Consider the following 144,179-nt stretch of genomic DNA (forward strand, 5'->3'; position numbering starts at 1 on the left):
GCAGTCAAAGCAACGGCTAAGAAAGAAGCAACCATCTCCGGGTAAATAGGGGACATTCCCTATTTACCAGGAAAACCTAAACGGCACAAAGGGATTGAAAGCAACCACCTATAAATAGAAAGTGGGGGAAGACAAGAAGGATTATCTGAAATACCATCACTTTTACTCATATACTTTGTATTCTTAAGCAATATATTCACACATCACGCCCGATACAACAATACTCGTCAAAGGCTATCCAAAATCATAGTAACAATCACTCCTGGCTTGGTGCCCGTGGTTTTTTCCCTTATTCCCAGGGTTTTTCCACGTATAAAATCCTTGTGTCATTATTTATTAGTTTGTTTTACATTTAATTACACCAATCAGGCAAGTTATTCGAGTTAGATCACCCTACATATAAATCCCCGCGGGACGCTCTAGATCACCGAAAATCCTGCTAAAACAATTGGCGCCCACCGTGGGGCATCTAACTCAAAAATAATCAAAAGCCCACCATCAAAATACTACAAAAACTAAGAAAAATGGCAGGAGATAGCATTGAGCAACAATTAGTCTGCTGCCAAACAACAGTTGTTGGAGATGGAACAATCAAACAAAAAATGATCCAGTCAAGTCAAGTGGCAAAATTGAAAGAATCGAATCCACCTAAAGATACAACTGGGAGAAAAAGCTTCAGGATCAAAATTGAAAGTCCAGCCTGGCACACCATTCTCCTCCATCATAAGGAACATTGACTTCTCCAATATTGGTACTCCAACTCCATCCAAAGCAGGAGAAGAAACGGACTCAGGAGAACTCCAAAGTCAAGAACTCCAAGATCAGACTAACACAACCATTATGATGGCTATGCTCCAGGAAATCCAAAAACTTCATGAGAGATTTGAAAAGATCCCAGGAGTTCCTACCCCAATTGAAGAAGCAAATCCAGAAAGCTATGCTTTGATTCTCCCTTCGTGGATGAAATAGCAAAAACAGACACGCAAAGAAGTTTGTGATTCCCTCAATGAGAATCTATGATGGAACCACTGATCCACAAAACCATGTTGCCTATTACAAGCAAAGAATGCTGGCAGCATCAATTCCCAATGAACTACGTCAAGTCTGCATGTGTAAGGGATTTGGAACAACTCAATGGACCCGCCTTGCGGTGGTACATAAACCTCGCCAAATGGAAGCATCAAGTCCTTTGCGACCTGGTCAATTCTTTCAATCATCGGTTTGCCAGCAGGGAACTAGAGAAGAGATCCAGTGACCTGTACAGGGTTAAACAGAAGCCTGGAGAATCAATCAGATCATACATGACAAGATTCAACAAAGAAAAAGTATCAATCCCCAGATGTGATGTTGGAACATCCATTGAAGCTTTCAGGCAAGGGCTACCCCTGGACAGTGACTTTTATGATGAAATGACCATGAAGCCCTGTCATACCTTTGAAGATGTCCAAGCACTAGCCATAGGCTATATCAGTGGAAGAAGACAAAGGCTACAAGACAGATAAATGCCGACAACAACTCGGGATATGACAAAACCAACAGGAAAAGCTTTAACAACAAAGGAAGCAATTCCAGGCCATCTCCCTACGCAAGACCTGACAGATCAGAAGTCAACTATACACATGAACAACGAGGTAACTCCTATACTTATCCTCCTGTCCAGGAATATAACTTCTCTGTTGACATTGCAGGATTGATCAAGAGACTTGACCATATGGGAGACATTGTCAAGTGGCCAAAGAAGTCAGACAACCCCAACTCAAGAAAGGATACCACCAGATGGTGTGAATTTCACATGGACATAGGTCACACAACAGAAGAATGCCTGGGATTACGGAGACAAGTGGCTTACCTGCTAAAGAAAGGATACCTGAAAGACTTGATGCAAACAAAGAACAAGGAAGATGACGGAACAAGAAGAAACACGAAAGGCAACAACGTGACCTACCCCTGCACCACCCATTTATGAAGTCAAATTCATCAATGGAGGATCGAAATTTGTGGCCTGACCAGTTCAAATTTGCTAAGAAAATTGCCAGGGAGTCAAAAATGAAATCTCCTTTTAAATCTATCAATTTACCTCAAATTACTTTTGACGACACCGATATGCGGGGTATTCCAGGACCTCCACCATGACAGCTTGGTAATCACCATGCAAATAGGGACTGCACGTGTCATGAGAATCCTGGTAGATGGAGGCGATTCAAAACCCGATCATGCTTGATGTCCTTAAAGCAATGAAGATTGATGAGAGCCAAATCATTAAAAAGTCTAATGTCCTAGTAGGATTCAGTGGAGAAACAAGAAACACACTAGGAGAAATACACCTACCCACATATGTGGAAGGAGTATCTTCATATGAAAGATTTGGAGTCCTGGACTCGCTGTCATCCTACAATGCTATATTGGGAAGACCATGGATCCACAACATAAGAGCCATACCCTCTACCTATCACCAATGCATCAAAATACCAACAGAATGGGGAGTAACAACCATTAAAGGTGAACAAAAATCTGCCCAGAATGTTATACTCGAGGCATTGAAGCCTTCCAAGACAGGTAAGTCCTCGCCTAGCAATTACAATACCCTGTCAGACAACTCATGTGGCGAAACCAAAATGGAGACTGATCAAGTAATTTTAGACCCCGAGTACCCGACAGGCATGTCTTGGTAGGATCGATGTCCCCGACAATATCGACCGGAATTAGTAAGTTTTCTTAAAAGTAGATCTTCATGTTTTGCCTGGTCACATTTTGATATGACCGGAATAGATGCCAATATTATTACACATAAACTAAATGTTGATGAGTCTTATAAGCCTGTCCAATGAAAAGAAGAAAATTTGCGGTGAAAGACATGCCATCATCAATGAAGAAGTAGACAAACTACTGGACATGGGGATGATAAGAGAAGTCATGTACCCCAGCTGGCTAGCCAATGTAGTGGTGGTTCAAAAGAAGAATGGCAAGTGGAGAGTCTGTGTAGATTACACAGACCTCAATAAAGCCTGTCCAAAAGACCCATTTCCACTCCCACACATAGATGCAATGGTGGATGCCACAGCAGGACATGAACTCCCGACATTCATGGATGCCTCAAGTGGATTCAACCAAATCAAGATGCACCCATCGATCAGAACATACTTTGCATTTATCACGAAAGAGGCATATCTTTGCTACACAAATGCCTTTTGGCCTGAAAAATGCAGGGGCAACATACCAACGCCTGGTCAACACAATGTTCAAAGATCAAATAGGGGACACCATGGAAGTCTATATTGATGACATGGTAGTTAAATCAAAGAAAGTCAAGATCATGTCGGGGACTTGAAATGTACCTTTAAAATCCTAGAAGATTTTAATATGAAACTCAATCCATCCAAATGCCATTTCGGGGTATCCTCAGGAAAATTCTTGGGGTACATGGTCACCAAAAGAGGAATAGAAGCTAGCCCAGAACAAATAAGAGCCATACTAGAACTAGAATCCCCCAAGTCGACCAAAGATATTCAAAAACCGACAGACGAGTTGCGACCACTGAATAGATTCATTTCCGGATCATCGGTAAGATGCAAGGCATTCTATGACCTACTCGGGAAGAATAAAGCATTCAAATGGTTGCTGAACATGAGTCACCTTCCAGAACTCAAAACATACCCGACTACACCTCCGTTACTTGCCAAACCGACAAAGGAGAACCCCCGACGATCTACCTATCGATCACACGAAACAAAGATTAGTGGAGTCCTGACCAAAGAAGTTGATGGCCAACAACATCCAGTCTACTATGTAAGCAAAAGTCTCCTAGATGCAGAAACCAGGTATGGCCTACTTGAAAAATATGTACTTGCTTTAGTAATGTCCTGTACTAAACTTCGACCCTATTTTGAAAGTCACCCAATCATTGTAAGAACCAACTTGCCTATCAAATCTGTCCCCGAGAAGGCCTGAGTGTCGGAAGAATGGCAAAATGGTCGGTACAAATCAAAGCACCTATGATATAACCTTTGAACCCGGACGGCAATTAAGTCTCGTGCACTAGCGAGACTTCGTGGGTCAATTCAGCCCTACCCTAGAACCAGACCTCATAAAAGAGGTCAACCTTCTTGACACACAAAAAACAGACCAGGAATGGATTCTCCATGTAGATGGGGCAACAAATATGAAAGGCACTGGCCTAGGATTAGTCCTAAAATCACCACAGGGAGACCTGATTGCACAGGCTGTTAGTTGTGAGTTCAAAGCCACGAATAATGAGGCTGAATATGAAGCCCGATTCTTTGGATTAAAGGTATGTATAGAACTCGGTGTAGCAAACCTCAAGGTAAAAACCGACTCTCTTTTAATTTCCAATCAAGTTAAAGGAGTATATCTTTAAAAAGATTCAAAAATGATACTCTATTTGGAATATGTCAAAAACCTTTGCAAAAAATTCAAAACCTTTGACATTGACCAAATACCAAGGGACTTAAATACCCAGCGGATGCCCTAGCCACTGGGATCAAATTTCACCTGCCGTGTTTTGACAAAATACCCATCGTCCACTGAACCAACCATAGAAAAGCCTCGAACAATTTGCCCTATTCAGAAGATACAAATTCTGGACTAAACCTTACTATGATTGGTTCCTACAGGGATACTCCCCGCAAATAAAAACGAAGCAAGGGCCCTGAAAATCAAAGCATCCACTTATACCATTATAAATAACACCTTGTTTAAAAAGTCTCAGTGGACCTTACTTACGTTGCACGGAACCAAATGAAGCCAGCCAGGTTATAAAAGACATACATAATGGCTACTGCGGAAATCATAAAGGTGGAAGAAGCCTGGCAAGCAAAATTCTCGGACAGGCTACTTAAGCCAACCCCGAGAGTGATCGCATAAAGCATACGGCTCGAAATGTGAAGCCTGTCAAATCCATTCCCCCTACATCCATCAACCATCAGAACTACTACATTCTATCTCGGCCCCCTGGCCATTCATGAAATGGGGCATGGACATAGTAGGAAAGCTACCTCAGGCGCCTGGACAAAAAGTCTTTATGCTAGCAATGACTGACTACTTTTCCAAATGGATAGAGGGAGACTCTTACAGGCAAGTCAAAGAAAAAGATGTCATATCATTCATCAAAAGAAATATCATATGTAGATATGGAATACCTTCAGAAATAGTCTGTGATAATGGGACACAATTTGTGGGAAAAAGAACAGCTAATTTACGTGCACAATGGAATATCAATTTAGTCACATCTACACCAGGCTACCCTAAAGCCAACGGCCAAGCGAATCAAGCAACAAAGTAGTAATCGGTTGCACGAAGAAAAAGCTAAAAAGAAGAAAAGGAAGATGGGCGAAGAGCTCCCCTAGTTCTATGGGGTGACAGACCACACCCAAAAAATAACCACAGGCCAAACACCATATTCCCCGGTCTATGGGTCAGAAGCGATAATACCAAATGAAATTCATGTGCCAACTACCGATGCGACCTAAACACAATAGAAGAAAACAGACCCTATTACAAGATAACCTACTCTTAACAGAGGAACCGAGAGATGCGGCCAAAGTCGGGATAGCCGCCTACCAAGACGGTGCCGAGCGAAGTTACAACAAAAATGTCAATATCGTAGTATTCAAAGAAGGAGACCTAGTATTAAGGAAAGTTTTCCCCAACACCAAAGAAAAGAATGCAGGCAAACTAGCCCCTACATGGGAAGGCCCGTACTTAATTGATTCAATAGTGGGACAAGGAGCTTACAGGTGCTACAAACTTTGGAAGGAGAAATGATCCCCGGATCTTGGAACATTCTCCACTTAAAACTATTTCATATCCGAGAAGCGGTAAAACTACTCACCCTATATACATGTGCTAAGTTTCATACCTGCTATGTGCTAAATTACTTGCCTATCATTCTTAATTTCACCTAAAACTTTATTTCAAATCCTGAAAACTTGTTTTACGCCTTCTTTTCACTTATTATATGTTATACTTTAGGCTTAAACAAATGTTCGGGATTGAGGGCCACTCCACCCAACCCGAACAAAGATTCCTAAAAATGCTCTAATTTGGCACCCGCCCGCTGCGACCCGAAAAATAAACTGAGCTCAGTACATAAAAAGACAAGTACAAAGGTGGAATAGACCATAGTACTTGTCAAAAAGCCCTCCTGACAGGCTGAGGGCCATAAGCCCTCCTGACCGGCAACCACCCTCATTCTTAAAAGCCCTCCCGACAGTGAAAAAAGCCACCATTCCCCATAAACACAGGAATGAGGGCCATAAGCCCTCCCGACAGGCATTATTCTAACAAAAATATCACATGAATATACAGCACAAATTCCAAATCGAAACAAAGAAAGAAAATCAAGAAGGGAAAGGACATATATATTCAAACCTACCCAGAATACATCCTTCCTGGCAAAAAGAACACACCGTTCATTCAGGCCAAGCCAACAAAAACCAAAACAAATCCTAAATCATTTGTTCAGGGAACACCCCCCCTGAATAGGCCAAAACAACACAAACAAAAAACAAAAAATATTTCAAACTAGCCCACCTTGGACACAAAGAGCAGAGCCAATCCCCTCATCAGCAGCCTCTTCTTCTTCATCTCCATCCCCTTCAACATCACTATTTTTCCCTTTAGATGGAGGAGAGTCCACCTCCTCATCGATGCAACTTACAAAGCTCGGGATACGTGGTATTGAGATCGGCCAATTCCCGATCGGGATTCCAAAAGGCCTCGACTTCAAAGAGGCTCTTTCATAGCATCCACACGACCCTTGCCAAAGAAATACAGGGCAAAGATCTTTATACCTGGCCCGAACCTCGTCCCTCTCCACACCAATTCTTCATTTACTTTTAATCGCTCTCCCGCATAGCCTCGCTTTTCACCTTCAATTCCTCCCGGGCAATATCAAACTTGGCCTCAAGAGCTTTCAAGGCATCCTGAGCGATTTCACCTTAGCAGACTCCACCAAAGAACCGAGCCTTCCCCGCCTCATTATCCTCCTTCAACGAATGATTCTCGGCCTTGGACACCTCCAAATCGCTTTAAACTTGTCAAGATCTTTTTCAAGATTTGTACCTCCCAATCCAAGGCATTTTTTAGACCATGGATGATTCCAGGTTGACAGGCACTCCTCAGCACATCATTAACATTCTAAAAACAAAAGAAAATGCCCATCTAAGCCACAAAAGAAAGAAAACACACACAAAAACCCACAACAAACAAAGACAAAAAATATATACCTCCTGAAGCATGGTAACCAGGTTGGCGGATAATCCCCGGAACGATACATAGCAGCCAAAGCACGAGCAGAAGCCTCCTCTGCCTGGTACTTAAAATAAGGATCATCAACCACAAAAGCCTGAGCCTGAATTTGATCCTTAGCAAACTGGACCTCATCCATACGAGCCCTGACTCCCCTGACCTCATGAACTCCTCCCAAAGACTCATCCACTCTCTTCCTCTTCTCGGACGATCACTTTCATCCACAACCTTTTCAGCGATACCAACCGAGCTCCCCGCACAGATTCCCGAATTTGAACAAGACTATCACTCCCCGTTGCCTCACTGCTCTTTGACTTCTCCCCCAGTAATTTGAGAAACCCCGCCTTCACCAAAGACAGACCAAAACTAGCAATCCCGGCGAAGCCCTGGTAGGCGCACGACGAGTTTCTAAAATCGGAATAAAAGCATGGATCCAATACAGGAAAACAGAATGACAAAACAAGCAAGAGAACTTACTCCCTGATGAAGATGCCCCTGGAACCTTAGTGCTCTTCACAGGCTTATAAGTGCTCAACTTAGCCTTCTTAAAACGAGGCATAGCACTTGCCCCAGACAGGCGGGCCAAGCCCTCTCCTCTTCAGCAACGCCATAAACGCCGCTATCCCAGGTCACCGATCCCAAAGATCGTGGATTATTCACCCAATCATTTACTAAAAGAAAACATGGGCAAAGTAAGTAAACTCTCCAAAAATACTATTACCAAACCAAAAATTATGCGGAAAGAAAGATTACCTCCTTCAACAAATTGGATAATTGAGATAGTCCAGTCGGGGGCAATTGAATCACCTTGATAAACATATAAGTTTGAGCCCACCTTTATCATCCCCCTGAATCAAAATTGGTGATCGGGTGAGCCATCTTTGACCTGACCCAAAATTGAACCTCCCAAAGAGAATGACTCTTCGGATGATAAACATTCTTAAAATCATCCAGAGTAATAACCAACTTATGCTTAGAACATAAATGCTCAATAGAATGGACAATCTTCCAAACCATTGGCATGAGTTGAAACGGAGGAACCCTAATAGCCCTAACCACCTCAGCCATAAAAGGAGAAAGGGGAAGTTGACCACCACCCCTGAAAGCCCACTCAAAAATACAGAACCAACCCGGGCTACTCCAATTAGCCCCGATAGGACCATTCTCGGAATCCAAACCTCACCCCATGAGGAATGAGACCCCGCCCTTGATATAATGCTCAAAAGCGAGGTTTCATTGATTAGCCTCATGGAAAGAGACTCGCTAAAGCCTTATTAGGAGAATACTCAACCCCTTATAAGACATGGACGGAAATCTCGGAGGAGGAACAACCTCCACCACGTCATCTTCGGAATGACTTCGGGGACCCCCTCAACCTCGGCTTTCCATTTCAACTTCAACAGAACTTTTTCAACCTCGGCAGAGCTTTTGAAGTCTTTGCCCTTCTCCCGCCACCACCATATATTATTATTATTTTTTTTTTTTTAAAAGATGAAATTTTGCAAAGGAAGAATTTTTTAGAAAGAGAAAGAAGAAAGTTAGAGATTGGAATGTGAAGACATACACGAAACAAACAAGATATTTATAGCCGCAAAACCATAACGGCTAGGAAAGCAAGTGGTTAAGATCAATCATGACTCTTCTAGGGTTTTGTGAACCTACCCTATTTATGGCAAGTAACCGTTACAAGAAGTTGAAGCAAACTCAAATTCTGAATCCGATAGAAAGTCCCCGCACAAATCACTTGCACTCGCCCAAATTTTTATCTCCTCATTCCCGGCCGACCCAAAAAGGAATAAGAAGATAAGGGGCAATTGTTGGGCCCTAAATTATCCTGCGCCTGACCGATATAGGCCAGGCAACAGCCAAAGACAACTTCCAGGCTCTAGAGATCTAAAACCAGGCATTACTCCAAGATTGACAGGGCATTAAGCGAGTTGATTAAAGACAAAGTAGAAATAACCAAAGAAACGAAAAGATAAAGCACCAGGCCATTGCAGGCAACAAACAAGCAGTCTCATATATTCCCTACAAAAGAGGAAGACCAATTCCAGAAGGCAAAAATATAGGGAGCAGTCAAAGCAACGGCTAAGAAAGAAGCAACCATCTCCGGGTAAATAGGGGACATTCCCTATTTACCAGGAAAACCTAAACGGCACAAAGGGATTGAAAGCAACCACCTATAAATAGAAAGTGGGGGAAGACAAGAAGGATTATCTGAAATACCATCACTTTTACTCATATACTTTGTATTCTTAAGCAATATATTCGCCTGTCACGCCTGATACAACAATACTCTGTCAGGCTATCCAAAATCATAGTAACAATCACTCCTGGCTTGGTGCCCGTGGTTTTTTCCCTTATTCCCAGGGTTTTTCCACGTATAAAATCCTTGTGTCATTATTTATTAGTTTGTTTTACATTTAATTACACCAATCAGGCAAGTTATTCGAGTTAGATCACCCTACATATAAATCCCTGGCAGGACGCTCTAGATCACTGAAAATCCTGCTAAAACAGATGGGTCACCCGGAAAAAGCTCAAGATGGATGCCAGCAAGGTCCTTCTTAAAGAGGATGAGAAACTGGCGATGAGGCTTTTTGAGGCGGACAAGAGTGGGGTGCCGAAAAGATGGATTCCCCCAACGCAGATCATTCTTCAGGATGAGCCGCTCTGCCATGTCGGCCTCATACCGGCCCTAGCACAGGGTGAGTGGGGTCGGTGTGAGGCCCATCACTGCTCTCAATGTTCCTGTTTTTCGAACTTCAATTTATTTCTTCTACTTAACTCTTGCTTTGTTTCCTTCGCAGACCACTTTGGACCGGACTTGTCTGAGGATATCCTCCGGAGAATGGGGCTGCACAAAGATAAAACCGTTGCTAACTTGCATCCCAAGGCTCTAACCCATGACCGCAGGACGTCGCCGAATGATCTCATGGATCAGCAGCTGAAGAGCTTGAATGTGGTGGAGGCCCAGGCGAAGGTTGTTAGTAACATGCCGCGCCACACGCGAAAAACAAGGTCTTCGGCGGCGATGGCGTCTACATCAGTTCCACCTCCCATTCCCCCTGTTCAGAAGGCAACGGTGGAGATCGTTGATATCACCAATGGGGAGGACTCTAATGAGGAGGGGTCTCCCCTTGTCCGTAAGAGAAAGGGGACAACCTCTACCGCTGTCGTTGCTTCTGCTGCTGGCGAGGAAACGCGTCCTCCGGCCAAGAAGGCCAAGCATGGTACTGATCTATTCTGTGGCTCAGATTTAGCCGGTTCATTAGGCGCTGCTGATGACGGGCTCTCTGACATGTCTATGCATGTTGATAATGATGCTTTCGTTAAATTTTGCAGATCAGCCGCTGTCGGCCGTCGCTCTTAATGAGCAGCAAGTGGAGGAGAAACCCGCGCAGGCTGGTGATCATAACGTCACCATTGACTCTTCATCCCAGAAGGCTTCCCCCCCGATCGCAGTCGGGTGATCGAAACGTCACCACCGACTCTTCATCCCGAAGGCTTCCCCTCCCGGCCGCAGATCGGTGATCGAAACGTCACCACTGACCCTTCATCCCAGAAGGCTTCCCCCTCCCAGCTCGTAGCGGAAGGCGCGAGGTTGGTCGAGGAGCTGGCGAGGTGGAACGAGCTGACCGGTGCTCGCATTATAGAGCAGGAGAAGGCCGTGGCTCAGTCCGCTCTTGAGCTTAATGCCACTAAGAAGGTGGCCGCGAAGGCGAGGCTGGATCTCCTCAATGAGCAGAGGCTTAGGGGAGATGCTGAGAAAGCGCTCTTGGCTAAGAGAAAACTTAAGGAGGACGCTGAAAAGGAGGTCCTTGCTGAGAGAGCCAAGGCCGAGGCTGCTGCGGCCGAAGTTGCAAAGCTCTTTGGAGAAGTGTGACCTTGTTCGAGGCACGCCGACCTTTATTTCCAAAGCAGAGGAATGAATTTAGGGGCAAATTTCGAGATCCGGGGAAGGTGATTCGGAGCAAGGAGGCCATTATTAGACAAAAGGAGGAGGACATTGAGATGCTCCAAACCGTCATGCTCCCTAACATGTGCACCGAATTCCGGGATCTGGCCGAAGAAGCTGCCAGGGAAGTGATTGAGGAACTCTTCCTCTTCTTTGGTTCCTTCCCGTGGGGCAAATTTGACGAGCTGTTTGACGATAAGCTCGAAGCTAAGGAGAAAGCCGTGGAGGAGAAGGCCAAGGAGGCGGTGAGGGTGAAGATAGAGAAAGAGGCGGCCGCGGAGAGTGCGACCCTTCTTTGAGAAGGCTAAGGCGACCAAGGAGGAAGCCGAGAGGGCAAGGGCAACGAGGCCGCCGAGGCTAAGGCCGAGGCCGCCAAGCCGAGGCCGCTAAGAACGTCGTTGGGTCGCCCATCGAAGAAGATGCTTTGCTACCGCTAGCGATGGCAAGCAAACGAACAGGCATAGGAGACGGGCGGTCGTCACCAGGCTCATCCGGCGTCTCGGATAGCTTCAGCTGTTCGGGAGCCAATTATTAAGCCTTCCCTCCCTGCCATTTTTGGCGCTTCAAATGATACCTGTAATCTTTTGTTTTTCTTTTCCTTGTATTTTGTACAACTTTGGTAGGTTGTGTTCTGGCTTGTCCTTATGGGGACGGCCGTCGTCTGTATTCTCCTCACTTGTAACTTATCATTTTTAATAAGAGTTCGTTTCTTTTGTCTTCGGCTTGGCCGAGGTCTTTACCTCACTTTGAGTTTCCTTGCGCTAATAGTTGAGCGTATCAACTGTACTTAGCGTCTTCACTTTGCCTCTGGCTTGGCCGAGGTCTTTTTTCGTCTTCGTCTGAGTTGCCTTTTTGTTTCCGCCTCGGCCTGGCCGAGGCAGTCTAGAGTGCGCATCCCAACTGTGTTTAAACGCTTTTAAGGCGTTTTGATCATTTCTGCGAGTATCGACTGCGCCGGCCGTAAATGCCGCGGCGTCTGCTTCCTGAGGGTGATTACCGCTCTTGTCGGTGTGACAGTGTGAGCCAGCGTCTGCTTATTGGTAATGACGGCCGCTCTTGTCGATGTGACAGTGTGAGCTGGCGTCTTATTTCTTGATGACGGCCGTGGCGTCTACCACTTGGAGTGACTGCGACGGCGTCAAACCTCTTGGGGTGGCTAGTGGCGTCTACTACTTGGGTGACTGCGACGTGCTGCCTCTTTATGGAGACTACCGCTCTTGTCGGTGTGACAAAGTGTGAGTGGTGTCTATTCCTTGATGACGGCCGTGGCGTCTACCACTTGGAGTGACTGCGACGGCGTCAAACCTCTTGGGGTGACTGCCGTGGCGTCTACTACTTGGGGTGACTGCGACGGTGCCTGCCTCTTTATGGAGACTACCGCTCTTGTCGGTGTGACAGTGTGAGCTGGCATCTATTCCTTGATGACGGCCGTGGCGTCTACCACTTGGAGTGACTGCGACGGCGTCAAACCTCTTGGGGTGACTGCCGTGGCGTCTACTACTTGGGGTGACTGCGACGGTGCCTGCCTCTTTATGGAGACTACCGCTCTTGTCGGTGTGACAGTGTGAGCTGGCATATATTCCTTGATGACGGCCGCCCACAGCTATCTTGGACACCTCCGTCGCTATACAAAGTTTTCCCTAGATTACCAGCGTCCTAATGGCTCATCAAAGGCACACCTTCCCAGTCAGCCGCTAGTTGCATCCATGAGGTCGCCCTCCTGTTGTAAGGATGGACTTTTTCCTTTTTCTGACTTCTTTGCCACTTTGAGGGATTGCATGTTGCATCCTCTGGCAGCTATCTGGACGTTGACCACCTCGTCCTTCTCGTCCTTGGAGACGAGCTTATGCGCTTCCCCCCGGTCCGAGACGGAAATCAGTGTTAGGGCCCGGATGGACATCATTGCGTCGGCCTCGCTCAGAGTGACTCGGCCTATGAGAACGTTGTAGGCGGACGAGCCGTCAATGACCACGAACTCGGCTAGGACATTCTTAGCCGCCTTCCCTTCGCCGAACATCATAGGCAGTCTGATTGACCCCAGTGGTGCCAGGCCGGCCCCCCGGAGAAGTCAGTATAGTGGATTGGTGCGGGGGCTTAAGTCCTTGACTCTCGGGCCGAGGCCGAGGAAGCACTCCCGAACATGATGTTCGTGTAGGCGCTGTGTCAATCGTGGCACCTCTTGACCAGGTGGTTGGATATGTCCAAATTGACTACAAGTGGGTCGCTGTGAGGAGCGATGACCCCTTCGTAGTCCTTCTTTCCAATAGTCATATCGGGGATGTTGGAAGCGGGGATCGCTGTGTTGGGCACAAAGTTGATGGCCTGATATAGCTCGTTCAGGTGCCGTTTGTGCCCATGGGCGGACCCTCCGTTCTCGTTGCCCCGATGACAACATGGATCACTCCTATCCGTTCAAGACGGATTTCTTATCTGAATCGCCGGCGTCGGTCTTTTGGCCTTTGGCAACGTACTTGCCGAGGCTTCCTTCCGGATCGCTTCTTCAATGGCATTCTTCGGTGCGGCGGTTGTCGATAAGGTGACCGGTGTGGCCGTGGTACTCACGATCGGCTCGTGTCACCGTCTCCCTTCGGCTTGGGGGCCTTTCCCACTTCCGCCCTCGTTTTGCTCGGGCGAAGACCTCGGCGGCCGATACGACGAGGGGGGTTTTATCATTATACCGCCTCTGGTGGTACGATCCCGAACTCCACCCGGCGCCCGTCGAGTCCTCTGTTTCTGGCAGATTTATCGAGACGTGACCTATTATTGTCACGGCGTCTTTTCCGATCGTGACCGATTATTGTCACGGCGCCCTTCATCCGGGTTGTCCTCCCGCGCTCTTCTTTTCGAGGGTTTGGCCTCGCTAGGGCCTACCAAGGTTTTGTGATAGTCCTCCACTTTAATGGCTTGATCGGCCAATTTCTGGCGGCGTCCAAGGTCGGCCGCCGCTTTTGATGAGCTCGTTTTTAGGTCTCCCCTTGGGAGGCCTTTCATCAGCGCGAAGGCTGCTAGTTCGCTGTTCAACTCGCGAATTTGTTGAACCTTGGCGTCGAACCTCTTCACATAACTTCGGAGGGACTCGCCTCCCTCCTGTCTGATAGTCAGGAGGTCCGATGTCTCCACGGCCCTCCTCTTGTTGCAGGAATACTGGGCTAGGAATGCGTCCTTTAGGTCGGCGTAACAGTATACCGACCCGTCGGGTAGCCCCTTGTACCAACTCTGTGCCATCCCATGCAGTGTCGTTGGGAAGATTCGGCACCAAACCTCATCGGGTTGCTCCCATACTGACATGTGAGACTCGTAAGCCTCGACGTGGTCGGTCGGGTCACCTTTCCCTTTGTATGCTATAGGTGGTAACTTCAGCTTAGTCGGCACCGGGGTATCTAGGACGTAGGCGCTGAGGGGCTGTCTGACCACATGTCGGACGATACGCGGCGATCGGCTCCTCGCGTTCCTAGTCCGGCTTCTCTCCTCATAGCGAGAAGGACTTCTCCTCCGACTCTGGTGAGTTGGGCTTCTTCTCCAACTCTGACGAGTTGGGCTTCTTTCGCTCCTCCGGGGTGTGCCTCGTTCGTGCCGCGGCGACGCAGTCTTCTCACGAGTGCGAGAAGGACTTAGGTCTACCACGACCACTTTGGGCTCCTCCGGTGTCTTGACAGTCGCTTCTCCTAATGCTCCGTTCAAGTTTCTTGGGGTCACGTTTCGGGCCCCGGCCTCTGGACGGTTTCCGCCGCTCTTGTCGGCGTGACAGTGTGAGCCGCGTACTCCCAATTAGGTCCAGGAGCATCTTTAGTTTTCTTTGCGTCAACCACATGCCCCATGATGGTGACACTGGTCGGCGGCAATGTGAGTGTCGTATTATTGGCATCCCGTACTCCGGTTGAATCACTTGACCGGCGGAGGGTTGCACAACTCCAGATTTGTGGACGGTATCATCTTGGTAGAATTCGGTTTCGTCAGTCACGAATGCCTCTTGTTGTTTCGACATCTTCTTGGCTTTTGGGGTGGGTTTTTTGTGTGTATTTTTTGTTTGGGAATGAATGTGACTAGCTTCTAGTGTCTATTCCCCACAAACGGCGCCAATTGTTCCGGGTGTAATTCCAGAGCAAGTATTGTTACCACCCGTGGCTTGTAGAATGATGTCTTGAGTTGGATCCCTCGTCTCTATCATTCCTCTCGGCCTCTCCTGCAACAATGAACGAACTGAGGGCTTGGCTTTGTGCCAAGCGTACTCACTCCGACGCTCAAGTCAGTAAACTTAGAGGGATAAGTTGTTATTACTTGGCTAAGGATGTATTATAGGGAGATAAGGAAGATATTACCAGATGAATAGTGATTCTTAGGTTAATTTATGGATCCTTTCCTCAATGAAGGTTGAGGAGTATTTATAGGCTTTCACCTTTTGTCACGTAGTGGCCAAGTGGCTAGCAGGTGGAAAGACCGTTCTACCCTCGGCCGATGGACCCATGGCAGGCCGGCCGAGGGTCTTGGATATGAGTACGCGGATATGTGTCCCTACTGGTGGTTGACAAAGCCGAGACCCCAGTGTGACAGTAGATGGGTTGCATCGGCTAGACTGTCTAAGTCGTTGACTTTGCTGTGGATATCCTTGACCTTGCTCAATATGTTGACTTGGTCAGCGGTGCAGAATATGCCCCATCGCCATTACCCCCCACTTGACTCTTAATCAAACACCACGTCGTCATTACCCCCCACTTGACTCACTAAACTTAAGCGTATATATTAGCCGATTTCACCATATTCATTCAGTATGACATTTGCGCTGTATATTTGAAAAAAAAAACAAACAAACAAATATTGCTCTTATTTTACGAGTTTAAGAACATACGTTGCCTACTGATCGTCATTTATCTTCCCTCACATAAACACGCGCACTGTGGCCTCACTTGTCCTTCGATATAACTCGTTTTTACTCCCACCAATGCTATCGTACCCACATGACGACTAATCGAGCATTACACGATGTTTCCTGCACACTGTTTATATAAATTTAGCAACCAAACTTTAAATTCTTATTTAGTTATAAGAATTAACGACAAACCCAAAGTAATACTCAGAAAGGTATTCAAACCTTATTCTTTTAATCTTAATAACACACCCGAACATAATGAACCTAATTTAAACTAAATCGAATTAAATTTAATGAACCTAAACTAAACCAAATTAAGTAAAAGAAACAGGTCCCTAGTTAAGACACTTAGACCTAGGGACCTATTCTTTTGGACTTAATTTCAGTTAGTTCAGTTTATCTATTGATAAATTAGCTTTTATTTTAGTTCAGTTTCATTAGGTTCAGTTCAGTTCAGATTCATTAATGTCTTGTTCTTTTAGACTGAAACCGTTTAAAATGAACTGAACTGAACTGAATGGAGTTGAACTGAACTGAATGAATCTGAACTGAACTGAAGTAAATAGTTAATTTGTGAAGAGAAAAGCTAAACTAAATTGAACTGAATGAAACTGAATTAGAGTAAATAGAGCTAAACTGAACTGAAATGAGCTGAAATTAAATCCAAAAGAATACAACTTAAGTTAAGCCGTAAAAAACAATCTCTACTAAACAGGTCCATAAAATCGCGTGCGGATCGGATTGGGTCAACCTTAAATCCTCAATTCAAATGCCCATTGGTTCGGATTGAGTCGGGTCAGTTTTACGAGAATGCTCAACATCAAGGCTTAAACCCTCTCCGAACTCCGAAGTAGACAACCTCAAACACCCGATCGCTAAAACCCTTTCAGTCTTTCACCCATTTCCACCAACACCACTGATCCAAAGACCTTCAGATCAAACCATGACATCATCAATGGCGGCACTAACTCGTCGCCATTTCCTCTCCCTCTCCAACCTCCACCGTTCTCCACCACCTTACCTCTTCCTCCGCCGCTTTTTTTCCGACGAAAACCCTAGAATACCACCCCAACCCGTCTCCTACGCCGTCAAACCCAAACCAACACCTCCAGAACCCTCCGTCAAACCCGAACCACCACCGCCAGAACCATCCGCCGCCGCGGAAACCGCCGAACAACCGCTGCGACAGCGGGAGTTCACGCGCGAGGAGCTTCGGTATATGAAAGACTCGCCGCAGATAACGCCGGTGTCGTACGGAGTGAAGGTGGCGCCGTTGCCGGAGGATAGGACGGCGTCATTGCCGGAGGATACGGTGGCACCGACGGTGACGGAAGGTGGTGGACAGTTGGAGAGAGAAAGTCGTATGATTCGGAGAGTGTTTAGGCCTACGGTTAGGGTTGAGGAGGTGATTGAGGTGCCTTTTCCTAAATTGATTAAGGTTGATAAGACGAGTAAGGAGAAAGTTGTTGTTGATCTTCAAGACGCTATTCGTTGTGTTAAGGTTGAATATTCTTAGTATTCGACATTAAATTGGTTGCGTTTCTTTTTAATTTATCGTGTTACTGATGTTTGATTGATTGAATTATTGACATTTTGCTGTGGTAGAGCTAGTATTAGGGTTTCGTATTCTTGTTGATTTATCGTTAACTCGCTAAATTGGCGCTACCAGTGTTTGATTGAGTTGATTGTTGATATTTGTTGTGGTAGAGGTTGTATTCAATTGATCATTTGATTGTTTAGTTAATCAATGTGGATCATACTGAAATAGTGAAATGGCGCGTGTTGATGGATTGTTGTATGGTTTTTCGTATTTTATTGGTCGTGTTCAGGGTTGGTGTTACGATATTTGATTGACCTAATTGTTGACATTTGTTGTGGTAGAGGTTCTATTAGGTTGTCCATTTGATTGTTTGGTTAATTGATGTGGAGCATACTGAAATGGCGATTTTCCTGATTGATTATTGTATTATTGTGTTTCGATTTCTCTCTTGTGGAGCTGAGGATTTGCTGTTCTTTGGTTTTGGATCATAATGGAGTAAATAGTTGTGTCCCTTTTTAAATTGTAGAATAGCAGTCCCTTTTTTGTGGTAGAGGTTCTAGTAGGTTGTATATTTGATTGTTTGGTTAATTGTCGTGGAGCATACTGAAATGGCGATTTTCCTGATTGATTACTGTATTATTGTAAATAGTAGGTTGTATATTTGATTGTTTGCTGTTCTTGGTTTTGGATCATAATGGAGTAAATAGTTGCGCCTCTTTTTAAATTGTAGAATAGCAGTCATTCGATGTATTTCTCAATGCAATAGTGACTTTGGATCATTTGGAAAGAGTTTTCATGTGTTAATACACGCGAGAGCTAACCCGTAGCTTGCCATTTGAGGGACCTTGAGGCACTTGTAGTGGTGTTGTATTGTTCTATTGTTGTAGGGTTAATATCGTTTTTGTTCTAACTGCGTTGACACTCCGTTTCAGGCTAATGCTAAAAGGAATTTTGATGAAACATTGGAAGCACATGTTAATATGGGAGTTGATCGACGCCGTAGTGACTTGGTATTCTGAAACTTCTATGCCTCTAAACTTGTAGATTTTTTGCAGATGTAATGACTGCATGATATGTTTTCAACAGTTTTATTAGTTTTCCATTGCATGATATATTGAACATGATGTTGGACTTGTATGTTCAAATTGATAGGCTTACAAACTTTTGTGAAGTAGTTTTCTCATTTAATTACGATAATAGTAGGAAAAATATGTTTGAATGTACCAAATTCAGTGTGTTGAACACGTAGACTATCCCGCGTAAGCACTCAAATATTGATTTCCCAGATTTGACTATATTACCATCTCGTCTTGGTTCTGATCCAACACTTTAATTCCGTAATCCGTGATAAGAGGGGCTCTTGATACTTGCATTGTTCAAGGCTCTTAATGTTATGTAATTGGAACGTTACACACTGGCAAACAACAATTCTAGAAGGTAAAAGGAACCTCTAAGAAGTTAAATAAAACAATGCTCCAACGCTATCTCCGACCCCCTTTGGGAATCCATTGTCTGTATCACATCACTTCTAAGAGAAGAAGAGGGGTAGGGAAATACTTTCTCTTGACTGCCCAGATTGTTGCGGACAGCAAGATTATTTTTAAACGGGATCTGAAATTTTAACCACTAAACACGAATCATTCCCAAAATTATTTTCGGTTTTCAAAATCGTTTTAATCTTTTCTCTCGATTTAAATTTTAAGTTTTTATAAAAGAAATCTGGAATTCGATTTTAAAACCTCTAAGTTTACCTTGACTTTCCATTACATTTTCGCTCTCCCTTTTGTTTTCCATTTTCCCTTTTCTATTCGCATTTTGAGGTGTGCGTTCACCCATGGGTTCTAAAGGATGATTCATGTCAGCCGACCCCAAATCATTTTGGGATTAAGGCTCTGATGTTGTTGTTGTTGTTGTAAACACGAATCATATGTTTTATCATTTGATATTTGGTCATGTTTCAAGTATGTTATTTGAACTGATGTTGTGCTTCACTTGAAATCAGGGTGTCAGTGGCGCTGTTGTTCTACCTCATGGTACTGGGAAGGTATTGTTCAAATTTCTTAGCAACAATTGTCTTTTTCGTTATCTGCTCATTTTTCAGTTTTTGGCTGCAATGCTTTCTTTATTTTCCCTTCAAATGTTTTGAATTACCTTTTTTTATTGTTGTTTTAGTCTGTCAAAGTTGCCGTCTTTGCGGAAGGGTCTGCAGCTGATGAAGCCAGAGCTGCAGGAGCTGATGTTGTTGGAGGAGATGAACTTATTGAAGAAATAAAAACTAGTATGTCTTTGTCTTTATCAAAATCAAGTGAACAAATTGCTTACAGTTATCTTTGTGCACCATTCCAGAAATTGCTTGACCAGTAGATAAGCTGGAAATGGATGGATTTGCCTATTTCAGCCCAGTACTTACTCTAAATTGTTTCATTTATTTTATAAAATATCTTTATGAAGAAGAGTTTGCATCATAATCATCCCTAAATGATAGGCTTTTCGTATACCTAACAAACATACCCTACCCTAGGCTTAACTAACAAACAAATGTAGTTAGGGAAGTAGGTTGATCACATAGAGACGGGAGATGCAATATGATAAACTATGATTAAAATTTTAGCAAGGTCGATCGATTGTTTGATAATTAAAAATGATAGCAAGACAAGTTGCTTAAGAATAATAATGAAAGATCTAGGGAATAGGTTCACACATGCAAATTAGCAAAGATATGTCAAATTAGGGGAACATAAAATCGATGGTTGCCTAGGTCTCTAGCAAAATATCTTTCGGTTGATTACTAACCTTAGAATGGGTCCTAGCTGGCTCTCGCACTTACTAGGTCGAACTACTACACATGCTTAGTCTAATTCTCTTCCCGACTTTCGATCTTAGGGAAAGGATTAACAAATTTAATCATCGATTGTGATCAAGAATCAAAGATTAACAATCTATAACAAGCATGTAATTGAGACAACAAATTGACAATAATAAAACCCAATTCAACAACTTGAAATTACTAATCATACATGGTTACCCTACACCCTAGATAAAGAAACTACTCACTCACGGTAATGATTAAACTAACAAGGATTAATTTTACTAACATAAGCATAATAACAAAATAATAAGATGAAATGGAAATTATTTAAATTAAACTAGAAAAATAGGAATTACCAACAAAAGGAAAGAATAACTTGAATATAAGAACAAGCAATCTTCAAATAAACCCGGAATCAAAGCCAAATGTTTGATAATTAACTAACTAGGAATTATAGAGAGACTAGGTTTTTATGTAAACTAAAGAGTGTATGGAAATGCGTGATTACAAATGACTGAAAACATAGGCTTAAATAGAATAAAGAGAGGAAGTCGAAGAGCTTGGAGTAGAGATTGACAACCCTGACGGCCCGTGGTCATCATCGAAGTCGCAGCTCCCGAGCTCCATTGCTTTATTTTCTTATTACTTTCGTGACATATGCCAACCCCATGAGGTAGGGGTTGATTATCAACCCCGATAGGGAATGTAACTAGCCTTGTTTGGAGCTTAATTCCTCATTCGTAGCAATTCCAAATCCCGTTTCTTCTTCCCCGGGATGCTCCAATCTTCCCAAAACGCTCTTAGGCTAGCCAAGACTCGCCCCAAGTAGCTCTGTCCTCCGCGTGAATGCCAAACCATAGGAAAATAGCGTAAAACTGCTCCATTTCCTTCAAGATGCAATAAAGCATACAAAACACCTCGAAGACGATATTAGCTCATTAAATCGCTCTGTAGAGTGCACAAATCATGTAAAATCGAGCTAAAATAGGGGAAAAAATTATACAAATAATAGACACATCACTAAACCTATTATATGGGGCCAACAAAGTTGCTTATATGTCGTTGATATAGTTATGTTGTTGATGCAACGCATTAGCTTCTTGGATGTTTGGAAAATATTTAGGGAATCTTTCCACATGCAAAGTTGAGATATACTTTCCTACAATTATCTCGAGGTTTAACTTGGGATTATCGTACTCAAAATGACTAGGTAAACTAGTTAATGTTATTCAGATTGAGAAATAACGAATTAGGTTGCGGTATTTGGTCACAATCTTCATCATGGGTCATCGCATCGCCTCATTGGAGACGATTTCTGTGTTTCGTACATAGGGGAATTAATCCCTATATTTGCCCCCCCCCCCCCCCCTCCTTCCCTGCCATTAGCGGTAGTTTTTGGGATTCTGAATAATGTTGTTGTATGTCTTATGGGTTATGGCTGTGCAATAGTCGTCTTAATTATATCAGAAAATTATTTTGACGTCTTGATGTTGCTAATTTCATCAGCAAAGTCAATAGTCTCCTACTTTCATCTTAATATACTATATATATTTTATTTTTTAACTCGGAATATGGTGAATGTTTGCTGTGCTTCTTTTTTGGATGATTTCTACCTGAGCAGTGTGCCACTAACATCTCGACATCAAATCCTGTTCAGGTGGCAAGATAAATTTTGACAGATGTATAGCCACTCATTCGATGATGCAGCGTGTAACCGTAAGCAAATATTTTTTATTATCTGAATAGAAATCGTGAAGGGGAGCCTTGGCGCACCGGTTAAGGTGTTGCTTTGTGACCGTGAGGTCACGGGTTCAAGTCCTTGGAGCAGCCTCTTGCCAAAATGGCGAGGGAAGGCTTGCCCCAATTACACCCTTGTGGTGGGACCCTTCCCCGGACCCTCGCCTAGCGGGGACGCCATCGTGCACCGGGCTGCCCTTTTTTTTTTATCTGAATAGAAATCGCAGAAGTTTGTCGACATTATACTTATTAGTAATTTTTTTTACAGAAAATTGGTAGAATTCTCCGTGGTCTGACACCAAATGCCAAGGTAGATTTCATCATCAGTTTATCTATTAAAATTTAATGTACTGCTCTTTGGTTCAAGTTTATGTGCTGATCCAATATTCCAATATACAGAAAGGTACTGTGACCAACAATGTTAGTGGGGCAGTACAAGAGGCGAAGCAAGGACTGCTAGATTTTAGAATGAAGGATGCAATTGTTCATGTTGGGTTAGGCAAGGTATAGTTGGATTCGTCTTCTCTCCCCTTTTTGCAGTTTTGTTTGTTACTCTCGGCTTAGGCAAGTGGAATCAAGCTCTTTGTCAGCGTTCTTTTCTCAACTTTGGGCGCTTGATTTCTAATTCTGGCTCTGCTAAAAGATCACTGAACGGCTGAACCTACTAATTTGTGATCGAGTCAGGCTAATGTAGCTTGAATCCGGATTGAGATCTTACTCAGCCTGATTCATCTTTTCCCGTGCATTATAATTTTTGAATAATTCTATTTCTATCATCATCTCTATTTGAACTAAGTTTCTTATGTTAATATTACACAAGTGATAATTCAGTAAACATGTATTAACAAATTTTGCGAGCAGTACTATTCTAAACTCATTGCATCCTCGAGTTCATTATATGTTTTGGCTGATTTCGATGCTTTTTTTGACTAAGCTGAGTATGCGGGTAGTGACCCTGTTTGACCTCATTTGCAATCCTACTCTTTAGTTAGGTTGATTTATCAGTCTCCTCCCTTATTGAAGGACAGTTATGTAGGCAATGAGCTCTTAGTTCAGTGGTACAGAATTCCTCAATAACTCAATTAGATATATGTGTCAGGCTTGAATCCCTACCTGCCTATGATTATATTCTCCTTGTGCCTCATATATAATATACTATAACAAAAAAATTTGTAGGTGAGTTTTACGGAGGAAGCTCTTCAAGAGAATGTTGGTGCATTTGTGAACGCATTATTGCTTGCAAAGCCTCCTGGGTTAAAGAAGAGTAAGTTCCATTTTGTCATACATTTTTGTTACTATGTATTTCTCTCCAACAATGAATCCATGCCTTGGCTGTTGGGTATTATCTTTCTATCCCTTCACCCACACCCCGGTCCATGGTTGTGTTGCCCTTGTTATTTCCTGTTATATAAACTCATTATTATTTCGGTCACGCTAACCTATACTTCACTGATGTTTTTGCGACGCCTCTTTTTGGATACAAAAAGAGGAGGCAAGAAAATTTTTAATTTTCATGTTACCCCTATTTCCTTCCAACTCAATTTTGGCAATAAGAGATTGAACATACAGGAAGAGATAGAACATGATAATCTGCTCTAATTTTCGATTTCAGGAAAAAAAGTGAAAACTAACACTTTTGATGAACCTTCTTGACATTACAGCCTAATTGGACGCACGCTCTAACGTGACAACTAATACTGTGATATTGCGACATGCAACCATAGTGTTCTTCTGTATTATACTTATAACTTCTCATTTATTTATTTCTCCAAAGCTTATGATCTTTATTTTGATTATACTTATAACTTCTCATTTATTTATTTCTCCAAAGCTTATGATCTTTATTTTGGGCCGCTGTGGCAGAGGTGGGAGTAAGGGATGACCTCTTAAATATGTTGCCTCGATATCGACCTTTTGTAAGGAGTTGTATCTATATTGTAGGCTTGAAAGTGCCGTTTAGTGATATACCTAACTACCTAAGTGTAGCTGTGGTAGGATAGAAGAAAAAGTAGCGAGGCAGTGCGGATGGGTGAGTGTGAGACTGGAAAATGGGCTTAGGGGTGAATGAATTGTAACCCTTGTTTTGTGCCACAGGTATGGTTAAAGATAAAGCGAACAAGTCTTCGGTCTGGGTCCAGGTTTCACTAAGTTTGGACCGGACTGGGCCGGATCTTGGGACATATAAAATTGTTGTCCTGGAGAGCGGACCACTTCACACCAGGCTTTATTTTGGTTGTTCTGACTGAATTTCCGACAGCCCTATTTTTTTCTCCTGTTTACATGTTAACCCTCCCTAAAATTCAAAAAAGGATATTTTTGCACAATTTTGTTATTAGGAAAATACTGTTTAGTTTGCAAAAACTGTGATTAGGATATATTTGCACAAGTTTGGACCAGACTGAGCCTTGTGTCTCTGTTCGCTTTGTGCCTTGCGCTTTGCACCTCATCATCAAGGACACTCATAACCTCTGTGTACCTCACGCCTTTTGAAACTAATAAATTTCAATTTCGAAAACTAAGAGATGTTCCAATTGGTTACACACCTTGAGTGATGTTTTGCTCCTTTTTTTTTTTGCAGCTTCCAAGTATGCTGGCTATGTCAATTCATTCCATCTCTGTAGTACGGTGAGTTTCAAACTGTACCTTGTCTCGTTTACCGAGTCTTCCTTTTGTGTCTTTGTTGCTGAAACTTGAAAGTACTTGTAAGATGTAACACTTTGATCCCTGTTTTAGAATTTTGAAACGTCCCTAAGAATGACTATGACTAATGACTAATTAAGTTGTACTTATATCATCCGATTCCATGAAGCTTCAGATCATACTCGATTACTCGTAGTGGTCAGTGTCCTTTGTAGCAACAGCGATACCCTTAGTTTAAAAAGATATGCACAAGGCATGTCTAAGCATAAAGCTTAGTTAGGCACTTGCCAAAATGACTTCACGTCTTAGGATGCTTCTTCTGAATAAGGCTATTAAGGTGCATTACCATGCATTACCATGCATTTCCATCTTTTATCCTATTATGTGCTTCCCTGTTTCCCACACTCCACCTTTTACTTCTCTACATGTCGAACCATTTTAAAATCCAAAAAGGGGCGTTCTTGTCTCAAAATATTGTCTTGGCAGATTTGTTTACAAAAACGTTGGTGCATAGTGTGCACGATGCTTGTGTCTCACGCCTTTTAAAACAAACTAAGATATACCTTTTGGAGATGGTGATATTAGTTCATCTTTGATTTGTATATACTGGGAGTAAAACCAAACCAAGAAAAGCCATTCATCTTGATATATAGGCATGGAAAGGGCACAAGTCACAACTCGGGATTTTTTGCTACTACGTTTGGTTACCCCAAACCATGGTTGGAGACTAGGGGTAAGTAACACGGCAAGTTGCAGAGGTATCCCGTATATAGGCAGGGGAAACCTTTGGCTCAAATATATAGGCTGTGGAAGTGCTTGAAATCCTTAGGCTAGCTAATGCAGTTAGGGATGTCAATGGATCGGATTCGGGTCGGGTGAAACCTCATCCGTCATCCATCCGTCACTTTAAAATCTCATCCAACCCGTCCGTCATCCATGAAACATATCATCCGTCATCCATCCATCCATCATCCATGGATGAAATGGGTGGATCGGGTGATAAACGGGTGTTATGTATTTATATGTTTCAACTTAAAAAAAAATTATAATTTTTTATTTTATACAAAAATAATGTTAGATAATTATTTTAGTTTAACTTCATAGTGGGTAGTTTCACAAAATATATATTTTGAGAGTAGAAAAATTTGAAAATTTGAATATTTTATACCTTAATAATGTATTATATGTTTAAAAAAATTAAATAAAAGTAATAAAATCGGGTGATGGATGGATGGCGGGTAAAATTTCTTCATCCAACCCATCCATCATCCGTCATCCGTTTCATCCGTCATCCATCCATCATCCATTTAAGTCGGGTTTTCATCCATCTTTTAAAATCGGGTGGATCGAATTTTGATCGGGTGCGGGTGAAATTGACATCCCTAAATGCAGTACTTGATGAGAAAAACTAGAGTGACTGCTGGCATTTTGGCATGTCGAGATACTCTTTTTTATTAGTTTTTCGTCGCATGATGGCATTGTGTTTTACTCTGACAGATGGGCCCAGGATATACTGTGTCAATACAGTCTTTATCTAGAGCTGCAGATTCGTACGCCAAAATGCATCCAAAGTGATTATGTTGCTCTAAGCTGTATGTTTCGGATGCTCCCCCTCTAGGCGTTATTATGCCAGTTTGAAAGAATCAGTCGCGGATCTTACTTATGTTTCGGATAGCAGGCATGTATTGTTTCATCTTGGGATGATAAGCAACCAATCAAGTTCTAAGATAGGTTAAGTTAAATTGGTTACCGCATGTCATTAAAAAACAGTGATTTGCTCAAGTTTAGCAAATTTTGCTCCCTCTATTGATTTTACGTCTTTCTTACGACCCTTTGTGACTTGTTAGAGTAGTTCATAATCACTTCTGGTAGTTGTGCATGTCAAAACTGGTGTAATGCAAAAGAAGTGCTCGGGTAGTTCCGCAAGTAGATAACTTCCGGTGAATGGCTGTTATTTTGCGGAAATCAAGTCCTGTTTTGCAACGATATAATTTGTGATTCTTGTATGGTGCATTATTCCGAACAATGTCACTTTGTATTACAAGCACTGCTGTACTGTATTATTTAACCATATTCTTCTGTTCTCCTTGTTATCCTCAAACGGTAGTGTGATGATAGATTTGCAGAATTGCAGTGATCGAAAAAACTCCACTTAATATGTCATGCCATTCTCTTTTCCCCTCTCTGAACGCAAAGGCGAGTCTCATAGTTCAAGTCGTGTCAGGTTTGTTCAACTACTTGTCCTTGTTGGTCATATCGAGTCAAGTCATTTTGGTATCGGGATGTAATTATTGGATCTTTCTGGGTAGAGTAGTTAGGACAGTCTCATTTAGGGCTGCTTTTATGTCAATATTTGTATATGTACTAATTCTCATGTGAGACGCTTTTTCAATTTTGGAACGCTTAATCCCAGTGGCGGACTTGAGAGTAGCAGGGACGCTTTTTCCAGCTGAATAACAGAAGTTTCGAAGTTTTTAGTTTGAATCTTCAAACTTTTTTCAAGTTTACCTTATGCTATTACTCATTTGTTCTGTTAAGTTAAAATCCCGACTCTACCACTGGTTAATCCAACCCGATCTCTTAGAGGTTGAAATCGACTTTTCCTTTTGATATACTCCATGCTTCCAACTGTCTTACTTCCAACGCACACCCAACATCAATAACTTCAACCAGGACAGTATTTGGTTACACTAGTCAACTATATCTTTATAGACTTTATTCTTCCTACATTAAATAGTTTCTCCACGATTTTGCGAAACAAACGGTTGACAAAAGTCCACTAGACATGAATAATAAGTCTTGTTTAAGACGGAGAGTATCCGTTTTAAATTTTTAACACGGGTCAAACTACCACATGCTGGTAATAAAGATAACTTTTGGCGTTTTTTAGACAATTTACAGTGTAATTTTGTATATATTTGATCCGTATTAAGATTAGGACAGATAACGTCTGTCGTAAATGAGAATTTGCGAGAAACAAATATGGGGCCTTCTTCTCCACTTAGGTAGTTGGTGGTCAAGGCCACTATATTAGTGGGTTCCAGCTCCTGCATGATCCCTCAAATAGTATATACGAGTGACTCTTTTGGGTTAACTTCAACTTGGACCATCCATTCCTAAGTTCTATAGTGATTCATACAACGTGTTGTCTCCATATTACATTTATCTTATTAATAATATCGATGTCAGGATTTGTAATTAGGTGTGAAATAGTTCCGAGGATGAATAAATAATACAATAAAGTAAAACTAATGAAAGAGTTGGAGAATTTTAAGGTTAAAAATGAATGAATTAACAATAACGAAGTTAGAAATGAATTAAAATTTATGAAAACAATTTCCAAAACAGTTAAAAGTCGATGATTTGAAATGATTTAGGAATATATTTAACGGTGTCCATATGATGGTAACTGGAACCAATACGATCATATTCATATGGCCATACCTCACTCTAAGTTCACTTATATCTATATCTTAAACTAAAAATTTCTCATCTAAAACTTAGGGTGAACAAATATATATAACTGTTAAGTATGCTATCCTTAACTAAATACAGAGTCAGTGAGATACTATTCTTTTACACTGAAATCATCTATACTAGGGTGTTATAATGAGTGTGCTCGTGAAACAAAACTCAAGCTGATCCCCAGTTCACCCGAGTTTGAAAAAATTGTGCTCATTACCATGCTTACTAGCTTAACTTGAGCTTACATATAATTATTGAGTTATCATTTTTTTTTTCTTTTGATATTGTCAATAATATGATTCTGAGGTTATGCATAAAAATACTAGGGACATCAATGAAAATATTTAATATAGTTATCTAAAGATATAATCATGATAAATAATTTTATAAAATACAAAGTAAGAGTTTATTTTATCAGAAAAGTTCGAATCGCTCACAAGCTTTTGAAACCGGGCTAATGTTAACTCAATTAGTTTCACTATAGACGGATATATCCGTCTAAAGTGAAAGACGGGTCAAATATGCTTAAAGTGGTGACATTTTTGGGTCCACCATGCAACTTGTTGATTGTGTTAGGCTTAAAGTGGGTGGATATTTGGCCTTCTATAATTATAGACGGATATCTCCCATCTATAAAGAAAACTTGTGATGTTAACTCAATTTGACTCGTTAAATTATCGAGCTAAGCTTGATCCGTCTTGTCTCATTATTACTAGACCCAATTCAGACAAAACGGAGTTAACTAAATTTAAGTCCAAAAGAACGGGACCGAAAATCGGTCATGACTCATGAGCCGCCCCTAACCAAATGTGTTTGGTGTGGTGGTTGCTCACCTCACCCCTTAACCATGAGGTCAGGGGTTCGATCCCTGCCAATGGGAATTGAGCAAACTCTTTGGCCGGCAAATTTTACCTTTTCGTGAGAAGACGCGGGGAGGATTATACATCATTGTCGACGGTGGGCACTTTGCCACTACACCAAAAAAAAAAAAAAAAAAAAAAAAAAAACTCATGAGCCGCCCCTAAAATTCTTTAAATACCGGTCATTCACACAATATTTCACCCTCTTATATTGAGCTCAGAAAACCCCCCCAAAAACAACACAAACTTTCTCCCCTCTTTCCTCCACGCGCCGCCGTATACGCCGTCGTATCGCAACCAAGAATGGGTGGCGGAAATGGTCAGAAAGCCAAGATGGCCCGCGAAAAAGCTCAAGAAAAGAATAAAGCTTCCAAAGGTTCGATTTTTAATTATTATTTCTTAATTTTCATTTAATTTCCTTTTTTTTTTGAAGATTTTCGATTAACTTTGTGATTGATGTGTGAGATTTTTCGATTTATGGACAGGTAGTCAGCTTGATACTAACAAGAAAGCTATGAGTATTCAGGTATCCTCAATTTTTATGAATTTTGTTTTGATTTGAGTAATTTCTAATTTTGGTAAATTAGGGTTTTTGATTTTTATTTAGTGTATTGTTTTGTTGATTTTGAGATAAGTTGTGTTATTAGTTGATGATTTTAGGGATTAATTTGTTTGTGTTGACAATTTCTGTGATTAATAAATTTTGGTGAATTAGGTTTTTGTCGATTATCTTTGGATTGAATTCGTTTGTATTAGGTTATTGACGATTTGACGACTTAATTAAGGAATTAATTTGGGGGTAATTGTAATTCATCCTAGTTTATGGAGTTTGAGTTGTGTTTACTTGCATTAATTCTGCTTAATTTGTTCAATTAGCCCGCTAGATCGCTAATCATTAGTTTATAGCTTGTATCTTTCGATACAACCAGTAGTTATTGTGTAAGGTCCGTTTTACTGTGTGAGACGGTGCTTTTATATACAAAAACATTCACTTGGTTGATGATAATAATAAGTAATAACTGAATGTTTAACCAATAAAAGAACCGTCTGGTGCAATACGGTCTCTGTGTACAGTTTTAGTGGCTGTTTTGGGTCGATGTAGGTATTTAAACATCTTTGAAGATTGAAATTTCGTCAAGTATATTGAAGTGCTTCACAGTTCCTGGCTTGTTGTTAGTTGTTATTAGTTAGTACCTGTTCGTTCACCTAGTGTGGTCACAGACAAGGAGACAATGCTGAATGATTTCTTAGGGTGTGTTTGGATTGAGGGATTTGGAGGGAAAGAAAGAGAGGGAGAGTAAGGGATTTAAAATCCCTTGTTTGGATAGCAAATGCGGGTGGAGGGAAATGGAGGGGGAGAGATTTGGAGGGATCTAATTTCCCTCCTCCAAGCCTAATCAAAATCTCTCCACAATAGGCAAGATTTGGAGGGAAGTGACTTGAAGGGATGGGAAATCCATTGTTTGGTTAGCAAAATGGAGGTGGAGGGATTTGAAGAGAAGGGAAAATGGATCCCTCCATTTCCCTCCTCCAAGCCAATTTATTTTCTCTCCAACAAAGGCAAGATTTAGAAAGAAAATCACCTCCTCCATTCTCCCTTCCCTCCCCCTCTCTCCCTTTCCTCCCTTTTCCCCTCCACCTCCCCCTCCCTAAGGCTACATTCTACACTAAGGCTGGTGGTGGTTTTATTTTGAGTGATGATAATACCATGATATGTTTGTATTATGCCACGGGAATTAAGGTTAGCTACCAGAGGGTCTTTAACTAAGTCATATAGATACATCAGTCCTACAGATACATCTCGTAGTCCCATGGTATTTGTCAGTGACTATATCTAGATTCTAGAACCTTTATTGCTACACTTAACTAGACAAAAGAGTCGTCATGGTTATGTTAAAGCTTATATATTTTAATTTGATAAGCTTTCTCAAGATAGCCAATGTGATTGTCGTGGATATCAAATTCATATTCCCTTGGTCTTTGGAGTAGCCGATACCAAATGTTGGGATTATATGCTTTTTTGACTTATTGTTGCTGTCATAGTGACTATTATCGTTTTTCGTTTGACTCATCATGAAGCCGCCGTTGGTTTCCAAGTTCAATGTCAGCTGGTACTGGTGCAGAGCGTTATAATTTGTGTTGCTGTAATGAAATCGGCTAGCGTTGCTTAGCTGATGCAAGTCTCTAAGAATAGTTTACGACTAAAAGTTTAAGTTGCATCATCTACTGTTTTCAAATTCATATGCCTTATCGTCTATGGCTTCGTTTGATAGTTTGTCGGATGAATTTCAGATACTCTGTGATTGACGGGTTATTCTGTCTTGAACTATAATAATTAAGTGTTTATGAATGTTTTTGTATTGCAGTGCAAGGTGTGCATGCAGACATTTATGTGTACCACAACGGAGGTGAAATGCAGGGAGCATGCAGAAAACAAGCATCCCAAGTCTGATGTTTTTACTTGCTTCCCTCATCTTAAGCCCGCATCTTAAGAACTGATCCCCGACTTTGCAATGTGACTCTTGTGAGACTTGAGAATCCGATATCTATCTACACCTTACTTTTTAATTTGGAAACTTGTGATATGTTCTGTTGTTCTATATTAAGTAACTACTCTATATGAATGTCGTCATTCCTAATGTGTGTTATTACCGAGTATTTGTATTTGGTAACTGGGTAAAACTTTAATCAGCAACGTTATATTTTATGAAGTTTTTCGTATAAACCCGTCTACCAAGTGATTGAACAGGGTGAATTTCCTTCGGATACTTGATACTGTTTTTTTTTTTTTTTTTTTTTTGGATATTCTCTCGTGTACCCCCGAACTTTTTCGTTTTCTATGGTGTACCCTTCGTTTTTCGCATAAAAACTTTGACCGACAATAATTCTCTATTACGAGTTTAGAAAACGGTAATTTTTTTCCCAAACCAATTATCTCGTCAAGGCCTTCAATTTGAAAAAAAAAATTCACCGCGTTTTGAACTCTTAGCCGGTAGTTATGGTTGGTCAAACATTTTTTAACGAATAAACTTTGACAGACCATAATTCCCGACTACGAGTTGAGACGTCGGTGAATTTTTTTTTCAAACGGAAGACCTCTTAAAGACGGTCAATTTGGAAAAAAAGTTTACCGTATTCTGAACTTGTAGCCAAGAGTTATTGACGGTCAAAGTTTTTTTGCATGAAAAAAGGGGTATATCATAGAAAATAAAAAAGTTGAGGGGTACACGAGAGAATATCCCTTTTTTTTTTTTCATTGCCGTATTTCGTATTTCAGGATACCTGATGTAAATTAGGGAAATAAACCCCAAGTTAGGAAATCTGTACTTCCATCATTGCCGGAGTTTTTGCAATTGTTTTGAAATCTGTCGATAGTCGAGCCAAACACCGTGTCGTGACTTCTTGTGTCACAGATATCATTTTTTTTCCGTCAAAATCGGAAAAAGTGTCTCCCTGCTTGTCTTGGTAAGTTGAAGGAAATGACTTCCCCATGCACACCAATTTTGTTTATGAAATATCCGTAAATTTGGAAAGTGAATTTCATACGAAATGAAGAGTCATCCGAAACAAAATAACAATACAATAAGATTCAGAAAACATTCGAAGAAGAAAAACTTGATCATACACACGAAAACCCACGAAAGTACTACTAACCGTCTAACCGTGATAATACAAGCCACCATAGTTGTTATTTACTTCTTCATACACGGAAATTGTCAAGATGATTTTTACTAACAATCCAGATTAAGGATCAGACCCATCATCGTCAGAATGACCGGAAGGTGATGCGTCAGAGTCATCAGATCCGTCATCACCAGAATGATCAGGAGGCGAAGGTTTCGGGGTTGGAATGTAAGGCATCAGAGGAGTGCCATGCTCTATAGGTCGTGGTCTCACTGAAGCTTTTGAACTCGGGCTCGGATCGTTGGGGCGATAGTCTTCCAAGCTTACGGTGTCATCAAGTCCATTGTTAATGGCATGCTCATCTCCTGTTTCCTGGTAAACAAACCAAAACTAAGCTTTTCCTGTGTCTTCTAGGCTCTTACTTAGTGTTAGAGAGCCGGAATTATTTTTATTTTATTTTTTTTCTTAAAATATTAATTAAAAATACATTGAAGACCTACTAATCCGGTCCAACCGGTCCGGATTTATGGACCGGAATTTGAAAAAGTGGGTACGTAAAATTAATTCCGATCTTACCGGTCCAGTCCGGTCTTGGACCGGAATTTTTCAGATCCGGTCCAGGTCCGGAATTTTTATAATCTGGTCTGGTTCCGATCCGATATTTTTAACGATTCTGGTTCCGGTTCCGGTTCAGGTCCGGTCCAGTCCGGTCCGGTTTTGGACACGTACCCAGCCCTCAGTTCACAGTCGAAGTCAAGTGCTTCTTTACATGATAAAATGTTCTCCGTATGTGAGTCGAAAAAATGCTAGACCGCCCAAATCGTCTTCACTGTAAACTAGACTTGCTATACCGTGATATTAAATGCCTCACTGCGACTTTAGTCGCAGTTGTCGCGACTAACTCATATTGCTCTGTAGTACCATAGTTGAACAAAAATGAAAGTAGGATTTGTTACCTTTAAAAGCCGGCCTGTCATAGCATTCGTCATTGAATGATCATTGACAGCAATTAGTTCACCTGCAAAACCTTAATGCTATCATAATACTGTGTAAATGAGTAGGTAAGCAGCAGTGCATTTAGTGAATTTAATCTAGTAAATATTCTAATGTATTCTGTCTGTCCCCTGTATCCCCTGATCTCCAACTCACAATCGCCGACACGCTGACAAATATGTGTAACTGACAGCTTAAAAACAAGAGAATGTAGTTGACAAATGGGTAAGGTTGTGTACTTCCGACTTCATACCCTACAATCTATCAGAGTTCTTCAGATACTGGGATAATGTTGTTACTTAAGAAGGGAAAACTGCAGTAACATTATCCAGTATCTCAAGAACTCTGATAGATTGTAGGGTATGAAGTCGGAAAAACATGCAGTAACATTATCCCATCCCAGTATCTCAAGAACTCTAACATTATCCCAGTATCTCAAGAACTCTGATAGATTGTAGGGTATGAAGTCGGGAAAACATGAACTCTGATAGATTGTAGGGTATGAAGTCAGGAAAACATGTAGTAACATTATCCCAGTACGTAAAAACTCTGATAGATTGTAGGGTATGAAATCGGGAAAAGATGCAGTAACATTATTCCAATATCTGAAGAACTCTGATAGATTGTAGGGTATGAAGTCGGAAGTACACAGGCTTACCCATGTGTTAGCAGTACAAAGAGAGTTAAGAGACGGTTTCTAAGTTACTATCTTTAAACAAGAGCTAACTTTTTATTCAAATAAAAGGATAAGTACTTACCATAAGCAAAAATGGAGAACAACATGAAGACCCACATGCATGCACAAACAACTATCTTCATGACTAAAACCAACTTCTAATAATCCAATGTATTTATTTTATAGTATATTATGAGATTTTAGAGATAGAGAGAAAATGAAGAAAAACAACAAAATATAAGAAGAGAAGAAAAATAGAAAGAAAGTTTTAGAAGAAAGCTAAGGATTTCATATAGTCATATACTCGTATATAAGTAGTATTCATTATATACTCATGCCCATACTGGAGTCCAAAATGTTGAAGTATAGAGAAATTATGTTACTAAGATTATAATATTGTGTTTTTGGTAGGGTTAATAATGAAAGATGACATCTGGTTGTTTCAATCTTTTTAGATACGACAACTAGTCTCACTTAAAACGGTCATATTCCGTTTTGAATCTTAAACGCGTCAAATACTAACTCATATTGTTAGATGAAATAAGTTTTTTTTTTTTTTGACATTTTTAAGACATTATACTTCTTTTGTCTTATCTAACTATTTAACCCGTTTCAGGTTAATAAGATTAAGTGATTCAACCAAAGTTGCTTGAGTGTAGGGGAGAGAGGTCCCGGATTCGACTCCCTACACGGGAGTGTTGCGGTTACCTGTTATCCTAAGGGATGTCTTACCTGACACACGTGGTTTGCAGGGTATTGCATGTACGCGGGCCCAGAGGGATTAAACCCCTCGTCATAAAAAAAAAAAAAAAAAAAAAAAAAAAAAAAAGATAAAGTGATTCTATGGTACGATGGTTTTTTCCGTGTTTTTTTTTGGCAAAAGGTGACCACTTTCTCCACTTTCCACAAAGTGGTCACTATTTAACCAAAAATGGTCACATTTTTTTCATTGCACGTACGACGGTCGTATAATAGAATTTGCGATAAGATTATAAATTTATAATGTGTTTTGGGTATAGATGTATATAGTTAATAATGAAAGATGACATGTGGTTGTTTCAATCTGTTCTAAATAAATAATGAAAATTGTCTGATTTTTTTTTTTTTTTTCTTTTTGTAGTTTTGTGTGTTTGAATTGAATGTAGTTAATTAATTAGTAGTATTGGAATTGAATGCTAACTGTATTGAATGAATGAAGTAAGTTTACCTACTAACAGTGTGAATTGTGCAGCCTTCCATTCCATGTTTAATTTGCAGAATCTCATTCAATGCTAATCTTGCATGGGACTCTTTTATGCACTTCCTAAAGTTTCGTAAAAAAATTCGTTTAAGATCGTTTTAAGTTAAGACGACACTCACAAGCGTCACCATCTGTAATATATATGGTTATTGTTGCTTTCATTAGGTGAAATCAATCGTGTTTTATAAAGTCGCTGTACATCCTATGACGATCTTGTATGAGTATAGAGTAATGTGTTTATGATGCACAAGGTACTACGTAGTTTCGTACCCTGTGCATTAGAGGTGATCAAACACGGGATTAGGATGGACTAGTGTAATAAATGAGTGTGTGACTGCCAGACATGAGGGCAGAGAGATTTGCGACAGCGAAACATAACAATATGTGTGATAATGGTAGACGTGTTAAACGGATCATTTAAATTAATTTTAAATCGAGACAGTTTAAACTGGGGTTTTTTGTTTTTGTATTGAAGGGTTGTTAACTTGTTATTGAGTTATTTTAGCTCAGAGTCGTTTTGTTTTTGAGTCATCTTGATTGGGTTAGATCGCATATTTATTGGAAAAAGACGTTTGTCACTATTACGGGTGTGATTAATTGGACCACCCTCGCGTAGAGTATGCTAGTTGCCTGGCTTTGTCGGACCACCCTAGCGTTTATGGTCGATCTAAATTGGATTTCTTTTTTTTCTTTTTTTTTGAGAAAAGGAAAGTTTCAATGTTCGGATACCTCTTGCTCACCTTGTCAGCTTCTCATGTGGTCATGGTTGTAAGGTGGCCAAAGCTTCTGAATCCGACTCAGCTCTCACAACTCATTAGACAGCTGAAAAATCCACCTGTTCGCTTTAGAAATCATCAATGAAGCAAGCCTGAACCAGGTTTCCTAATTATCAGTATAATGGTGTTGTTTACGCATTAACGCCACCATGATCAATATATGTTGGACCTCTAATCGGTTTTAAGAGATGAAAGGTCATGAAGTTTTATTCATGTGAGCGCAAAGATTCAGTGTTTTCAGGTATTCTTAAGGTCTACTGGTCTACTATGCAAAGGCTGTGATTAGAGCTGGCCAACAGCACGGGCCGACCCAGCCCAGCCCTTTTTGGCCCATTATTTTATGCAATCTGGCTTGGCCCGGTCCAACCTTAGCCCGCTGTTAACCCTGGTCTGGCCAGGGTCCTGAAATTCCAGCCCGGCCAGGCCTTGGCCCGCCATTTTAGCAATAAAATAAAAAAAATAAAATAAAATGGTAAGGCCCGCTAGACCGGCCGGCCCTTAGCCCGCCTCTGGTCCTGGCCCGGGTCAAGCATATCCCGGCCCGGCCCGGTCAAGCCCGACTCTTCCCCCTGACCTGGCCCGGGTTTGACCAGGAAAGCCCGCCCCGCCCCTGGCCAACCCGGCCCAGCCCTAGCCCGGCCCAAGTACAGGTCTAGCTGTGATGCTGAATGACGCCGACTGTAAGACTGTCTATAGTACTCTATACAAACGGGTTACCAGAATTTGACACTGTTAATTCGACAGCAAAATGCAATACCTTTTTTACAGTTAATGCTAAAAGAATCGAAGCTTGAAAAATTCTGTCTTCTGTTAATAGAACAATCTCATGGATGGCAAGTTGGGCACTATGTCGGATTAGCAACGCAAGCTTGAAATTCTGATGACGGGATTGTGTCGAGAAGGTAGGCTAGATGAAGCTACTCATTTGTTGTATGTACTATGTTGTCGAAGATTTCTCAGAAAGACAGAATGGTTGTGAGGACCGGCATGTCAACGAGGCTGTAGATGTCTACACATTATCTGTGGCAACTGATCTAGGGTTTTGCAATGACGATAAATTGGATCAAGCCATCAAGTTTCTTTAGGAGACAGATAGGCAGAAACGCTCTACTCCGGACAAAGAGTCACTTGTTAGTTGTTATGGTAGACGGGTTGTGTCGTAATATAGATTTGAAGAAGCAAGCAAGATTTATGGTAAAGATGTTCTATTTGTTGTGTAATGAGCCACTGATTTGTCAATAAGTAGTCAAAGTCCATTACTCGTTCACCCACGCTAAGTGAAAATCCTGGTTCTGCCACTGCATGTAGCTGAATTGCTTGTATTATTTCCGAATATAGGAATGTCATCATCTGATATAGCAGTTGGGTTGACTAACTGATGAAATATACCTATCATGATAGAATGCTACACTTAAATTCTATTGCTGGAAGCACAAGTAAATGACTCTTTCAAGTTTCAAGATGGTGACTCTGTTTGGTTTGAACAAATCTAAATCAAAATGTTTAATTTACTCTCGAGTTAATTGGCAATTATCACTTGGCCACTGCAACCCCCGAAAGGGGTGGCTTACATGGTCCATGTGGTGATGCGGGAATGCATGAGCCCGGGGGGATTCAACCTCCTCGTCATCAAAAAAAAAAAAAATTAATTGGCAATTATATGTGAGCATTCATTCAGGTTAGCGGGTAGCTGAGTCGAACTCAGCTGGAACTCAAATGGGCTTGGAAGTTTGAGTATGAGCTCCTAATCAATTCGAAGCTCGTTGAGCTTAAACAATGGAAGCTCGAGATTTGTGAAGAATTAAATGTGCAAGTCTTTCACATCGAAGAAATAGAGAAGAGTAATCTACAGTAGCTTATAACTCAAGGGGAGTTACTTCACCCATTGCCAATTGGTTTTGGGATGGAACCTCCCTTGGACTTGTAAATGGACACTCTCTCCTTCTCGACCGGTGCGGTCAGATCCATGTAATTATGACCAAAGCGGTTGAGCTCGACTTGGATGAAACTTAGAAGTTAGAATCAACGTAATTATGAATACTAAAATTAATAGAATTAAAAAGATATTAAAATTACTAAAATTACCTTATAAAGAAAATAAACACGCATAACCCATTATTATGATAACTTCATTTTAACCATTAGACTAAAACGTTTCGTATTTTTGGGACGAGGTGTTACTAGGACAAATGTATTTAGACATCGATATAGCTGGCTTCAAAGGAAGACATCCTTTGAAGCCAGCTATATCGATGTCTAAAATACATTTGGCCAGCGTTGCTCGTTCATTGATGATTGTAGTGGATGGTTTTGAAGTTGATGTTCGTGGCCAGACTGTCGTCGTACGCCACCAACACAATATTGACGGCCGATGCACTTACCTTGTTGTTTTAGATTATGTTTTTAGTAGTACTTTCATGTTTTATGTTGTTATTTATAGGTATGGCTTACTGAGCTGTGCCACCACAATATAAAACACTCTCTTCACTGTTGTCAAAAAAAAAAAAAAAAAAAAAAAAGCTGGCTTCCATGCTAATGTATCGTAGTTTGGGAGCAATGTGTGTGGAAACTTGAGAGTGCTAGTCTATGGCCTATGGAATCATGTTGGATCACCCCACTCTCTTTTTCATGACTTTTCTGGTAAGCCCAGGCCCAGTAACAATGGCTAACTTTCTTAGTGGGAAAGCTGAATTTGTGTTCAATGAAATCACGAGTATCATAGACCACATCATTCATAGTAGTACAAATCTACAATGGACAAGCATTAATGTTTACTTCCTTCAATTTCTAAGAATTTATATACAATTTTGTAAAAAATTACAATTTTTTTAAAGAATTTTTAAAATATTTTATGAGATGCTTTTATTAATATCATACTCCTAATTATAACTTTTTATATATTGAAAAGTCATAGTTTTAGAAAGTCATAAGTCTCGTGTAGAGAACGACGGTTAGGGATATGAGTGGAAGCGACAAAGATCAGAATAACCCTAGGAAGCTGATACAATGAAAGATTGTAATGTTTAGTCTTTCATTAATTAGAATGTTAGGTTATATACACCTAAAGAACAAGATATTCTTGCTAACAAGAAAATCATATCTTACCTAATACAAAGCTAAAACGGGAATACAATGATACACACAATCGAAGATTATTTACATTATATTCTAACAAGTTAAACATAAAAATTATATTCTGTAGTAAAATAGAGAGAAAATAATTTTCCACAATTTATTTATCGTCAAATGTGTTGAAAGATAGTATGTAGAGTCAAAAGCTAACTCCTTCCATCACCCATGAAATAAAACTACCTAAAATCGAATGAAGCATTTTTTTGAAAAATTATGATAAAGTTAAATTGCTAGAATAAATTTTATATGTTTTGAACAGTTTTTGAAAACATTTGTTTACTTGAAATTCAAATAAGAGTTGATTTGAGAAGAGGAGTCATTAAGTTGTGGACGGCTTTACGAAAGAGTCCTCAACTCTCGTGGTGGCATAGTAACACGTATATTAAAAGGTTTTTTCATATTGTAGCAAATGAGCCGACTAAAATGTCAATTTTTTCTTAATTAAAGCCGCCCATATTCGTTTCAAAGACAAGAGCCAACAATGTGGCATAACCTGACTCGACGGTTGAATCAACGCAATGACATCGCTTGTCTAACTTGTACGTCGACCATTTAAACACATTTTTAAACTTATTTTATCTAGAGTTGACCTTTTGTAGTTAAACCTGCCCCAACAAGCAAAAAAAATGGTCTCCACTCACCACCCAACCCAACCACACACCGATTCATAGTCAATCTCTAGCCAACTCAACCCGACTCGAGACCAAGCGCTCCTCCTTCCGTGCCCAACCCTGTGCTGAGCCTAATCTATCTCAAGCCAACTCGTAAAACAGAGACCAACTCTAACTCGTTTATTATAAAAGGAAAAAAATCCATAAAACATTCATTCTTCCTCGAAATTCGAACCCAATAAATAATTTAGTTACTTAATTACTAAAAATACACCAAAGATTAAGTAGTAATTAAGCCATAACAACCGCAAAATCACCACTAAATCACACACACATACACACTATTCTCCATTTTCTCCCCCCTTTCTTCTCCCTTCCCTCTTGTAACGGTCTTCTTTAACACTATTCTTTCTTTCCTTTACTCTTTAAGTAATAATCAATTTTAACCTAATTTCCCCAATTACTCTTCTCTCTCCTCTTTACCTAACCCCCAATTTTCAAAATTACGATCAATTTAATTGATTTTACGTTGCGATTTGTTAGGGTTTTTGATTTGATTTGATGGTCGATGATAATGGTTGTAGCAGCAGGCTCAACTACGCCAGCACCGATTCTCAAAACGACTTCGTCTACTCCTGGTTCTAGGTTTCCTTCTAACCCTAGACGTCCTCCATTGTTGCAATCTGAGAAGGATAATAGTAATCGCGATAGTAATAACAATGGCGGAATTGTAGCAGGAGGAGGAGGAGGAGGAGCTCAGTATCGTCGACCTAAATCGCGTGAAGTTAGTTCAAGGTATTTGTCGATTTCTTCTTCTTCATCTACATCAAATTCTTCTTCGTCGTCATCGGCGACTAATTTATCGAATCAAACGCCGTCGTTTCGGCGATGTCCGTCTCCGTCACCGTCCCGGCCGCGTACGCCGGCGACGAGGACGGGGACAGTGGGAGGTGAGTCACCGGCGATTAAGCGTGCGGTGTCGGCGGAGCGACGGCGACCGTCGACGCCGAAAATGTCGGCAGCGGCGAAGATGTTGGTGTCGTCTACGAGAAGTCTTTCGGTTTCGTTTCAGGGGGAGTCGTATGCGGTGCCGAGGGTTAAGAGTGTTAAACCGGTGGTTAATTCCGGTTCGGTTTCAACGCCGGGGCTGGGGACCCCAGGGTTAAGGAGAGGGACGCCGGAGAGGAGGAATGCGGGGACACCGTGGAAAGCGGGGGAGAATTCACGGCCGAGTGATCAGCCATGGCCGGGTCGGGTTGTGTCGATGAGTCGGAGTGTTGATCTTGGATCTGGTAAAGTGGTTAGGGCGTTGAAAGAGTCTCTGGTTAGTGGGGAGAGAAATTCGAATGCAATGTCAATTGATTCGGCTACATTGCGAAAAAGTAGGATTAAGGATGATGGTAATGTGGCTAGTTCGGGTTTGGAGTCGCGGATTTTGGATCGAAATTCGAATGAAATGGCTTCTGATTTGAGTACATTGCGAAAAAGTGGGATTAAGGATGATGGTAATGTGTCTGGTATGGGTTTAGAACCGCGGAATTTGGACCAAAATTTGAGTAGAACGTCGTCTGATTCGTGTACATTGCGTAAAATTGGGGATAAGGATGATGGTGATGTGGCCAATGTGGGTTTAGAATTGCGGAATTTGGATCGAACTTCGAGTGCAGCGTCTTCTGATTCGGGCACATTGCGTAAGAGCAGAAATAAGGACGAGAGTAGTGTGGCCGGTGTGGGTTTAGAGTCACGAGGTTCAGATGCCGATAGTGTGTCCTCTGGAAGTAACTCAGGATCGCAAAATGGTAATTCACTTTCGAGTATTAATTCCAGTCGTAGTAAAGGTGGAGGGAGGAGTCTTATAGTGGCCCCAAGGCATTGGCATGACTCAAAACGTGGTTTGGAGCCGAGTTCTCCAATGGCTAGGATGACCGTGCCACAAAAGAACATTGCACCTAAGAAGTTTGTGAGTGAAAGTCCTGTGGGATCTCCTAGAAGACCATTGAGTAGTAGTGGTAATAGAGGGTTCTCATCTCCAATTCGCGGGAGTGTAAGGCCTGCTTCCCCAAATAAGATGGCATTGGATAGGTACAGACCCGCTTCTCCAAGTAAGATGTCTTTGGATAGGTGCAGACCCGCTTCCCCAAGTAAGATCTCTGCGGATAGGTGCAGACCTGCTTCCCCAAGTAAGATGTCTGGTGATAGGTACAGACCCGCTTCCCCAAGTAAGATGACATTGGATAGGTACAGGCCCGCTTCCCCAAGTAAGATGGCATTGGATAGGAGTTCTCCATCGACCGTGATGGGCCGAATGGCTAGTCCGTCAAGAGCGAGGAGTGCGGTGGGTAGCACGCCATCAGTTCTTAGTTATGGGGCAGATGTGAGAGTAGCTAAAGTGGGGGTTAATCGGATTAGTGATGCTCATTTGCTACGCCTTTTGCATAATAGGCACTTGCAGTGGCGGTTTGTGAATGCGAAAGCCGAGGCTTCGTTGTCTTTTCAACACTTCAATGCAGAGGTATTCTTTGCTTTCATGTTTGAGTCATCTAGTTTTTTATCCATATGCTATATTATGAATTTCTCGTGTTTCATATGTATGTAATCAGTAGTCAAGTGATAGTTACTTCTTTTGTTCATGTCAACTGGCTATTGTGAATTTATGACTGGGGTTAATCAAATTTTAGATGATTTAGTAGTGGTTGGCTTGCCGTATGAATTATATGCTATCATGATTTAATGTTGGACCCAAGTTGATACTGCCGCTGATGCCAAAGTGTGCTTTAAGTCGAAGAGAAAGTTCTATAGCTTGTTAGCTCATCTTTTATTATTTGGCATTGGTACTGGAAGCACATTAGTAAAGCTGTCTTTCACGTTGTGGCTCCATTTGGCTAAACGATTCTAAATGTAATTTTCACGTAACTTATGATGATGTGGGTTTGTTAATCATTTATCGTGTGTAAGAATAATGTGTGAATTTTACTCTTGAGGTAATTGAATGATTATGCATGAACATGAATCAGAGGCTTTCTGCGATGACTTGGGCATTACACAAATATAATATCTTGGAAACAATTTGCGATATATTTATTAGATTAATTTCCTTGTGACATTAGAGTAGTAGTCTAGTAGACTATGATTCGGAATTATTAGTCTTCATATTGTAGGATTCTTATGTACATTGAATACTAGGGTTTATTCTCTTATGGTGTTAGCACTAGCCACTAGTTTAGTTGTTTAGACAAGGTTCTTAATCAGTTAATCGCGCCATCGTGGAGGGAGTACCGGAGTATCATTTACTGAAGTAGAAGAGATGAGCAAAAGGGGAAACAAAATTTATATGAAAAGTTTCTTAGGAAAGGAAACTTCATTCTTAAATCTGAATATATCTTGCTAATCTGTTATTGACTGTTTAGTTAATGAAACTTATGTCTCTAAGCATAAACTGTTAGCATGAGGTTAGTGCCTTACTGAAAACTATTGTTTACCATTATGAATGTTCATCCGGAGGGTTATTTACTCCGAATTCTCCGAGTCTTTTTTCCACGTTAAGAAACGTTTTTAATGCAAGTGACGATACTATCCCAACTTTCTAGTTTTCAAAATTTACCCTTCTCATTATATTATATATTTATATGTTCTTTTCTTCCTCAACCCCCACATACTTCAGTCACTTTCCTCCAAGTCCTGTCGCCACTTACCTCTCTCTGTCTCCTCCCATCATCTCAACCCTCACCCTGAAGCTCACACACGACCGGCCATGATCTCTTATCTAACTCCTCAATAAGTCACAGCCCACCGTCTACTTCTGCAAATCTAAGGAGTTGGGTTGAGAAAGGTGGCCGCACGACCAACCTGACTTTCTCGTCAAACTCCTCATTGGCAGCCACACACTGCCGTTCTTTGTTGGGATTCAAAGGAGTTAGGTCGAGAAAAGTGGTCGTGGAGTTGTTGTTGAAGAGCTTTGCTCCAGGAGGAAGTTGATGAGGGGGTATGGAAGGTATATTTGGAAAGAGAAGAAGAAAATGATCTGTCACGTCAGTCGAGGAACGTTATGTACGGCTGAGTGGGCTTTGGCCGCTGGTTAGGCTGTCAGAGGTCGGAGAAATAATGAAGGAGGGAGGAAAGTGTGTGAGTAGGTAGATAGGTAACGGAAGAAGCGGGAAGGATTAGGTACCCTAGTCAATCGTTGAGGTCGGCCAGTGAGACGGAAGCAATAGCATTGATGGAAAGAGGAGGGCAATACTGTACTCTCATGGTATCTCTAAAATACCTATCCTTTTGAAAATGCTAAAAATGGAATCACCAATTAAATGGAGGGAATACATTTTTGAAAGTAATGGGATTGTTAATTTATTTTGCGAATCCAGGGTTACAACCTGACCTGGCAAAATGGGTCAGACCCGAATGACCCGACCCGAAAAGGCTGACCCGAACTTGCCTGACCCGAATATGACCCAAAACCCGAATTGACCCGACCCGACCCAGGCCCGACCCGAACATTGTCTGACCCAATATTGACCCGACTCGAGGTGACCCAATCCGAAAAGACCCGACTCATAACTTACCTGATCCAAATGACTTGAAGTGACCCGAAATGACCCGAAACGACTAGTACTAACTCATATTAATACTATATATATCAAAATAAAGTTTCATTGGTTACAATAATCCCTAATAAATGGTTAAATTTACAAAATAGCCTTTTTTAATCAAAATAGTATTAACTTAAGTGCTTAGCCATTAACTCAAAAGCAACCCGACCCAAAATGACCTATACCCGAAATGACCCGACCCGAAATGACCCGACAACAGGTGATAGTGTTGAAAGCTGAAAGGACATGCAGCTGTTATCATGAGTGATTTATATGCGTAAATCCAGAATGACAATCTTAATTACAATGTCATGGTGATTCTGTCACTGATTCTCAATATGGAGTGCAAACGAGTTCACTCCTCGCGTTTCCTTATCACCAGTCGTCGCTGCAAATAACAGATTTAGCGAAGTTTGTGATTGTGACATTCTCATTTCTCAGTCATGAAGTACATCATTTTCTATTAGGTAGCTGTAACTCTTGTGAGTGAAAATGTAGTCTAATACAAAACTGTATGTGTTGAACTCCTACACAAGATGAATTAGTATACGATCTTTGGAATCAATTAGTCTTTATCTATAATGTTGAACTATATGCCAAGTCTGGTCTGATCTTGCATGATCGAGAAAGTTTGTGGTTACCCCCATGTTGTGTATGATGTATCATTATTCATTTTTATGTTGTTCTCTTTCTGAGATGTTCTTCAATTTCATAGATCTATCCGATTTTTATCATTTTATAAATTATTTTATATTCACCAGAGAAGTCTTTACAATGCGTGGAAAGCAACTTCAGACCTATCCAGAACAGTTTCTTCTAAAAGGCAAGAGTTACAGTGGCTGAGGCTGAAATTGAAGGTCGTTTCTATCTTGAAGCGTCAAGTAAGATTTCAACTTTATTAACTATGCTTTATAGCCTTCTAGTCCCGTAATCTTAGTGTGTACGAAACACAAAATGCATAACGTGGTGATAGATTTTACAACTTATAGGATCTGGCCTATGGCCCATATGTGTGTCAGCTAGCTATAAAGATCCTTTTCCCCCAGGTTTCTTATATTTGTGAGGCAAAAACATGCAGATCTTACACTTGGAAGAATGGGCGCTAATAGATAAAGATCACTGCTCTTCCCTATCAGGTGCTACTGAGTCATTACAGGCTAGTACCATTCGCCTTCCGCTGATAAGTGGCGCTAGGGTGAGTGTATGCTTGTTTTAGTTCTGATGTTTTAATCTGTATGGAACAAAGCCAGGCAAACCATAATCCTTCATATATTACAGGTGGATGTTCAAGATCTGAAGGATGCTATATGCTCTGCTGCTGATGTGATGCATTCAATGGCATCTTCAATATGCGCTTTGTCACGAAAGGTAATTATCTTTTCTTCCTATTCCAAGTTTAACCGGCTTCAGTTGTAATTTAGTCGTCTTGAGTTGTAGTGTTTGCCTGTTTTATTGAATAACCGTCTACATGTGAGATGCTTGCGTAAATATGGAGGCAAAGGATTACCGTTTTCTAGGTTTAAGATTATAAGCGGAATCTCCAGCAAGTAAAAAAAACAGATATAGAAGTAGGATGTGTATTAGTAAACACATTGGGACGAAGAGCAGGTGGAAATAGATGCTGCTGGAAATTACCTAGTAGTACAGATGATTTATGCAGTTTCAAATGAGACAGAAGTAGATGAGGTGGATCACTAGTAACTGGTTACTACTGGTCTTTGGAGAGGGCCAGAACAATGACAACCTGGCCTGTGCTGTATCGAACACCGAATGACCCAGACTTGAACTGACCCCTATCTGAAATGGCCTAAACCCAACGACCAGATACAAACGAACCATTTACCAGGTGCAGGCAAGAGGCAGCCTTAAACAAACCAGCATAGTACAACTAAATAGTGAGAGAAAATAAAATATATTGAAAGTAAAGTAAATGGAAGAGCTGAACTTGTAAATGAAAAGAGGAAAGAAGATGGGGAGGTACTTGGTTTTGCGAACACTCAGTCCAGGGGATGTATGCATGCCGGGGACGTTCAGGCAGCTTCTTTGAGCTTCGCGCAATGCCTCCTTTAGTTTCTGCGCTAATGGTCCACTGCATACTTGCATTTGATTCTGCACAAGAGCAGTTTCTGCTGTCTAGTTGTTTGCTTGGAACTGTAAACAAGCATTTTATCATTTCTCATGTTTCCCCTTTGCTCCTCGTGATTTTTGTTAGCATTCCTTGATTGACAGGTTGAGGAAATGAATACCTTGGCGGCTGAAGTTGCTAACTTAACAGCTAAAGAGCGTTATTTTCTTAACGATTGCAAGGACACCTTGTCAATGTTGACTGGAATGCAGGTAAACTCATTGTTCAGTTCAGACAAAATGTTTTGTATTATCCATAATAAAGCTATAAAATAGTGCGGTCTATTCGTCGGCTAAATATTAATGCCAGCTCATTTGTGAGGTTTTTTGTGGAACCGCTTAAAACTTGTTTGTTGTGATTTTTATTCCGTGTCAGTGCGTTCTAGATGGGCTTTGTTCTTCGTTAGCCTTTGAGGCAACCCTTGATATCTTCGATAGTTCAATGATGGTAGTCTTTAAGTTATATGCAAGCAGGTCTAGCATCTGGTGTTCTTCAAGTTCTAGTCAACGACTTTTTCCTTGCTACATTGTTGTCTTCCGGCCTACTTATGACTTCGAGTTTTTTATGTTTTTCATCTCTGTTCCATGGATATTACTTTTTCGTCATGTAATGGTTAATTGAAAATCAGCATTAGGACATACATACATACATCATATATTTGGCATTTACCGTCCAAAAATATCAACTAGCTTAGCTTGTGAAGTCATTGAAAGCTGTTTACTCATAACCTCGGTTTGCAATTCGTCTACACAAAAATTGGCTCACTTTATACAATTTTTTTTTTCTACTTAGCTAAGTCCCTTACCTTGGCACACTCCATGTCCAACATATTACTTGGTTCACTTTTAAGGTTTTCCGGACCCTTAACTTTTACTTCGGTTTTCAAAATCGTTTTAATCTTTATTCTCGATTTAAATTCTAAGTTTTTATAAAAGAAATCCGGACTTCGATTAAAACTTCAAGTTTACCTTCTTTTGTATTATGTTTCACTCCCCTTTTGTTTTTCACTTTTTCTTTTCTATATTTTCGCATTTTGAAGTGTGCGTTCACCCATGGACGGATCTAAAGGATGATTAATGTCAGCCGGCCCCAAATCATTTTGGGATTAAGGCTCTGATGTTGTTGTTGTTGTTGCGTGGAAGACTAATTTATAGCTGATGTGGTCAAACAGGTAAAAGATTGCAGCCTGAGGGCACAAATATTGCAGCTGAAATGTGCATTGTCGCGCCTGGCGGGTGAAGTGTAAATGCAGTCCATATATCGGCTTCTTGATTCTAACTTTAGAGGTTAAAGTACGTGATTATCTGATTTTTTTAACTTGAGTTTTTATATGAGACGGTATTCAGGTTCTCATATTTGATGGGGAGGGGAGTTTAGATTATCGTCTAGAGGTATTCATAGGGGAAGTATGTGCTGTGATATAAGTTCCACTGCCGGAAATCGTTTTGCTTATAGGAGATCCATTGTTTATACAAGTTTTAGGTCACACTAGTAGGGAACCTGCAAAATGTAAATATTAGGAATTATTGTAATTTCATAGAATAACTTTATCAATTCTAATGAGTGTGGCTTCGGTGTACTCGAACTTGTGTATTTTTGCATACAGAGATCTATATGAGCCAATTATCACATCTAATCTCATCGACTCGTACATTCGTTGTAGCTTTGGTTTGAGCATGGGCGTGTGGCTATGAACCACGGCGTTGTGGGTTCAAATCCGTCTGTAGTGCCTCGTGTAATCTCTTTATCCACAGGTCACCATCTTAGGTGCATATTTAAATATAAACGCTGCTGAGGCCTGAGGGCACATGAGATAGTAACCCGCGGGTAAAGGTAACACGGTCTGGCCGGGCCGGGCCTCTTGAATGGGCTGGTGTTGGCCAGGGTGACCATGCATGGGCTGGTGTTGGCCACGGTGACCATGCTGGGCCAAACTTGCGGTAATACAGGCTGGCCAGGCCCGGTCCCTCACGTGGGCTGGTGTCGGCCAGGGTGACCATGCTCGGCCCATTGCCATCTCGGCTCGGCTCGACTCGCACCAGTGCGACCCAATGTCCAACTCTACAAAAATACATGATAAGGTAAGCTCAAAAAAATTCGAAAGCACCCATCTTTAACTTGCCCGATCAACATTATTTCTGTACTAAATAGTAACAAAAAAACACAAATATATTAGGAAGTAAAAACCAAATAAACTAAGGTTTTTATCACGAATATTCATATATTTTAGTATTTAATTAAAAACTATGGAGTATTAGTACTAAGTTATTAACTATGTCTATCAAAACTCTCAATTAAAGTTTGGGCCATCTAGATTTGTCTGGGTCGCGTGGGTCATTTTGGGTTGAATTCTGTTTCGAGTGTGTTTTGATCATATATCTTACTGTAGATAACAGTAAATTCTTTGTAGTAAATGTTGAGGTTAAAATGAATGGGTTCCGTCAATTCAGATTGTTCGAATAGAGTTAGTTTTGCCTGTTATAGTACTAGTTAATAGTTACTTATATATGCCAAACAAGACAAGCAAATTGGGTTCGAGTCGAATCAATTCGGGTCGGCTCATTTCGAGTTTGCAGCAATAACATTCCGGTTAGGTCATTTTCTTTGGGTCAAGTCGGGTCATTTTAGATTTCAGCTATATTTTTATCAATTAGGATTATTGTTCAAGCTTGGGGAGTTAGTGCGGGAGTCATATCAGGTAGAGGGTGGTCAGTTTAACAGGTCTAGTAGCTAGTAACGCTCCTCAATCCTCACTAGATCCGACAAAACTGACTCAAGCCAAATAAACCAACTCAAAATTGATCTACCTAACATAAATTACTGGACATTGATATTATCATCTCCAAATAATCTGAAACACAAAAAAACTCGAAAATAACAAACTCAATATAACCCGCTCCAATCTAATCTAACCGAATCCTTGCATATCTGAATACTAAAGTAACCCAACCTAACCCGATCCAATTAATCCGTTTGCCGTATCCATTGCTCCTCACCATTTTCCATGTTTCAAATGAAAACGTGGACGATGGACCCGTTCACCCCCAAATAGTTTGCAATCAGCCCCAAAAATTCAATTAGTTTGCTAAGCTGAAAAAATTCGAACGAACTACTCGACCATTCCACACAACAAAACCCTCTGTCTTTCTCCCTCTCTTCTTTCTCTCTCTATAATTCGCCATCTTCGTTTGCGAAATCAAGAACCCTAAATCAATCAATCGATCGAAAGGGGCGCGATGTCGGTAAGAGTACTAAACCCTAATGCCGAAGTTCTCAACAAATCTGAAGCACTTCGTATGAATATCAATGCCGCCAAGGGTTTACAAGATGTTCTCAAATCCAATCTCGGTCCTAAAGGCACCATTAAAATGTATTATTTCTTTCTTAATTTATTTCCCCTTTTTTATCGTTCGATGAATTAGTTTTGCTTGAGACCGTCTTAAGTTACCGCATACGAATAGTAGTAGTTGTTGTATTTCTTTCTTAATTTATTTCCGCTTTTTTATCGTTCGATGAATTAGTCTTGCTTGAGACCGTCTTAAGTTTACGGCATACGAGTAGTAGTTGTTGTTATAGCTCAGGATTGTAAATTTATAACACCGTCTTCTTAAGTAGCTTAACACCGTCTTCAGACTTCAATGTGATTTTTGTGTTATTATTTGAGACGGTTTATGCGTGAAACAAATCTCGGTTTTATAGGCACTGTCACGATGAATTAGTCTTGCTTGAGACCGTCTTAAGTTTACAAGTAGTAGTAGTAGTAGTAGTAGTTGTAGCTTAGGATTATAGCACTGTCTTTTTAAGTAGCTTAAGACTGTCTCAAATGAGAATTTATGTTATTCTTTGAGACGGTTGTAAATGTGAAACAAATCTCGGTCCGAAAGGCACCATCTCAATGTATCATTGAATGAATTAGTCTTGTTGAAGACTGTCAAGTTTAGGAGTAGTAGTAGTAGTGGTTGTAGCTTAGGGTTATAACATTGTCTCTTTAAGTAGCTTACGACGGACTCTAATGAGATTTTGTGCTGGTATTTGAGACGGTTGTAAGCGCTCGTTCCTATAGGCACCAACAACAACATCTGAGCCTTAATCCCAAAATGATTTGGGGTTGGCTCACATGAATCATCCTTTATAAACGTCCATGGGTGAACGCACACCACAACAACAATAACATCAGAGCCTTAATCTCGAAATGATTTGGGGTCGGCTGGCATGAATCATTAAATTTATTCCTGTCTCCTAATTCATTTCCACCTTTTTATCTACGAATTAGTCTTGGTTAAGGCTGTCTTAAGCTTACAACATACAAGTAGTTATTGTTATAGCTTAGCATCGAATCGAATGGATCATAAAGCACGGGATGATCTCAAATAAGATTTTTTGTTACTACTTGAGACGGCTGTAAGCGTGAAACAGATCTCGGTCCTATAGGCACCATCAAAATGTATTCTTCAATTTATTTATGCTTTTTCATTGTTTGAAGCATTAGTCTTGCTTGAGGCCTTCTAAAGCTTACAACATACAAGTAGCAGGTGTTTAGCCAGCACGGTCTCAAATGAGATTTTATGTTATTACTTTATTATGAACAAATACATAGTTGAGATGGTTGCAATGAGCACTGATTAGTGCTATAAATATGTTTTTGGATCCGTTTCATGCTTACAATGGTCTTAATAGACTTGCTGTTTATTCTGTCATTTTTCGCTCATTTATTCGTTTTCTATTTTATCTTAAGGCTTGTTGGCGGTGCGGGAGATATTAAGCTCACTAAAGATGGAAACACTCTCTTGAAAGAAATGGTGAGTGAGAGATTTCTCTTTTTGTGCTTAATTTCGATATAAGTTGATGTTTTTTTTTGGAGTTGGATGTTTGTTTGTTAATTGGGTTAGCTTGTTAACATTGGCAGAACTACGGGGGTTAGTGGGGGTGGTCGCCCTCTAAACAATGAAAATCTTGGATTTTTTTTCTCGCTTACCGTACTACCTTAATTAGTTTTCCCTTGTATCCTATTTCCGCCATTGCTTGTTTACGAGTTTAAACTGTGAAGCAGTGAAGCTGTTGCTTGTTTGCAACATAAGTTTAGTGTTGTTGGGTGCATGAAGTTGAAATATTTTGTTGACTACGAATGCAGCAAATTCAAAATCCAACTGCAATTATGATAGCAAGGACTGCTGTTGCTCAAGATGATATTAGTGGGGACGGGACTACGTCGACGGTGATATTTATTGGCGAGCTTATGAAACAATCAGATCGCTACATCGATGAAGGTTATCTTTTGATAGTTGTTGAATTATTGCCTGTCAAACTATAATCACTTTGATTTCATTTATTGAATTTTTCGGTACTATCAAATTGTCCTATCATCATTAGCTTTTATAATTGTCTTTGCTTTCTTCGCGTCTTGCTGACATTTATAATTCATTCTATATCCTTGCTGTGTATGGACCGATTCTGGTGAACCTGTGTTCCCTCCAACATTGTCCTGTTGCTACATTTTCATTTCACTCATTGAATGCTGGTTTTCAACAGTCCCGCCCTCTGATTAGAATATATGTACCACTTTTTGTTATCTGCAGGGATGCATCCTCGTGTTTTGGTTGACGGTTTTGAGATTGCAAAAAGAGCTACTCTTCAGTTTCTTGAAAAATTTAAGACCCCTGTTGTAATGGGTGATGAACCTGACAGGGAGATTCTAAGAATGGTAGCAAGAACTACATTAAGAACAAAGGTACTTCATCGGATTTTTTTAAAAAAATTCTGAGCGATAAACTTTTTTAATGATTTGACAGCATTTAAATTTGTGTAACAGCTATACGAAGCCCTGGCAGATCAGCTGACAGAGATAGTTGTAAATGCGGTGGGTGACATACATGCTTGTTTACATATGTGGTCGGCAGTTTAAGCTTTTGTTTGTTTCGCTTGATAAGGTTTAAGTTATGGTTTTAAATGCCCTGTGATATTGCAGGTTCTGTGCATCCGCAAGCCTCTGGAACCTATTGACCTATTTATGGTGGAAATTATGCATATGCGCCACAAGTTTGACGTTGACACAAAATTGGTGGGTACTGGGTTTCATTTCTTAACGTTTATACACCATTGCTCTTATGAACATATTGTATACGTGAAAACTTCCATTATTGGGAGGTATGGCAATACCATTAGCAAGTTGCTACTGGATCCACTAACTTTCTGATTAAACAATGATTTTAACTTCTTAACGCTTTAAAATCTGGACTACATAGCATCTAGCACACCTGTTTACCTAAGTAGGGTGGAGTTACTTACTACGTCCCACCCCCTTATTTCACTGTTAACAGATGTTATGGCGAGAACTTTTGACACTCTAGGGTAATGTAGTTTCTGTGTCCACGAAGTGTATATAGGTGTGTCATCATTCTATTGTTTAAGAACAGCGATACTTCCTGTAGCAGATTCTGTATCATACTAACGTTTATCTGTACGTTTGTATGTAGGTAAATGGACTTGTCCTTGATCATGGTTCCAGGCATCCTGATATGAAACGAAGAGCCGAAAATTGTCACATATTGACTTGCAATGTATCACTGGAGTATGAGAAAAGGTATGGTTTTACCTGTAGAGCATTCCAAATTTAAAATAGGCTAGATTTAGCAGTTTTTAATTTTCGCATAGGTTGAAGTGGGAAATAGCAAGAAGGTATTTAAGTTTAATTTGATCTTGTGTATATATTGTATTATCTGCCAGTATATCTTCACACATGTGGCTTTTGGAAACTACATCGCTGCCTGCCTTCTTATGTGTTCTGAGCTGCGGTGCAGTATGAAATTGCGCACCATGTGGACACAAGACACCTTTTGAAGCCATTTACTTACATTTACAGTATTTTGTTACAAAATCCTTTTCTTCATTACTATGGAAGACCATTCTTTGAAGAAGGTAGAACTGATTTACTTTTGGGATAGAGATATGCTGGGAAGGCAGGAAGGGTAGAGTAAAGATTAGGACCTTGACCGTATAGGCGTATACTACTCTCAGTGTTGCTTTTGAGGGTTGGCGTGACATTTTTGTTTTTCGGTAGTAAAGTCCTGGTGTGTTTTGACATTTCCTGTAATGGTGCAGAAATGCTAGTCTTGTTTCCATTTTATTTGACTTTAATGCTGATAATGGTGAGTTTAATTTACGTCCAATACATGATTCATGAATAGTTGCTTGTTTTGTCTTTCTATAACCAATTGTTTGGAGGAAAAGGAGGGGAGGGAAAGGTAGGGAAACAATATCCCTGTAGATTTCAAATTGAGCCGGAAGGATCCATTTTCCCTCCTACAAGTCAAAGCAAAATCCTTCAACGCTGGAAGTTTTTTGAGAGAAAACATAAAGGGTTCATTCCCCTTTCCCTCTTCTTCTTTTCATGTCTTCCGTCATCCTCCCCTCCCCTTCCCACCTACTTTTGTATCTAACAAAGGGTTAGGGTTTTGAGGACTAAGAGTGGCCGTTCCTCGGGCATCTCTTATATCTTAACATTTTTAGGTTTGTACTCCCTCTTTTCAGTTTTCATTTTGATCTAGTTCATTTTCTATTGGCACAAAGTTTAAAGAAATAAATGTGGAAGGGGTATATGGTTGCAACTTGCAAGTAGTAGGCGTATTGGATTTACTTATTGCCTTCTTTTAGAAATTGCCCTTGTTTTCATTCACAATGCCAAACTGAAGCAAGATTAGACATATATTGAATTGATTTGAACGGCATAGAAGGGGAAATGTAATGTATTGACATGAATGGAAGGACTATTAATGTTGCATCATGGCATGGTGTGACTTCTTCATGTCTGAGGCGGTTTTGGCCTTCCAAGGTTTATAAATAGAAATCTTAATAGAATTTAGATACTAGTCCAAAAAGCATATATGTGTCAGCCGTCAGGTAAACAACCCATCTGACCACATTTGCTGAACATTCTACCCACCAACTCACTCATTCCAAGTCTTCATAGGTATAGTGGTACGTTGTAGCCTTGTTGTTAAATATTAGCTGTGACACTCATTGCGACGAGCGATCACTTTGTAAATGTTTGGAAGGTTACCATGGCGATTTATCAGGGCGGCGTAAGCTATTTATGCTGTTTATAATTGAGATCAAAACGCACAGCCAATTCCGCAACTTGAGCTGTAAACAATAATTAATACTGCTATTGTAGCTCTTTCTTGCAGTTTGGTTTGACCACTACACTTAAAAGGATTTTGGATTTTGTGCAGTGAAATAAATGCAGGCTTCTTCTATTCAAACTCAGAGCAGAGGGAGGCTATGGTTGCGGCTGAAAGGCGTTCTGTTGATGAGAGAGTGAAGAAAATTATTGAACTAAAGAATCAGGTAAAAAAACATTTGTGTAGTTAACGCACACTATTTTGTACCTGAAGCTTATTGAGGGCCAAATGATATTGATGGTAAACTACATTATTTGTGCACGCTACCTTTTGCCTATATGATTGTGCTATCCTTTGCTTGTGAAAGCTTTTTTTAATCCATGTGTCACTTTTCTTCTCTGTGTTCAGGTTTGTGGAAGTACTGATGACGGCTTTGTGGTGATCAATCAAAAAGGAATTGACCCCCCTTCGTTGGATATGCTGGCCAAAGCTGGTGTAAGTAAACTTACCTTGCCAACTTGTTTTTATGTATTTTGCTTCCCTTTACGTCTGACTGTTCCCGTTTTGGAATATTCTCTGAATAGATCCCAGTACTCTGCAATGTTGAGGCCAAAAAATACACAAATGTATAACTAATGACTAAATGTAAACTTACATGACTAGAATTTCCTGGTTTAATGCCTCCCACTTTTGTATTCCTTGGCAATCTGAAGTGTTTCATTACTTGTTGTGGTCCACATCTAATGCTCTAATCGGCTGTTTCTTCGTATCCTGTTTTGGGTTGGTAGTCATCTAGCCATGTTTGGTAGGTGCCTTACATATTTAGCTTTCACAGATCATTGCCCTTCGAAGAGCCAAGCGGAGGAATATGGAAAGGTTGGTTTTGGCTTGTGGAGGGGAGGCTGTTAATTCAGTGGATGACTTGACTCCAGATGTTCTCGGGTGGGCTGGATTAGTGCATGAACATGTTCTTGGAGAAGAAAAGTACACATTTGTGGAGAATGTGAAGAACCCTCATTCCTGTACAATTCTTATTAAAGGTTTGTAAAATGTTGCATGTTTGCCATCCAAAGTGCTACTATTTGCTACTCCATGCAAAGCCCATTTATACTACGTCTTTCACGTTGATGGTCAAACAATGTTTATTTTGACCAATTATTTCTTACAACATTACATAACTAACCTTTTTCAAAATGATCATATGAAAATTGTTATTTGGTAAATCGAACTTTGGTCAAAATAAACCTTTACATATATTTGGTTGAAGATGATCAATAAAGTGACAAAGTCAAATGGAGAACAATATAAATGGGGTGGAAGTAGAAATTTTATTGTTAATTTATTGTCCATGGCTTTTAGATTTTGATTCTAGAATTTATCGTATCTAATGCTTTCCAACTTCAGGACCCAATGACCATACAATTGCGCAGATAAAAGATGCTGTTCGTGATGGACTAAGAGGAGTAAAAAATACACTTGAGGATGAAGCTGTTATATTGGTATGTTATCATTGATTGTTTCATTTTATTCTACAAGATTTACATTATGGCAGTTCAGAATTCCAGATAAAATCTGCCACTTCCAGTTCTACCGTTTGTTTTAATGTTTAGTCACATGCTTTCCTTCTCAACTTTGTAAAATGCTGTTGCCACAGGGGGCTGGAGCATTTGAGGTTGCTGCAAGACAACATCTGGTCAATGAAGTTGTAAAGACTGTAAAAGGGGTTAGAGTTTTGCACTTTTGCAGATCTTTAGTAGAATTTAATTTCTCAAGTCCCTCAAATGTTAATGTTATTTTATATAAAACATGTTATACAGCGTGCACAACTTGGTGTAGAAGCATTTGCTGACGCTCTTCTGGTGATCCCTAAGACCCTAGCTGAAAATGCTGGTCTTGACACGCAAGATGTTCTAATTTCCCTCAAGGTATTTGTGAATTTCTGTTTGCGTAACAACAATTGTTTTTATCAGGGACTTCATTACAATTAGACTGATTTGGTTACATGCTTTTAGGGGGAGCATGACAGAGGAAGTGTCGTGGGATTAGATCAGCATACTGGAGAACCCATTGACCCCCAGCTGGAGGGTATTTTTGATAATTACTCAGTGAAGCGCCAGATTATAAGCGCAGGGTAAGTTAAACTCCTGATGAATAGTTGAAAATAAATATATTGGAGAACTATTTCCTAATATCCTACTCTGTAATAGCTATGGGTAATTAAAAATTATATACAACCAGCATTCCAGCTATATTATCCTTATTTAACTTTTGTGGCTGACCGATGTCATATTTTGGCCATTAATTTTTTCAAATATATGAAAGATAATGTAGCTGGATTTATCAAAATAATTATTTTCCTGTTATAATGTTTCTCTACATCGACCACGAAACTCGATTGTAGTACAATGTTTATCGACTATGTCCTTTTATAACCCTGGCTCACTGGTCGTTCTCCCTCCCACTCGCATTGTTATGGTAAATCATAAACTGGTACTCCTTCCACTCACTTGAAATCCACCCTCTCTATTCACTACATATTTAAAATGCCGTAACATATTTGAAAATGTAGTGAATAAAGAAAGTGAATATGGCTGGAGTGAAAGTGAAAGGAGGGATTCTGGTTTCTGTAGAGTTGACCATATACACACACTGGAAATTAACATTGGCTGGCGTGTACTTATTGTTTACGTTTTAAAAATATTTACGGTGAGCAAATGTTGTAAACTCCTCCCCCCACCCCAATCTTTTGGTTTGTGTCGATACTGAAGTTTTGCAACCTGGCAGGCCTGTGATAGCATCTCAATTGTTGCTGGTTGATGAAGTAATTCGTGCTGGGCGTAACATGAGGAAACCAACTTAGGACCGTGTTTCCTTCCAGCATGTCCTGAACTCTCTCTCTTGAAGATTTAAATTCAGATTAGCTTGAGAACGGTTTATTTTTGGCATCTGTAGAATTTGTCGGTGTGTACAAACTGGAAGTTAGTTGTAGTTCTAGCTCGACATTCGTTTTTAGTTCTTTCTAGAAAAATTGAGAGTTTTTCATAGGGAATTGTTTGCTTCGATGGCACCCTATAGTTTTGGTGTATCGACGGAGACACGAAGTGGGCATGTATTAACAGGTCTTGGTTAATGAAACCAAACCAATTTTGAAGTTTTCTTAATTACTTTTGGAATGTTCTGAAAAGGGTTGTTATGATGAACTTTGCGACAACCACTCGACCACTGCCCCCTTCGTAGACTCCACCCACCACCACCGGATACCTAACCAGCGGCTAGTCGACGGCCACATTGATGTGTGCTGCCTGCTTTGTTGTCATTTTGTAGAACAATTCAAAACCGCTCCCTCCCTATTTCCTTTCCCCTTGCTGAGGCACCATCGTTGTTTCCGTGGATGACCATTTTTGTAGTCGGCGGACCATGGTGGCTGACAAGTAATGAATTCCCGAGAAGACGGTGGTCATTGGGTGTAGCGGATTTGGGAGAGGTTGGTTGTTAAGAATGTGGAGGTAGGGTAGGGGAGGATGTAGGTGGCCAGTGACCAATTGTAGGGTTGTAGTTTTGTTGGCGGGTCTGGTGGACAGCGGTCGTGGTTTTGTGTGATGCTTGGATTCATGTCAGTCGACCCCAAATTATTAAATTATTTTGGAATTAAGACTCTTATGATGATGTTTTTGTTGTTGAGAAGTGGGAAGGATTATATTTGATGTACGAAAGTAGTTTTGTAGTAGTACTTGTAAATAGAGCAGCAGGAGGGTTTGGTCTCTTTTTGTAGTCATGTCATGTTATGTTTTCGGGCTGTGTTAATAATTGCTACCTCGACTTGTATATGGTAGATTGGAAGTGGTAGCTTATTCTAATCTATTGTCTTATCAAAACTTGAAAGTCTCCCTAAAATTGAATTTGTTAAGAAGCTTGAGAAACGTCAAATAATTTGGAATTTTATCATGATTCACGATTTTTATAGAAATAATCCATTAAAACATTTGCATTAGAGGCTAATCTTCCAGCATTAGGCTCTTAATATATATATTTTGTGTCAAATAAGGCGCAATGTCAATACAATGGCGTTCAGTTTAGTCAGTTTCATTACAAAGGATAAGGGCCTTGGGTCGTGCCATTGTTATTAATTCTATTAAACCGTATTAGATGAGGATTGAAGAAAAATAAAAGGTGGACTTTGGTACGGGTAAGCTCGGCCCGCCAAACCAGGTCAACATCCCCTTAGCCAGCTGGCCCTCCCAGCCCGCCCCTATACCCGAGCTGATTCAGGGCCATCACTTCCTAGCCCAGCCCGCACACCCTCAATCCGTGGTGTGGGCTCGGACTCCATCTCCCCCAACCCGCCTGCTTATAACCAGGCCCGACCCGCACCGAACCGTCCCACAGTCCACCTCTACCTAGATCGCAGTCATCGCACTGTTTCCAATTATTATTATTATTATTATTATTATTATTATTATTATTATAATAATAATAAAAGTTGTGATTTTATAAAAAAATAATGGTAATAAATAATAATAAAAATAAAAATAACAACAAGAACAAGAACAATGAAAATAACAATAACAATAATAATAACAATGACAAATAATAATAATAATAATAATAATAATAATAATAATAATAATAATATTTAAGTTACATTAATTTAGTTAATTTAAATTCGGATCGTGTAAGTTCAGTTCAGATCTTATAAGTTAAGTTCAGATTCTATAACTTCAGTTCAGTTTAGATACTATAAGTAGAGGTGGCAAACGGGTCAATCGGATCAGTTTCGGTTCGGGTTCTTTCGGATCGGATTATTTCGGTTTATCTTTTTTTTTTTTTTTCGATTTCAGTTCGGTTCAATTCAGGTTGGATTCAGTTTTTACTTTTAATCGGTTGTAGATATTTCGGGTTGGTTCAGGTTCGAGTTAAGTCAAAATCGGTGCAAATAAGGTTCGAGTCAGGTCAATATCAGAGCAGATGAGATTCGAGTCTGGTCATAATCGGATCGGATGTCAAGGGATTAGGTCTTTATTCAAAAGATTGGATATAATACGAATAATTTTTTTAAAAAAAGTAATAAATAATGTTTTTTTTGCATAACTACGATATAATATTAATTCATTGACGTCAAATGGGTGACACTTATGTACAAAAAGACACCCTAAATGTGACGCCTAGGTACATTCGGGTCATTTCGGGTTTCAATGTTGGGTTTCTGTCATCAATGTACAGGTTTAAATCGGTTCAGATATATATCGGTTCGGGATTAAATCAATTCAGGTTGAAACAGTTCAGGTTCATTCGATCTTGGGTCTATTTCGGATATTACAAATTCGGTTCGATTTCAAATCAATTCAGGTTTCGGGGTGAAGTTCAGTTATACCTTTCGGGGGTACGGTCAGGTGTCGATTCGGGTATTTTCGATCGTTTTTTCGGGTTCGGTATACTTTTGTCAGGTCTAACTATAAGTTCAGTTTAATTTAGGTCTTACAAGTTCAGTTAAGTTCAGTTCAAATACTATAAATTCAGTTTAGTTCAGTTCAAATACTATAAATTCAGTTTAGTTCAAATCATATCCAATAAATGCAGTCCAATTTAAATCCCGTTTCAGTCCAAAAGAACATGGGCCTTCACCCCAAAACTTGGAGGATCCATTACAACATGAATATCTTAATTGACAATAAGAGTCAACTGTTGTCCAAATTTGACAATAGCCTCACTTACCAAAAAAAAAAAAAAAAAACTTCATAGTCTCCAAAATCCAAATTATACTATAGATTTTATATAATGAGTTTCCAAAAATACAGGATTCTAATATTTGGTTATTGATTATGGTTGACTGCAGTTTAAAAAAAAAAAAGGAAATTAACCTTTTTGTGTTTGTCTTTCTTGTTCAGTTGAATTTCTTGCGGTTTTCTCATTCTTCTTCCCCAACACCGTCTTCGCGCTATTTTAAGGTCAGTTATCTATACAATCTTCGCTTATTTTCACACCAAAAGATGATAAGTTTATGAATTACGTCGTAATTTCTCGACAGTCGACTTAAGTTTAACCAAGCTTATATATATGTATATTGCTTACGAGTTTATTAAAGTTTATCGGTTACGTACATTCTAATTTTTTCACAATCGACTCAAATCTAACTGAGCTTATATATTGTTAGTACTATATAATCGCTTATTTTCACCCAATTTTTCATTTATCTTGTTAATGTTGATGTCCGAATCGTTAAATGATCGATGTTTGTACGAACAATATAATCTATCAACTGCTTATTTTCACCCAATTTTTTTCGTTTATGTTGGTAATGTCTTGGAATATTAAGTAAATGATCGATATTATTACGTATAATTGGCAGTATAATCTATCAATGGCTTATTTTCACCCAATTTTTTCCGTTTATGTTGGGTAATGTCTTGAAACAGTTAAGTAAATGATCGATATTATTACGTATAATTGGCAGTATAATCTATAACGGCTTAATTTCACCCAAATATTTCCGTTTATGTTGGTAATGTCTTGGAATTGTTGGGTAAATGATCGATATTATTACGTATAATTGGCAGTATAATCTATCAACGACTTATTTTCACCCAAATTTTTTAGTTTCTTTTGGTAATGTCTTGGAATTGTTAAGTAAATGATCGATATTTGTACGAACAATTGGCAGTATAATCTATCAACATCTTATTTTCATTGTTGGTAATGTCTTGGAATTGTTAAGTAATAATGATCGATATTATTACGTATAATTGGCAGTATAATCCAATTTTTTCGTTTCTGTTGGTAATGTCTTGGAACTGTTAAGTAAATGATCGATATTAGTACGTACAGCTGGCAGTATAATCTATGAATGACTTTATTTTCCCCTAAACTTTCGTTTATGTTGGTAATGTCTTGGAATTATTAAGTAAAGGATCGATATTAGTTTTTATAATTGGCAGTATAATCTATGAATGACTTTATTTTCCCCCAAACTTTCGTTACTTTCGTTTGTGTTGGTAATGTCTTGGAATTGTTGGGTAAAGGATCGATATTAGTGCGTACAACTGGCAGTCACTATTAGTCAGCACATATTTTCCCTCAAACTTTCGTTTATGTTGGTAATGTCTTGGAATTGTTAGATGTAAGATTTGTTTTGTGGTATGACAGTGAACGGGTTTGTCAATGGATCGCAAGATCCTAGAGCTTGAACAAGGATGGGAGGTCATGGAGAAGGGGATCAAAAAGTTGGAAAGGATCTTAGAAGGATTGCCGGAGCCACCATTCAAGTCCGAGGACTACATGATGCTTTATGCGTACGTGTCTTATGCTATTATTACTAGCAAGCTTTGCTGTACTTTTTTTTACCCTGCAATTTTCGGGAAACATTGAGACACTGGAGTAATGTTGTTGAGTCTGAACTCTCATGTACTCTTTCAGGATTATCTGGAACATGTGTACTCAAAAACCGCCACATGACTATTCTCAGCAGCTGTACGACAAATACAAACAAGTATTCGTGGATTACTTGAACGAAAAGGTGAGAATGTTTTGCCCTTTTCGGGTTCATTTGATTTCTACGTGGTAACCCCGTGTTTTTTTAGTTTCTACATGGTAACCTCATTTTCATCAAAAACGCGTTTGACTAGCCATAACTCACAACCATGAGTTCAGAAAGCGACAATTTTTTTTTTCAAATCAAAGATATCATTAACGCGGTCAATTTGAAAAAAAAAATGTCGCATTCGGAACACGCTACAAAGAGGTACGGTCAGTCAAAGTTTAAAGTTTGACTGGCCGTAATTCTTGCCACGAGTTCAGAAACCAGATCTCGTAAAGCCGGTCAATTTGAAAAAAAAAATCACCGCTTTCAGAAGTTTTGATCGTGAATTATGGCCTGTCAAAGGTGTTTTTGTTAAAAACGAGGTTACCATGTAGAAAATAAAAAAACACACGAGGTTACCACGTAGAATATCCCAATTATGATTATGATTGTCTGTACAACAATCCTACTTGGGGATGTGGCCTCCAATCGTTTATTTTCCTCTTGATGCGGTTATACTCGTCTAATTCATCCCAGTTTGCTAGTTTTGATATATGTGGCATTATATTTTCTGAATGTATGGGAAATTTGCGGCTCTGTACTTGAAGCGTTAAACACTCTTTCGTCATGGCCTCTTCAGGTTTTGCCTTCATTGAGGGAGAAGCATGATGAGTTTTTGTTAAGAGAACTTGTGAACAGATGGTCAAATCATAAAGAAATGGTTAAATGGTTGACTCGCTTCTTCCATTATCTTGACCGCTATTTCATTCCTAGAACAAAGCTTCCATCACTGCAGGAAGTTGGTTACACTTGCTTCCGTGAACTTGTAAGTTGAAAAACATTTTTTGTTTTAACTAAATATAACTTCTCATTTTCATATCTATTATACATTTTCTCCGTCTCATTGTTTTTCTTCTTCGTGTTTCCAATTTGAGAGCGGTTATATATAAACTTTTTAACTTTGTCAGGTTTATCAAGAAATATCTGGCAAAGCCAAGGACGCTGTTATAGCTTCGGTATGCTTGTCGCTAGAATATTTTTAGCAATGGTATTTGTAACGACAAATTTTGTATTGCGATAACTGAAATACAAAACAAGGAAACAAAATGAGTTTTTATTAATATCAGAAAAGTTCGTGTACAATCTCTAATAATCCTCTGATTCTAACTAAACAAACAGGGTACGCGTGCACGATCCACGTAAGGGGTGCGCGTGCGTTTTGCAGGGGGTGCACGTGTAGAGGGTGTATGCACTCTACGCGCGACGTTGACTTGTATTCTTGAGAGGGTCGAACGACTTGAGTCTCTCTTGAATGTTTGAATGTTTGAACATTCGAGTTTGAATGTTTGAATATTCGAGTTTGAATGTTTGAGTTTTCTTGCGCAGGCGGCACGAATTTGTTGTGCTTGTTGACTGCTTACGTTGAATTTCCCGAGATTTTCAGAGAGAATTCGAGAGCTTTGCTTTTCTTCGAGTTTTTTCTATATATGAAAATGAATGAACTTTGCTCTATTTATAGAGAAAGTTTGGGCTTTCTTGGGCTTAGGGTTGTGAGCCCATTTCTTGGCTCGTTTGCAACTTTAGCCCAATTTGACTTCTGTTTGGACCCGAATAACTCAGAATGACCCAATTTGATTTAAAAGGGACAAAAATAATTAAATTGAGTAATTTATTTATTATTGACTCAAATTAATTAATTTCTGTATTTTCGACACTTAAATAAAATTTCAGTGCCTACAAATTGCCCCCTCGAGACTTTGGCATGCCCACCTTCGAAGTGTTTTAGCGTGGCGGGGTCTCGACACATTCTTTTGGTTTGACTTGGAAGTCGACGGCTATCCATCATGTTGCATCGATAACATTTTTTTGGCCATCCTGTCATTATCTGACTTGGCGGATAGCATTTGAATTTTTCGTCACCTTGGTCATTTTGTAACCTTGACGAATAATACTTGATTTTCCGTCGTCGAGTCATTTTGTAATCTTTGACGGATTGCACTTAAATTTATATCACCCTGGCCATTTTGTAACCTTGACGGATGATACTTGACAGTTACAAATATGTTCGACTGATTACTTTATGAATAAGAAATGCTTAAATCGGCACCACTATACCAACGTATCAAATTTCATTCAACTTGTTGGAAAGTTGTTAAGATACAATTTATTTTGCCAACTTGAGCAAATTGCAAATTCTTGTAAGACAATTTTTTATTGGTTGTTTTCAGTGGTGAGCCGGCCAGATTTCCAGGGTAAGCATTCTATTTTCTAATCATAAATTGTGTTTTTCCATACTTGAAGTGTGCAGACTGCAGACCATGCGTGCATACTCCCAAGGCTTTCTACTTTATTGGTTCCTTTCATCAAGGAGACAGGCGTGATTTCTTGTCGGGCATGCAATTTTATTTTTTTAATCATAAAATCTCCCTATATATATGTCAACTGTCAAGCCATCAGCCATGCATATTCAGATAGTATTCCCGTACTGCCTTCTTTGAAGCTAAACAAAGATGATCTTATTTCTCTTCAAGCTCTTAGGCTTTTGTTGCAACAGGTACGTACCCTTTTTAATGTCCCTTTTTATTAATCACTTCTAAATTTAGCTCTTGTTTTGCTCTCAAATTTGATGATGATGATTGTCCTGTTTCAAAATTGAACTTGATGGTAATTATGTTTCTTGTGTTCTTTTTCTTGATGAAGATGTCGACTTGTGCAGGGGGAAGCTCAATTTTGATAGCATGTGGTCTACCTTCGTTTTGACTTCTTAATTTACTTCCTTTACTATCATCTCAATCTTTTTTCATTTGCCAACTTTGTGTATCTCGTACGGTAGCTTTGCAATAGCGTTGTCACTGAGCTTTATCAAACTCCATGGTCTTTCCTTAGCTTTTCTACGTACAGATTGTTGGTCATTTTATTTCCGTTCTTGACTTGAACACTTAAATTTCTTTTTCTTACCTCTTTTTGGCAGCTCAAACTTGAGCGGCTTCGGCCTCGGCCTCCTGGCGTTGATAGGAGCAAGAGTAACATGTGTGAGTAGCAACTTCAAGTTTGTCTTGATCAATCCATTTTTTTTTTTTTTGAATTCACGTATTGTGTTGTTGTGTCCATAATTTTATCTTACAAGTTACAAAGTTGACTTGAACTACCTCCTACTCTACTTGGTTTATATCTCACCTTCCTCTGCTTGCTTTCTTCTTCTTAGTAGATCCAGGTCATTCATTTACAAGCCAAACTCCATTGACATTCATGGTCGTTGATGATTGCTGACATTGATTTGGAGCCACAAGTTTTACGTAAGTACCCTTTCATGACTCTGTTCATTTTTTTTTTTTGGTCTTTTAAATTTTGCTCCTGCTTTAATTTTATATGATGAACAATCGTAAGTTCTTATGAATCCACTCATCAAACTTGATAGCCACACATTAAACTGTTCAGCTTATTTCCTTTGTGTTTATTCAATTTGATATTTGCGTTTCTCCTTCCCTTTTGCAGCTGATCAGATTCCCTGGAAGCACACGACTTCTATATATGGACATCATGTTTATTGCGTTCTCGGTCCCTCTATTCCGACGCTGGTAGGTAGTCTTCATGCGCCTCTATCTATTTTTCTCTTCCTTTGCTACTGTTTTTTTTTTTTTTTTTTTTTTTATCTTAATCACTTATGAATTTGAATATATAACTTCTTATCACTATCGTCATCTTTTTAATATACTCGTATTTATGTTGAGGTAACCTATTGATAAAAAAGAATACTGTAGACATGTGCTGGCTTCAAACTGGCGACTTTATCATCAAGCAGCTTCTATAATTACCTTCACATCTATGTTTGCAATGACAGACTTGCCCGCTGTTTTGTCATAGCCGCCTCCTGTTTTTGGTCTATCATTATGCTTGACGTTGTGGTATTTGTTTGTTGCAGCGGTCGATCAATTTGACGCATCCAGCAAATTTCATTCGTTGTTGCTTCGAGTTCGGGAGGATGACCTGAGGAATATCCACTGCTACAATGTCCTTTAAGGCATTACTTTGTAGCCAACTCTTGACCATTTATTTGTTTGGTTCATTTGTATGACAGAATATTCGACAATGTTGAACCTTGATTGATCTCGTGATCCTTGTCTTAACGGCATTTTTTTTTTTAAAATTTTGTACTCTCAATTTTTTTGTTGTTCAAACTGAACTTTTAATGATCAAACTTGCATTATTGTTCTCATATTTGACTTCACGGAGCTGCTATTATCATTGCCTACGCATAGAGCTTGCGAAGATCAATTCGAACGAAGGCTTCGGCATCATGATCGTGAATCTCTAGTTTTTTTATTTTGAATAAAGTTAAGATTCGAGCTTTATTGACGTTTATGGACTTCAATTGCACACTTGAATTCGGAGCTGTGCAGGTGCAGGATGGAATGCATTCAAATGTCAAGAACGATTTACTGGATTTTTCTCTGCATAGGTTTAAATTTGATGATTATCTGCTCTTGTGTCTTTTTTTTATCAGCGATAGGTATGCACGCTATGGTCAGACTCCTCCACTCGATCATCGTTATGCTTGGCGAACTGGACACTTCGACTTGTTGGTAGCTTATCGCAGTAGTTAAACAAAGTGACGGTGTGGCCATATTTGATTTACCTTTGATATCATCAATTGCTTTGCTGATGTGCTCCTCTGTTCATGGCCAACTTCAACTTTTTTCTTTATTAATTTGGTTCAGGTGTATATCAAAATTGGACGACTAAATTAGTTTATCTCTTCTTCGTCACAAAAACTGACATACAGTTTTCGTCACCATGGAATATGAAGATGCCCGGGATATGAGAGACCGTTGAAGCCTCGCAAAAAATGTTCGACCTCATCAAGATTTTTTTTTTAATTATTATCAGTATTGCTCTTACTTCTTGACATTAGAAGACTTATCAAGCTTTTCGTACCATTGGAAGGTTGTTGAGCTCCTTGAGTTTTTTTTTTACTTTCTTTTTGAAGATTGGTCAAGCTTAATCAAATTATGAAGCTTTTAGAAGATCTGAAGACCATCGGAACTTCCTGAAGACATACACGCTGTGCAAGCATCTGCAAAAAAAAATGTCGAAGCTTTGAAGGCTATCAAGTTGCTTATTGCTTCTTGTAACTGTTAGAGCTATATTGGAAATCATATGAGGGACTGAAGCTTTCTGAAGACCGTTGAGGCTTTTAATAACCACTGACGCTTTCAAAGATTGAAGCCGAAGCTCTCGAAGACTATGAAGACTCGAAGACGCTGAAAGTATTTAGAGGAATAATGGAGCATGAGGATTTGAAGCCTGAGTTATGAAGACTCGAAGCTTGTCAAGCCTATTGAAGAAAAATGCTTCACGAAGTGTATTGGAGTCTTTCAAAGATGATTGATGAAGGCCTGCATAGTAGTGTAAAGGGAAATGGTGTTTGTTTGGAGGGGTGGCTGCACTCGAGCAACATGTTCACTCAAGCTGCCTACGTACTTGCAAGGTGACAAGTATGACAACCTGCAAGATCAAGCCGACGTAGTTCAATTTTTTTTTTTGTTTTTTTTTTTTTTTTGGGTATGATACACATTTTTTTTTTATATATATATGGCTGCACTCAGGTTACAAGTTTCCCCAAGTTGCCTACGTACTTGTAAAGTAGAAACAATACTTCACAAGATCAAGCCGACGTAGTTCATATAGGCTTCACAAGATCAAGCCAACGTTGACTTGTATTTTTTTTTTTTTTTTTTTTTTTTGGGTATGATACACATTTTTTTTTTTATATATATATGGCTGCACTCAGGTTACAAGTTTCCCCAAGTTGCCTACGTACTTGTAAAGTAGAAACAATACTTCACAAGATCAAGCCGACGTAGTTCATATAGGCTTGCAGTTTAGACTCTTGCTTAGGAGCATGGTTTGCAGTTTACGCTCTTGCTTAGGAGCATGGTTTGCAGTTTACACTCTTGCTTAGGAGCATGGCTTGTTGTTTCAAGAGTAGTAACGTTTGAGAAATTTCCCATTTATTGGGCCTATGAGCACACCGTCTTCATCCGCAATCTTGTATGCGCCATTCGTGTAGACTTCTTGTACCACATACGGGCCATCCCACTTTGAGGTGAATTTACCAACTGGTTTGTGAGAGGTGATAATTGGTCTTCGTATTGCAAGGACTAGGTCTCCTACTTGAAAAGAACGAGGACGTACTTTTTTGTTGAATGCTCGCGACATCCTTGCTTGATAACATTGGAGCTTCTGTTGGGCCTCTAGTCTTTTTTCATCGAGTGCCTCCAACTCTGCTAAACGTAACTTGTCATTTTCATCTTCTGTAAGTTCCTCTTGAATAGCAATGCGTAAGGATGGGATCTGCATTTCTAATGGCAACACAGCTTCCACTCCATACACCAACGCATACGGGGTTGCTTGAGTAGGAGTTTTGTATGTGGTGCGATAGGCCCACAATGCCTCACCAATTCTTTCATGCCAATCCCGCTTTGATTTTGCTACTACTTTTCTCAACAAGTTGCAAAGTGTCTTGTTAAAGCCTTCAGCCAAGCCATTTGCAGGAGCGTTGTACATCGATGACTTGTACTGTCTGAATTTGAACTTCTCTCCTAAACTTGTCATCAGATGGTTATCGAACTGTTTCCCATTATCAGTTATGATACGTTGTGGTACACCATATCTGTATATTATTTGAGTTCGGATGAAATTTACAACATTTTCCTTCTTGACTTCCCGTAATGTGATGGCTTCTGCCCATTTTGAGAAATAGTCGGTACCAGCGAGAATATACTCGTGTCCATTCGAGGCTTTCGGAGTGAGAGGTCCCACAATGTCAAGTCCCCAAGCTTCAAAGGGCCATGAAGACACAGTCGGGTGTAATGGCTCCGGTGGCTGATGTATGAAGTTTGCATAGAACTGACAGGGTTGACACTTTTTTGCGAAGTCCATGCAGTCTTGAACCATGGTTGGCCAGTAATACCCCATTCTCTTTACACGATCATAAAGTTTAGGTCCAGATTGGTGAGCGCCACAAATTCCAGAGTGGGCTTCGTGCATTGCTTCAGTAGCTTCATCTTCATTTAGACACCTCAACCAGTGTCCTAAGAAAGAGCGTCTGTAGAGCGTCCCTTTGTAATGAATAAATTTTGGAGCACGTCGACGTACCTCTATCTTGTGCCTGGGATCATCGGGTAATTTTTGGTGGTCCAAGAAATCGATGATAGGCTGGCGCCAATCATCTTCATCAGCCGTGTAGACGCAAATCATGTTTGTTGTATCTATATCTTCTACTGCTTCAAGCAAAGGTATTGCCCAAATGATTGCAGACGGTACTTGCATAGATTCTTCGCCCCCAGTGCCAAAGTGGCTGCAAGGTTAGCAAGCGCGTCAGCCAACTTATTGGCACTCCTCGGTACATGACCAATATTGATGGAGTCAAGTTGATTAAGCAGTTGCAATGCCTGTTGATGGTAGGGAATCAAGTCTTCCTTTCTTACCTCATACTCATCGAGGACTTGGCTGATCACCAATTGTGAGTCTCCGTAAATATCCATGTCCCTTACGCCTATTTCAATTGCCATTTGAAGACCTAATATCAAAGCTTGGTATTCTGCTACGTTATTTGAGCAAACCTGTGTGAGTGTAAATGAGTATGGCATTACGTGGTTTTGCGGAGATATGAACACAACTCCTGCTCCAGCCCCGTCTCGCCTTGCAGCACCGTCGAAGTACATTTGCCACGGAGGTAAAATGTCCACGTAAAATATTTCTTCTCCTGGTAGTTCATCTGAGAGTTCCCACTCTGTCGGGACTGGATGATCAGCGAAGAAATCTGCAATAACCTGACCTTTTACTGCTTTTTGAGACACAAACACTAAGTCATACTGCTTAAATAACACTGCCCATTTCGCAAGTCTTCCAGATAAGACTGGTCTTGAGAGTATGTACTTGATTGGATCAGCTTTTGAGACTACATGTATGGTATGCGCCTGCATGTAGTGCCTCAACTTTTGGATGGCGAACACCAAAGCAAGACATATTTTCTCTATAGGCGAGTAATTTAATTCAGCTCCAACCAAGGTACGACTCAAGTAGTAGAGTGCCCTCTCCTTGCGGTCTTCAATTTCTTGCGCACACATTGCCCCCAGCGATCGTTCTTGTGCGGCGATGTATAGAATGAGCGGTTTTCCTGGAATCGGTGCCCCCAACACTGGTGCACTAGCCAGGTACTTTTTTATGCTATCAAAAGCATGTTTGCATTTTTCATCCCACTGAAATGGAGCATCCTTTTTCATGAGATGACTGAATGGCTGACAACGTCCCGCTAGGTTAGAGATGAACCTTCGTATGTATGCCAAACGTCCCTGCAACCCGCGCAGCTCCTTCAATGTCTTTGGTTCTGGCATTTCGTTGATAGCTTTGATTTTTGTTTGGTCAATTTCAATGCCTCTGTGCCTTACCACGAACCCCAAGAATTTCCCGGATGTGACGCCAAATGCACACTTGAGTGGGTTCATCTTGAGTTGACATTTCCTAAGTCTCTCAAAGACGGTCTGAAGGTCTTTAACATGGTCTTTTCTTTGCTTTGATTTGACAACTACGTCGTCAACATAACACTCTATCGTTTTATGCAACATGTCATCAAAGATCTTTTGCATTGCTCGCTGATATGTGGCCCCAGCATTTTTTAGTCCAAACGGCATGACCGTGTAGCAGAAGATTCCTTTTGGGGTTCGAAAACCTGTTGCTTCTTGATCTTCGGGTGCCATATGTATTTGATTGTAACCAGCAGTACAATCCATGAATGAGAGTGCTTCGTGACCAGTGGTTGCGTCAATCATCAACTCTGTAACTGGCAAAGGGAAGTCGTCCTTGGGACATGCATCATTAAGATCTCTGAAGTCGACGCATACACGTAGTTGCCCATTTTTCTTTCTGACTGGAACAATGTTGGCTATCCATGTAGGATATTTGACTTCACGGATAAATCCAGCCTCAATGAGTTTGTTAACCTCTTTTTCAATTTCAGGGATAAGCTCTGTCCTAAAGCGACGTTGAGATTGCTTTCTAGGAGTTATTCCTTTTCTGATTGCCAATCGATGAACTGCAATTTTTGGGCTTAGTCCAGGCATTTCCTTATAGCTCCAAGCAAAGACGTCCTTGTACTCAACCAACAATTTGTAGTATTCCTCCTCTTCCTCTTTAGTCAACAGAGCACTGACGTAGATTGGACGAGGATCTTCATCAGTTCCTAGGTTTAGTTCTTTTAAATCATCTACGGTTGATTGTACCTCGTCTTCAAGTGTTTCAGGTGCCTTGTCAGCCTCTACCTCCTCGTTGTTATCAGGTATCTCTTCTGCAGTGATATGATAAGAAGTCACACTTTCCAAGTCTTTTGCATCACGAGAGTGTGAAGATGAAGGTTTAGTCTCTCCAACATTGTTTGAGGACGGACCAGTGAGAATTAATACTCGTCTTCGTGCTTTTAGTGGTTCATGCTGAATGATGTCCACCACTTGCAAACGCTTCATGCGAGAGGGTATTGCGCTTTTCAAGTCATCACTTACGCTTACTTCATCATTTTCTTCCACAGAAGTTGAGCATACAAGAGTCTTACCATTATCATTATTGGAGGCTCCTAAACGAGTGAAGATCGTATTCGAACGAACACCCAAATGATTACTTAATGCACCCTTCTTCCTTGTACACGGCGGAGGGGTTGACGACTTAACTTTAATTGTTCCTCGTTTATCCAGTCGAGCGAAGACAGAAGGGCGATTTATTGTAGAACTCGGTCTTCCTAGCCTGTCGAATACAGAAGGACAGTCTCTCTGTGCAGGTGGACTTATCCTGTCGAAGACTGAAGATGTTGATGGTCTTTTAATATCTTCTGCTTCATTCTCTTCCGCCTCTTCCACTGTGATATGTTGTGAAGATGTAGAGGTTCTGTTCCTACGAGCACTGATCTTCACGGGTGTGGGAGACTTATAACCAAGCCCTGCTTTAGTCTCTATAAAGCTTCCTTCTTGCTTGTACAACTCCTGTTGCGTTTTGTTAAGCCCATATGGTTCAACTTCTACAACTTTCCCAAGCGGATTTGGTTTTGTAAAGTCGTAACCTGCCTTTTCCAAAGAGTATGTATGTTGGAATGAAATATTCCCACATTTTGATCGCTTGATAATTGGTTTGATGAACAGACGAAACCAACTGGAGGAGGTCTCATAATTATCATTTGGTTTGAACTTGGAAGAGGTGTGGTAACTTTCGCCATCCATTCTTGTTTGATCATTGGACTTGGTTTACTTTTGTCTTTAAGATCTTTCTTTGTTAGACATTCTGCAAAAGGACTATCTCCTTCTTTGCGGCGAGACTTGGGAGTATACCGCAACACTGGCATGGTAGACTTCTGTGGCACTTCTTGCTTCTCGGGTGATCTAATGGGAGTAGATGTTTTACTAGCGTTGTCTATACTTTGCTTAACATCATTTTCTTTAACATTACTTGTAACAACATCTTCTTTGGTATTCTCTTTCAGCTTACCTCCTTTTCCAGTTGAAGAAATGGTAGTTGGCATGAACTCACTAGAAGTACCATTTTCTTCAAAGAACTTTGCGTCAGCGAAGAAAGAATCAGCCTTAGTGAAAGGCTTGGCGTCTCCATTTATTTTCCTCTCACCGCCGCGATAATACTTCAAGCATTGATGAAGGGTTGATGCAACGACCCCATTTTCATGTTTCCATGGTCGACCTAATAATAACTTGAATGATGTCTTGGCCTCGATGACATGGAAGAGTGTTTCAGATGACAAGTCACCCATGCTAAGGTTTACACGAATCATGCCAATAGCACGCTCTCCATTTAAGTTGAAACCGTGAATTACTGTTCGACTGCTAGAAAGTTCATCAACCGTGATGCCTAGCTCTTTCATGGTTGCTTTGGGCATGAGATTTACTCCTGAGCCTCCATCTATTAAGATTCTGTTGACTTTTTGTCCTCGAATGTACCCTGACACATAAAGTGGCCTATTGTGAGGCTTGGAACCAAGAAGCAAATCTTCATCTGAAAAGGTCAAGGCTGCATTGCAGGAGACACATTGTGTTGACGGCTCTGCAAGCTCTGCTACATCTTTCATCTTGCCAGCGTATAGTTCTGGTTTATCAAGTCCTTGGAGTATTATCTGACGCTTCTCTTTCGGCAGGTGAAAGATTTGTCTCCACCCCATATTTGCGGGAAGAGCGTTGAGAGCCTTTACAACTTCATTTTTCTTTTGAGGGTAAGGTTCCAATTGTTGTGATGGTACCGCATCATCTGCTTCGTTTTCCTTTACTTTTTCTTTATTATCATGATCTACTGCAGAAATGGTACATACGGTAACATTGTTCAAGAAACCTCTCGGAAAGAATTCCTCTAGAGTAATATGACTCAACGATTTTTGCTTAAGCATATTGATAGGCAGGACACGTGGTTTGACCATTGTTTCAGACTTCTTCTCCCCATCAGACATACAAGCTTTCATCTTCTTTGATTGCTTTCGTCGATGATGGACATCTTCGACTGCTTGCCATACTTGTTTCTTTGTCTTCTTGCGAGTGACTAAGGTCCACCCTTCGTCATCATCATCTATATTCTTCTTATCTTGAGGACCTAATCCTGCTTTTGGGGATATCGATGAAGATGGCTTTTGAAACCATATAGCTACAGGTTCAAGGCTTCCGAATTGTAACATGCATACATCCCACCCATGATGCATCGTTGGCTCCTCATGTTCCTCATGCTGCTCCAATATTGCAGTAGTTTGATTTGTAGCTACTGTTTCATCCAAGTCAAGGATAATCTTTCCGTCTCTGAAGAGCTGCATAATTTTCTCTTTCAGTGTTATACATTTTTCAAGGGGATGACTTATCAGTCTGTGATAACGACAATAGTTGGGATCATTCGTCTTGTTAGCCTGGTCAGGTCTCTTGGACTCTGGCAATTGTATAACCTTTTTCTCCAGAAGGTCATCTAGCATTCCAGATAAGTCAGAGTCTGGGAAAGGGTACTTCCTAGCTTGTAATTCTTTTAATGTGGGCTTGTTCTGCTGATAATTATAAGCATATGACTCCTTCTTCTTTTCAAACTTAGGTTTTGATGAGATCTTAACGGGCGAGCCGCTGGTTTCGACGACCATTGCCTCTTTTCCTACCGACTTGAAGCCCTTATCTGTCTTTCTGAACTCCTTCTTTTCACTTGGTGCCTTAGAAGAGGTTGATCGAGCTTTGCCACGCCCTTTGATTGTAATTTCCATGTCGTGAGCGAGGGTTGCCAATTCTGGAAAGCTTTTTGGCTTGATTCCTTTCATTATATAAAGAATATCCCAGGTCATCCCGTTAATGCACATTTCCACTGCTGAGGATTCACTTAAGCGATCTTTGCATTGCAGACTCAACGCACGCCATCGATCGATGTAGTCGACGACAGGTTCATCCTCCCACTGTGCTGTGTTTGTTAGTTCACTCATGCTGACAATACGCCTAGTGCTGTAGAACCTGTTAAGAAATTCGTCTTCCATGCGACCCCAACTGTCAATTGACTCAGAGTCCAAGTCTGTGTACCAATCAAAGGCCATTCCTTTAAGAGAACGTACGAACTGCTTGACTAGATGATCATCATTAGTTCCAGCATTGTTGCATGTCTCGACGAAGTGGGCGATGTGTTGTTTTGGATTTCCCTTCCCGTCGAACTGTTGAAACTTTGGAGGCTGATAACCAAGAGGCATGCGCAGACTGTCAATCCTCTTAGTGTAAGGCTTGATGTAGCGTCCACTGCTTGTCGAACTTTCACCTAACTGACTTTTAATTGTTTTAGCTATCAACTCCTGAAGCTTCTCTTCAGTGAAAGCGCCAATTTCATTGCCAGAAGTCTTCGCAGTATCATCTGTGTCATCGTCCTTATCCGTATCATCATCCTTGTCAGAGTCAGTGTGCTCACTTGAGATCTTTTTCTCGCGAAGCTCCACCACCTCCTTTTGAAGGTCATCAATCTTCTTGTTCTTTTCTTCATTCTCCTTCATCATCTTTTCAAGGAGCTTATTCATGCTTTGGACTTGCTCCTCAAGTGTAGAACCAAAGAATCACCATGACAAGCGCGATAGGAGTGGAGGCATCCTTCTTTTTTGGTGACGCCCTAGGTTTGCAAGGGGAAGCATTTTTGTCGACCTTAGGAGTTTGAGTCTCTTCACGCGAAGGAGTAGAGGCAAAGAAGGATAGCTGTAGCAGCAGCTAGCTGGGAGGCAACAGAGATCTTGCGTGGCCTGGTAGGGACATGTGCAGAGCGTAGGCTAGTAGCAGCAGCGTTGATAGCAGCTTTCTTTGCCATTCCTCTAGTGCAGATGCCAACTGATTGCGTGGCTGGGGAGGGAGCAGCAGCAGGAGTATCCTGCAAGATAGCTGCATTGGTCTTCTTAGGGGTGCTGGAACAAGTGTCTTGCTTGGTAGACATCTTCTTGTAGCGGTAGACTTAATTTGTAAAGTAGTAGAGATGAGAGGTAGAGAGTTTCACGTCGGGTTCACCAAATTTGTAACGACAAATTTTGTATTGCGATAACTGAAATACAAAACAAGGAAACAAAATGAGTTTTTATTAATATCAGAAAAGTTCGTGTACAATCTCTAATAATCCTCTGATTCTAACTAAACAAACAGGGTACGCGTGCACGATCCACGTAAGGGGTGCGCGTGCGTTTTGCAGGGGGTGCACGTGTAGAGGGTGTATGCACTCTACGCGCGACGTTGACTTGTATTCTTGAGAGGGTCGAACGACTTGAGTCTCTCTTGAATGTTTGAATGTTTGAACATTCGAGTTTGAATGTTTGAATATTCGAGTTTGAATGTTTGAGTTTTCTTGCGCAGGCGGCACGAATTTGTTGTGCTTGTTGACTGCTTACGTTGAATTTCCCGAGATTTTCAGAGAGAATTCGAGAGCTTTGCTTTTCTTCGAGTTTTTTCTATATATGAAAATGAATGAACTTTGCTCTATTTATAGAGAAAGTTTGGGCTTTCTTGGGCTTAGGGTTGTGAGCCCATTTCTTGGCTCGTTTGCAACTTTAGCCCAATTTGACTTCTGTTTGGACCCGAATAACTCAGAATGACCCAATTTGATTTAAAAGGGACAAAAATAATTAAATTGAGTAATTTATTTATTATTGACTCAAATTAATTAATTTCTGTATTTTCGACACTTAAATAAAATTTCAGTGCCTACAGTATTCTTTTCGGTGATAATTTTTGGGATATTTTCTCGTGTACTCCTGAACTTTTTCGTTTTCTAAGATATACCCTATTACAAGTTCAGAATACGATAAACTTTTTTTCAAATTGACTGCCTTTAAGAGGTCTTCAGTTTGAAAAAGAATTCACCGATGTCTCAACTCGTAGTCGGGAATTATGGTCGGTCAAAGTTTATTCGTTAAAAAAGCTTTGACCAACCATAACTACCAGCTACAAGTTCAAAAAGTGGTGAATTTTATAATTGGTTTGAAAAAAAAATTACCGTTTTTTGAACTCGGATAAGAGAATTATTGTCGGTCAAAGTTTTTTTGCGAAAAACGAGGAGTAGACCTTAGAAAACGAAAAAGTTTAGGGGTACACAGGAGAATATCCCATTTTTCTTTGATGTCTTGACTTTGATTCCCTGTGTAGATCCATGTGGAACGAGAGGGCGGGAAAATTGACAGCGCGTTATTAAAGAAAGTACTCGATGTATACGTTGAAATTGGGATGGGATCAATGAATTACTATGAAAACGACTTTGAAACACCTATGCTTGAAAATACCGCGACTTACTATTCAGAAAAGGCCTCCAGTTGGATTCTGGAGGATTCGTGTTCAGAATACATGCTGAAGGCGAGTTTTGGAAACAGTTTCTAAACGACTTTCCAATTTTGATGGTTTAAAATTTGCTTTATATCTTACTTCTTGTTGTTCTTGCAGGTTGAAGAACGCCTCAAGAAAGAAACGGATATGGTGGATCACTATTTACATTCTAACACTCGGCAGAAACTATTGCAGGTCAGTTTTACCTGATCATTCTGATAATCCGACATTTCCGAGTTCTGTGAAGGTTTTTCTGATTTTGCTTGCTTTTGTGGCTTCGCTGCTGACTGCTGACGCTTTTTTTGGTTTTCAGCAAGTGCAAAATGAGCTGTTACTGGTTTATGGAAAACAGTTGCTAGAGAACGAGAATTCTGGATGTCGCGCACTGCTCAAAGATAACAAGGTAATATAACCGACTTTTTTTTTTTTTTTCCTTATTCTCTCGTGTACCCCTGAGCTTTTTCGTTTTCTGAGGTATACCCCTCGTTTTTCACAAAAAGAAAACTTTGACCGACAATAATTTTCTGTTACGAGTTCAGGAAACGGTAAAAAAAATTTCAAACCAATTATTTCGTGAAGGCCTTAAATTTGAAAAAAAATAACTCCCCGATTTTTGAACTCGTAACCGGTAGTTATGATTGGTCAAAGCTTTTTAACGAATAAACTTTGACCGGCCATAATTCCCAACTACGAGTTGAGATTTCGGTGATTTCTTTTTCAAACTGAAGACCTCTTACAGACGGTCAATATGAAAAAAAAAAAGTTTATCGTATTCTGAACTTGTAGCTACGAGTTATTGACGGTCAAAATTTTTTTGCAAGAAAAGAGGAGTACGTCTTAGAAAATGAAAAAGTTGAGGGGTACACGAGATAATATTTTTTTTTTACATTGTTGGCAATAGAAATTGATCTCCGTGGCTTCCTGCGTATGGTCAGGTAAACGACCTTTCCAGAATTTACAGACTTTACAGTAAAGTTCCCGAAGGCCTGGAACTCATTAGTAGTATCTTTAAGCAGGTATATATATGGATTTTTGATTTATTTGAGCGAGCAAGCGTTGATTTTCTCCTAATCGCTTTTCTGATACATACATGTTTTCTTTCAGCATATTACTGATGAGGGAACGGCTTTGATACAACAGGCTGAACATGCTGCATTGAGCACGGTGAGTATTACTGATGAGGGAACAACATTTTTTTTTCAGCGATTCTATGGCGGTTATGTATGAGTTTCTTTGAAATTTGTATTGACATTTTTGCTTTCAGGAGTTTTTCATCGAAAAACTAATTGAGTTGCATAACAATTTCATGGCTTACGTGACTGATCCTTTTCAAAGCGATAGCATCTTTCACAAGGTCTAATTTTTTTCAAGAAATTTTTTCTCGGCTTCAATATTTTACGCTAACATTTGTTTCGCTATGATAAAATTGCAGGCACTGAAGGAAGCTTTTGAGGTTTTTCTGAAGAAGGGCGTCTCTGGCAGTTCTAGTGCTGAGCTACTGACCACATTTTGCGATAATATTCTCGAGAAAGGGGGTGACGAGAAATAGGAAGGTACTGGGGCATCAACAATTGATCAGCGAGTGCATCGAGCAGCTTGATTGTTGATGGACTTGAAGGCAATAAACAAGAGGATTGAAGGTTTGATCAGTAGGGATTATATTCAAAGAGACAAGGAGAATCCCCAGCTGTTTCGATACTTGGCCTAATCGTGCAAGTTTAGTATAAACAAAAATTTGGTAATGTAATTTTTGATTGCAGCATCATTTAACAATTTTCATATTATGAACATTTTTCACCAAAAAGAAATAAAATATTTAAACATGTTTTTTAATAATAAAAAATTTTAAGATTAAAATCTAATCAATAATTTTGATTTTCATTAATAGTAAAATATTTAATTAACAAATTTTATTCTTAAAAATAAGATATGTGCTTAATTGCACATTAAGAGAAACTTATAGGGTTGATTTACTACATTTATATAAGTTAAGTGGGTTGCTATATTTCCCGTATTTAATTTAATAAATTAAAGCAATTCTCCTATAGGACCGTCTTATAGCATAGGACTGGCCTAAAAGGAGTATAGCCCAAAATTAAAATTTTATTTTATTTATATCCTAACTTTATTTTGATAATCCGACATCTTGTGATGAATACCGACGCATTTAGATATGGTAGTTATTAATATAAAATATTAAGTTATCAAAATAAAATATTTTAATATATATTTATCAATTAATTTTATTGGGCTTTCTCATATTGGGTTAATCTTATGTAGAAAATGGTCGTACACAACAATTTTTGAATAAATTAATAGCAATGCACATAAGAACAAAGACTAGTGGTTAAGACGGAAAATACAATAATTTTCAAAATCAGATTCGCTCACTCGATTTTAAATCAGCCTTGGCATTTCATTAACAGGACGAACAAACAAACAAAAACCCGACAAAATTTCTATTTAAAGAAAGGTTTACAAGGAACAATTTTGAAGGTTTCCATATAAGGGCAGATCCTTGGCACCACAAGGAAGGCTGTACAATCAAGTATAGACCTTTGGAACGGCATACCGGGAATGCAATTATTACTGACATCTAAAACACCTCTTCTGATCAAGTTCCTACAACTTGGCCCAACCTGTGTGAAGTAATTATTCGACAGCGAAAACTTACTTAGATATGGCAGCTGACATATCAAGTCTGGCACCATACCAGATAACATGTTCGATGATAAATCGAGAATTTGGATGTTCTGGAGACAAGCCAGAGAAAATGGTAGTGGGCCTGTTAACAGGTTTTTGCTTATATCGAAAACTGTGACTTGGTTTAGGAACCCTAGCTCATACGGTAGACAACCCGTTAATAGATTGTTTTGTAACAAGACTTCAGTTAGTCCTGATAATGCTTTGGCAATGTCTCGTGGAAGCGGACCTGTGAATTTGTTGTTGGCTAAGGTGAGGTATAGGATATGTGTGTTAGCTAGCGTATCTGGTAAAGTTGACAAAAAAAGATTGTCGTTTAGGAAGAGTACGTCGAGGTTTTGAGTGAATATTGCTGGAGGGACTGACCCTGTGAATAAATTGAACCGGATATCTAAGAAGGAGAGAGTGTCCATTCCCACTACTGGTAGTGGGAATGGACCGGTAAATAGGTTATTGCTGAAGTCTAGTTCATAAAGGAAAGGGAGTTTTGCAATGTTTGGTGAAATAATTCCACCAAAGTTGTTTGAGTTAGCATGGAATAGGGCTAAATCAGGGAATTGGTCGATAAATCCGTCTAATGTGGGTGCGGCTAGACCATAGCCGTTGAAGTCTATAGACGCGATAGTTGTGGCACTCGCGTTGTAAGGCGGGTTATCACAAAAGAAGCCTTTGTAACTACAAATGTTTGAGCCTACCCATGTCGAGGTGATTCCGAGTGGGTCAGAAGTGATAATGGACTTGAATTTTTGTATTACCGGGTAAACTAACCCGAGCCTTATATCAATGAAAATTAGAGTGCCTGGTACGACAGGCGGTAGTATTGGTTGTTGCTGTGGTGGTGGTGGTGGTAATACAACTGGAGGAGAAATAGGTCGCGGTACTGGTACTGGTACTGGTACTGGCACTGGTGTTGGTGTCAGTGGTGGTGGTGGTGATGACGGAGATTGGTCGTGATCACAACCAAATGGCCAAAATGGGTGACATGAGTAAGGGTGTTCCCATGGCCAAAAGTTTCTCCCACCTTCATGACTACCATGATGAAAAGGAAGGTTATTTAGGTTATGTGATACTATAATGTTCAAGTTAAGAACAACTACAAGGAGTAAAATGAGAGATTTTGAGAGGATTTTCATGGAGATTATTGATTGAATGTAAGCAAATTGTGAGTAGAAGAATGCTTGTGTTTTAAGGATAGGAGTGTGTTGGGTTGTTGACTATATACTCCACTCACTGAGAGAAAGAGAGCCTTGATAAAAAAGGAGGTATATATATAGCAAATTTTTATTTAAGGTGCGCATATCCGTCTTAAATTTAAAATGGGTCAAATATATAAATGTGGGATGAATAGGATAAAAAGAGAATGCATAGGGAAATACAAATCAATTGTCCTTATACCCATTTAGTATGATATTTGATTCGTCTTAAACTTAAAACGGATACCTCCATCTTAAGGAGGACTAGCTGATCATGTCCTAATTGTCTTGATCATTTGTTTACCTATGTCATGTCCACTGTCATCCAATAGCTACATTCACAAATGATTTTTCTCTTGTTATCGTATTTGTGCTAAAAATAAAGGTAAACTTAATTGACCAGAACGAAGAGTTCTAAAGTATATTTGGTGATGTTCTTAGTGGCTTGTGGAGTTGTGGTGGTTAGAAAGTAAGTAGTGCTTTATTAATAATTATAAGAAGAATGTTATTAATCATTATGGTTTAAGTTTTGCGTAGGAATGAGGTAACAATGAGGCATTGTGATAGTAGTTTTACTAAATAATACTCATAATAATATATAGGATATAATGTTTTGGACTATAACATCATTATATTTCGTTCGTTCTATACCTTAATGGAGAAAAATCTTATTAAAAACCTTTTAACATAAATATAATTTAAAATCATAGGAATATCACAAAGGCACTTAAATTCCTAAGATAATTTGTAAAGCTGTTATAGTCAGCTTAGAGATGATTTTACGCTAATATTAGCGTAAATTCACCTTGTACTCGTATTTTTAAATTTGTCACTAACTTAGTCATACTCGGTATATATTATTGACTCTTTGTGATTGAATTAAGAAAATATTTACTCCTTTAAATTAAATTTTAAAGGTGAAAGTGCTATTTATAAGCACAAAAAATTTGGATAAACGATTTATCAATAAGACTATTACTTTAGACTTCTATAATGTGTGTTTCTTCTAGAGACACAACATCCACAACTCTTTGTTAGTGCATAAATAGTGGTCTCACCAATCAATCAATTTGATTGTGCAAAGTAAATATGCAAGGGACATTGGACATTGTCATTTGGACGTAGGTATTTTTTCCATTTGACTTATTAATAATAAAGTTTTCTCACTTTTTAAATCCGACTATTAACCCACTTAAAAAAATATACAAATTTCTAAAACGATTGTAGAATAATATACTCTGAATATATATATCAGCAGAGAATATTTCATCAAATTATATATATAGAAAAAAAACGAGAAAATAGGATTAAATTGACAACTAAAAGATAACATAAAGTCCATGAAAACAATGTTACTTCCTCCATCTCAAAATAGTCTTCTTATATTGACTTTTGAGGTTAAAGTTTGAAAACTTTGACCATTAATAAGTGTTAAAATAATAAAAAATATAATATAATGATTACATATTTACATTCATCATAAAAAAAATCTTTCACAAAAATATAATAAAAAGAAAAAATCGAGTCAAAATCGTATTCTGGAGACTGTGCAAGTCAAACTAGGAAGATAATTTTGAAAATTAGTAGTTTATATATAATAGTACGAGTACTATTTTTTTTTATTGTTGTTTCACATTATTGTAATTTATTATTAAGTTCCGTCTCGAATAATTTTCAATTATTGTGAAATTGTCATTATTGGCTTTTGTTGCTCTTACATAATTGACTTGGCCTTGTCATGGCCGTCTTTCTTTTGACAAATCCTTAAGGACATCTTGGTAGAGAGTGCGTTAGGTTAATTATGAATTATGAATGCGTGCAAATGTGCAAAGATTATTGTAGGGACATTATCTTTTGTCATGTTTTCCACAAGTAAAACTAAAGTATTCTCAAAGTGGAATTCTAGCTTTATGTACGTCTTCAAATCATCACCAAATTCCAAGTCTTACACTGTTAGGCAGCAATCTGAAATTAAGGGTGCGTGACTGTTTTTGGGGGACGATTAGTCTCCCGTTAAACTATTTTATACCAATTTTATAATTTATATTGATTTTCTTAAAAAAGAATTGTATTGTTACCCATTTATTGTAGATAATCTCCTGAAAAGTGAAGATGACGTATAAGACAAAAGAGAGGCCGGTAGCATTTTTAGACACACAATCGTTCCGCGGACGTCACGTAAGCATAGCAAGCATAATTATATTTGATTATAGATTACTAAGGGGTCGTTTGGCTCGCTAAGGGAATTGAAGTTCCAAGGAATTAAGAGATCCCATGATTTTATAAATCACATGAAATGGGAAAAAGTTATTTGGTTGGAATGTGGGAAGTGAATTCCACAGGAATTTCCACTTACCTAGGGGGACCTAGGTAAGTAACTTCCCACATCATGGAGGAATTGGAATTCCTATGGAACTTCAATTCATGTGATTTGGGGCAAACAAACAACTCACCCATTTTGCAAATCCCATGAATTACAATTCATGTATTTTAGAATGGGTAACCAAACAACCCCTAAGACTATAGAAAAACCCTTAATTAATTCATTTATGCAATCTTCACTCTATAATCTTATCATAAGTGAGAATGTAATTATTAAATACACACTACAATATAATATTATATTAGCTAAGACCGTTTACATAAATATATCACAAATTCTCATTGAAGACATGACATATCCGTCACAAGCTTGTGACGGATACCACTTTACCTCACAATGTACCCGCTTTTTCCCTCTCTGCAACACTATTCATGTGGTCCCCTTTCTCCACTAACCCATTTTGTTACCATTTTATCTCACAAAATATCCGCCACAAATGGTAACCCGTCACAAGGGAGACCAATTGTAAATATATAGTTGTGTTTGAGCAATATCAACTTGCGGGAAGAGCATTATTATTCAAATTATCAAATTAGCTTAAAGTAATAACAGAATAGAGATTTGGATTTTTCACGTAATTTTGCTTCGTGTATCAGGGAAAATATAAGTAATGTAAACAACGGATAAGTGTGTAGAAACGGCCAAGAGTGAAGTATATGATCGATAAGAAGATTTTTTCTATATGACGCTTTTCGAGTTGAATCTTCAACTTTATTTTTTATTAAAATATATCAGTCCAAAATATTTAAAAATTATATATTAAATTCCTTATAAAAAGAGCTTTTATATAAGAGAGAAGAAAATGTTTTGAAAAGTAAAAATGACATATAAAATACTCCCTCCATTCAATATTTATCACTCCATTTTTCTATTATATGTGAGGGGTATTATATTGAAATGGGGTGATAAATGTTGAATGGAGGGAGTAAACGAGAGAGAGCATTTTTAGACACACAATCGTTATGCGGATGACACATAAAGCATAGTAAGCATAATTATATTTGATTACTAAAGAGTATAGAAAAACCCTTAATTAATTAATTAATTAATTAATTAATTACCAAGAGTAGGTGAATTACGTTGACTGCTGCTTACTATTACAATTTACAGTGATTCATGCCTCGATAGTGTTGCTATAGAGTATAGACTATAGTATTAGTCTATTAAGACAACCAAGTGATCTTGGAGAGATTTACGCCTTTCACTTAGGGACCGGAGTGGTTAAGCAATAATGTACTTCCTCCATTCAACTCCACTCTACCTATTTGTATTTTGCACAAATATTAAGAAGGGTGGGGTTGGGTGGAAAATATTGTAAATAAATAATGAGGTATAATGTAATTAAGTGGGGTATGAGTGGAAAAGGGTGGAGTTTAATGTAGAAGTAGTGGGGTATGAGTGATAAATATTGTAAATAAGTAATGGGGTATGAGGACAAAATGGTCATTTGACATTCTTTTTTAGGAAATAGGTAGAGTGGAGTTGAATGGATGGAAAAGGAAAGATGGTAGATTGGAGTTGAATGGAGGAAGTAGTAATTATAGAATTATAGCTGCGCGGATTAGGAATAAAACCGTTTTACAATGTAAGACAGTTCTTTATGGCAACCTTTAGCTGGTTACTAGTCTTTAGCTTTGACAAGGTTGGTGTCGAGTGTCGAGTGTCGTGTTAGTGACTTAGTGGCGATAAATAATTGAACACGTGAGATAGTCTCTTGTAAAACTTTTTTATGTTCAGTACATTTTAGTTAGAATATTAACATTTGGTAATAAAATAATAATGCAGGGTTGAACTTGGGTTGAGCTGGGCCTATTTGGCCCATTACCCAAGCCCGCTAACAATTAGGGGGCTAGCCTGCCCGACGGTGTAACCCGTGATCACCTCTTTTCTCAATGATTGGTGTGGTTGGTAAACAACGTTGTTCTTGGAGAAGTTTTGGGAGTGTTAAGAGGGTTTATCATTTTTTCAGAGATCAAGTCGAAAAGGATTTTAAGGTTGAAGTGGAAGCGATTGGACTTGTTCGACACAAGAATTTAGTTAGACTATTAGGTTACAGTTAGTCTTGCTTGTAACGGGTTAATCCCGTCACAAACTTGTGACCTCTCACAAAAAGGTAGAGGGGATAAGGTGGGGCACCCCCCATGTGTTCAATGAGATTTTGTGACGGATATCGCCCGTCTTCAATGGGTATTTTGTGAGAGAAACGGTATCCATCACAAGTTTGTGACGGATATAACCCGTCTTCAATGAGATTTTGTGATTAGGTTATTATTGTGCTAAAGGAGCTCATAGAGTCATAGGTAAGAAATATCTGAGTGTACCTATCAAACCAGAAAGGTTGACTAAGAATGGATAATGAGAATTTGTGAATTTCAAATATGGGTTCGATTTTCTATAATAGTACTCCCTCCCGGCCCATTACTTTATATTTGGCTTTGGTGCGGTTTTTAGGAAAGTGCATGCATAACCTCCCTTATATACTACTCCCTCCATTCAACTCCACTTTGCAGGTTTCTATTTCGCACACTATTCACAAGCGGACATTCAACTTCAATTTTCTCTCGATACATAAGTTAAAATATATTCATGTGGGATTTTATTTGATTCGTCTTTAAGAGTACATTAAAAATATCTAACTTTTATAATTTTTACAAATACGTAACTAAAGATATTTACCGCATAAAAGTCGCGTTGGCAAACGTGATAAAGCAAACATGTAAAGTGGAGTTGAATGGAGGGAGTAAAAGATTAACACATCTAACTCTCTCTCTCTCTCTCTCCCCCCTCTCTCTCTCTAAAAAAACTCTCTCTAAAAAATCCTAGCCTCCATCATATTATCCAGGGGCTTCCATCGATTATCAATCGATCGATGGTAAGCCCCAAAATTGTTCCAAATTTCAATCAATAGTATGCATATTTATCTTCTATTCAATAAAAGTCTCCTTTTTGGTGAGAATCGTTTTTCCATCCCTTATTTCGGGGTTTTCCATTTATTCGTGGGGTTAGTTTCATCAGTAATATAGTCAAGAGTAGTTCGTTGATGGTTTGCAGCGTGTTCTTTCAAAGGGTAAAAGTAATTTGTCAACGATCTTTGGAACCAGTCAGAGGTAAATTTTATCTCATAAATCAAACGAAGGATCCCCTCAAAACCTACATGAAGATAGCGATAATAGGACGAGCCGAATTGTCAGATGCGGTTTTGAGATCCCTAATTTATAAGAAAATTATTTTTCTTTGGTTTTCATTAGATTTGTTTTCGATTATAATTATTCTTTGTAAGTGTCGTATGACGTTCTATTAATGAATTGTTCTTTTCTCTCAAAAAAAAAAAAAGATTAACACATCTCCAAATTTTTCCGCTTAAATTTCCCGCCTAAGTGATATTCTACTAGACAATATTTATTTCCTAATTAATTAGTGTTCACTATCTATATTTACTATTAAACAATATTTATCTCCTAAATAATTTTATAACACCAATCATTGTTTAATTTTTAATATAAATAAGACTAATAAAATATTTACTTCGAATTATAAATGCAAATTTTCTACCCTTTTCAAAATGGAGGTAGACTGCATTAGTTTAGTTAATTGTCAAATTCTCTAATATCCATATCTAAACTACCGTGCATTTGCACGGGAGTTACACTAGTTACAAATTAATTACCCATTTTATTAAGGAAATCATAAAGCCACTACACCTTTTGTTAATGTCAAAACAATATAAGTTATGTTTAAAGGCATGTTACTTTTCATTGTCTCACTATCAGGAGTAGAATTAGTAATATTGGAGTAGCGTTATACACTTCAATTTGAGCCGTTCGGGAGGTCCTACAGGACCCTGTTTCTTTTTCTCCCTGTTTTTCAATCACGCGTCCGAGCTCATTTCAGGAGTTAACCTATTCGATTTCAGCCTCAAATAACGAGCATTAATAGATTTTTCACGATTATCCAAGATTCGACGAATGCTGGTTTATGGCATACCGGCACCCCCAAATATCTTCCGTTGGTACTCAAAATTTGCGTGGCCGCTTTATCTGACCCGAGGAACTTTCTATGTGATTTCCGGAGAATTTTGTTCCAGGACCCTGGAATCCCGAAAAACCGTGTAATATACACTTCAATTTGAGCCGTTCGGGAGGTCCTACAGGACCCTGTTTCTTTTTCTCCCTGTTTTTCAATCACTCGTCCGAGCTCATTTCAGGAGTTAATCTATTCGATTTCAGCCTCAAATACCGAGCATTAATAGATTTTTCACGAATATCCGAGGTTCGACGAATACTGGTTTATGGCATACCGGCACCCCCAAATGTCTTCCGTTGGTACTCAAATTTAGCGTGGCCACTTTATTTGACCCAAGGAACTTTCTATGTGATTTCCGGTGAATTTTGTTCCAGGAGCCTGGAATCCCGAAAAATGGTGTATTAAACACTTCAATTTGAGCCGTTCAGGAGGTCGTACCGGATCCTGTTTCTTTTTCTCCCTGTTTTTCAATCATGCGTCCGAGCTCATTTCAGGAGTTAACCTATTCGATTTCAGCCTCAAATAACGAGCATTAATAGATTTTTCACGATTATCCAAGATTCGACGAATGCTGGTTTATGGCATACCGGCACCCCCAAATATCTTCCGTTGGTACTCAAATTTTGCGTGGCCGCTTTATCTGACCCGAGGAACTTTCTTTGTAATTTTCGGAGAATTTTGTTCCGGGACCCTGGAATCCCGAAAAACCGTGTATTATACAATTTAATTTGAGCCGTTCGGGAGGTCTTACCAGACCCTGTTTTTTTTTCTCCCTGTTTCTCAATCACGCGTCCGAGCTCATTTCAGGAGTTAATCTATTCGATTTCAGCCTCAAATAACGAGCATTAATAGATTTTTCTCGATTATCCGAGGTTCAACGAATGCTGGTTTATGGCATACCGTCACCCCCAAATATCTTCCGTTGGTACTCAAATTTTGCGTGGCCGCTTTATCTTACACGAGGAACTTTCTATGTGATTTCTGGAGAATTTTGTTCCGGGACCCTGGAATCCCGAAAAACCGTGTATTATACACTTTAATTTGAGCCGTTCGGGAGGTCTTAACGGACCCTGTTTCTTTTTCTACCTGTTTCTCAATCACGCGTCCGAGCTCATTTCAGGAGTTAATCTATTCGATTTCACCCTCAAATAACGAGCATTAATAGATTTTTCTCGATTATCCGAGGTTCGACGAATGCTGGTTTATGGCATACCGGCACCACCAAATATCTTCCGTTGGTACTCAAGTTTTGCGTGGCCCTTTATCTGAAACGAGGAACTTTCTATGTAATTTTTGGTGAATTTTGTTCCGGGACCCTGGAATCCCGAAAAACCGTGTATTATACACTTCAATTTGAGCCGTTCGGGAGGTCATACCGGACCCTGTTTCTTTTTCTCCCTGTTTTTCAATCACGCGTCCGAGCTCATTTCAGGAGTTAACCTATTCAATTTCAGCCTCAAATAACGAGCATTAATAGATTTTTCTCGATTATCTGAGGTTTGACGAATGCTGGTTTATGGCATACTGGCACCCCCAAATGTCTTCCGTTGGTACTCAAATTTTGCTTGGCCGCTTTATCTGACCCGTGGAACTTTCTATGTGATTTCCGGAGAATTTTGTTCCGCGACCCTGGAATCTCGAAAAACCGTGTATTATACACTTCAATTTGAGCCGTTCGGGAGGTCGTACAGGACCCTGTTTCTTTTTCTCCCTGTTTCTCAATCATGCATCCGAGCTCATTTCAGGAGTTAATCTATTCGATTTCACCCTCAAATAACGAGCATTAATAGATTTTTCACGATTATCCGAGGTTCAACGAATGCTGGTTTATGGCATACCGGCACCCCCAAATATCTTCCGTTGGTACTCAAATTTTGCGTGGCCGCTTTATCTTACACGAGGAACTTTCTATGTGATTTCCGGAGAATTTTGTTCCGGGACCTTGGAATCCCGAAAAACCGTGTATTATACACATTAATTTGAGCCGTTCGGGAGGTCTTACCGACCCTGTTTTTTTTCTACCTGTTTCTCAATCACGCGTCCGAGCTCATTTCAGGAGTTAATCTATTCGATTTCACCCTCAAATAACGAGCATTAATAGATTTTTCACGATTATCCGAGGTTCGACGAATGCTGGTTTATGGCATACCGGCACCCCCAAATATCTTCCGTTGGTACTCAAATTTTGTGTGGCCGCTTTATCCACCGAGGAACTTTCTATGTAATTTTCGGAGAATTTTGTTCCGGGACCCTGGAATCCCGAAAAACCGTGTATTATATACTTTAATTTGAGCCGTTCGGGAGGTCTTACCGGACCCTGTTTCTTTTGTCCCTGTTTCTCAATCACGCATCCGAGCTCATTTCAGGAGTTAATCTATTCGATTTCAGCCTCAAATAACGAGCATTAATAGATTTTTCTCGATTATCCGAGGTTTGACGAATGCTGGTTTATGGCATACTGGCACCCCCAAATGTCTTCCGTTGGTACTCAAATTTTGCTTGGCCGCTTTATCTGACCCGTGGAACTTTCTATGTGATTTCCGGAGAATTTTGTTCCGCGACCCTGGAATCCCGAAAAACCGTGTATTATACACTTCAATTTGAGCCGTTCGGGAGGTCGTACAGGACCATGTTTCTTTTTCTCCCTGTTTTTAAATCACGCATCCGAGCTCATTTCAGGAGTTAACCTATTCTATTTCAGCCTCAAATACCGAGCATTAATTGATTTTTCACGATTATCCGAGGTTCGACGAATGCTGGTTTATGGCATACCGGCACCCCCAAATGTCTTCCGTTGGTACTCAAATTTTGCGTGGCCGCTTTATCTGACCCAAGGAACTTTATATGTGATTTCTGATGAATTTTCTTCCAGGAGCCTGGAATCCCGAAAAACTGTGTATTAAACACTTCAATTTGTGCCGTTCGAGGTCGTCATCGGATCCTGTTTCTTTTTCTCCCTGTTATTCAATCACGCGTCCGAGCTCATTTCAGGAGTTAACCTATTTGATTTCAGCCTCAAATAACGAGCATTAATAGATTTTTCATGATTATCGAAAATTCGACGAATGCTGGTTTATTGCATACCGGCACCCCCAAATATCTTCCGTTGGTACTCATATTTTGCGTGGCTACTTTATCTGACCCAAGGAACTTTCTATGTGATTTCCGGTGAATTTTGCTCCAGGAGCCTGGAATCCCGAAAAACTGTGTATCAAACACTTCAATTTGAGCCGTTCAGGAGGTCGTACCGGATCCTGTTTCTTTTTCTCCCTGTTTTTCAATCACGCGTCCGAGCTCATTTCTGGAGTTAACCTATTCGATTTCAGCCTCAAATAACGATCATTAATAGATTTTTCTCGATTATCCGAGGCTCGGCGAATGCTGGTTTATGGCATACCGGACCCCCAAATATCTTCCGTTGGTACTCAAATTTTGCGTGGCCGCTTTATCTGACACGAGGAACTTTCTATGTGATTTCCGGAGAATTTTGTTCCGGGACCCTGGAATCCCGAAAAACCGTGTAATATACACTTCAATTTGAGCCGTTCGGGAGGTCGTACAGGACCCTGTTTCTTTTTCTCCCTGTTTCTCAATCATGCATCCGAGCTCATTTCAGGAGTTAATCTATTCGATTTCACCCTCAAATAACGAGCATTAATAGATTTTTCACGATTATCCGAGGTTCAACGAATGCTGGTTTATGGCATACCGGCACCCCCAAATATCTTCCGTTGGTACTCAAATTTTGCGTGGCCGCTTTATCTTACACGAGGAACTTTCTATGTGATTTCCGGAGAATTTTGTTCCGGGACCTTGGAATCCCGAAAAACCGTGTATTATACACATTAATTTGAGCCGTTCGGGAGGTCTTACCGGACCCTGTTTCTTTTTCTACCTGTTTCTCAATCACGCGTCCGAGCTCATTTCAGGAGTTAATCTATTCGATTTCACCCTCAAATAACGAGCATTAATAGATTTTTCACGATTATCCGAGGTTCGACGAATGCTGGTTTATGGCATACCGGCACCCCCAAATATCTTCCGTTGGTACTCAAATTTTGTGTGGCCGCTTTATCTGACCCGAGGAACTTTCTATGTAATTTTCGGAGAATTTTGTTCCGGGACCCTGGAATCCCGAAAAACCGTGTATTATATACTTTAATTTGAGCCGTTCGGGAGGTCTTACCGGACCCTGTTTCTTTTGTCCCTGTTTCTCAATCACGCATCCGAGCTCATTTCAGGAGTTAATCTATTCGATTTCAGCCTCAAATAACGAGCATTAATAGATTTTTCTCGATTATCCGAGGTTTGACGAATGCTGGTTTATGGCATACTGGCACCCCCAAATGTCTTCCGTTGGTACTCAAATTTTGCTTGGCCGCTTTATCGACCCGTGGAACTTTCTATGTGATTTCCGAGAATTTTGTTCCGCGACCACTGAATCCCGAAAACCGTGTATTATACACTTCAATTTGAGCCGTTCGGGAGGTCGTACAGGACCATGTTTCTTTTTCTCCCTGTTTTTAAATCACGCATCCGAGCTCATTTCAGGAGTTAACCTATTCTATTTCAGCCTCAAATACCGAGCATTAATTGATTTTTCACGATTATCCGAGGTTCGACGAATGCTGGTTTATGGCATACCGGCACCCCCAAATGTCTTCCGTTGGTACTCAAATTTTGCGTGGCCGCTTTATCTGACCCAAGGAACTTTATATGTGATTTCTGATGAATTTTCTTCCAGGAGCCTGGAATCCCGAAAAACTGTGTATTAAACACTTCAATTTGTGCCGTTCGGAGGTCGTGCGGATCCTGTTTCTTTTTCTCCCTGTTATTCAATCACGCGTCCGAGCTCATTTCAGGAGTTAACCTATTTGATTTCAGCCTCAAATAACGAGCATTAATAGATTTTTCATGATTATCGAAAATTCGACGAATGCTGGTTTATTGCATACCGGCACCCCCAAATATCTTCCGTTGGTACTCATATTTTGCGTGGCTACTTTATCTGACCCAAGGAACTTTCTATGTGATTTCCGGTGAATTTTGCTCCAGGAGCCTGGAATCCCGAAAAACTGTGTATCAAACACTTCAATTTGAGCCGTTCAGGAGGTCGTACCGGATCCTGTTTCTTTTTCTCCCTGTTTTTCAATCACGCGTCCGAGCTCATTTCTGGAGTTAACCTATTCGATTTCACCTCAAATAACGATCATTAATAGATTTTCTCGATTATCCGAGGCTCGGCGAATCTTGGTTTATGGCATACCGGACCCCCAAATATCTTCCGTTGGTACTCAAATTTTGCGTGGCCGCTTTATCTGACACGAGGAACTTTCTATGTGATTTCCGGAGAATTTTGTTCCGGGACCCTGGAATCCCGAAAAACCGTGTATTATACACTTTAATTTGAGCCGTTCGGGAGGTCTTAACGGACCCTGTTTCTTTTTCTACCTGTTTCTCAATCACGCGTCCGAGCTCATTTCAGCAGTTAATCTATTCGATTTCACCCTCAAATAACGAGCATTAATAGATTTTTCTCGATTATCCGAGGTTCGACGAATGCTGGTTTATGGCATACCGGCACCACCAAATATCTTCCGTTGGTACTCAAATTTTGCGTGGCCCTTTATCTGAAACGAGGAACTTTCTATGTAATTTTTGGTGAATTTTGTTCCGGGACCCTGGAATCCCGAAAAACCGTGTATTATACACTTCAATTTGAGCCGTTCGGGAGGTCATACCGGACCTGTTTCTTTTTCTCCTGTTTTTCAATCACGCGTCCGAGCTCATTTCAGAGTTAACCTATTCGATTTCAGCCTCAAATAACGAGCATTAATAGATTTTTCTCGATTATCCGAGGTTTGACGAATCTTTGGTTTATGGCATATTGGCACCCCCAAATGTCTTCCGTTGGTACTCAAATTTTGCTTGGCCGCTTTATCTGACCCGTGGAACTTTCTGTGTGATTTCCGGAGAATTTTGTTCCGGGACCCTGGAATCTCGAAAACCGTGTATTATACACTTCAATTTGAGCCGTTCGGGAGGTCTTACAGGACCCTGTTTCTTTTTCTCCCTGTTTCTCAATCACGCATCCGAGCTCATTTCAGGAGTTAATCTATTCGATTTCACCCTCAAATAACGAGCATTAATAGATTTTTCACGATTATCCGAGGTTCAACGAATGCTGGTTTATGGCATACCGGCACCCCCAAATATCTTCCGTTGGTACTCAAATTTTGCGTGGCCGCTTTATCTTACACGAGGAACTTTCTATGTGATTTCCAGAGAATTTTGTTCCGGGACCCCGAATCTGAAAACCGTGTATTATACACATTAATTTGAGCCGTTCGGGAGGTCTTACCGGGACCACTGTTTCTTTTTCTACCTGTTTCTCAATCACGCGTCCGAGCTCATTTCAGGAGTTAATCTATTCGATTTCACCCTCAAATAACGAGCATTAATAGATTTTTCACGATTATCCGAGGTTCGACGAATGCTGGTTTATGGCATACCGGCACCCCCAAATATCTTCCGTTGGTACTCAAATTTTGTGTGGCCGCTTTATCTGACCCGAGGAACTTTCTATGTAATTTTCGGAGAATTTTGTTCCGGGACCCTGGAATCCCGAAAAACCGTGTATTATATACTTTAATTTGAGCCGTTCGGGAGGTCTTACCGGACCCTGTTTCTTTTGTCCCTGTTTCTCAATCACGTATCCGAGCTCATTTCAGGAGTTAATCTATTCGATTTCAGCCTCAAATAACGAGCATTAATAGATTTTTCTCGATTATCCGAGGTTTGACGAATGCTGGTTTATGGCATACTGGCACCCCCAAATGTCTTCCGTTGGTACTCAAATTTTGCTTGGCCGCTTTATCAGACCCGTGGAACTTTCTATGTGATTTCCGGAGAATTTTGTTCCGCGACCCTGGAATACCGAAAAACCGTGTATTATACACTTCAATTTGAGCCGTTCGGGAGGTCGTACAGGACCATGTTTCTTTTTCTACCTGTTTCTCAATCACGCGTCCGAGCTCATTTCAGGAGTTAATCTATTCGATTTCACCCTCAAATACCGAGCATTAATTGATTTTTCACGATTATCCGAGGTTCGACGAATGCTGGTTTATGGCATACCGGCACCCCCAAATGTCTTCCGTTGGTACTCAAATTTTGCGTGGCCGCTTTATCTGACCCAAGGAACTTTATATGTGATTTCTGATGAATTTTCTTCCAGGAGCCTGGAATCCCGAAAAACTGTGTATTAAACACTTCAATTTGTGCCGTTCAGGAGGTCGTACCGGATCCTGTTTCTTTTTCTCCCTGTTATTCAATCACGCGTCCGAGCTCATTTCAGGAGTTAACCTATTTGATTTCAGCCTCAAATAACGAGCATTAATAGATTTTTCATGATTATCGAAGATTCGACGAATGCTGGTTTATTGCATACCGGCACCCCCAAATATCTTCCGTTGGTACTCATATTTTGCGTGGCCACTTTATCTGACCCAAGGAACTTTCTATGTGATTTCCGGTGAATTTTGCTCCAGGAGCCTGGAATCCCGAAAAACTGTGTATTAAACACTTCAATTTGAGCCGTTCAGGAGGTCGTACCGGATCCTGTTTCTTTTTCTCCCTGTTTTTCAATCACGCGTCCGAGCTCATTTCTGGAGTTAACCTATTCGATTTCAGCCTCAAATAACGAGCATTAATAGATTTTTCAAGATTATCCAAGATTCGACGAATGCTGGTTTATGGCATACCGGCACCCCCAAATGTTTTCCATTGGTACTCAAATTTTGCGTGGCCGCTTCATGTGACCCGTGGAACTTTCTATGTGATTTTCGGTGAATTTTGTTCCGGGACCCTGGAATCCCGAAAAACCGTGTATTATACACTTTAATTTGAGCCGTTCAGGAGGTCTTACCGGACCCTGTTTCTTTTTCTCCCTATTTCTCAATCACGCGTCCGAGCTCATTTCAGGAGTTAATCTATTCGATTTCAGCCTCAAATAACGATCATTAATAGATTTTTCTCGATTATCCGAGGCTCGGCGAATGCTGGTTTATGGCATACCGGACCCCCAAATATCTTCCGTTGGTACTCAAATTTTGCGTGGCCGCTTTATCTGACACGAGGAACTTTCTATGTGATTTCCGGAGAATTTTGTTCCGGGACCCTGGAATCCCGAAAAACCGTGTATTATACACTTTAATATGAGCCGTTCGGGAGGTCTTAACGGACCCTGTTTCTTTTTCTACCTGTTTCTCAATCACGCGTCCGAGCTCATTTCAGGAGTTAATCTATTCGATTTCACCCTCAAATAACGAGCATTAATAGATTTTTCTCGATTATCCGAGGTTCGACGAATCTTTGGTTTATGGCATACCGGCACCACCAAATATCTTCCGTTGGTACTCAAATTTTGCGTGGCCCTTTATCCAAACGAGGAACTTTCTATGTAATTTTTGGTGAATTTTGTTCCGGGACCCTGGAATCCCGAAAAACCGTGTATTATACACTTCAATTTGAGCCGTTCGGGAGGTCATACCGGAACCTGTTTCTTTTTCTCCCTGTTTTTCAATCACGCGTCCGAGCTCATTTCAGGAGTTAACCTATTCGATTTCAGCCTCAAATAACGAGCATTAATAGATTTTTATCGATTATCCGAGGTTTGACGAATGCTGGTTTATGGCATACTGGCACCCCCAAATGTCTTCCGTTGGTACTCAAATTTTGCTTGGCCGCTTTATCTGACCCGTGGAACTTTCTATGAGATTTCCGGAGAATTTTGTTCCGCGACCCTGGAATCTCGAAAAACCGTGTATTATACACTTCAATTTGAGCCGTTCGGGAGGTCTTACAGGACCCTGTTTCTTTTGTCCCTGTTTCTCAATCACGCATCCGAGCTCATTTCAGGAGTTAATCTATTCGATTTCACCCTCAAATAACGAGCATTAATAGATTTTTCACGATTATCCGAGGTTCAACGAATGCTGGTTTATGGCATACCGGCACCCCCAAATATCTTCCGTTGGTACTCAAATTTTGCGTGGCCGCTTTATCTTACACGAGGAACTTTCTATGTGATTTCCAGAGAATTTTGTTCCGGGACCCTGGAATCCCGAAAAACCGTGTATTATACACATTAATTTGAGCCGTTCGGGAGGTCTTACCGGACCCTGTTTCTTTTTCTACCTGTTTCTCAATCACGCGTCCGAGCTCATTTCAGGAGTTAATCTATTCGATTTCACCCTCAAATAACGAGCATTAATAGATTTTTCACGATTATCCGAGGTTCGACGAATGCCGGTTTATGGCATACCGGCACCCCCAAATATCTTCCGTTGGTACTCAAATTTTGCGTGGCGCTTTATCTGACCCGAGGAACTTTCTATGTAATTTTCGAGAATTTTGTTCCGGGACCCCGAATCCCGAAAACCGTGTATTATATACTTTAATTTGAGCCGTTCGGGAGGTCTTACCGGACCCTGTTTCTTTTGTCCCTGTTTCTCAATCACGCATCCGAGCTCATTTCAGGAGTTAATCTATTCGATTTCAGCCTCAAATAACGAGCATTAATAGATTTTTCTCGATTATCCGAGGTTTGACGAATGCTGGTTTATGGCATACTAGCACCCCCAAATGTCTTCCGTTGGTACTCAAATTTTGCTTGGCCGCTTTATCAGACCCGTGGAACTTTCTATGTGATTTCCGGAGAATTTTGTTCCGCGACCCTGGAATATCGAAAAACCGTGTATTATACACTTCAATTTGAGCCGTTCGGGAGGTCGTACAGGACCATGTTTCTTTTTCTCCCTGTTTTTAAATCACGCATCCGAGCTCATTTCAGGAGTTAACCTATTCGATTTCAGCCTCAAATACCGAGCATTAATTGATTTTTCACGATTATCCGAGGTTCGACGAATGCTGGTTTATGGCATACCGGCACCCCCAAATGTCTTCCGTTGGTACTCAAATTTTGCGTGGCCGCTTTATCTGACACGAGGAACTTTCTATGTGATTTCCGGAGAATTTTGTCACGGGACCCTGGAATCCCGAAAAACCGTGTATTATACACTTCAATTTGAGCCGTTCGGGAGGTCGTACAGGACCATGTTTCTTTTTCTCCCTGTTTTTAAATCACGCATCCGAGCTCATTTCAGGAGTTAACCTATTCTATTTCAGCCTCAAATACCGAGCATTAATTGATTTTTCACGATTATCCGAGGTTCGACGAATGCTGGTTTATGGCATACCGGCACCCCCAAATGTCTTCCGTTGGTACTCATATTTTGCGTGGCCACTTTATCTGACCCAAGGAACTTTCTATGTGATTTCCGGTGAATTTTGCTCCAGGAGCCTGGAATCCCGAAAAACTGTGTATTAAACACTTCAATTTGAGCCGTTCAGGAGGTCGTACCGGATCCTGTTTCTTTTTCTCCCTGTTTTTCAATCACGCGTCCGAGCTCATTTCTGGAGTTAACCTATTCGATTTCAGCCTCAAATAACGAGCATTAATAGATTTTTCAAGATTATCCAAGATTCGACGAATGCTGGTTTATGGCATACCGGCACCCCCAAATGTTTTCCATTGGTACTCAAATTTTGCGTGGCCGCTTCATGTGACCCGTGGAACTTTCTATGTGATTTTCGGTGAATTTTGTTCCGGGACCCTGGAATCCCGAAAAACCGTGTATTATACACTTCAATTTGAGCCGTTCGGGAGGTCGTACAGGACCATGTTTCTTTTTCTCCCTGTTTTTAAATCACGCATCCGAGCTCATTTCAGGAGTTAACCTATTCGATTTCAGCCTCAAATACCGAGCATTAATTGATTTTTCACGATTATCCGAGGTTCGACGAATGCTGGTTTATGGCATACCGGCACCCCCAAATGTCTTCCGTTGGTACTCATATTTTGCGTGGCCACTTTATCTGACCCAAGGAACTTTCTATGTGATTTCTGGTGAATTTTGCTCCAGGAGCCTGGAATCCCGAAAAACTGTGTATTAAACACTTCAATTTGAGCCGTTCAGGAGGTCGTACCGGATCCTGTTTCTTTTTCTCCCTGTTATTCAATCACGCGTCCGAGCTCATTTCAGGAGTTAACCTATTTGATTTCAGCCTCAAATAACGAGCATTAATAGATTTTTCATGATTATCGAAGATTCGACGAATGCTGGTTTATTGCATACCGGCACCCCCAAATATCTTCCGTTGGTACTCATATTTTGCGTGGCCACTTTATCTGACCCAAGGAACTTTCTATGTGATTTCCGGTGAATTTTGCTCCAGGAGCCTGGAATCTCGAAAAATCGTGTATTAAACACTTCAATTTGAGCCGTTCGGAGGTCGTGGGATCCTGTTTTTTTTCTGCCTGTTTTTCAATCACGCGTCCGAGCTCATTTCAAGAGTTAACCTATTCGATTTCAGCCTCAAATAACGATCATTAATAGATTTTTCTCGATTATCCGAGGCTCGGCGAATCTTTGGTTTATGGCATACCGGACCCCCAAATATCTTCCGTTGGTACTCAAATTTTGCGTGGCCGCTTTATCTGACACGAGGAACTTTCTATGTGATTTCCGGAGAATTTTGTTCCGGGACCCTGGAATCCCGAAAAACCGTGTATTATACACTTTAATTTGAGCCGTTCGGGAGGTCTTAACGGACCCTGTTTCTTTTTCTACCTGTTTCTCAATCACGCGTCCGAGCTCATTTCAGGAGTTAATCTATACGATTTCACCCTCAAATAACGAGCATTAATAGATTTTTCTCGATTATCCGAGGTTCGACGAATGCTGGTTTATGGCATACCGGCACCACCAAATATCTTCCGTTGGTACTCAAATTTTGCGTGGCCCTTTATCTGAAACGAGGAACTTTCTATGTAATTTTTGGTGAATTTTGTTCCGGGACCCTGGAATCCCGAAAAACCGTGTATTATACACTTCAATTTGAGCCGTTCGGGAGGTCATACCGGACCCTGTTTCTTTTTCTCCCTGTTTTTCAATCACGCGTCCGAGCTCATTTCAGGAGTTAACCTATTCGATTTCAGCCTCAAATAACGAGCATTAATAGATTTTTCTCGATTATCCGAGGTTTGACGAATGCTGGTTTATGGCATACTGGCACCCCCAAATGTCTTCCGTTGGTACTAAAATTTTGCTTGGCCGCTTTATCTGACCCGTGGAACTTTCTATGTGATTTCCGGAGAATTTTGTTCCACGACCCTGGAATCTCGAAAAACCGTGTATTATACACTTCAATTTGAGCCGTTCGGGAGGTCTTACAGGACCCTGTTTCTTTTTCTCCCTGTTTCTCAATCACGCATCCGAGCTCATTTCAGGAGTTAATCTATTCGATTTCACCCTCAAATAACGAGCATTAATAGATTTTTCACGATTATCCGAGGTTCAACGAATGCTGGTTTATGGCATACCGGCACCCCCAAATATCTTCCGTTGGTACTCGAATTTTGCGTGGCCGCTTTATCTTACACGAGGAACTTTCTATGTGATTTCAAGAGAATTTTGTTCCGGGACCCTGGAATCCCGAAAAACCATGTATTATACACATTAATTTGAGCCGTTCGGGAGGTCTTACCGGACCCTGTTTCTTTTTCTACCTGTTTCTCAATCACGCGTCCGAGCTCATTTCAGGAGTTAATCTATTCGATTTCACCCTCAAATAACGAGCATTAATAGATTTTTCACGATTATCCGAGGTTCGACGAATGCTGGTTTATGGCATACCGGCACCCCCAAATATCTTCCGTTGGTACTCAAATTTTGTGTGGCCGCTTTATCTGACCCGAGGAACTTTCTATGTAATTTTCGGAGAATTTTGTTCCGGGACCCTGGAATCCCGAAAAACCGTGTATTATATACTTTAATTTGAGCCGTTCGGGAGGTCTTACCGACCTGTTTCTTTTGTCCCTGTTTCTCAATCACGCATCCGAGCTCATTTCAGGAGTTAATCTATTCGATTTCAGCCTCAAATAACGAGCATTAATAGATTTTTCTCGATTATCCGAGGTTTGACGAATGCTGGTTTATGGCATACTGGCACCCCCAAATGTCTTCCGTTGGTACTCAAATTTTGCTTGGCCGCTTTATCAGACACGTGGAACTTTCTATGTGATTTCCGGAGAATTTTGTTCCGCGACCCTGGAATACCGAAAAACCGTGTATTATACACTTCAATTTGAGCCGTTCGGGAGGTCGTACAGGACCATGTTTCTTTTTCTCCCTGTTTTTAAATCACGCATCCGAGCTCATTTCAGGAGTTAACCTATTCGATTTCAGCCTCAAATACCGAGCAATAATTGATTTTTCACGATTATCCGAGGTTCGACGAATGCTGGTTTATGGCATACCGGCACCCCCAAATGTCTTCCGTTGGTACTCAAATTTTGCGTGGCCGCTTTATCTGACCCAAGGAACTTTATATGTGATTTCTGATGAATTTTCTTCCAGGAGCCTGGAATCCCGAAAAACTGTGTATTAAACACTTCAATTTGTGCCGTTCAGGAGGTCGTCGGATCCTGTTTTTTTTCTCCCCGTTATTCAATCACGCGTCCGAGCTCATTTCAGGAGTTAACCTATTTGATTTCAGCCTCAAATAACGAGCATTAATAGATTTTTCATGATTATCGAAGATTCGACGAATGCTGGTTTATTGCATACCGCACCCCCAATATCTTCCGTTGGTACTCATATTTTGCGTGGCCACTTTATCTGACCCAAGGAACTTTCTATGTGATTTCCGGTGAATTTTGCTCCAGGAGCCGGAATCCCGAAAAAGCCGTGTATTAAACACTTCAATTTGAGCCGTTCAGGAGGTCGTACCGGATCCTGTTTCTTTTTCTCCCTGTTTTTCAATCACGCGTCCGAGCTCATTTCTGGAGTTAACCTATTCGATTTCAGCCTCAAATAACGAGCATTAATAGATTTTTCAAGATTATCCAAGATTCGACGAATGCTGGTTTATGGCATACCGGCACCCCCAAATGTTTTCCATTGGTACTCAAATTTTGCGTGGCCGCTTCATGTGACCCGTGGAACTTTCTATGTGATTTTCGGTGAATTTTGTTCCGGGACCCTGGAATCCAGAAAAACCGTGTATTATACACTTTAATTTGAGCCGTTCGGGAGGTCTTACCGGACCCTGTTTCTTTTTCTCCCTGTTTCTCAATCACGCGTCCGAGCTCATTTCAGGAGTTAATCTATTCGATTTCAGCCTCAAATAACGATCATTAATAGATTTTTCTCGATTATCCGAGGCTCGGCGAATGCTGGTTTATGGCATACCGGACCCCCAAATATCTTCCGTTGGTACTCAAATTTTGCGTGGCCGCTTTATCTGACACGAGGAACTTTCTATGTGATTTCCGGAGAATTTTGTTCCGGGACCCTGGAATCCCGAAAAACCGTGTATTATACACTTTAATTTGAGCCGTTCGGGAGGTCTTAACGGACCCTGTTTCTTTTTCTACCTGTTTCTCAATCACGCGTCCGAGCTCATTTCAGGAGTTAATCTATTCGATTTCACCCTCAAATAACGAGCATTAATAGATTTTTCTCGATTATCCGAGGTTCGACGAATGCTGGTTTATGGCATACCGGCACCACCAAATATCTTCCGTTGGTACTCAAATTTTGCGTGGCCCTTTATCTGAAACGAGGAACTTTCTATGTAATTTTTGGTGAATTTTGTTCCGGGACCCTGGAATCCCGAAAAACCGTGTATTATACACTTCAATTTGAGCCGTTCGGGAGGTCATACCGGACCACTTTTCTTTTTCTCCCTGTTTTTCAATCACGCGTCCGAGCTCATTTCAGGAGTTAACCTATTCGATTTCAGCCTCAAATAACGAGCATTAATAGATTTTTCTCGATTATCCGAGGTTTGACGAATGCTGGTTTATGGCATACTGGCACCCCCAAATGTCTTCCGTTGGTACTCAAATTTTGCTTGGCCGCTTTATCTGACCCGTGGAACTTTCTATGTGATTTCCGGAGAATTTTGTTCCGCGACCCTGGAATCTCGAAAAACCGTGTATTATACACTTCAATTTGAGCCGTTCGGGAGGTCTTACAGGACCCTGTTTCTTTTTCTCCCTGTTTCTCAATCACGCATCCGAGCTCATTTCAGGAGTTAATCTATTCGATTTCACCCTCAAATAACGAGCATTAATAGATTTTTCACGATTATCCGAGGTTCAACGAATGCTGGTTTATGGCATACCGGCACCCCCAAATATCTTCCGTTGGTACTCAAATTTTGCGTGGCCGCTTTATCTTACACGAGGAACTTTCTATGTGATTTCCAGAGAATTTTGTTCCGGGACCCTGGAATCCCGAAAAACCGTGTATTATACACATTAATTTGAGCCGTTCGGGAGGTCTTACCGGACCCTGTTTCTTTTTCTACCTGTTTCTCAATCACGCGTCCGAGCTCATTTCAGGAGTTAATCTATTCGATTTCACCCTCAAATAACGAGCATTAATAGATTTTTCACGATTATCCGAGGTTCGACGAATGCTGGTTTATGGCATACCGGCACCCCCAAATATCTTCCGTTGGTACTCAAATTTTGTGTGGTCGCTTTATCTGACCCGAGGAACTTTCTATGTAATTTTCGGAGAATTTTGTTCCGGGACCCTGGAATCCCGAAAAACCGTGTATTATATACTTTAATTTGAGCCGTTCGGGAGGTCTTACCGGACCCTGTTTCTTTTGTCCCTGTTTCTCAATCACGCATCCGAGCTCATTTCAGGAGTTAATCTATTCGATTTCAGCCTCAAATAACGAGCATTAATAGATTTTTCTCGATTATCCGAGGTTTGACGAATGCTGGTTTATGGCATACTGGCACCCCCAAATGTCTTCCGTTGGTACTCAAATTTTGCTTGGCCGCTTTATCTGACCCGTGGAACTTTCTATGTGATTTCCGGAGAATTTTGTTCCGCGACCCTGGAATCCCGAAAAACCGTGTATTATACACTTCAATTTGAGCCGTTCGGGAGGTCGTACAGGACCATGTTTCTTTTTCTCCCTGTTTTTAAATCACGCATCCGAGCTCATTTCAGGAGTTAACCTATTTGATTTCAGCCTCAAATACCGAGCATTAATTGATTTTTCACGATTATCCGAGGTTCGACGAATGCTGGTTTATGGCATACCGGCACCCCCAAATGTCTTCCGTTGGTACCCAAATTTTGCGTGGCCGCTTTATCTGACCCAAGGAACTTTATATGTGATTTCTGATGAATTTTCTTCCAGGAGCCGGAATCCCGAAAAACTCGTGTATTAAACACTTCAATTTGTGCCGTTCGGAGGTCGTCATCGGATCCTGTTTCTTTTTCTCCCTGTTATTCAATCACGCGTCCGAGCTCATTTCAGGAGTTAACCTATTTGATTTCAGCCTCAAATAACGAGCATTAATAGATTTTTCATGATTATCGAAGATTCGACGAATGCTGGTTTATTGCATACCGGCACCCCCAAATATCTTCCGTTGGTACTCATATTTTGCGTGGCCACTTTATCTGACCCAAGGAACTTTCTATGTGATTTCCGGTGAATTTTGCTCCAGGAGCCTGGAATCCCGAAAAACTGTGTATTAAACACTTCAATTTGAGCCGTTCAGGAGGTCGTACCGGATCCTGTTTCTTTTTCTCCCTGTTTTTCAATCACGCGTCCGAGCTCATTTCTGGAGTTAACCTATTCGATTTCAGCCTCAAATAACGAGCATTAATAGATTTTTCAAGATTATCCAAGATTCGACGAATGCTGGTTTATGGCATACCGGCACCCCCAAATGTTTTCCATTGGTACTCAAATTTTGCGTGGCCGCTTCATGTGACCCGTGGAACTTTCTATGTGATTTTCGGTGAATTTTGTTCCGGGACCCTGGAATCCCGAAAAACCGTGTATTATACACTTTAATTTGAGCCGTTCGGGAGGTCTTACCGGACCCTGTTTCTTTATCTCCCTGTTTCTCAATCACGCGTCCGAGCTCATTTCAGGAGTTAATCTATTCGATTTCAGCCTCAAATAACGATCATTAATAGATTTTTCTCGATTATCCGAGGCTCGGCGAATGCTGGTTTATGGCATATCGGACCCCCAAATATCTTCCGTTGGTACTCAAATTTTGCGTGGCCGCTTTATCTGACACGAGGAACTTTCTATGTGATTTCCGGAGAATTTTGTTCCGGGACCCTGGAATCCCGAAAAACCGTGTATTATACACTTTAATTTGAGCCGTTCGGGAGGTCTTAACGGACCCTGTTTCTTTTTCTACCTGTTTCTCAATCACGCGTCCGAGCTCATTTCAGGAGTTAATCTATTCGATTTCACCCTCAAATAACGAGCATTAATAGATTTTTCTCGATTATCCGAGGTTCGACGAATGCTGGTTTATGGCATACCGGCACCACCAAATATCTTCCGTTGGTACTCAAATTTTGCGTGGCCCTTTATCTGAAACGAGGAACTTTCTATGTAATTTTTGGTGAATTTTATTCCGGGACCCTTGAATCCCGAAAAACCGTGTATTATACACTTCAATTTGAGCCGTTCGGGAGGTCATACCGGACCCTGTTTCTTTTTCTCCCTGTTTTTCAATCACGCGTCCGAGCTCATTTCAGAAGTTAACCTATTCGATTTCAGCCTCAAATAACGAGCATTAATAGATTTTTCTCGATTATCCGAGGTTTGACGAATGCTGGTTTATGGCATATTGGCACCCCCAAATGTCTTCCGTTGGTACTCAAATTTTGCTTGGCCGCTTTATCTGACCCGTGGAACTTTCTATGTGATTTCCGGAGAATTTTGTTCCGCGACCCTGGAATCTCGAAAAGCCGTGTATTATACACTTCAATTTGAGCCGTTCGGGAGGTCTTACAGGACCCTGTTTCTTTTTCTCCCTGTTTCTCAATCACGCATCTGAGCTCATTTCAGGAGTTAATCTATTCGATTTCACCCTCAAATAACGAGCATTAATAGATTTTTCACGATTATCCGAGGTTCAACGAATGCTGGTTTATGGCATACCGGCACCCCCAATATCTTCCGTTGGTACTCAAATTTTGCGTGGCCGCTTTATCTTACACGAGGAACTTTCTATGTGATTTCCGGAGAATTTTGTTCCGGGACCCTGGAATCCCGAAAAACTGTGTATTATACACATTAATTAGAGCCGTTCGGGAGGTCTTACCGGACCCTGTTTCTTTTTCTACCTGTTTCTCAATCACGCGTCCGAGCTCATTTCAGGAGTTAATCTATTCGATTTCACCCTCAAATAACGAGCATTAATAGATTTTTCACGATTATCCGAGGTTCGACGAATGCTGGTTTATGGCATACCGGCACCCCCAAATATCTTCCGTTGGTACTCAAATTTTGCGTGGCCGCTTTATCTGACCCGAGGAACTTTCTATGTAATTTTCGGAGAATTTTGTTCCGGGACCCTGGAATCCCGAAAAACCGTGTATTATATACTTTAATTTGAGCCGTTCGGGAGGTCTTACCGGACCCTGTTTCTTTTGTCCCTGTTTCTCAATCACGCATCCGAGCTCATTTCAGGAGTTAATCTATTCGATTTCACCTCAAATAACGAGCATTAATACATTTTTCACGATTATCCGAGGTTTGACGAATGCTGGTTTATGGCATACTGGCACCCCCAAATGTCTTCCGTTGGTACTCAAATTTTGCTTGGCCGCTTTATCTGACCCGTGGAACTTTCTATGTGATTTCCGGAGAATTTTGTTCCGCGACCCTGGAATACCGAAAAACCGTGTATTATACACTTCAATTTGAGCCGTTCGGGAGGTCGTACAGGACCATGTTTCTTTTTCTCCCTGTTTTTAAATCACGCATCCGAGCTCATTTCAAGAGTTAACCTATTCGATTTCAGCCTCAAATACCGAGCATTAATTGATTTTTCACGATTATCCGAGGTTCGACGAATGCTGGTTTATGGCATACCGGCACCCCCAAATGTCTTCCGTTGGTACTCAAATTTTGCGTGACCGCTTTATCTAACCCAAGGAACTTTATATGTGATTTCTGATGAATTTTCTTCCAGGAGCCTGGAATCCCGAAAAACTGTGTATTAAACACTTCAATTTGTGCCGTTCAGGAGGTCGTACCGGATCCTCTTTCTTTTTCTCCCTGTTTTTCAATCACGCGTCCGAGCTCATTTCAGGAGTTAACCTATTCGATTTCAGCCTCAAATAACGAGCATTAATAGATTTTTCACGATTATCGAAGATTCGACGAATGCTGGTTTATGGCATACCGGCACCCCCAAATATCTTCCGTTGGTACTCATATTTTGCGTGGCCACTTTATCTGACCCAAGGAACTTTCTATGTGATTTCCGGTGAATTTTGCTCCAGGAGCCTGGAATCCCAAAAAACTGTGTATTAAACACTTCAATTTGAGCCGTTCAGGAGGTCGTACCGGATCCTCTTTCTTTTTCTCCCTGTTTTTCAATCACGCGTCCGAGCTCATTTCTGGAGTTAACCTATTCGATTTCAGCCTCAAATAACGAGCATTAATAGATTCTCAAGATTATCCAAGATTCGACGAATGCTGGTTTATGGCATACCGGCACCCCCAAATGTTTTCCATTGGTACTAAAATTTTGCGTGGCCGCTTCATGTGACCCGTGGAACTTTCTATGTGATTTTCGGTGAATTTTGTTCCGGGACCCTGGAATCCTGAAAAACCGTGTATTATACACTTTAATTTGAGCCGTTCGGGAGGTCTTACCAGACCCTGTTTCTTTTTCTCCCTGTTTCTCAATCACGCGTCCGAGCTCATTTCAGGAGTTAATCTATTCGATTTTAGCCTCAAATAACGAGCATTAATAGATTTTTCTCGATTATCCGAGGCTCGACGAATGCTGGTTTATGGCATACCGGACCCCCAAATATCATCCGTTGGTACTCAAATTTTGCGTGGCCGCTTTATCTGACACGAGGAACTTTCTATGTGATTTCCGGAGAATTTTGTTCCGGGACCCTGGAATCCCGAAAAACCGTGTATTATATACTTTAATTTGAGCCGTTCGGGAGGTCTTAACGGACCCTGTTTCTTTTTCTACCTGTTTCTCAATCACGCGTCCGAGCTCATTTCAGGAGTTAATCTATTCGATTTCACCCTCAAATAACGAGCATTAATAGATTTTTCTCGATTATCCGAGGTTCGACGAATGCTGGTTTATGGCATACCGGCACCACCAAATATCTTCCGTTGGTACTCAAATTTTGCGTGGCCGCTTTATCTGACTCGTGGAATTTTCTATGTGATTTCCGGAGAATTTTGTTCCGGGACCCTGGAATCCCGAAAAACCGTGTATTATACACTTTAATTTGAGTCGTTCGGGAGGTCTTACCGGACCCTGTTTCTTTTTCTCCCTGTTTCTCAATCACGCGTCCGAGCTCATATCAGGAGTTAATCTATTCGATTTCACCCTCAAATAACGAGCATTAATAGATTTTTCACGATTATCCGAGGTTCGACGAATGCTGGTTTATGGCACACCGGCACCCCCAAATATCTTCCGTTGGTACTCAAATTTTGCGTGGCCGCTTTATCTGACCCGAGGAACTTTCTATGTAATTTTCGGAGAATTTTGTTCCGGGACCCTGGAATCCCGAAAAACCGTGTATTATACACTTTAATTTGAGCTGTTCGGGAGGTCTTACCGGACCCTGTTTCTTTTGACCCTGTTTCTCAATCACGCGTCCGAGCTCATTTCAGGAGTTAATCTATTCGATTTCAGCCTCAAATAACGAGCATTAATAGATTTTTCACGATTATCCGAGGTTCGACGAATGCTGGTTTATGGCATACCGGCACCCCCAAATATCTTCCGTTGGTACTCAAATTTTGCGTGGCCGCTTTATCTGACACGAGGAACTTTCTATGTGATTTCCGGAGAATTTTGTTCCGGGACCCTGGAATCCCGAAAAACCGTGTATTATACACTTTAATTTGAGCTGTTCGGGAGGTCTTACCGGACCCTGTTTCTTTTGACCCTGTTTCTCAATCACGCGTCCGAGCTCATTTCAGGAGTTAATCTATTCGATTTCACCCTCAAATAACGAGCATTAATAGATTTTTCACGATTATCCGAGGTTCGACGAATGCTGGTTTATGGCATACCGGCACCCCCAAATATCTTCCGTTGGTACTCAAATTTTGCGTGGCCGCTTTATCTGACACGAGGAACTTTCTATGTGATTTCCGGAGAATTTTGTTCCGGGACCCTGGAATCCCGAAAAACCGTGTATTATACACTTCAATTTGAGCCGTTCGAGAGGTCGTACAGGACCCTGTTTCTTTTTCTCCCTGTTTTTCAATCACGCATCCGAGCTCATTTCAGGAGTTAACCTCTTCGATTTCAGCCTCAAATACCGAGCATTAATTGATTTTTCACGATTATCCGAGGTTCGAAGAATGTGGTTTATGGCACACCGGCACCCCCAAATGTCTTCCGTTGGTACTCAATTTTTGCGTGGCCACTTTATCTGACCCAAGGAAATTTATATTTGATTTTCGATGAATTTTCTTCCAGGAGCCTGGAATCCCGAAAAACTGTGTATTAAACACTTCAATTTATGCCGTTCAGGAAGTCGTACCGGATCCTGTTTCTTTTTCTCCCTGTTATTCAATCACGCGTCCGAGCTCATTTCAGGAGTTAACCTATTCGATTTCAGCCTCAAATAACGAGCATTAATAGATTTTTCACGATTATCGAAGATTCGACGAATGCTGGTTTATGGCATACGGGCACCCCCAAATATCTTCCGTTGGTACTCAAATTTTGCGTGGCCACTTTATCTGACCCAAGAAACTTTCTATGTGATTTCCGGTGAATTTTGCTCCAGGAGCCTGGAATCCCGAAAAACTGTGTATTAAACACTTCAATTTGAGCCGTTCAGGAGGTCGTACCGGATCCTGTTTCTTTTTCTCCCTGTTTTTCAATCACGCGTCCGAGCTCATTTCAGGAGTTAACCTATTCGATTTCAGCCTCAAATAACGAGCATTAAAAGATTTTTCAAGATTATCCAAGATTCGACGAATGCTGGTTTTTGGCATACCGGCACCCCCAAATGTTTTCCGTTGGAACTCAAATTTTGCGTGGCCGCTTCATGTGACATGTGGAACTTTCTATGTCATTTTCGGTGAATTTTGTTCCGGGACCCTGGAATCCCGAAAAACCGTGTATTATACACTTTAATTTGAGCCGTTCGGAAGGTCTTACCGGAACCTGTTTCTTTTTCTCCCTGTTTCTCAATCACGCGTCCGAGCTCATTTCAGGAGTTAACCTATTCGATTTCAGCCTCAAATAACGAGGATTAATGGATTTTTCACGATTATCCGAGGTCCGACGAATACTGGTTCATGGCATACCGGCACCGCCAAATGTCTTCCGTTGGTACTCAAATTTAGCGTGGCCGCTTTACCTGACCTGAGTAACTTTCTATGTAATTTCCGGAGAATTTTGTTCCGGGACCCTGGAATCCCGAAAAACAGTGTATTATACACTTCAATTTGAGCCGTTCGGGAGGTCTTACCGGACCCTGTTTCTTTTTCTCCCTGTTTCTCAATCACGCATCCGAGCTCATTTCAGGAGTTAATCTATTGGATTTCACTTTCAAATAACGAGCATTAATAGATTTTTCACGATTATCCGAGGTTCAACGAATGATGGTTTATGGCATACTGGAACCCCCAAATGTCTTCCGTTGGTACTCAAATTTTGCGTGGCCGCTTTATCTGACCTGAGCAACTTTCTATGTAATTTCCGGAGAATTTTGTTCCGGGATCCTGGAATCCCGAAAAACCGTGTATTATACACTTCAATTTGAGCCGTTCGGGAGGTCGTACATGACCCTGTTTCTTTTTCTGCCTGTTTTTCAATCACGCGTCCGAGCTCATTTCAAGAGTTAACCTATTCGATTTCAGCCTCAAATAACGAGCATTAATAGATTTTTCAAGATTATCCAAGATTCGACGAATGCTGGTTTATGGCATACCGGAACTCCCAAATGTTTTCCGTTGGTACTCAAATTTTGCGTGGCCGCTTCATCTGACCCAAGAATCTTTCTACGTGATTTCCGGTGAATTTTGTTCCGGGACCCTGGAATCCCGAAAAACTGTGTATTATACACTTCAATTTGAGCCGTTGGGAGGTCGTACAGGACCCTGTTTCTTTTTCTCCCTGTTTTTCAATCACGCGTCCGAGCTCATTTCAGGAGTTAACCTATTCGATTTCAGCCTCAAATAACGAGCATTAATGGATTTTTCACGATTATCCGAGGTCCGACGAATACTTGTTTCATGGCATACCGGCACCCCCAAATGTCTTCCGTTGGTACTCAAATTTTGCGTGGCCGCTTTATCGACTGAGGAACTTTCTATGTAATTTAGGAGAATTTTGTTCCGGGATCCTGGAATCCCGAAAAACCGTGTATTATACACTTCAATTTGAGCCGTTCGGGAGGTCTTACCGGAACCTGTTTCTTTTTCTCCGTGTTTCTCAATCACGCATCCGAGCTCATTTCAGGAGTTAATCTATTCGATTTCACCCTCAAATAACGAGCATTAATAAATTTTTCACGATTATCCGAGGTTCAACGAATGATGGTTTATGGCATACCGGCACCCCCAAATATCTTCCGTTGGTACTCAAATTTTGCGTGGCCGCTTTATCTGACCCGAGGAACTTTCTATGTGATTTTCGAGAATTTTGTTCCGGGACCCTGGAATCCCGAAAACCGTGTATTATACACTTTAATTTGAGCCGTTCGGGAGGTCTTACCGGACCCGGTTTCTTTTACTCCCTGTTTCTCAATCACGCGTCCGAGCTCATTTCAGGAGTTAATCTATTCGATTTCAGCCTCAAATAACGAGCTTTAATAGATTTTTCTCGATTATCCGAGGTTCGACGAATCTTTGGTTTATGGCATACCGGCACCACCAAATATCTTCCGTTGGTACTCAAATTTTGCGTGGCCGCTTCATCTGACCCGTGGAACTTTCTATGTAATTTTCGGTGAATTTTGTTCCGGGACACCGGAATCCCGAAAACCGTGTATTATACACTTCAATTTGAGCCGTTGGGAGGTCGTGACAGACCCTGTTTCTTTTTCTCCCTGTTTTTCAATCACGCGTCCGAGCTAATTTCAGGAGTTAACCTATTCGATTTCAGCCTCAAATAACGAGCATTAATGGATTTTTCACGATTATCCGAGGTCCGACGAATACTGGTTCATGGCATACCGGCACCGCCAAATGTCTTCCGTTGGTACTCAAATTTTGCGTGGCCGCTTTACCTGACCTGAGTAACTTTCTATGTAATTTCCGGAGAATTTTGTTCCGGGACCTTGGAATCCCGAAAAACAGTGTATTATACACTTCAATTTGAGCCGTTCGGGAGGTCTTACCGGACCCTGTTTCTTTTTCTCCCTGTTTCTCAATCACGCATCCGAGCTCATTTCAGGAGTTAATCTATTCGATTTCACCCTCAAATAACGAGCATTAATAGATTTTTCACGATTATCCGAGGTTCAACGAATGATGGTTTATGGCATACCGGCACCCCAAATATCTTCCGTTGGTACTCAAATTTTGCGTGGCCGCTTTATCTGACCCGAGGAAATTTCTATGTAATTTTCGGAGAATTTTGTTCCGGGACCCTGGAATCCCGAAAAACCGTGAATTATACACTTTAATTTGAGCCGTTCGGGAGGTCTTACCGGACCCGGTTTCTTTTTCTCCCTGTTTCTCAATCACGCGTCCGAGCTCATTTCAGGAGTTAATCTATTCGATTTCAGCCTCAAATAACGAGCTTTAATAGATTTTTCTCGATTATCCGAGGTTCGACGAATGCTGGTTTAAGGCATACCGGCACCACCAAATATCTTCCGTTGGTACTCAAATTTTGCGTGGCCCTTTATCTGAAACGAGGAACTTTCTATGTGATTTCCGGAGAATTTTGTTACGGGACCCTGGAATCCCGAAAAACCGTGTATTATACACTTCAATTTGAGCCGTTCGGGAGGTCATACCGGACCCTGTTTCTTTTTCTCCCTGTTTTTCAATCACGCGTCCGAGCTCATTTCAGGAGTTAACCTATTCGATTTCAGCCTCAAATACCGAGCATTCAAAGATTTTTCACGATTATCCAAGATTCGACGAATGCTGGTTTATGGCATACCGGAACTCCCAAATGTTTTCCGTTGGTACTCAAATTTTGCGTGGCCGCTTCATCTGACCCAAGGATCTTTCTACGTGATTTCCGGAGAATTTTGTTCCGGGACCCGGAATCCCGAAAAATCGTGTATTATACACTTCAATTTGAGCCGTTGGGTGGTCGTACGACAGACCCTGTTTCTTTTTCTTCCTGTTTTTCAATCACGCGTCCGAGCTCATTTCAGGAGTTAACCTATTCGATTTCAACCTCAAATAACGAGCATTAATGGATTTTTCACGATTATCCGAGGTCCGACGAATACTTGGCTCATGGCATACCGGCACCCCCAAATGTCTTCCGTTGGTACTCAAATTTTGCGTGGCCGCTTTATCCGACCCGAGGAACTTTCTATGTGATTTTCGGAGAATTTTGTTCCGGGATCCTGGAATCCCGAAAAACCGTGTATTATACACTTCAATTTGAGCCGTTCGGGAGGTCTTACCGGACCCTGTTTCTTTTTCTCCGTGTTTCTCAATCACGCATCCGAGCTCATTTCAGGAGTTAATCTATTCGATTTCAGCCTCAAATAACGAGCATTAATGGATTTTTCACGATTATCCGAGGTCCGACGAATACTGGTTCATGGCATACTGGCACCCCCAAATGTCTTCCGTTGGTACTCAAATTTTGCGTGGCCGCTTTATCTGACCTGAGGAACTTTCTATGTAATTTCCGGAGAATTTTGTTCCGGGATCCTGGAATCCCGAAAAACCGTGTATTATACACTTCAATTTGAGCCGTTCGGGAGGTCTTACCGGAACCTGTTTCTTTTTCTCCGTGTTTCTCAATCACGCATCCGAGCTCATTTCAGGAGTTAATCTATTCGATTTCACCCTCAAATAACGAGCATTAATAAATTTTTCACGATTATCCGAGGTTCAACGAATGATGGTTTATGGCATACCGGCACCCCCAAATATCTTCCGTTGGTACTCAAATTTTGCGTGGCCGCTTTATCTGACCCGAGGAACTTTCTATGTAATTTTCGGAGAATTTTGTTCCGGGACCCTGGAATCCCGAAAAACCGTGTATTATACACTTTAATTTGAGCCGTTCGGGAGGTCTTACCGGACCCGGTTTCTTTTACTCCCTGTTTCTCAATCACGCGTCCGAGCTCATTTCAGGAGTTAATCTATTCGATTTCAGCCTCAAATAACGAGCTTTAATAGATTTTTCTCGATTATCCGAGGTTCGACGAATGCTGGTTTATGGCATACCGGCACCACCAAATATCTTCCGTTGGTACTCAAATTTTGCGTGGCCGCTTCATCTGACCCGTGGAACTTTCTATGTAATTTTCGGTGAATTTTGTTCCGGGACACTGGAATCCCGAAAAACCGTGTATTATACACTTCAATTTGAGCCATTGGGAGGTCGTACAGGACCCTGTTTCTTTTTCTCCCTGTTTTTCAATCACGCGTCCGAGCTAATTTCAGGAGTTAACCTATTCGATTTCAGCCTCAAATAACGAGCATTAATGGATTTTTCACGATTATCCGAGGTCCGACGAATACTGGTTCATGGCATACCGGCACCGCCAAATGTCTTCCGTTGGTACTCAAATTTTGCGTGGCCGCTTTACCTGACCTGAGTAACTTTCTATGTAATTTCCGGAGAATTTTGTTCCGGGACCTTGGAATCCCGAAAAACAGTGTATTATACACTTCAATTTGAGCCGTTCGGGAGGTCTTACCGGACCCTGTTTCTTTTTCTCCCTGTTTCTCAATCACGCATCCGAGCTCATTTCAGGAGTTAATCTATTCGATTTCACCCTCAAATAACGAGCATTAATAGATTTTTCACGATTATCCGAGGTTCAACGAATGATGGTTTATGGCATACCGGCACCCCAAATATCTTCCGTTGGTACTCAAATTTTGCGTGGCCGCTTTATCTGACCCGAGGAAATTTCTATGTAATTTTCGGAGAATTTTGTTCCGGGATTCTGGAATCCCGAAAAACCGTGAATTATACACTTTAATTTGAGCCGTTCGGGAGGTCTTACCGGACCCGGTTTCTTTTTCTCCCTGTTTCTCAATCACGCGTCCGAGCTCATTTCAGGAGTTAATCTATTCGATTTCAGCCTCAAATAACGAGCTTTAATAGATTTTTCTCGATTATCCGAGGTTCGACGAATGCTGGTTTAAGGCATACCGGCACCACCAAATATCTTCCGTTGGTACTCAAATTTTGCGTGGCCCTTTATCTGAAACGAGGAACTTTCTATGTGATTTCCGGAGAATTTTGTTACGGGACCCTGGAATCCCGAAAAACCGTGTATTATACACTTCAATTTGAGCCGTTCGGGAGGTCGTACCGGAACCTGTTTTTTTTCTCCCTGTTTTTCAATCACGCGTCCGAGCTCATTTCAGGAGTTAACCTATTCGATTTCAGCCTCAAATACCGAGCATTCAAAGATTTTTCACGATTATCCAAGATTCGACGAATGCTGGTTTATGGCATACCGGAACTCCCAAATGTTTTCCGTTGGTACTCAAATTTTGCGTGGCCGCTTCATCTGACCCAAGGATCTTTCTACGTGATTTCCGGAGAATTTTGTTCCGGGACTCTGGAATCCCGAAAAACTGTGTATTATACACTTCAATTTGAGCCGTTGGGTGGTCGTACAGGACCCTGTTTCTTTTTCTCCCTGTTTTTCAATCACGCGTCCGAGCTCATTTCAGGAGTTAACCTATTCGATTTCAGCCTCAAATAACGAGCATTAATGGATTTTTCACGATTATCCGAGGTCCGACGAATACTGGCTCATGGCATACTGGCACCCCCAAATGTCTTCCGTTGGTACTCAAATTTTGCGTGGCCGCTTTATCTGACCTGAGGAACTTTCTATGTAATTTCCGGAGAATTTTGTTCCGGGATCCTGGAATCCCGAAAAACCGTGTATTATACACTTCAATTTGAGCCGTTCGGGAGGTCTTACCGGACCCTGTTTCTTTTTCTCCGTGTTTCTCAATCACGCATCCGAGCTCATTTCAGGAGTTAATCTATTCGATTTCACCCTCAAATAACGAGCATTAATAGATTTTTCACGATTATCCGAGGTTCAACGAATGATGGTTTATGGCATACCGGCACCCCCAAATATCTTCCGTTGGTACTCAAATTTTGCGTGGCCGCTTTATCTGACCCGAGGAACTTTCTATGTAATTTTCGGAGAATTTTGTTCCGGGACCCTGGAATCCCGAAAAACCGTGTATTATACACTTTAATTTGAGCCGTTCGGGAGGTTTTACCGGACCCGGTTTCTTTTACTCCCTGTTTCTCAATCACGCGTCCGAGCTCATTTCAGGAGTTAATCTATTCGATTTCAGCCTCAAATAACGAGCTTTAATAGATTTTTCTCGATTATCCGAGGTTCGACGAATGCTGGTTTATGGCATACCGGCACCACCAAATATCTTCCGTTGGTACTCAAATTTTGCGTGGCCGCTTCATCTGACCCGTGGAACTTTCTATGTAATTTTCGGTGAATTTTGTTCCGGGACCCCGAATCCCGAAAAACCGTGTATTATACACTTCAATTTGAGCCGTTGGGAGGTCGTGACAGACCCTGTTTCTTTTTCTTCCTGTTTTTCAATCACGCGTCCGAGCTCATTTCAGGAGTTAACCTATTCGATTTCAACCTCAAATAACGAGCATTAATGGATTTTTCACGATTATCCGAGGTCCGACGAATACTGGTTCATGGCATACCGGCACCGCCAAATGTCTTCCGTTGGTACTCAAATTTTGCGTGGCCGCTTTACCTGACCTAAGTAACTTTCTATGTAATTTCCGGAGAATTTTGTTCCGGGACCTTGGAATCTCGAAAAACAGTGTATTATACACTTCAATTTGAGCCGTTCGGGAGGTCTTACCAACCCTTTTCTTTTTCTCCTGTTTCTCAATCACGCATCCGAGCTCATTTCAGGAGTTAATCTATTCGATTTCACCCTCAAATAACGAGCATTAATAGATTTTTCACGATTATCCGAGGTTCAACGAATGATGGTTTATGGCATACCGGCACCCCAAATATCTTCCGTTGGTACTCAAATTTTGCGTGGCCGTTTTATCTCGACCCGAGGAAATTTCTATGTAATTTTCGAGAATTTTGTTCCGGGACCCTGGAATCCCGAAAACCGTGTATTATACACTTTAATTTGAGCCGTTCGGGAGGTCTTACCAGACCCGGTTTCTTTTTCTCCCTGTTTCTCAATCACGCGTCCGAGCTCATTTCAGGAGTTAATCTATTCGATTTCAGCCTCAAATAACGAGCTTTAATAGATTTTTCTCGATTATCCGAGGTTCGACGAATCTTTGGTTTATGGCATACCGGCACCACCAAATATCTTCCGTTGGTACTCAAATTTTGCGTGGCCCTTTATCTGAAACGAGGAACTTTCTATGTGATTTCCGGAGAATTTTGTTCCGGGACCCTGGAATCCCGAAAAACCGTGTATTATACACTTCAATTTGAGCCGTTCGGGAGGTCATACCGGACCCTGTTTCTTTTTCTCCCTGTTTTTCAATCACGCGTCCGAGCTCATTTCAGGAGTTAACCTATTCGATTTCAGCCTCAAATACCGAGCATTCAAAGAATTTTCACGATTATCCAAGATTCGACGAATGCTGGTTTATGGCATACCGGAACTCCCAAATGTTTTCCGTTGGTACTCAAATTTTGCGTGGCCGCTTCATCTGACCCAAGGATCTTTCTATGTGATTTCCGAGAATTTTGTTCCGGGACTCGGAATCCCGAAAAACCGTGTATTATACACTTCAATTTGAGCCGTTGGGAGGTCGTACAGGACCCTGTTTCTTTTTCTCCCTGTTTTTCAATCACGCGTCCGAGCTCATTTCAGGAGTTAACCTATTCGATTTCAGCCTCAAATAACGAGCATTAATGGATTTTTCACGATTATCCGAGGTCCGACGAATACTGGCTCATGGCATACTGGCACCCCCAAATGTCTTCCGTTGGTACTCAAATTTTGCGTGGCCGCTTTATCTGACCTGAGGAACTTTCTATGTAATTTCCGGAGAATTTTGTTCCGGGATCCCGGAATCCCGAAAACCGTGTATTATACACTTCAATTTGAGCCGTTCGGGAGGTCTTACCGGACCACTGTTTTTTTTCTCCGTGTTTCTCAATCACGCATCCGAGCTCATTTCAGGAGTTAATCTATTCGATTTCACCCTCAAATAACGAGCATTAATAGATTTTTCACGATTATCCGAGGTTCAACGAATGATGGTTTATGGCATACCGGCACCCCCAAATATCTTCCGTTGGTACTCAAATTTTGCGTGGCCGCTTTATCGACCCGAGGAACTTTCTATGTGATTTTCGGAGAATTTTGTTCCGGACCCCGGAATCCCGAAAAACCGTGTATTATACACTTTAATTTGAGCCGTTCGGGAGGTCTTACCGGTTCCGGTTTCTTTTTCTCCCTGTTTCTCAATCACGCGTCCGAGCTCATTTCAGGAGTTAATCTATTCGATTTCAGCCTCAAATAACGAGCTTTAATAGATTTTTCTCGATTATCCGAGGTTCGACGAATCTTTGGTTTATGGCATACCGGCACCACCAAATATCTTCCGTTGGTACTCAAATTTTGCGTGGCCCTTTATCTGAAACGAGGAACTTTCTATGTGATTTCCGGAGAATTTTGTTCCGGGACCCTGGAATCCCGAAAAACCGTGTATTATACACTTCAATTTGAGCCGTTCGGGAGGTCATACCGGACCCTGTTTCTTTTTCTCCGTGTTTCTCAATCACGCATCCGAGCTCATTTCAGGAGTTAATCTATTCGATTTCACCCTCAAATAACGAGCATTAATAGATTTTTCACGATTATCCGAGGTTCAACGAATGATGGTTTATGGCATACCGGCACCCCCAAATATCTTCCGTTGGTACTCAAATTTTGCGTGGCCGCTTTATCTGACCCGAGGAACTTTCTATGTAATTTTCGGAGAATTTTGTTCCGGGACCCTGGAATCCCGAAAAACCGTGTATTATACACTTTAATTTGAGCCGTTCGGGAGGTCTTACCGGACCCGGTTTCTTTTACTCCCTGTTTCTCAATCACGCGTCCGAGCTCATTTCAGGAGTTAATCTATTCGATTTCAGCCTCAAATAACGAGCTTTAATAGATTTTTCTCGATTATCCGAGGTTCGACGAATGCTGGTTTATGGCATACCGGCACCACCAAATATCTTCCGTTGGTACTCAAATTTTGCGTGGCCGCTTCATCTGACCCGTGGAACTTTCTATGTAATTTTCGGTGAATTTTGTTCCGGGACCCTGGAATCCCGAAAAACCGTGTATTATACACTTCAATTTGAGCCGTTGGGAGGTCGTACAGGACCCTGTTTCTTTTTCTCCCTGTTTTTCAATCACGCGTCCGAGCTCATTTCAGGAGTTAACCTATTCGATTTCAGCCTCAAATAACGAGCATTAATGGATTTTTCACGATTATCCGAGGTCCGACGAATACTGGTTCATGGCATACCGGCACCGCCAAATGTCTTCCGTTGGTACTCAAATTTTGCGTGGCCGCTTTACCTGACCTGAGTAACATTCTATGTAATTTCCGGAGAATTTTGTTCCGGGACCCTGAATCCCGAAAAAGCGATGTATTATACACTTCAATTTGAGCCGTTCGGGAGGTCTTACCGGACCCTGTTTCTTTTTCTCCCTGTTTCCCAATCACGCATCCGAGCTCATTTCAGGAGTTAATCTATTCGATTTCACCCTCAAATAACGAGCATTAATAGATTTTTCACGATTATCCGAGGTTCAACGAATGATGGTTTATGGCATACCGGCACCCCCAAATATCTTCCGTTGGTACTCAAATTTTGCGTGGCCGCTTTATCTGACCCGAGGAAATTTCTATGTAATTTTCGGAGAATTTTGTTCCGGGACCCTGGAATCCCGAAAAACCGTGTATTATACACTTTAATTTGAGCCGTTCGGGAGGTCTTACCGGACCCGGTTTCTTTTTCTCCCTGTTTCTCAATCACGCGTCCGAGCTCATTTCAGGAGTTAATCTATTCGATTTCAGCCTCAAATAACGAGCTTTAATAGATTTTTCTAGATTATCCGAGGTTCGACGAATGCTGGTTTATGGCATACCGGCGCCACCAAATATCTTCCGTTGGTACTCAAATTTTGCGTGGCCCTTTATCTGAAACGAGGAACTTTCTATGTGATTTCCGGAGAATTTTGTTCCGGGACCCTGGAATCCCGAAAAACCGTGTATTATACACTTCAATTTGAGCCGTTCGGGAGGTCATACCGGACCCTGTTTCTTTTTCTCCCTGTTTTTCAATCACGCGTCCGAGCTCATTTCAGGAGTTAACCTATTCGATTTCAGCCTCAAATACCGAGCATTCAAAGATTTTTCACGATTATCTAAGATTCGACGAATGCTGGTTTATGGCATACCGGAACTCCCAAATGTTTTCCGTTGGTACTCAAATTTTGCGTGGCCGCTTCATCTGACCCAAGGATCTTTCTACGTGATTTCCGGAGAATTTTGTTCCGGGACTCTGGAATCCCGAAAAACTGTGTATTATACACTTCAATTTGAGCCGTTGGGAGGTCGTACAGGACCCTGTTTCTTTTTCTCCCTGTTTTTCAATCACTCGTCCGAGCTCATTTCAGGAGTTAACCTATTCGATTTCAGCCTCAAATAACGAGCATTAATGGATTTTTCACGATTATCCGAGGTCCGACGAATACTGGCTCATGGCATACTGGCACCCCCAAATGTCTTCCGTTGGTACTCAAATTTTGCGTGGCCGCTTTATCGACTCCGAGGAACTTTCTATGTAATTTCCGGAGAATTTTGTTCCGGGATCCTGGAATCCCGAAAAACCGTGTATTATACACTTCAATTTGAGCCGTTCGGGAGGTCTTACCGGACCCTGTTTCTTTTTCTCCGTGTTTCTCAATCACGCATCCGAGCTCATTTCAGGAGTTAATCTATTCGATTTCACCCTCAAATAACGAGCATTAATAGATTTTTCACGATTATCCGAGGTTCAACGAATGATGGTTTATGGCATACCGGCACCCCCAAATATCTTCCGTTGGTACTCAAATTTTGCGTGGCCGCTTTATCTGACCCGAGGAACTTTCTATGTAATTTTCGGAGAATTTTGTTCCGGGACACTGGAATCCCGAAAAACCGTGTATTATACACTTTAATTTGAGCCGTTCGGGAGGTCTTACCGGACCCGGTTTCTTTTACTCCCTGTTTCTCAATCACGCGTCCGAGCTCATTTCAGGAGTTAATCTATTCGATTTCAGCCTCAAATAACGAGCTTTAATAGATTTTTCTCGATTATCCGAGGTTCGACGAATGCTGGTTTATGGCATACCGGCACCACCAAATATCTTCCGTTGGTACTCAAATTTTGCGTGGCCGCTTCATCTGACCCGTGGAACTTTCTATGTAATTTTCGGTGAATTTTGTTCCGGAACCCTGAAATCCCGAAAAACCGTGTATTATACACTTCAATTTGAGCCGTTGGGAGGTCGTACAGGACCCTGTTTCTTTTTCTCTCTGTTTCTCAATCACGCGTCCGAGCTCATTTCAGGAGTTAACCTATTCGATTTCAGCCTCAAATAACGAGCATTAATGGATTTTTCACGATTATCCGAGGTCCGACAAATACTGGTTCATGGCATACCGGCACCCCAAATGTCTTCCGTTGGTACTCAAATTTTGCGTGGCCGCTTTACCTGACCTCAGTAACTTTCTATGTAATTTCCGGAGAATTTTGTTTCGGGACCCTTGAATCCCGAAAAACCGTGTATTATACACTTTAATTTGAGCCGTTCGGGAGGTCTTACCGGACCCGGTTTCTTTTTCTCCCTGTTTTATCAATCACGCGTCCGAGCTCATTTCAGGAGTTAATCTATTCGATTTCAGCCTCAAATAACGAGCTTTAATAGATTTTTCTCGATTATCCGAGGTTCGACGAATGCTGGTTTATGGCATACCGGCACCACCAAATATCTTCCGTTGGTACTCAAATTTTGCGTGACCGCTTTATCTGACCCGAGGAAATTTCTATGTAATTTTCGGAGAATTTTGTTCCGGGACCCTGGAATCCCGAAAAACCGTGTATTATACACTTTAATTTGAGCCGTTCGGGAGGTCTTACCGGACCGGTTTCTTTTTCCCTGTTTCTCAATCACGCGTCCGAGCTCATTTCAGGAGTTAATCTATTCGATTTCAGCCTCAAATAACGAGCTTTAATAGATTTTTCTCGATTATCCGAGGTTCGACGAATGCTGGTTTATGGCATACCGGCACCACCAAATATCTTCCGTTGGTACTCAAATTTTGCGTGGCCCTTTATCTGAAACGAGGAACTTTCTATGTGATTTCCGGAGAATTTTGTTCCGGGACCCTGGAATCCCGAAAAACCGTGTATTATACACTTCAATTTGAGCCGTTCGGGAGGTCATACCGGACCCTATTTCTTTTTCTCCCTGTTTTTCAATCACGCGTCCGAGCTCATTTCAGGAGTTAACCTATTCGATTTCAGCCTCAAATACCGAGCATTCAAAGATTTTTCACGATTATCCAAGATTCGACGAATGCTGGTTTATGGCATACCGGAACTCCCAAATGTTTTCCGTTGGTACTCAAATTTTGCGTGGCCGCTTCATCTGACCCCAGGATCTTTCTACGTGATTTCCGGAGAATTTTGTTCCGGACTCGAATCCCGAAAACCGTGTATTATACACTTCAATTTGAGCCGTTGGGAGGTCGTACAGGACCCTGTTTCTTTTTCTCCCTGTTTTTCAATCACGCGTCCGAGCTCATTTCAGGAGTTAACCTATTCGATTTCAGCCTCAAATAACGAGCATTAATGGATTTTTCACGATTATCCGAGGTCCGACGAATACTGGTTCATGGCATACCGGCACCCCCAAATGTCTTCCGTTGGTACTCAAATTTTGCGTGGCCGCTTTATCTGACCTGAGGAACTTTCTATGTAATTTCCGGAGAATTTTGTTCCGGGATCCTGGAATCCCGAAAAACCGTGTATTATACACTTCAATTTGAGCCGTTCGGGAGGTCTTACCGGAACCTGTTTCTTTTTCTCCGTGTTTCTCAATCACGCATCCGAGCTCATTTCAGGAGTTAATCTATTCGATTTCACCCTCAAATAACGAGCATTAATAGATTTTTCACGATTATCCGAGGTTCAACGAATGATGGTTTATGGCATACCGGCACCCCCAAATATCTTCCGTTGGGACTCAAATTTTGCGTGGCCGCTTTATCTGACCCGAGGAACTTTCTATGTAATTTTCGGAGAATTTTGTTCCGGACCCCGAAATCCCAAAAACCGTGTATTATACACTTTAATTTGAGCCGTTCGGGAGGTCTTACCGGACCCGGTTTCTTTTACTCCCTGTTTTATCAATCACGCGTCCGAGCTCATTTCAGGAGTTAATCTATTCGATTTCAGCCTCAAATAACGAGCTTTAATAGATTTTTCTCGATTATCCGAGGTTCGACGAATACTGGTTCATGGCATACCGGCACCCCAAATGTCTTCCGTTGGTACTCAAATTTTGCGTGGCCGCTTTACCTGACCTCAGTAACTTTCTATGTAATTTCCGGAGAATTTTGTTCCGGGACCCTGGAATCCCGAAAAACCGTGTATTATACACTTTAATTTGAGCCGTTCGGGAGGTCTTACCTGACCGGTTTCTTTTATCCTGTTTTATCAATCACGCGTCCGAGCTCATTTGAGTTAATCTATTCGATTTCAGCCTCAAATAACGAGCTTTAATAGATTTTTCTCGATTATCCAAGGTTCGACGAATGCTGGTTTATGGCATACCGGCACCACCAAATATCTTCCGTTGGTACTCAAATTTTGCGTGGCCGCTTCATCTGACCCGTGGAACTTTCTATGTAATTTTCGGTGAATTTTGTTCCGGAACCCTGAAATCCCGAAAAACCGTGTATTATACACTTCAATTTGAGCCGTTGGGAGGTCGTGACAGACCCCGTTTCTTTTTCTCCCTGTTTTTCAATCACGCGTCCGAGCTCATTTCAGGAGTTAACCTATTCGATTTCAGCCTCAAATAACGAGCATTAATGGATTTTTCACGATTATCCGAGGTCCGACAAATACTGGTTCATGGCATACCGGCACCCCAAATGTCTTCCGTTGGTACTCAAATTTTGCGTGGCCGCTTTACCTGACCTCAGTAACTTTCTATGTAATTTCCGGAGAATTTTGTTCCGGGACCCTGGAATCCCGAAAAACCGTGTATTATACACTTTAATTTGAGCCGTTCGGGAGGTCTTACCGGACCCGGTTTCTTTTTCTCCCTGTTTTATCAATCACGCGTACGAGCTCATTTCAGGAGTTAATCTATTCGATTTCAGCCTCAAATAACGAGCTTTAATAGATTTTTCTCGATTATCCGAGGTTCGACGAATCTTTGGTTTATGGCATACCGGCACCACCAAATATCTTCCGTTGGTACTCAAATTTTGCGTGGCCCTTTATCTGAAACGAGGAACTTTCTATGTGATTTCCGGAGAATTTTGTTCCGGAATCCCGAAAAACCGTGTATTATACACTTCAATTTGAGCCGTTCGGGAGGTCATACCGGACCCTGTTTCTTTTTCTCCCTGTTTTTCAATCACGCGTCCGAGCTCATTTCAGGAGTTAACCTATTCGATTTCAGCCTCAAATACCGAGCATTCAAAGATTTTTCACGATTATCCAAGATTCGACGAATGCTGGTTTATGGCATACCGGAACTCCCAAATGTTTTCCGTTGGTACTCAAATTTTGCGTGGCCGCTTCATCTGACCCAAGGATCTTTCTACGTGATTTCCGGAGAATTTTGTTCCGGGACTCTGGAATCCCGAAAAACCGTGTATTATACACTTCAATTTGAGCCGTTGGGAGGTCGTACAGGACCCTGTTTCTTTTTCTCCCTGTTTTTCAATCACGCGTCCGAGCTCATTTCAGGAGTTAACCTATTCGATTTCAGCCTCAAATAACGAGCATTAATGGATTTTTCACGATTATCCGAGGTCCGACGAATCTTGGTTCATGGCATACCGGCACCCCCAAATGTCTTCCGTTGGTACTCAAATTTTGCGTGGCCGCTTTATCGACTGAGGAACTTTCTATGTAATTTCCGGAGAATTTTGTTCCGGGATCCTGGAATCCCGAAAAACCGTGTATTATACACTTCAATTTGAGCCGTTCGGGAGGTCTTACCGAACCCTGTTTCTTTTTCTCCGTGTTTCTCAATCACGCATCCGAGCTCATTTCAGGAGTTAATCTATTCGATTTCACCCTCAAATAACGAGCATTAATAGATTTTTCACGATTATCCGAGGTTCAACGAATGATGGTTTATGGCATACCGGCACCCCCAAATATCTTCCGTTGGGACTCAAATTTTGCGTGGCCGCTTTATCTGACCCGAGGAACTTTCTATGTAATTTTCGGAGAATTTTGTTCCGGGACCCTGGAATCCCGAAAAACCGTGTATTATACACTTTAATTTGAGCCGTTCGGGAGGTCTTACCGGACCCGGTTTCTTTTACTCCCTGTTTTATCAATCACGCGTCCGAGCTCATTTCAGGAGTTAATCTATTCGATTTCAGCCTCAAATAACGAGCTTTAATAGATTTTTCTCGATTATCCGAGGTTCGACGAATACTGGTTCATGGCATACCGGCACCCCAAATGTCTTCCGTTGGTACTCAAATTTTGCGTGGCCGCTTTACCTGACCTCAGTAACTTTCTATGTAATTTCCGGAGAATTTTGTTCCGGGACCCTGGAATCCCGAAAAACCGTGTATTATACACTTTAATTTGAGCCGTTCGGGAGGTCTTACCGGACCCGGTTTCTTTTTCTCCCTGTTTTATCAATCACGCGTCCGAGCTCATTTCAGGAGTTAATCTATTCGATTTCAGCCTCAAATAACGAGCTTTAATAGATTTTTCTCGATTATCCAAGGTTCGACGAATGCTGGTTTATGGCATACCGGCACCACCAAATATCTTCCGTTGGTACTCAAATTTTGCGTGGCCGCTTCATCTGACCCGTGGAACTTTCTATGTAATTTTCGGTGAATTTTGTTCCGGAACCCTGAAATCCCGAAAAACCGTGTATTATACACTTCAATTTGAGCCGTTGGGAGGTCGTACAGGACCCTGTTTCTTTTTCTCTCTGTTTCTCAATCACGCGTCCGAGCTCATTTCAGGAGTTAACCTATTCGATTTCAGCCTCAAATAACGAGCATTAATGGATTTTTCACGATTATCCGAGGTCCGACAAATACTGGTTCATGGCATACCGGCACCCCAAATGTCTTCCGTTGGTACTCAAATTTTGCGTGGCCGCTTTACCGACCTCGGTAACTTTCTATGTAATTTCCGAGAATTTTGTTCCGGGACCCCGAATCCCGAAAAACCGTGTATTATACACTTTAATTTGAGCCGTTCGGGAGGTCTTACCGGACCCGGTTTCTTTTTCTCCCTGTTTTATCAATCACGCGTCCGAGCTCATTTCAGGAGTTAATCTATTCGATTTCAGCCTCAAATAACGAGCTTTAATAGATTTTTCTCGATTATCCGAGGTTCGACGAATGCTGGTTTATGGCATACCGGCACCACAAAATATCTTCCGTTGGTACTCAAATTTTGCGTGGCCCTTTATCCAAACGAGGAACTTTCTATGTGATTTCCGGAGAATTTTGTTCCGGGAACCCGAATCCCGAAAACCGTGTATTATACACTTCAATTTGAGCCGTTCGGGAGGTCATACCGGACCCTGTTTTTTTTCTCCCTGTTTTCAATCACGCGTCCGAGCTCATTTCAGGAGTTAACCTATTCGATTTCAGCCTCAAATACCGAGCATTCAAAGATTTTTCACGATTATCCAAGATTCGACGAATGTTTGGTTTATGGCATACCGGAACTCCCAAATGTTTTCCGTTGGTACTCAAATTTTGCGTGGCCGCTTCATCTGACCCAAGGATCTTTCTACGTGATTTCCGGAGAATTTTGTTCCGGACTCGGAATCCCAAAAAATCGTGTATTATACACTTCAATTTGAGCCGTTGGGAGGTCGTACAGACCCTTTTCTTTTTCTCCCTGTTTTTCAATCACGCGTCCGAGCTCATTTCAAGAGTTAACCTATTCGATTTCAGCCTCAAATAACGAGCATTAATGGATTTTTCACGATTATCCGAGGTCCGACGAATACGGCTCATGGCATACCGGCACCCCCAAATGTCTTCCGTTGGTACTCAAATTTTGCGTGGCCGCTTTATCTGACCCGAGGAACTTTCTACGTAATTTCCGGAGAATTTTGTTCCGGGACCCTTGAATCCCGAAAAACCGTGTATTATACACTTCAATTTGAGCCGTTCGGGAGGTCTTACCGGAACCTGTTTCTTTTTCTCCGTGTTTCTCAATCACGCATCCGAGCTCATTTCAGGAGTTAATCTATTCGATTTCACCCTCAAATAACGAGCATTAATAGATTTTTCACGATTATCCGAGGTTCAACGAATGATGGTTTATGGCATACCGGCACCCCCAAATATCTTCCGTTGGTACTCAAATTTTGCGTGGCCGCTTTATCCGACCCGAGGAACTTTCTATGTAATTTCCGGAGAATTTTGTTCCGGGACCCCTGAATCCCGAAAACCGTGTATTATACACTTCAATTTGAGCCGTTCGGGAGGTCTTACCGGACCCGGTTTCTTTTACTCCCTGTTTCTCAATCACGCGTCCGAGCTCATTTCAGGAGTTAATCTATTCGATTTCAGCCTCAAATAACGAGCTTTAATAGATTTTTCTCGATTATCCGAGGTTCGACGAATCTTTGGTTTATGGCATACCGGCACCACCAAATATCTTCCGTAGGTACTCAAATTTTGCGTGGCCGCTTCATCTGACCCGTGGAACTTTCTATGTAATTTTCGGTGAATTTTGTTCGGAACCACGAAATCCCGAAAAACCGTGTATTATACACTTCAATTTGAGCCGTTGGGAGGTCGTACCAGACCCTGTTTCTTTTTCTCCCTTTTTTTCAATCACGCGTCCGAGCTCATTTCAGGAGTTAACCTATTCGATTTCAGCCTCAAATAACGAGCATTAATGGATTTTTCACGATTATCCGAGGTCCGACAAATACTGGTTCATGGCATACCGGCACCCCAAATGTCTTCCGTTGGTACTCAAATTTTGCGTGGCCACTTTACGACCTCGAACTTTCTATGTAATTTCCGAGAATTTTGTTCCGGGACTCCTGAATCCCGAAAAACCGTGTATTATACACTTTAATTTGAGCCGTTCGGGAGGTCTTACCGGACCCGGTTTCTTTTTCTCCCTGTTTTATCAATCACGCGTCCGAGCTCATTTCAGGAGTTAATCTATTCGATTTCAGCCTCAAATAACGAGCTTTAATAGATTTTTCTCGATTATCCGAGGTTCGACGAATCTTTGGTTTATGGCATACCGGCACCACCAAATATCTTCCGTTGGTACTCAAATTTTGCGTGGCCCTTTATCTGAAACGAGGAACTTTCTATGTGATTTCCGGAGAATTTTGTTCCGGACCCCCGAATCCCGAAAAACCGTGTATTATACACTTCAATTTGAGCCGTTCGGGAGGTCATACCGGACCCTGTTTCTTTTTTTTTTCCTGTTTTTCAATCACGCGTCCGAGCTCATTTCAGGAGTTAACCTATTCGATTTCAGCCTCAAATACCGAGCATTCAAAGATTTTTCACGATTATCCAAGATTCGACGAATCTTTGGTTTATGGCATACCGGAACTCCCAAATGTTTTCCGTTGGTACTCAAATTTTGCGTGGCCGCTTCATCCGACCCAAGGATCTTTCTACGTGATTTCCGAGAATTTTGTTCCGGACTCGAATCCCAAAACCGTGTATTATACACTTCAATTTGAGCCGTTGGGAGGTCGTGACAGACCCTGTTTCTTTTTCTCCCTGTTTTTCAATCACTCGTCCGAGCTCATTTCAGGAGTTAACCTATTCGATTTCAACCTCAAATAACGAGCATTAATGGATTTTTCACGATTATCCGAGGTCCGACGAATACGGCTCATGGCATACTTGGCACCCCAAATGTCTTCCGTTGGTACTCAAATTTTGCGTGGCCGCTTTATCGACTGAGGAACTTTCTATGTGATTTCCGGAGAATTTTGTTCCGGGATCCTGGAATCCCGAAAAACCGTGTATTATACACTTCAATTTGAGCCGTTCGGGAGGTCTTACCGGACCCTGTTTCTTTTTCTCCGTGTTTCTCAATCACGCATCCGAGCTCATTTCAGGAGTTAATCTATTCGATTTCACCCTCAAATAACGAGCATTAATAGATTTTTCACGATTATCCGAGGTTCAACGAATGATGGTTTATGGCATACCGGCACCCCCAAATATCTTCCGTTGGTACTCAAATTTTGCGTGGCCGCTTTATCTGACCCGAGGAACTTTCTATGTAATTTTCGGAGAATTTTGTTCCGGGACCCGAATCCCGAAACCGTGTATTATACACTTTAATTTGAGCCGTTCGGGAGGTCTTACCGGACCCGGTTTCTTTTACTCCCTGTTTCTCAATCACGCGTCCGAGCTCATTTCAGGAGTTAATCTATTCGATTTCAGCCTCAAATAACGAGCTTTAATAGATTTTTCTCGATTATCCGAGGTTCGACGAATGCTGGTTTATGGCATACCGGCACCACCAAATATCTTCCGTTGGTACTCAAATTTTGCGTGGCCGCTTCATCTGACCCGTGGAACTTTCTATGTAATTTTCGGTGAATTTTGTTCTAACCCGAAATCCCGAAAAACCGTGTATTATACACTTCAATTTGAGCCGTTGGGAGGTCGTACAGACCCCCTTTCTTTTTCTCTCTGTTTTTCAATCACGCGTCCGAGCTCATTTCAGGAGTTAACCTATTCGATTTCAAATACAAATAACGAGCATTAATGGATTTTTCACGATTATCCGAGGTCCGACAAATACTGGTTCATGGCATACCGGCACCCCAAATGTCTTCCGTTGGTACTCAAATTTTGCGTGGCCGCTTTACCTGACCTCAGTAACTTTCTATGTAATTTCCGGAGAATTTTGTTCCGGGACCCTGGAATCCCGAAAAACCGTGTATTATACACTTTAATTTGAGCCGTTCGGGAGGTCTTACCGGACCCGGTTTCTTTTTCTCCTGTTTTATCAATCACGCGTCCAACTCATTTCAGAGTTAATCTATTCGATTTTCAAATTTCCTCAAATAACGAGCTTTAATAGATTTTTCTCGATTATCCGAGGTTCGACGAATCTTTATTTATGGCATACCGGCACCACCAAATATCTTCCGTTGGTACTCAAATTTTGCGTGGCCGCTTTATCTGACCCGAGGAACTTTCTATGTAATTTTCGGAGAATTTTGTTCCGGGATCCTGGAATCCCGAAAAACCGTGTATTATACACTTTAATTTGACCCGTTCGGGAGGTCTTACCGGACCCGGTTTCTTTTTCTCCCTGTTTCTCAATCACGCGTCCGAGCTCATTTCAGGAGTTAATCTATTCGATTTCAGCCTCAAATAACGAGCTTTAATAGATTTTTCTCGATTATCCGAGGTTCGACGAATCTTTGGTTTATGGCATACCGGCACCACCAAATATCTTCCGTTGGTACTCAAATTTTGCGTGGCCCTTTATCCAAACGAGGAACTTTCTATGCGATTTCCGGAGAATTTTGTTCCGGGACCCGGAATCCCGAAAACCGTGTATTATACACTTCAATTTGAGCCGTTGGGAGGTCGCAGACCCTGTTTTTTTTCTTCCTGTTTTTCAATCACGCGTCCGAGCTCATTTCAGGAGTTAACCTATTCGATTTCAGCCTCAAATACCGAGCATTCAAAGATTTTTCACGATTATCCAAGATTCGACGAATGCTGGTTTATGGCATACCGGAACTCCCAAATGTTTTCCGTTGGTACTCAAATTTTGCGTGGCCGCTTCATCCGACCCAAGGATCTTTCTACGTGATTTCCGAGAATTTTGTTCCGGACTCGAATCCCAAAAATCGTGTATTATACACTTCAATTTGAGCCGTTGGGAGGTCGTGACAGACCCTGTTTCTTTTTCTCCCTGTTTTTCAATCACGCGTCCGAGCTCATTTCAGGAGTTAACCTATTCGATTTCAGCCTCATATAACGAGCATTAATGGATTTTTCACGATTATCCGTGATCCGACGAATACTGGTTCATGGCATACCGGCACCCCCAAATGTCTTCCGTTGGTACTCAAATTTTGCGTGGCCGCTTTATCTGACTGAGGAACTTTCTATGTAATTTCCGGAGAATTTTGTTCCGGGATCCTGGAATCCCGAAAAACCGTGTATTATACACTTCAATTTGAGCCGTTCGGGAGGTCTTACCGGACCCTGTTTCTTTTTCTCCGTGTTTCTCAATCACGCATCCGAGCTCATTTCAGGAGTTAATCTATTCGATTTCACCCTCAAATAACGAGCATTAATAGATTTTTCACGATTATCCGAGGTTCAACGAATGATGGTTTATGGCATACCGCACCCCCAAATGTCTTCCGTTGGTGCTCAAATTTTGCGTGGCGCTTTATCTGACCCGAGGAACTTTCTATGTAATTTTCGGAGAATTTTGTTCCGGGATCCTGGAATCCCGAAAAACCGTGTATTATACACTTCAATTTGAGCCGTTGGGAGGTCGTACAGGACCCTGTTTCTTTTTCTCCCTGTTTTTCAATCACGCGTCCGAGCTCATTTCAGGAGTTAACCTATTCGATTTCAGCCTCAAATACCGAGCATTCAAAGATTTTTCACGATTATCCAAGATTCGACGAATGCTGGTTTATGGCATACCGGAACTCCCAAATGTTTTCCGTTGGTACTCAAATTTTGCGTGGCCGCTTCATCTGACGCAAGGATCTTTCTACGTGATTTCCGGAGAATTTTGTTCCGGGACTCTGGAATCCCGAAAAACTGTGTATTATACACTTCAATTTGAGCCGTTGGGAGGTCGTACAGGACCCTGTTTCTTTTTCTCCCTGTTTTTCAATCACGCGTCCGAGCTCATTTCAGGAGTTAACCTATTCGATTTCAGCCTCAAATAACGAGCATTAATGGATTTTTCACGATTATCCGAGGTCCGACGAATCTTGGTTCATGGCATACTTGGCACCCCCAAATGTCTTCCGTTGGTACTCAAATTTTGCGTGACCGCTTTATCGACTGAGGAACTTTCTATGTAATTTCCGGAGAATTTTGTTCCGGGATCCCGGAATCCCGAAAACCGTATTATACACTTCAATTTGAGCCGTCGGGAGGTCTTACCGACCTGTTTTTTTCTCCGTGTTTCTCAATCACGCATCCGAGCTCATTTCAGGAGTTAATCTATTCGATTTCACCCTCAAATAACGAGCATTAATAGATTTTTCACGATTATCCGAGGTTCAACGAATGATGGTTTATGGCATACCGGCACCCCCAAATATCTTCCGTTGGTACTCAAATTTTGCGTGGCCGCTTTATCTGACCCGAGGAACTTTCTATGTAATTTTCGGAGAATTTTGTTCCGGGACCCTGGAATCCCGAAAAACCGCGTATTATACACTTTAATTTGAGCCGTTCGGGAGGTCTTACCGGACCCGGTTTCTTTTACTCCCTGTTTCTCAATCACGCGTCCGAGCTCATTTCAGGAGTTAATCTATTCGATTTCAGCCTCAAATAACGAGCTTTAATAGATTTTTCTCGATTATCCGAGGTTCGACGAATACTGGTTCATGGCATACCGGTACCCCAAATGTCTTCCGTTGGTACTCAAATTTTGCGTGGCCGCTTTACCTGACCTCAGTAACTTTCTATGTAATTTCCGGAGAATTTTGTTCCGGGACCCTGGAATCCCGAAAAACCGTGTATTATACACTTTAATTTGAGCCGTTCGGGAGGTCTTACCGACCGGTTTCTTTTTCTCCCTGTTTTATCAATCACGCGTCCGAGCTCATTTCAGGAGTTAATCTATTCGATTTCAGCCTCAAATAACGAGCTTTAATAGATTTTTCTCGATTATCCGAGGTTCGACGAATCTTTGGTTTATGGCATACCGGCACCACCAAATATCTTCCGTTGGTACTCAAATTTTGCGTGGCCGCTTCATCTGACCCGTGGAACTTTCTATGTAATTTTCGGTGAATTTTGTTCCTAACCCTCAAATCCCGAAAAACCGTGTATTATACACTTCAATTTGAGCCGTTGGGAGGTCGTACAGGACCCTGTTTATTTTTCTCTCTGTTTCTCAATCACGCGTCCGAGCTCATTTCAGGAGTTAACCTATTCGATTTCAGCCTCAAATAACGAGCATTAATGGATTTTTCACGATTATCCGAGGTCCGAGGCAAATCTTGGTTCATGGCATACCGGCACCCCAAATGTCTTCCGTTGGTACTCAAATTTTGCGTGGCCGCTTTACCTCGACCTCGGAACTTTCTATGTAATTTCCGGAGAATTTTGTTCCGGGACCCTGGAATCCCGAAAAACCGTGTATTATACACTTTAATTTGAGCCGTTCGGGAGGTCTTACCGGACCCGGTTTCTTTTACTCCCTGTTTTATCAATCACGCGTCCGAGCTCATTTCAGAGTTAATCTATTCGATTTCGACCTCAAATAACGAGATTTAATAGATTTTTCTCGATTATCCGAGGTTCGACGAATCTTTGGTTTATGGCATACCGGCACCACCAAATATCTTCCGTTGGTACTCAAATTTTGCGTGGCCGCTTCATCTGACCCGTGGAACTTTCTATGTAATTTTCGGTGAATTTTGTTCCTAAACCCGAAATCCCGAAAAACCGTGTATTATACACTTCAATTTGAGCCGTTGGGAGGTCGTACAGGACCCTGTTTATTTTTCTCTCTGTTTCTCAATCACGCGTCCGAGCTCATTTCAGGAGTTAACCTATTCGATTTCAGCCTCAAATAACGAGCATTAATGGATTTTTCACGATTATCCGAGGTCCGACAAATACTGGTTCATGGCATACCGGCACCCCAAATGTCTTCCGTTGGTACTCAAATTTTGCGTGGCCGCTTTACCTGACCTCAGTAACTTTCTATGTAATTTCCGGAGAATTTTGTTCCGGGACCCTGGAATCCCGAAAAACCGTGTATTATACACTTTAATTTGAGCCGTTCGGGAGGTCTTACCGGACCCGTTTCTTTTTCTCCTGTTTTATCAATCACGCGTCCGAGCTCATTTCAGAGTTAAGATTCGATTTCACCTCAAATAACGAGCTTTAATAGATTTTTCTCGATTATCCGAGGTTCGACGAATCTTTGGTTTATGGCATACCGGCACCACCAAATGTCTTCCGTTGCTACTCAAATTTTGCGTGGCCGCTTTATCGACCCGAGGAACTTTCTATGTAATTTCCGGAGAATTTTGTTCCGGGACCACGGAATCCCGAAAACCGTGTATTATACACTTTAATTTGAGCCGTTCGGGAGGTCTTACCGGACCCGGTTTCTTTTTCTCCCTGTTTCTCAATCACGCGTCCGAGCTCATTTCAGGAGTTAATCTATTCGATTTCAGCCTCAAATAACGAGCTTTAATAGATTTTTCTCGATTATCCGAGGTTCGACGAATCTTTGGTTTATGGCATACCGGCACCACCAAATATCTTCCGTTGGTACTCAAATTTTGCGTGGCCCTTTATCTGAAACGAGGAACTTTCTATGTGATTTCCGGAGAATTTTGTTCCGGGACCCTGGAATCCCGAAAAACCGTGTATTATACACTTCAATTTGAGCCGTTCGTGAGGTCATACTGACCTTATTTCTTTTTCTCCCTGTTTTTCAATCACGCGTCCGAGCTCATTTCAGAGTTAACCTATTCGATTTCGACCTCAAATACCGAGCATTCAAAGATTTTTCACGATTATCCAAGATTCGACGAATGCTGGTTTATGGCATACCGGAACTCCCAAATGTTTTCCGTTGGTACTCAAATTTTGCGTGGCCGCTTCATCTGACCCAAGGATCTTTCTACGTGATTTCCGGAGAATTTTGTTCCGGGACCCGGAATCCCGAAAAATCGTGTATTATACACTTCAATTTGAGCCGTTGGGAGGTCGTACCAGACCTGTTTCTTTTTCTTCCTGTTTTTCAATCACGCGTCCGAGCTCATTTCAGGAGTTAACCTATTCGATTTCAACCTCAAATAACGAGCATTAATGGATTTTTCACGATTATCCGAGGTCCGACGAATCTTGGTTCATGGCATACCGGCACCCCAAATGTCTTCCGTTGGTACTCAAATTTTGCGTGGCGCTTTATCGACTGAGGAACTTTCTATGTAATTTCCGGAGAATTTTGTTCCGGGATCCTGGAATCCCGAAAAACCGTGTATTATACACTTCAATTTGAGCCGTTCGGGAGGTCTTACCGACCACTGTTTCTTTTTCTCCGGGTTTCTCAATCACGCATCCGAGCTCATTTCAGGAGTTAATCTATTCGATTTCACCCTCAAATAACGAGCATTAATAGATTTTTCACGATTATCCGAGGTTCAACGAATGATGGTTTATGGCATACCGGCACCCCCAAATATCTTCCGTTGGTACTCAAATTTTGCGTGGCCGCTTTATCTGACCCGAGGAACTTTCTATGTAATTTTCGGAGAATTTTGTTCCGGGACCCTGGAATCCCGAAAAACCGTGTATTATACACTTTAATTTGAGCCGTTCGGGAGGTCTTACCGGACCCGGTTTCTTTTACTCCCTGTTTCTCAATCACGCGTCCGAGCTCATTTCAGGAGTTAATCTATTCGATTTCAGCCTCAAATAACGAGCTTTAATAGATTTTTCTCGATTATCCGAGGTTCGACGAATGCAGGTTTATGGCATACCGGCACCACCAAATATCTTCTGTTGGTACTCAAATTTTGCGTGGCCGCTTCATCTGACCCGTGGAACTTTCTATGTAATTTTCGGTGAATTTTGTTCCGGGATCCTGGAATCCCGAAAAACCGTGTATTATACACTTCAATTTGAGCCGTTGGGAGGTCGTACAGGACCCTGTTTCTTTTTCTCCCTGTTTTTCAATCACGCGTCCGAGCTCATTTCAGGAGTTAACCTATTCGATTTCAGCCTCAAATAACGAGCATTAATGGATTTTTCACGATTATCCGAGGTCCGACGAATACTGGTTCATGGCATACCGGCACCGCCAAATGTCTTCCGTTGGTACTCAAATTTTGCGTGGCCGCTTTACCTGACCTGAGTAACTTTCTATGTAATTTCCGGAGAATTTTGTTCCGGGACCTAGAATCCCGAAAAACAGTGTATTTTACACTTCAATTTGAGCCGTTCGGGAGGTCTTACTGGACCCTGTTTCTTTTTCTCCCTGTTTCTCAATCACGCATCCGAGCTCATTTCAGGAGTTAATCTATTCGATTTCACCCTCAAATAACGAGCATTAATAGATTTTTCACGATTTTCCGAGGTTCAACGAATGATGGTTTATGGCATACCGGCACCCTCAAATGTCTTCCGTTGGTACTCAAATTTTGCGTGGCCGCTTTATCTGACCCGAGGAAATTTCTATGTAATTTTCGGAGAATTTTGTTCCGGGACCCTGGAATCCCGAAAAACCGTGTATTATACACTTTAATTTGAGCCGTTCGGGAGGTCTTACCGGACCCGGTTTCTTTTTCTCCCTGTTTCTCAATCACGCGTCCAAACTCATTTCAGGAGTTAATCTATTCGATTTCAGCCTCAAATAACGGGCTTTAATAGATTTTTCTCGATTATCCGAGGTTCGACGAATGCTAGTTTATGGCATACCGGCACCACCAAATATCTTCCGTTGGTACTTAATTTTTGCGTGGCCCTTTATCTGAAACGAGGAACTTTCTATGTGATTTCCGGAGAATTTTGTTCCGGGACCCTGGAATCCCGAAAAACCGTGTATTATACACTTCAATTTGAGCCGTTCGGGAGGTCATACCGGACCCTGTTTCTTTTTCTCCCTGTTTTTCAATCACGCGTCCGAGCTCATTTCAGGAGTTAACCTATTCGATTTCAGCCTCAAATACCGAGCATTCAAAGATTTTTCACGATTATCCGAGGTTCGACGAATGCTGGTTTATGGCATACCGGCACCCCCAAATGTTTTCCGTTGGTATTCAAATTTTGCGTGGCCGCTTCATCTGACCCAAGGATCTTTCTACGTGATTTCCGGTGAATTTTGTTCCGGGACCCTGGAATCCCGAAAAACTGTGTATTATATACTTCAATTTGAGCCGTTGGGAGGTCGTACAAGACCCTGTTTCTTTTTCTCCCTGTTTTTCAATCACGCGTCCGAGCTCATTTCAGGAGTTAACCTATTCGATTTCAGCCTCAAATAACGAGCATTCAAAGATTTTTCACGATTATCCAAGATTCGACGAATGCTGGTTTATGGCATACCGGAACTCTCAAATGTTTTCCGTTGGTACTCAAATTTTGCGTGGCCGCTTTATCTGAGCTGAGCAACTTTCTATGTAATTTCCGGAGAATTTTGTTCCGGGATCCTGGAATCCCGAAAAACCGTGTATTATACACTTCAATTTGAGCCGTTCGGGAGGTCGTACAGGACCCTGTTTCTTTTTCTCCCTGTTTTTCAATCACGCGTCCGAGCTCATTTCAGGAGTTAACCTATTCGATTTCAGCCTCAAATAACGAGCATTAATAGATTTTTCAAGATTATCCAAGATTCGACGAATGCTGGTTTATGGCATACCGGAACTCCCAAATGTTTTCCGTTGGTACTCAAATTTTGCGTGGCCGCTTCATCTGACCCAAGGATCTTTCTACGTGATTTCCGGAGAATTTTGTTCGGGACTCGAATCCCGAAAAATCGTGTATTATACACTTCAATTTGAGCCGTTGGGAGGTCGTACAGACCTGTTTTCTTTTTCTCCCTGTTTTTCAATCACGCGTCCGAGCTCATTTCAGGAGTTAACCTATTCGATTTCAGCCTCAAATAACGAGCATTAATGGATTTTTCACGATTATCCGAGGTCCGACGAATACTGGTTCATGGCATACTGGCACCTCCAAATGTCTTCCGTTGGTACTCAAATTTTGCGTGGCCGCTTTATCTGACCTGAGGAACTTTCTATGTAATTTCCGGAGGATTTTGTTCCGGGATCCTGGAATCCCGAAAAACCGTGTATTATACACTTCAATTTGAGCCGTTCGGGAGGTCTTACCGGACCCTGTTTCTTTTTCTCCGTGTTTCTCAATCACGCATCCGAGCTCATTTCAGGAGTTAATCTATTCGATTTCACCCTCAAATAACGAGCATTAATAGATTTTTCACGATTATCCGAGGTTCAACGAATGATGGTTTATGGCATACCGGCACCCCCAAATATCTTCCGTTGGTACTCAAATTTTGCGTGGCCGCATTATCTGACCCGAGGAACTTTCTATGTAATTTTCGGAGAATTTTGTTCCGGGACCCTGGAATCCCGAAAAACCGTGTATTATACACTTTAATTTGAGCCGTTCGGGAGGTCTTACCGGACCGGTTTCTTTACTCCTGTTTCTCAATCACGCGTCCGGGCTCATTTCAGGAGTTAATCTATTCGATTTCAGCCTCAAATAACGAGCTTTAATAGATTTTTCTCGATTATCCGAGGTTCGACGAATGCTGGTTTATGGCATACCGGCACCACCAAATATCTTCCGTTGGTACTCAAATTTTGCGTGGCCGCTTCATCTGACCCGTGGAACTTTCTATGTAATTTTCGGTGAATTTTGTTCTGGGACCCTAGAATCCCGAAAAACCGTGTATTATATACTTCAATTTGAGCCGTTGGGAGGTCGTACAGGACCCTGTTTCTTTTTCTCTCTGTTTTTCAATCACGCGTCCGAGCTCATTTCAGGAGTTAACCTATTCGATTTCAGCCTCAAATAACGAGCATTAATGGATTTTTCACGATTATCCGAGGTCCGACAAATACTGGTTCATGGCATACCGGCACCCCCAAATATCTTCCGTTGGTACTCAAATTTTGCGTGGCCGCTTTACGACCGACCGAGTAACTTTCTATGTAATTTCCGAGAATTTTGTTCCGGGACCACGAATCCCGAAAAACAGTGTATTATACACTTCAATTTGAGCCGTTCGGGAGGTCTTACCGGACCCTGTTTCTTTTTCTCCCTGCTTCTCAATCACGCATCCGAGCTCATTTCAGGAGTTAATCTATTCGATTTCACCCTCAAATAACGAGCATTAATAGATTTTTCACGATTATCCGAGGTTCAACGAATGATGGTTTATGGCATACCGGCACCCCCAAATGTCTTCCGTTGGTACTCAAATTTTGCGTGGCCGCTTTATCTGACCCGAGGAAATTTCTAATTAATTTTCGGAGAATTTTGTTCCGGGACCCTGGAATCCCGAAAAACCGTGTATTATACACTTTAATTTGAGCCGTTCGGGAGGTCTTACCGGACCCGGTTTCTTTTTCTCCCTGTTTCTCAATCACGCGTCCGAGCTCATTTCAGGAGTTAATCTATTCGATTTCAGCCTCAAATAACGAGCTTTAATAGATTTTTCTCGATTATCCGAGGTTCGACGAATGCTCGTTTATGGCATACCGGCACCACCAAATATCTTCCGTTGGTACTCAATTTTTGCGTGGCCCTTTATCTGAAACGAGGAACTTTCTATGTGATTTCCGGAGAATTTTGTTCCGGGACCCTGGAATCCCGAAAAACCGTGTATTATACACTTCAATTTGAGCCGTTCGGGAGGTCATACCGGACCCTGTTTCTTTTTCTCCCTGTTTTTCAATCACGCGTCCGAGCTCATTTCAGTAGTTAACCTATTCGATTTCAGCCTCAAATACCGAGCATTCAAAGATTTTTCACGATTATCCGAGGTTCGACGAATGCTGGTTTATGGCATACCGGCACCCCCAAATGTTTTCCGTTGGTATTCAAATTTTGCGTGGCCGCTTCATCTGACCCAAGGATCTTTCTATGTGATTTCCGGTGAATTTTGTTCCGGGACCCTGGAATCCCGAAAAACTGTGTATTATATACTTCAATTTGAGCCGTTGGGAGGTCGTACAAGACCCTGTTTCTTTTTCTCCCTGTTTTTCAATCACGCATCCGAGCTCATTTCAGGAGTTAACCTATTCGATTTCAGCCTCAAATAACGAGCATTGATGGATTATTCACGATTATCCGAGGTCCGGCGAATACTGGTTCATGGCATACTGGCACCCCCAAATGTCTTCCGTTGGTACTCAAATTTTGCGTGGCCGCTTTATCTGACCTGAGCAACTTTCTATGTAATTTCCGGAGAATTTTGTTCCGGGATCCAGGAATCCCGAAAAACCGTGTATTATACACTTCAATTTGAGCCGTTCGGGAGGTCGTACATAACCCTGTTTCTTTTTCTGCCTGTTTTTCAATCACGCGTCCGAGCTCATTTCAGGAGTTAACCTATTCGATTTCAGCCTCAAATAACGAGCATTAATAGATTTTTCAAGATTATCCAAGATTCGACGAATGCTGGTTTATGGCATACCGGAACTCCCAAATGTTTTCCGTTGGTATTCAAATTTTGCGTGGCCGCTTCATCTGACCCAAGGATCTTTCTACGTGATTTCCGGAGAATTTTGTTCCGGGACTCTGGAATCCCGAAAAACTGTGTATTATACACTTCAATTTCAGCCGTTGGGAAGGTCGTACCAGACCCTGTTTCTTTTTCTTCCTGTTTTTCAATCACGCGTCCGAGCTCATTTCAGGAGTTAACCTATTCGATTTCAACCTCAAATAACGAGCATTAATGGATTTTTCACGATTATCCGAGGTCCGACGAATCTTGGTTCATGGCATACTTGGCACCCCCAAATGTCTTCCGTTGGTACTCAAATTTTGCGTGGCCGCTTTATCGACTGAGGAACTTTCTATGTAATTTCCGGAGAATTTTGTTCCGGGATCCTGGAATCCCGAAAAACCGTGTATTATACACTTCAATTTGAGCCGTTCGGGAGGTCTTCCGGACCCTGTTTCTTTTTCTCCGTGTTTCTCAATCACGCATCCGAGCTCATTTCAGGAGTTAATCTATTCGATTTTACCCTCAAATAACGAGCATTAATAGATTTTTCACGATTATCCGAGGTTCAACGAATGATGGTTTATGGCATACCGGCACCCCCAAATGTCTTCCGTTGGTACTCAAATTTTGCGTGGCCGCTTTATCTGACCCGAGGAAATTTCTATGTAATTTTCGGAGAATTTTGTTCCGGGACCCTGGAATCCCGAAAAACCGTGTATTATACACTTTAATTTGAGCCGTTCGGGAGGTCTTACCGGACCCGGTTTCTTTTTCTCCCTGTTTCTCAATCACGCGTCGAGCTCATTTCAGAGTTAATCTATTCGATTTCACCTCAAATAACGAGCTTTAATAGATTTTTCTCGATTATCCGAGGTTCGACGAATGCTGGTTTATGGCATACCGGCACCACCAAATATCTTCCGTTGGTACTCAATTTTTGCGTGGCCGCTTCATCTGACCCGTGGAACTTTCTATGTAATTTTCGGTGAATTTTGTTCCGGAACCCTGAAATCCCGAAAAACCGTGTATTATACACTTCAATTTGAGCCGTTGGGAGGTCGTACAGGACCCTGTTTCTTTTTCTCTCTGTTTCTCAATCACGCGTCCGAGCTCATTTCAGGAGTTAACCTATTCGATTTCAGCCTCAAATAACGAGCATTAATGGATTTTTCACGATTATCCGAGGTCCGACAAATACTGGTTCATGGCATACCGGCACCCCCAAATATCTTCCGTTGGTACTCAAATTTTGCGTGGCCGCTTTACCTGACCTGAGTAACTTTCTATGTAATTTCCGTAGAATTTTGTTCCGGGACCCTGGAATCCCGAAAAACAGTGTATTATACACTTCAATTTGAGCCGTTCGGGAGGTCTTACCGGACCCTGTTTCTTTTTCTCCCTGTTTCTCAATCACGCATCCGAGCTCATTTCAGGAGTTAATCTATTCGATTTCACCCTCAAATAACGAGCATTAATAGATTTTTCACGATTATCCGAGGTTCAACGAATGATGGTTTATGGCATACCGGCACCCCAAATGTCTTCCGTTGGTACTCAAATTTTGCGTGGGCCGCTTTATCGACCCGAGGAAATTTCTATGTAATTTCCGGAGAATTTTGTTCCGGGACCCTGGAATCCCGAAAAACCGTGTATTATACACTTTAATTTGAGCCGTTCGGGAGGTCTTACCGGACCCGGTTTCTTTTTCTCCCTGTTTCTCAATCACGCGTCCGAGCTCATTTCAGGAGTTAATCTATTCGATTTCAGCCTCAAATAACGAGCTTTAATAGATTTTTCTCGATTATCCGAGGTTCGACGAATGCTGGTTTATGGCATACCGGCACCACCAAATATCTTCCGTTGGTACTCAATTTTTGCGTGGCCCTTTATCTGAAACGAGGAACTTTCTATGTGATTTCCGGAGAATTTTGTTCCGGGACCCTGGAATCCCGAAAAACCGTGTATTATACACTTCAATTTGAGCCGTTCGGGAGGTCATACCGGACCCTGTTTCTTTTTCTCCCTGTTTTTCAATCACGCGTCCGAGCTCATTTCAGGAGTTAACCTATTCGATTTCAGCCTCAAATACCGAGCATTCAAAGATTTTTCACGATTATCCGAGGTTCGACGAATGCTGGTTTATGGCATACCGGCACCCCCAAATGTTTTCCGTTGGTATTCAAATTTTGCGTGGCCGCTTCATCTGACCCAAGGATCTTTCTACGTGATTTCCGGTGAATTTTGTTCCGGACCACGGAATCCCGAAAATCGTGTATTATATACTTCAATTTGAGCCGTTGGGAGGTCGTACAAGACCCTGTTTCTTTTTCTCCCTGTTTTTCAATCACGCGTCCGAGCTCATTTCAGGAGTTAACCTATTCGATTTCAGCCTCAAATAACGAGCATTGATGGATTTTTCACGATTATCCGAGGTCCGACGAATACTGGTTCATGGCATACTGGCACCCCCAAATGTCTTCCGTTGGTACTCAAATTTTGCGTGGCCGCTTTATCTCGACTGAGCAACTTTCTATGTAATTTCCGGAGAATTTTGTTCCGGGATCCCGAATCCCGAAAACCGTGTATTATACACTTCAATTTGAGCCGTTCGGGAGGTCGTACATAACCCTGTTTCTTTTTCTGCCTGTTTTTCAATCACGCGTCCGAGCTCATTTCAGGAGTTAACCTATTCGATTTCAGCCTCAAATAACGAGCATTAATAGATTTTTCAAGATTATCCAAGATTCGACGAATGCTGGTTTATGGCATACCGGAACTCCCAAATGTTTTCCGTTGGTACTCAAATTTTGCGTGGCCGCTTCATCTGACCCAAGGATCTTTCTACGTGATTTCCGTAGAATTTTGTTCCGGGACTCCCGGAATCCCGAAAATCGTGTATTATACACTTCAATTTGAGCCGTTGGGAGGTCGTACATGACCCCTGTTTCTTTTTCTTCCTGTTTTTCAATCACGCGTCCGAGCTCATTTCAGGAGTTAACCTATTCGATTTCAACCTCAAATAACGAGCATTAATGGATTTTTCACGATTATCCGAGGTCCGACGAATCTTGGTTCATGGCATACTTGGCACCCCAAATGTCTTCCGTTGGTACTCAAATTTTGCGTGGCCGCTTTATCGACTGAGGAACTTTCTATGTAATTTCCGGAGGATTTTGTTCCGGATCCTGGAATCCCGAAACCGTGTATTATACACTTCAATTTGAGCCGTTCGGGAGGTCTTACCGGACCACTGTTTTTTTTCTCCGTGTTTCTCAATCACGCATCCGAGCTCATTTCAGGAGTTAATCTATTCGATTTCACCCTCAAATAACGAGCATTAATAGATTTTTCACGATTATCCGAGGTTCAACGAATGATGGTTTATGGCATACCGGCACCCCCAAATATCTTCCGTTGGTACTCAAATTTTGCGTGGCCGCTTTATCTGACCCGAGGAACTTTCTATGTAATTTTTGGAGAATTTTGTTCCGGGACCCTGGAATCC

At 41.1% G+C, this 144,179-nt stretch overlaps 7 protein-coding genes and 1 long non-coding RNA gene across 14 annotated transcripts; 6 read left to right on the top strand and 2 right to left on the bottom strand.

The window, feature by feature from the left end:
- Positions 1-16,895: 16,895 nt before the first annotated feature.
- LOC141604683 (uncharacterized) lies at positions 16,896-26,901 on the top strand. 2 transcript variants are annotated; one of them, XM_074423136.1, is made up of 11 exons: positions 16,937-17,592; positions 18,564-18,641; positions 19,634-19,675; positions 19,804-19,909; positions 22,098-22,156; positions 22,446-22,487; positions 22,577-22,681; positions 23,354-23,441; positions 24,756-24,802; positions 26,315-26,409; positions 26,496-26,641. In XM_074423136.1, exons 1-10 carry the CDS (start codon positions 17,035-17,037, stop codon positions 26,390-26,392), a joined length of 1,203 nt encoding a protein of 400 aa, XP_074279237.1. In that variant the 5' UTR covers positions 16,937-17,034; the 3' UTR covers positions 26,393-26,409; positions 26,496-26,641. The 2 variants fall into 2 exon arrangements, with proteins under 2 accessions (XP_074279236.1, XP_074279237.1); XM_074423135.1 differs by having other exon boundaries at positions 16,896-17,592; positions 26,315-26,901.
- A 2,433-nt stretch (positions 26,902-29,334) lies between these two features.
- LOC141604686 (uncharacterized protein At2g23090-like) lies at positions 29,335-31,867 on the top strand. Its single transcript, XM_074423138.1, has 3 exons — positions 29,335-29,518; positions 29,628-29,668; positions 31,509-31,867. Exons 1-3 carry the CDS (start codon positions 29,446-29,448, stop codon positions 31,632-31,634), a joined length of 240 nt encoding a protein of 79 aa, XP_074279239.1. The 5' UTR covers positions 29,335-29,445; the 3' UTR covers positions 31,635-31,867.
- An 831-nt stretch (positions 31,868-32,698) lies between these two features.
- LOC141604685 (uncharacterized) lies at positions 32,699-34,775 on the bottom strand. The gene is made up of 3 exons (XM_074423137.1): positions 34,518-34,775; positions 33,723-33,784; positions 32,699-33,138 (listed from the first exon to the last, which is right to left on the bottom strand). Exons 1-3 carry the CDS (start codon positions 34,576-34,578, stop codon positions 32,887-32,889), a joined length of 375 nt encoding a protein of 124 aa, XP_074279238.1. The 5' UTR covers positions 34,579-34,775; the 3' UTR covers positions 32,699-32,886.
- A 5,734-nt stretch (positions 34,776-40,509) lies between these two features.
- Positions 40,510-48,484, top strand: LOC141604687 (uncharacterized). Of its 2 annotated transcripts, none has more exons than XM_074423139.1 (6): positions 40,510-42,706; positions 45,542-45,661; positions 45,859-45,975; positions 46,059-46,148; positions 47,010-47,117; positions 48,077-48,484. In XM_074423139.1, exons 1-6 carry the CDS (start codon positions 40,763-40,765, stop codon positions 48,149-48,151), a joined length of 2,454 nt encoding a protein of 817 aa, XP_074279240.1. In that variant the 5' UTR covers positions 40,510-40,762; the 3' UTR covers positions 48,152-48,484. The 2 variants fall into 2 exon arrangements, 1 of the variants encoding a protein (XP_074279240.1); XR_012526181.1 differs by having other exon boundaries at positions 40,593-42,706; positions 45,547-45,661.
- A 1,489-nt stretch (positions 48,485-49,973) lies between these two features.
- LOC141604688 (T-complex protein 1 subunit zeta 1) lies at positions 49,974-58,206 on the top strand. Its single transcript, XM_074423141.1, has 15 exons — positions 49,974-50,275; positions 51,641-51,704; positions 52,037-52,172; positions 52,482-52,633; positions 52,715-52,762; positions 52,871-52,963; positions 53,379-53,485; positions 55,134-55,248; positions 55,431-55,517; positions 55,858-56,062; positions 56,427-56,521; positions 56,677-56,745; positions 56,840-56,947; positions 57,035-57,153; positions 57,807-58,206. Exons 1-15 carry the CDS (start codon positions 50,142-50,144, stop codon positions 57,880-57,882), a joined length of 1,608 nt encoding a protein of 535 aa, XP_074279242.1. The 5' UTR covers positions 49,974-50,141; the 3' UTR covers positions 57,883-58,206.
- Positions 58,207-60,722: 2,516 nt separating this feature from the next.
- LOC141604691 (cullin-1-like) lies at positions 60,723-79,770 on the top strand. 2 transcript variants are annotated; one of them, XM_074423143.1, is made up of 13 exons: positions 60,723-60,967; positions 62,163-62,308; positions 62,433-62,532; positions 63,176-63,361; positions 63,504-63,551; positions 77,208-77,411; positions 77,499-77,576; positions 77,695-77,784; positions 78,317-78,397; positions 78,486-78,545; positions 78,646-78,735; positions 78,814-78,916; positions 79,662-79,770. In XM_074423143.1, the coding sequence occupies exons 2-13, from the start codon at positions 62,178-62,180 to the stop codon at positions 79,730-79,732; spliced, it is 1,242 nt and encodes a 413-aa protein (XP_074279244.1). In that variant the 5' UTR covers positions 60,723-60,967; positions 62,163-62,177; the 3' UTR covers positions 79,733-79,770. The 2 variants fall into 2 exon arrangements, with proteins under 2 accessions (XP_074279244.1, XP_074279245.1); XM_074423144.1 differs by lacking the exons at positions 78,646-78,735; positions 79,662-79,770 and having other exon boundaries at positions 78,814-79,194.
- LOC141604689 (uncharacterized) lies at positions 64,973-68,338 on the top strand. 4 transcript variants are annotated; one of them, XR_012526182.1, is made up of 6 exons: positions 64,973-65,089; positions 65,252-65,567; positions 65,741-65,831; positions 66,031-66,113; positions 66,458-67,383; positions 67,523-68,338. It is a non-coding gene; the product is annotated as an uncharacterized LOC141604689 (long non-coding RNA). The 4 variants fall into 4 exon arrangements; XR_012526183.1 differs by having other exon boundaries at positions 64,974-65,089; positions 66,458-67,150; positions 67,254-68,338; XR_012526185.1 differs by lacking the exon at positions 67,523-68,338 and having other exon boundaries at positions 64,974-65,089; positions 66,031-66,117; positions 66,458-66,751.
- Positions 79,723-81,310, bottom strand: LOC141604690 (uncharacterized protein At4g06744-like). Its single transcript, XM_074423142.1, has one exon. The coding sequence runs from the start codon at positions 81,215-81,217 to the stop codon at positions 79,841-79,843; it is 1,377 nt and encodes a 458-aa protein (XP_074279243.1). The 5' UTR covers positions 81,218-81,310; the 3' UTR covers positions 79,723-79,840.
- Between the last annotated feature and the right edge of the window lie 62,869 nt (positions 81,311-144,179).

The sequence above is a fragment of the Silene latifolia genome, chromosome 10, assembly GCF_048544455.1.
Source record: "Silene latifolia isolate original U9 population chromosome 10, ASM4854445v1, whole genome shotgun sequence".
Taxonomy (NCBI): Eukaryota; Viridiplantae; Streptophyta; class Magnoliopsida; order Caryophyllales; family Caryophyllaceae; genus Silene; species Silene latifolia.

Bases quoted from the DNA above. Each gene is read 5' to 3' on its own strand.
- LOC141604683 (XM_074423135.1), top strand. From the start codon at position 17,035: ATGACATCATCAATGGCGGCACTAACTCGTCGCCATTTCCTCTCCCTC. The intron at 19,676-19,803 runs GTATTGTTCAAA...TTGTTGTTTTAG, and splicing joins TACCTCATGGTACTGGGAAG to TCTGTCAAAGTTGCCGTCTT. The intron at 24,803-26,314 runs GTGAGTTTCAAA...TTACTCTGACAG, and splicing joins CATTCCATCTCTGTAGTACG to ATGGGCCCAGGATATACTGT.
- LOC141604687 (XM_074423139.1), top strand. From the start codon at position 40,763: ATGATAATGGTTGTAGCAGCAGGCTCAACTACGCCAGCACCGATTCTC. The intron at 42,707-45,541 runs GTATTCTTTGCT...TATATTCACCAG, and splicing joins TTCAACACTTCAATGCAGAG to AGAAGTCTTTACAATGCGTG. The intron at 47,118-48,076 runs GTAAACTCATTG...GTGGTCAAACAG, and splicing joins CAATGTTGACTGGAATGCAG to GTAAAAGATTGCAGCCTGAG.
- LOC141604690 (XM_074423142.1), bottom strand. From the start codon at position 81,217: ATGAAAATCCTCTCAAAATCTCTCATTTTACTCCTTGTAGTTGTTCTT.
- LOC141604685 (XM_074423137.1), bottom strand. From the start codon at position 34,578: ATGAAGATAGTTGTTTGTGCATGCATGTGGGTCTTCATGTTGTTCTCC. The intron at 33,785-34,517 runs GTAAGTACTTAT...AAGGTTTTGCAG, and splicing joins GTTCTCCATTTTTGCTTATG to GTGAACTAATTGCTGTCAAT. The intron at 33,139-33,722 runs GTAACAAATCCT...TTTGTTTACCAG, and splicing joins TGACAGGCCGGCTTTTAAAG to GAAACAGGAGATGAGCATGC.
- LOC141604686 (XM_074423138.1), top strand. From the start codon at position 29,446: ATGGGTGGCGGAAATGGTCAGAAAGCCAAGATGGCCCGCGAAAAAGCT. The intron at 29,519-29,627 runs GTTCGATTTTTA...ATTTATGGACAG, and splicing joins AAAGAATAAAGCTTCCAAAG to GTAGTCAGCTTGATACTAAC. The intron at 29,669-31,508 runs GTATCCTCAATT...TTTGTATTGCAG, and splicing joins AGAAAGCTATGAGTATTCAG to TGCAAGGTGTGCATGCAGAC.
- LOC141604688 (XM_074423141.1), top strand. From the start codon at position 50,142: ATGTCGGTAAGAGTACTAAACCCTAATGCCGAAGTTCTCAACAAATCT. The intron at 52,173-52,481 runs GTTATCTTTTGA...TGTTATCTGCAG, and splicing joins AGATCGCTACATCGATGAAG to GGATGCATCCTCGTGTTTTG. The intron at 53,486-55,133 runs GTATGGTTTTAC...GATTTTGTGCAG, and splicing joins TCACTGGAGTATGAGAAAAG to TGAAATAAATGCAGGCTTCT.
- LOC141604691 (XM_074423143.1), top strand. From the start codon at position 62,178: ATGGATCGCAAGATCCTAGAGCTTGAACAAGGATGGGAGGTCATGGAG. The intron at 77,785-78,316 runs GTAATATAACCG...GCGTATGGTCAG, and splicing joins CACTGCTCAAAGATAACAAG to GTAAACGACCTTTCCAGAAT. The intron at 78,546-78,645 runs GTGAGTATTACT...TTTTGCTTTCAG, and splicing joins AACATGCTGCATTGAGCACG to GAGTTTTTCATCGAAAAACT.